Source organism: Aotus nancymaae, unplaced genomic scaffold, assembly GCF_030222135.1.
Source record: "Aotus nancymaae isolate 86718 unplaced genomic scaffold, 86718_ANA_hifiasm-v0.15.2.pri h1tg000036l, whole genome shotgun sequence".
In the NCBI taxonomy this organism is placed as follows: domain Eukaryota; kingdom Metazoa; phylum Chordata; class Mammalia; order Primates; family Aotidae; genus Aotus; species Aotus nancymaae.
In genome coordinates this window covers 89,492,961-89,634,322 of record NW_026988450.1, presented here as the reverse complement: position 1 = coordinate 89,634,322, position 141,362 = coordinate 89,492,961, and the positions used below count along the sequence as shown (strand labels likewise).

General features: G+C 56.5%; 3 protein-coding genes and 1 non-coding gene across 9 annotated transcripts; 1 reads left to right on the top strand and 3 right to left on the bottom strand.

Annotated features, from left to right (window-relative positions):
* Window positions 1-15,274: 15,274 nt before the first annotated feature.
* Window positions 15,275-20,872, bottom strand: CUNH8orf90 (chromosome unknown C8orf90 homolog). Its single transcript, XM_064384146.1, is given in 3 exon segments — window positions 15,275-15,412; window positions 15,414-15,778; window positions 20,794-20,872. Coding segments are annotated over 3 exon segments (582 nt in total).
* Window positions 20,873-27,997: 7,125 nt separating this feature from the next.
* LOC105706910 (maestro heat-like repeat family member 5) lies at window positions 27,998-99,020 on the top strand. Its single transcript, XM_064384102.1, is given in 33 exon segments — window positions 27,998-28,215; window positions 28,541-28,630; window positions 35,446-35,627; window positions 36,481-36,626; window positions 37,022-37,150; window positions 40,627-40,786; window positions 42,328-42,380; window positions 52,646-52,753; window positions 53,038-53,154; window positions 53,704-53,823; window positions 54,259-54,405; window positions 55,142-55,264; window positions 55,546-55,625; window positions 56,844-56,948; window positions 57,581-57,698; window positions 57,805-57,900; window positions 59,295-59,399; window positions 60,706-60,841; window positions 61,129-61,295; window positions 65,432-65,581; window positions 66,476-66,630; window positions 81,419-81,578; window positions 83,029-83,210; window positions 89,377-89,520; window positions 89,897-90,011; window positions 90,796-90,939; window positions 96,269-96,436; window positions 96,983-97,132; window positions 97,800-97,922; window positions 98,119-98,221; window positions 98,397-98,450; window positions 98,453-98,470; window positions 98,920-99,020. Coding segments are annotated over 33 exon segments (4,167 nt in total).
* LOC135278178 (small nucleolar RNA SNORD5) lies at window positions 84,127-84,199 on the bottom strand. Its single transcript, XR_010345730.1, has one exon. It is a non-coding gene; the product is annotated as a small nucleolar RNA SNORD5 (small nucleolar RNA).
* A 2,626-nt stretch (window positions 99,021-101,646) lies between the features above and the next one.
* On the bottom strand, window positions 101,647-121,943 carry PTP4A3 (protein tyrosine phosphatase 4A3). Of its 6 annotated transcripts, XM_064384660.1 has the most exons (7): window positions 121,860-121,937; window positions 118,745-118,846; window positions 110,669-111,615; window positions 107,761-107,853; window positions 105,908-106,038; window positions 105,164-105,238; window positions 101,647-101,841 (listed from the first exon to the last, which is right to left on the bottom strand). In XM_064384660.1, the coding sequence occupies exons 3-7, from the start codon at window positions 110,771-110,773 to the stop codon at window positions 101,724-101,726; spliced, it is 522 nt and encodes a 173-aa protein (XP_064240730.1). In that variant the 5' UTR covers window positions 110,774-111,615; window positions 118,745-118,846; window positions 121,860-121,937; the 3' UTR covers window positions 101,647-101,723. The 6 variants fall into 6 exon arrangements, with proteins under 6 accessions (XP_064240730.1, XP_021524137.1, XP_021524143.1 ...); XM_021668462.2 differs by lacking the exon at window positions 118,745-118,846 and having other exon boundaries at window positions 121,860-121,943; XM_021668468.2 differs by lacking the exon at window positions 118,745-118,846 and having other exon boundaries at window positions 110,741-111,615; window positions 121,860-121,943.
* Window positions 121,944-141,362: the final 19,419 nt, after the last annotated feature.

Sequence of the window (141,362 nt, the reverse complement as noted above, 5' to 3'; positions counted from 1 at the left end):
CTGGAGTGCAGTGGCTCGATCTTGGCTCACCACAACCTCCGCCTCCCAGGTTGAAGCAATTCTCGTGCCTCAGTCTCCTGAATAGCTGGGACTACAGGCACCAGCCACCATGCCTGGCTAATTTTTGTACTTTTAGTAGAGATGGGGTTTCACCATGTTGACCAAGCTGGTCTCAAACTCCTGGCCTCAAGTGATCCGCCTACCTTGGTCTCCCAAAGTGCTGGATTCCAGGCGTGAGCAACCGCACCCAGCATCAAGGTCATGATTTAATAAAAAGTATTTTCTGTGCTTCATCAAAGACAGTCCTAGGTGAAACTCACTGTGTTGGGGCTTGGGGGTTTTGCAAGCGTGTGGCACAGCAGAACCCGACGCCTGCCTTCAAGCAGTGTTGGGATCACCGCTGAGATCAGCACGGGCACATCCGCAGCACAGCCTGTCATTGTCTTTGTGCCATCGCGACAAACGTCAGACAGCAAGAGGCCATGGCATCTGAGTATTCTTGCTGAAACAGTTTTGAATTTTCAGAACCCCAAAAGCATCCTGGGAGCCCAAGCTCAGAGGCTTTGCTGGGCCCAGCCCATCCCATGCAGCTGGCAGCACATCTGAATTCCTTGGCCATGTCAGGCACATCAAAAACATCTCAACCCCGGTGTGCTGTCCTGCCCGGGGACCATCTCCTGCCCGGGGACCATGTCCTGCCTGGGGACCATGTCCTGCCTGGGGACCATCTCCTGCCTGGGGACCATGTCCTGCCTGGGGACCATCTCCTGCCTGGGGACCATGTCCTGCCCGGGGACCATGTCCTGCCTGGGGACCACCTCCGTTGGCTGACTCCTGGCTCCCTGCACAGCTCCATCCCAAGGCTGACTTGCCCAGCCTCCTGAGGAGCCACTCCTCTTGGGGTCCCTGTCTTGAAAAGACCCTGCCTGAAGCTCCAGCCCTGGGATGTTGATAGCAGCTGTGCTGAGATTGAGGCTGGAGGTCGGCGGCATCTAGAGCAAGCGGCTGCTCCCATTACCTGGAGACTTTCACATGCTTCTCACACCTTTGTTCATTCCTTCACTGAAAATTACGCATTCTGGGATCACCAAATGCCGGCCTCAGTAGAGAGGAGGAGCGCCAAAACCCATACAGAGCACCAGGCATGTGGCCTGCTGCCGTGGGGAGCTGACAATGGCGGTGTCGGTGCCACTATTCCTGAGGATACTGAGCAGAAGGAGAGGCAGCTGTCCCAGGGCACACACTGCCTGGCGGGAGACAGACACCAGCAGTCAGAGACAGGCACGCAAGCACTACGTCAGGGAGTCCCCTCAGGGCCCCAAGGGACACTGGCCAAAGACACGATGGCCCCCGACGGGATCCAAGCTGGGACTCGAGAATCAGTAGGAACTCTCAGACAAAGGAGAGAAAGAAGGGTGTTCCCGGTGGTGGAAAGAGCCAGGGTGAATGGCTGGAGGAGGGAGGGGGCAGGCACAGGAGGGTTCATTCCAACAACGCAAACCCATTCCAGGGCACAGTGGGAGGAGCAAGTAAGGGGCACAGACGGTGAGGCGGGGCGTCTCCATCCACGTGACCCCCGCACATCTTAGGATCTTCAGATTTCAGAATCTATGTGGTTGGGGGAGGTTTTGTTTTGCGGTTTTTGTTTTACAGATGGAGTCTTGCTCTATTACCATGCTGGAGTGCAGTGGCGCAATCACAGCTCAATGTGGCCTTGAACTCCCGGCCTCAAGCCATCCTCCCGCCTCAGCCTCTCAAGTAGCTGAGACCACAGGGGCACGCCATGACAGCAAGATAGTTTTTTTTTGTAGAGACAAAGTCTGGGTATTTTGCCCAGGCTGGTCTTAAACTCCTGGCCTCAAGCCATCCTCCTGCCTTGGCCTCCCAAAGCTCTGGATTACAGACATGAACCACTGCGCCCAGCAGAGTGCAGAATCTAATGGCCAACATGCTAGTCAGATAGCTATGGAGGACGCTCATTCACTCACAAGTGCATTTCACAAACATGAATTCATCAACAGACGCCCACCACTCCAGCTGGAAGGAAAGACGCCCTGGAGGAAGAAGAGACCCGGGGACATTCTGGGGGCCAAGGGAGGACCTAGTTCCAGGGACTGATTTTAGCAATGTTAGCTTCCTCCTCTAGCTTTGGGAGCTACTGAAGGTTCTTGATCAAACAAGGGTCCGCGCGTCCTCTGTTCTCAGTGTATTAGTCACAGTTCTCTAGAGGGACGGAACTACCAGGATAGATATGTGCATAAAGGAGAGTTTATTAGGAGATTGATTCACACAGTCACAAGGTGAAGTCCCACAAGAGACTGTCTGCAAGCTGAGGAAGCCAGTCCGAGCCCCAAAACCGAGTCCCCTCAGAAGTAGGGATGCCGACGGTGCACCTCAGCCTGCAGCTGAAGGTCCAAGAGTCCCAGGACTGAAGAATTGGAGTCCGATGTTCGAGGGCAGGAAGCATCCAGCACAGGAGAAAGATGAAGGCCGGGAGACTCAGGTCCTTCCACGTTCTGCCTGCTTTATTCTAGCCACGCTGGCAGCTGATTAGATGGTGCCCACCCAGACTGAGGGAGGGTCTGCCTCCCCCAGCCCACTGATTCAAATGTTAGTCTCCTTTGACAACACCCTCACAGACACATCCAGGAATAACACTTTGCATCCTTCTATCCAATCAAGTTGACATTCAGTATTCACCATCACGTGCTGGATGGCATCTCCGGGCTGACAGGCCAGTGCTTGTGAGGGTGGACGGGCAGGGGACAGGCAGCCTGGGAGTCAGCGGACCTGCCTTCCTGCCCCTGCTCTGAGAGGCTGTGCGGCCTCCACAGGGCCCCAGGCTCCTCTGGCCCCCACCTCCTTTCTAGGAAGCAGAAGGTTTGCACACGCAGGTAGTGAGGTTCCCTTGCAGCTCTGACGCGCTCTGATGCAGTAACGGGAGAAGCACAGGGGTGTGACAGGGCTCCGGGCCCTCTGCAGTCCCCAGTCAAAAATCAGCATCACTCTTTGAAAAATGTAAGCAGAAGACTCAATAAGGAGTTAATAGCCTTTATTGCTGCAGCTTATCTTTGTACAAAAACTCACAAATATGGCATTAAAATCTATATGTAGCACGATGTTTTCATTAATTTAACATTTTCATGACTGCCACAAAATGAAAGTGACACTGTACAACCATGAAGATGGCCACCTCGAGTACCCCCAGCCCTGCACTGTCCCTGGTCCATGCTCCCTGTGAAGGGAGTGGGTGACAGTCACAGGCCCCTCCCCCAGGCTCCCTGAGCCCCTCCCAGGCTGTTGGCCCGCTGGGGAGGGGCAGCACCCAACCACCAGGCCCCATGGAGCTGCCAATCACAGCAGCCTTTCAGCCCAGCAGCAGCTGATTGGTCCAGGGTGTGAGCACATGACCCAGTGTGGACCAAGCAGGAACCTTCCCTGGGTATCTTTTGAACTGGATCTGAGGAAACATTTCATCTTTTCCCAGTGGAGGGGCCCAGCTAAAGGGAAGAGATTGAAGACAGGTGGGCAGATGAAGAGCGAGCTGTCTGGGCCTGCGTCTTGGCTGTGTCCCTGGTTGCAGCTCTCACCCTCTCCCTGGAATGAGAGGAGTGGGGCTGGAGGCTGGACCGGGCTAGGGCGAAGGCAGGACGCATCCCCACCGTCACCATCTCTGTGAATTCGGTCAACTGTCCCCAAGGGGGGTGGGTCACTCTCAGCAGGACTTCCCCAGCACTCCTGCAGGCACCCACTGGCCCTAAGGACTTGGGCCCCGCCCATTTGTCTGTCTCAGGCTTTGGAACCCGATGACTCTGTAAGGCACCAGCCATGTGACCCTGGGCAAGGCGCCTCATCTCCTACAGCCCCACTTTATCACTTGTGAAAGGGAGAGACAGGTGGAGGCATCTGGTGAGAGGAGCTACCAGCAGACACATGACCATAGCACAGCCCTCTCTCTCATTTTTGCAATGAGACCACAAGCTCCTTGAGGGATCCCCACTGGGAAGGAGGCTGGAATGCTGTGGGCAGAACATGGACAGGGACATCTCCATGTCACACCTGGCAACTGGGAAGCCAAAGATCACGTCTCAGCCATCAGCAAAGGAGCCCGACCCAGCGCCTCTGTCCCTGAGGCCCACACCACTTCTTGGGGCCCACAGGGCCTTTCCTGCATGCTCAGACCCACCACGTTTGCCTCCCATTGCGGACACCAGCAAAGGGAGCTGACGTCTTCTGTATACGTCTAAGAGCTTAGTCTGTGAACATGATCAAGGCTCAGTTCATGGCTGGGATCAGCACTCAGATTAGGACCAGGAAATGGGCTAAGTTTGCAACCAGTGTGAAGACTTATTAGTGCCCAGGATCAGAGCTCAGCCTATGCCTGAAGTCATGACTCAGTCTATGATCAGGATCAGTGTTTAATATGTGACTGGGATCAGGGCTCAGTGTTTGGCCCAGGTCAGGGCTCAGAGCTCCAACTATGACCTAGGATAGGAGCTCAGTACATGACCAGGGTACCGGCTCAGGCTGTGAGTGCAGAACGAGGGTTAGCAAGGGAGGAGCCATTCTGCACTCCTGCCAAGCTCCCATACTGCGTGCGCCATCAGAGCGGTGTCTGCAGAGGAGAGTTCCGGAGAACCTGGCTGTCGTTTCTGACAGCAAGGCACGCTTGTTTCGCCTGAGTTTTTTCCCTTCCCCTACCCTCAGCCCAGCCAGGCAGCAGGGGAAGGTGTAATTAAAAATCAGGTTTGTTAACACGAACACGACGTACATAATATTTAAAACATCCAAACGCCTTTAACTCGGTACCAACGTGCATTTGCTCATTAAGCAGGATTTTTTTTAAGGCAGCAACACTGCAAATAGCTCTTATTAAAATGCTCAAAACACCATCTGGTCCTTAGCTGAGCCTCCGAAGCATCTCGGAGGTGGCCCAACATGCCTGAAGACCTGGAGATTCCCAGCCGGACAGCAAGACTGGCCTCCCCACCAACTCCCCGGCACCCTGGGGTCCCAGGTGCACCTTGACTCACCTCGCCTCGCCTCGCCTCAGCTCCTGGCACCTCCATTTTGCAGACAAGGGTATGGAGGCTTGGAGGCAAGGAACCACCTGCCTGGAATACGCGGCTAATAGAAGAAGCAGCTGGGTGTAAGCCGGCTTTTCTGACTCTGGGCCCAGGCTCTCTACAGGGAGGACCTGGAGGCATGGAGGAGGAAGGAGCAAGGTATCCTCAGCATTTGGTGAAGGGGACCCGGGGTCAGGAAGGTGGTCACTCTCTTGCTGCAGGATGTCCACCAAGAGACACCATCCCCAGGGCTCAGTGGGGCGGGGCAAGAGCCCACCCTTCAGGAGGTTTACAAGGGAGACATGGGAAGTCTTTTGCAAACTGTACCAGGAACACTTCATCAGTTCACCTGGGGTGCTCCAGCTGGGGCTGGGGTGGGGCCCTGAGTCCCCCTGGGGCTGGGTGGGTGGCCTGCTGGGGGACCCAGGGGCTTTTTGCCAAATCTGCCAGCTCTTGGGCTCCAGGTCTACCAGGGCAGGCCCCTGCTGCCAGCTGAGCTGAGGGAGTTCCCATGCCCATGCAGCTCTGAGCCACAGGAGAGGTGGAGTCAGCCCCACACAGGCCCGGGTTGGAGGCTTCCCTCCGTCTCCTCTCCTTCCATGCCCCTGTGTCTTTCCCTGCTCCCACCTGCTCCCTCCTCCCTCCTCTGCCCACTCCCACACACTCTTGGGCATGCTCCGTGCCTCAGGCCCATGATAGGACAAACACAGACACAGGAGAGACCCTTCCCACATCCCCTCAGGTATTCACAAGCCAAAGGAAGGCCAAGAGCCTGCTGACCTCAGTGACATGCAGGCTGCCAGACCCCTTCTACACTCATGGCAGACATTATCAATCCATCATGGTGTTCCACACCATGGCAGGCATCACCAATCCATCAGGATGCATGCCCGACTGAGCCGAGAACTCCCTTCAGGATCTTTCTCAACACATAGCCAGAGAAGGCCCACACCCAAGGACCAGCTGCAGCACGAAGTATGAAACCTACCTATCATCCCCCAGTGACATGGGTCTGGGACAGGTCAGGATCCAGCTCATCCTGAGTTCTAGTTGACATCTCATGTCACCTTGGTGACCACAGAGCATTCTGTGTCTGGCCCTGTGCATCCAGACCCACGAGACTCAATCCTGCTGGGAACAGATGAACAGAGGGGCAGTCACACAGAGATGGCAGTGCTGGGACAAGCCCAGGGGATCCCCAGCATGCAGTGTGGGTAGGATGTGGGGAGGCTTCCTGGAGGAGGCATGCCAGGGTGAGGATGTGCGGTTGAGGACCATCTGAACCACAGAGAGAGGAAGAAGAGTGGGGAGGTGAGCAGGCGCCTGGTGGGGGCAGGCGGGGGCGGGAGAACCGGAAGACTCCCCACTGTCTGGCTGCACAGATGGCAGGGCCATCTTGAGAGAGGCCCAGCGGGGAAAGCTAGTTCGGGGAGGATCGCAAGTCTCATTTTGCCTTTGGGCCATTTGTGGAGCTCAGAGGTACATGCCCGCAGAACCACCGAAGTGGGAGTCAGAGGCTCTGAAGTGGGAGAGGGACCACAGCATTGGGCCGTGGAGGGTGTGGGAGGAGTGGGCAGGGTCGCACTGGAAGAGGGGCCAGTGAGAATCGCAGTAAGATCAGCCAGGATGCAGAGTGACAAAGACAGGAGGGACCTCAGAGCACTGTGTCCTGCCTGCTGCTTCAATCCACAATGCGGCCACCTCTGCCCTTCCCAGGAGGGCCTTACGGACATAGAGGAATTTACAACCAGAAACCCAAGCCACGCCCCAGCGGGCGAGTCCTCTGAGCCCTCTCAGTCTCAGTTTCCTCCTCAGTAGGATGTGCATAAAAATGACAGAGCTCAGAGAGTTCCTGCGACAGAGAGGGGGCGAGGCAGCACAGGGCTTCCAGAATTACAGGAACTTTCTATTACCCATGTACAGGAACCACAGTGAGTGCAGGCACCCGGAGATACACACAGGCACACACAGAGGCACTGACTACACACACTAGCAAGCGACGTGCACACCTGCATGCATGCACAGGTGCACACACGTACGCATATGCGAAGCATGCACGCACCGGCGCCAATGCAAACAAACACGTGCACATGCGCAGAGTGCCCAAGGCACCACACAGCCACCCACCCACGCCTCGTGTGTGACCGCAGTCCACAGCAACAGACAGAAACAGACGTGGTGCTTCATTGTAAGAACATAACGACCAGCTATTCCAGGTAATAAACTGATTTATGACCTATTGCAATAAAATGAAACTATGGAAGCAGTGTTAAAAATGAACGACGTGCAGAAACTCCCCTCTACCTTCCCCTCAATCTGTCCTTGGGTCCTGTGAGGGGAGCCCGGTCCAGAGCCCATGGGCTAATGTCCACGGATAACGCCCACAGATAACTCAACCCCATACCTCCTCCTACCCCGACCACTCTCCCCACTGACCTCCTGGAACCCTGGAGGCCACCCACCCTGGAGATGCTGAGGACAGACAGAGCCTGGCATGTGGGCTCAGCTCTGGGCCTGGGGACTTGGTACGCAAGGGGCGTCTTTCCCCCAGCCCCTCCTGGGTGGTAAGTGGCAGTTTTTAGAAAGTGTCAACTTCTTCCCAGCTGTTGTTGCCAAAAAAAGGAAAAAGAAAAAAAACCTCACGGTTTCAAGGAAACTCACAGGAACTTCAGAGAAGCGCGTGAACATGACGGATGGGCTCAACTCGCTGAGCACGCAGCAAAGGCCCGGGGCCTCAAGTTTGTCACATGCATTTTGGAGCCGCTGGAAGTGGGCTGGGGCCGGCCAGGGACCTCTTCTGGGTCTGGCATTGTTCCTCCCCAGGCGACACTGGGCTTCCAAAAAGGAACCATCTTTTATGTCTCTTTATTCCTAGGAATAATGGTTCTTGACAAAAACGACTCCCGCTAGCAATTAGCTGTGATTAATGTAGAAGCCTCGGCAGAGTGGAGGAAGTTCCGTGGTGGGGGTGGGTGACAACTGCATATTCATGGGTTTGGAACAAACATGTTGAATGAGGGAGCCAGGAGTTTTCTGGGATGTTTTCCAAAGCCTTGGCCTGGGAATGGGCAGGGGGCGCAGGGTGGCCAATGATCATGGGGAGGGCTGGGGTCAGAGCGCTGAGGCCCGCCCCAGGGCGGCCCCGCAGTCATGGACACAGGCACCGTGGGGATCAGCCCTGACAGCTGGGGAACCCGGGTCCGTCCTGTGGTCTAACCGGGCCCTGGGCTGGGCACAGACACGGTGCACATCTTCTTCTGTAATCTGCAGTGATCTTCTGAGGTGGTGCCCGTCACCCCATTCCACAGATGAGAAGTTGGGGGATTCTGCCAGGCCACAGGGCAGTCATTAGCAGCATGGACACTGGAACCAGAAACCTGCAGTGTCACTCTCTGCCTGCCATTGCTGTGTGCCTTAGTTTCCCCAACTGTGAAATGGGGGGATGATGGGATCCACCAGGTCCGGGGCTGGGGTGCTCTCATGCCTGCCTCTGACCCACCATCACCCTGGAGCCAGCTGACCTACCCACCTCTCATGGGGCCCACATGAGACCCAGAGGGTGCCAGAATGTCAAAATGCCCTGAAAGCCTCCATACTCCCACAGTCCTCAGTGGCACACCGCAGGGCCTGCTGGAAGCCTCCCCTCCCGGGCCTCCATCTGTCCCTGATATTCCTCCTGGGCTCAGAGAGAAGACAGGGTGCCCCAGCTGTCAGGGACCCCTCCTTGATTGCATTTCAGGGCTGGGTAGGGCTCAGTAATCAAGGACTATGGGGCACTCATCACCCCCACCCCCTGGCAACAGCCCAGCCCTTAGGCCTGAAATGGGCCTCAGCAACTTCTGCCAAGGACAGCCCCACCCAGCAATAGGAACCCACCCTGGGCCAAGGGTCAGCTGGCCCATTTCGCAGATGAGAAGCCCAAGGGCCTGCCATGATCAGGGGCCCTTCAAGCACCTCAGCCACCAGCAGGCAGGTCCTCCATCCTCCCCCCGCCTGTGTCCCTGAGTGCCGTTTGCCCACCGAATTTATGTGCTGAGCCCACCACCTGCCCCTGGGCACCTAGGACTTCCCACACAGCCCCCAGCACCCCCATCTCAGTTCACAGAAATCCCTCCCCTCCCACTGCCCCGGCCCCAACCTTGCCATCCTGACCCTCTCTCCGAGTTTGTGTGTGCCTTTCAGGAATCCCCATTGGCTCCACTGCCAGAGGACCCCTGAATCTCCACAGCCTCTGACACCACCAGCCCTGCCCAGCAAGAGGGCCTGCAGAGCTCCTCAGCACAGCCCTGAGCACCTCCCGCCTCTGCCCCCAAACCTTCCAGCCCACGGCAGTGAAGCGGTCCCTACAGAGCAGCGTGTCTCAGACTTACTTCCTTATCACGGCCCTCTAACCTGAGGAAACTTTATAGACTTATTTTAATTTGTGCGCCCCCCCAATGGAATTTTCAAACCACAGACGATTACGCATCTGTTTATGTGCTGTGTGAGTATCTGGGCTCTCTACATAAAGAGTAAGATTTCTTCATGCCCCAAGAACCAAACACTCCCCTTGGGGCTGACGCCACCCCCTTGGGAATGCTTGTTCTAATTGATGAATGAGATCATGGCACTTCTTGGCTCCAGACCCACCCAAGGGACAAGTCCAAGTTCCCTCCATCGGGCCTGGGCCCTGGGAGCCGCCGAGTCCTCCAATTCTGCCCTCATGGGCTGGAAGCTCAGGCCTTCCTCTGACCTCCAGATGCCTGCACATGTGTTCCCTCCTCCTGGGCTCCCCATCCTCAGCTGTCTCTGACTCCACAGAGCCCTCCTTTCCCTGGGGCTTCTGCTCAGCGCCCCTTCTCAGGAAGGCCTCCTTGCCACCCAGCGGGAAAGGATGCCCCCTCCCCACCTCAGGCTTGCTTGATGCCCTCAGAAGCACTTTTCTCGCTAAGATGGCATGCACTCCCTCATACCCTTTGCTCCATCTTTGGTAGTGCCAGGGCTCCTGCTGGGTCCCGGGCCAGAGCCAGTGTCTGAAATGCAGCAGGTGATCACGTGCTAAAAGAGGAAGCTTCCTTGTAGGCAGAGAGGCAGGAGGAAAGTGAGCCACACGACCCACCTTCCCTGTGGCCCCAGAGTCACACCCCCGCCCCATCCCATCCGGGTCTCACGGCCTCCCATTTCACAGATGAGGAAACTGAGGCACAGAGGAAGAAAGCCACTCAGCCAAAGCCACACATCCACACCTGCAGACTCCAAAAGACACCTGGGTTTGCAGCAGAGCTGACGGGGCAGGTGGCAACCTAAGTGGGCACAGAGGGCCCGTACTCAGAAGGGCCCAGCCAGCTTTGACATACAGCCACTGCCAAGCCAAATCTTACTAATTTTTCTGCAATGGCCTTGCATTGCATTTCATGCCGGGCCTGCACGTTACACAGCCAGTCCTGCCTGCTGGATCCTCTGCTGCTCAGGAGAGGCTAGATTACACTGTGAGAAAGCCTTCCCAAACTCTCAGGGGCTGGAGCCACGACGGCTTGCCTCTCACCCACACAGCAGGTCCCTTGCCTTGGGCCAGCCCAGGACTCAGGTTGCGCAGGAGCCACTGTCTCCAGCACAACCAGTGGCAGACAGAAAGAGGGCTCAGAGGGTCTCACACTGGCCATAAATGCTTTGGCCCAGAAGTGAAGTGACAGATGTCATTGTGCCCACAACTCATCGGCCAGCACTGGTCACCTGCTGACCTCCCCCACCGCAGGGGCCAGGAGGAGCGGCGTGCCCTGCGAAGTGCCAGAAGCCAGCACAGAAAGCGCGCGATGAACTGCACACGCCGTCACACCGAGCCCGCGGCCCCGACCTTGGCGTTGAGGTCTTCATCCGGGCAGCTGCCTCCCGGCTCCTGGCCCTCGTTGTCATGTCGACCCCTCACGCTTTTGCCGAGGCTGAACATCTAAAGGGGAGGGACACAGAGTGGGTCCTCACAGCAACTCAGTTAATCCTCCATCGGAAATTCTCACACAATCAATTTGAGGAGCTGGCCGACATCATAACTCGGTAATTAGGAACAACTTTCAAACTCTGGGCTTCCTTTGAAGATTGTAATTGCAATTAATTAAACATCCTCACTGCACCTCAGAGTCCATTCCCAGGAAACCGGGAATGGGCAGGAGAGGGGGTGCCCAACCCCTGTCTCCAGCGGCCCAAAAATCAAAGGGGGAACCTGTCTCCTTTGAATATCGAAGGGCACGCAGTCTCCGAGGGCAGCTGGGGAGGTGGAAACAACCTGGCCTCTCAATTCCAGCCAACACCCCAGACTCCTGCCCTCCCTCTGGGGCTCCACCTGTGCACAGAATGGGCGGGACCCAGGATGCCCCAGCCCCTCTGTTCAGCAAGCTTATATCCCAGGTCACGTTGGCATATTCAGAAAATACTGACTGAGCAACTCCTGCGCACGGTCATGGTTCTCGGAGCAAGGCCTTCCAGGGAATGGAACAGGTCCAACACCGTGACTTGCGGACTGCTGTGCCCTTGGCGACTCCAGCTCCCTGTCAAAGCTGGTGTGTTCTGGGCTGAGCCGAAGAGAGAGCAGGCAGCCCTGGCTCCAGGGAGGATAAGAGGCACCCTGCAGGGCAGCTCTGTTCTCTGGGCAGACAGGGGTAGCCAGCCTGGGCAAAGACAAGGGGACAAGTAATGGACACATTTACAGAACATGGCATGGGCAGGTGCCCGTCTGGTCAGACCAGCTCATCATGGCCATACACCAGACCTGCTTCTGACTCCCGTTTTGCAGGTGAGGACATGGTACCTCAGAGACGTCAAGAGGCTTGTCCAAAGCCACACAGCTGCCAAGAGAGAGAACCTGTGTGCTTCTGACTCCAGAGCTCTCTAAACACAAGGGCCAGCTGGTGCTGGGGAGAAGCCCATGGCCCCCTTAGCCCCGGGGAAGGTGTCTGTACCAGCCTGCATGTGGGGCAGGGAGCGTGGCCCATCACGGGGAAACAGCAGCCCTCTCTCTGTGGGGCTCTCACTGTGCCAGGCTGGAATCGAAGCCAAGTTCTGTCATCTCACAGAGCCTGTGCTCACAGCGGCTGGCTCCAGAGGAAATAGCCATGATATTTCCACATGTGGAAAGCCAGGCAGCTGGAGGGGACCACAAAGCCAGAGTGAAGGGGCAATCTCTCCAAAATGGCATGTTTAGGAAAGTCTGAACAACGGGGCACAAATGTGCTTTGAGCATCCCAGCAGCCATAGCAAAAAGGGCAATGTGAGGGCTATCTGGCTCTCTCTCTGTGATGGAGGGGAGCAGGGAAACTGAGTCCCAGGAGGCATTACCCAGGCTCCCATCCAAGGGGCAATGTGGGCAGTGTCTTGTCTTAATACCCTCCTAGCCCTCCATCTGCCAGCTCCTGGCAGCAGGAAGCATTTTCCCTCCGTGAATACCAAGCCTCAGCACCAGGCACAGCACAGAACACATGCTGAGAAAACAGATCATCAACGCTGCTTTACACAAAAGACAGAGGCTCCAGCCTGGGGCCGTTTCTGATCATGCTTTTCTATGGGAGCATCGTGTCTAACTGGAAGGCGGGCAGGAGATTTAGCAGAAGTCAGCCCTGGGAGCAAATCCCAGGCTCATGCCACTTGGCTGTGCTGGACACGGTCAGCTCCCCCACTGTGGGCCACACAGTGTTCTGGATCTTATTGTCATAATCCAGCCAATGTCACCCTGCCCCCTTGCACAGACTCAGGCAACACAGGCCTAAGCCAATCAAGGCATGGTGCTCCCTGGGCCACAAGGATGGTTCAGGATTGGGCACATGACCCAACTGGACCAGCAGGTCATTTGAGGAGGCTCCCGGGGCTTTCTAGGACATGAGACAGCAGCTCATCTTCTGAGACAGCTCGTGGAAGCCGGTGGCCTCTGGCCTTCTCAGTGGCCAGGCAGGCTGTGTCATCAGGAGCTGCCTCTACCATGTTGCCACTAATGAGGACACCAATCTGAGGGCAGAACTGACATCACAGAAGACTAGGGCCTCCAATGACAACACTGAGCCCCTGGATCAAACCTTCCCTGAAGCTCATCTTATTTCTGAATGTTCCAATTACATGAACCACCCGGTCCCTTTTGTGGTTTAAGCCAGTCAGAGCTTCAAATAACAAACTGCTCCATCTGCTCCAGCCTCAAACAGCCCTGGTTCCCATTCTTCAACCCTCAAAGCTCTGTTTGATTCCGCAGCCTTTGCCCACACGGTCCCCTCGGCCTGGAATGTCCTCCCCCAGTATCCACATAACCGGCTGCTCCTCATCCTCTCATTCTCAGCTTCAATCCCACGTTCTTCAGGGCGCATCGCCTCTCTGGCCACCCTATGTGAGGTACAGTCAGTCTCACAGCACTTACTGTATTGCTTCACTGTGTTTTTTCCGGCTTGACTGCTGGCCTTGGGTCTGGGTCCCCAGACCAAGTTTCTCACGCTAGCAGTAGTGAAGGACCAAGGTTTTTGTTTGCAATCTGTCACCGCCCCAAACTGTTGTAAACTACTTTAAAAATACATTTCTAGAAAAATGTAGTTTAAAAAAGCACAAAGTACAAACCCCACATTGATCTTGTCACAATCTGCAGTCATAAAATTACTCTGTCAAATTGTTATCAACATTTCTCAGTGGTCACTGTGAGTTGCTGTTTTCAGGGGACGTGGATGCATACCCCCATGGGCAAGCCAGACTGCCAGTGATGACGAGGAGGGCTTAGGGCTTGGCGCCACTGTCCCTGGGCGGGACGGCTCTGGGTATGCACTGAGCTGTCTCCCGGGGGCCCCCGTGAGACTGACCTCCATGCCCTCAGGGGTAACCTCCTCCCATCACACCCTTCCCGGCCTCCTTCCCTGCCTGTCCGACAACCTCACTCCCTACCTGTGTTTCCAAGGACCACATTCCAAACCACTTGCACCCAAATCCATGTTCATGGACTGCTTCTGGGGACCCCAGTCATATATAATACAGGATACATAGTACCTAATGTCATTGTCACAGTTGCCCCATCAGGATTCAAGTGCATGGTTATTATTGCAATGTAACTGTGCATCTGTAAAACTGAAGAAACAAGGCTCTGGGTGGGAGGAGCCTGGAGCAGGGGCTTGCATCTCAGTTGAGGTCGGTGGCAGAGAGAAGGGGAGGCTGAAGACACCTCTTCCCAGACCAAGGCTTCCTTCTCCTCCAGAGATAAGTGATCCTTCTCACAACTAGTTCTTCAGCAAAATCAAGCCAGGGTTTGGAAAAACCTTTTGTCCCCATGACTGGGATGTGATAAACAACTCCTAGATTAGGAATAAAAGAAAAAAAAAAAAAAGCACCCGGATTCCACTTGCACTTGAGTAAGGACGTGGTCTCCCCTGCACGCCTGGGTTCCAAGGTCCCCAAGCACGAGCCAGGGCACCTTTCTGAAGGCCACTGGGCCTCCCTGCTTGGTGTTCTATGGGAAGGAGGAGGAGGCGGGGGAGGAGGAGGAGGAGGAGGCGGCGGCAGCCAGCCGGGTCTTACAGTCATTAGTCCTTACCACCAGCCGGCCCACAGCAGAGCCAGGTCTCTGGCAGGGGTCTGTCACCTGCAGAAGGAGGTGGCCCAGGGCAGAGGCCAGGTCACTGCTGGCCTCGCTGGGCTCAGCAAACTCTCTCAGCCCCACATGGGGGAAGCAGGAGGCAGCCCCTCCCCAGGGCCAGGGAATGGGGAGGCTGCAAGTGAGGGGCAGGTGCCTCGTGGCACCCCCTCCCAGGCATCCCACGGCCCCACGCGTGCTCTCCACCTCTTTCTTTTCTCTTCCTGTGCTCTGCAGCCTCGCCCCTTCTCCCCGCCCCCTCCCCATCCTGCTGCCCCTCTATCGTGGGAAACGGGAAAGCTGCTGGACTTGGAGTCTGCACATGGGGAACTAAATCCCAGCTGTTCCCCGGAGGCGTCGGGCCTCGGTCTGCCAGTCTTTGGGATGGGGACGCTAGTCCCCACTGCAGAGCTGTGGGGAAGATCCCAGGGCGTGGGCACTGAGGATGGAGCCCAGGCCCCCACTCAGCTTACCCGGGTCCTCTTCCCTCTGAAGAGGGCCTGCCTCCCTCGCGGTTCCCATTGCGAATGTGCTCACCGCGCCTTCGGACCCACGCGGCTTCCCAGTCCCCGCCAGGCGCAGCCGGCCAGGCCTGCCTGGGTGTGCGCAGCAACGCGCCGGGCTCGGGAGAGCGGATAACTCTTTATTTATTCTGTGAATTCTCGGGGCAGCAGCGGGGCCTGGGCCAGTCTGGGGGTGCCGTCGTGGGGCGCGCTGGCCTCGGGCCCCGGGAAGGCGGCGGCGGCGGGGCCGGGCGGCAGCAGGACGAGGCCGGGCCAGGGGCCGCGCGCGCGGACATAGCTCAGGGCCAGCCGCTCCAGGCGCCGCTTGCGCAGGGCTGCCTGTGCCGTGGCGTGCAGGGGCCGCAGCAGCGCCGGGGGCGACGCGCCCGGGCCGCGCAGCAGGAAGTCGAAGCCCGAGCGGTCGCGGGGGTCGTAGAAGAGCGGCCCGCGGGCGGGGTCGGGCCCGGGCGGCCAGGCGAACGGGAAGGGCAGCGTGAAGTCCTCGGTGAGCACGCGGATGGAGAAGTCGTCCTGCTTGCCCAGCGCGCGGTAGGCGCGCCCGATGCCGCGGAAGTGCGCCTCCCAGAGCTGCGCGTCCCCGCCGTAGATGTCGGGGAAGGCGGGCTCCGGGGGCGCCACGGGGCCTGCAGGCGGAGAGGACAGTGAATGCCAGGCAGGGCGGGGAGGGCGGAGAGGGTCGGGAGGGGGCCACCGTGCGACAGGCAGAGGCGAGGAGGCCAGGCGCGCAGAGAGGTGGTGAGTCTGGAAGGAGCCAGGGAATGAGCTGGAAAGGCAGAGCCGGGGTGGCCAGGGCCACCTGGTGTTGAGGCGAGGTCGGGCCCCGCATTTCTGAAGGAGGAGCGCCAGCAAACCAAGAAGAGTGAGAGGTCCTGGGCGCACGGAAAGGGATGGTCACTGAGTACTCCGTGCAGAGCGTTCCCATAGGGAGGAGGCTGCAAAGTTTGGCCAGCCTGACCCTGTGGGGACTCTGAGCGAGCTTAGGATGTTAAGGTTCACCCTGAAGACTGGCCAGCTTGGGGCAGGTGGTGACGCGGTCACTCTCAGTTGAAAGTTTATCCTGGCCGCTGTGCAGAGAATGGACTTTGGGAGCCCAGCGTCCAGGTCTGGTCAGATCCAGGGGAGGGAAAGACGAACATGAGGATATGAGGATGGGAAACACCACCTGGAGAGAGGCTGCAGGGCCAAATCGACAGGTCTTGTGGACCGAGGCGGGCAGGAGCGTGCAGGGACAGCCTGGTTCCCTGCCTGGACACAGCTACCCTGAGATCCAGAGGGAGGTGCAGCCCCAAGAGGAAGAGGAGGTGGAAGGGGAGTTTGGTTTTGGCTCAGTCATGCCCCCCTTGCAGCCTATCCATGGTCCCCAGAAGGCACCCAGGTTGCTGGCCCATGGTCCACACCCTGCCTGGGTTGCTGTGTGCAAGTCTAGGCCCTCCACTGTGGAGAGACCCCTTCATTCTTTCTTTATTTCATTCATTCAGCAAATGTGCTTAGCTCTGGGGATCCTGAAGTGAGCAAAGCAGCCATGGGACCTCACTTGGGCACACAGTCCAGAGAGGAATGTAGTCAGGCCCCAGGTTGATGCAGAAGACAGACCAGGCAGCTCCCTGGGGAATGGCCACACTGGGAGGCTTGGAGATAGGAATGGAGGAATGCGAATCCTCAGTTCCTCCTCCCAACACCCCTGGGAGGGGTAACAATATTCAGTCTGTTTTAGTGGTGAAGATACAGACCCAGAGAAGTCATACACAGATGCCGAGCCAAAGCCCTGGGCTGGGCAATCACTTTCCAGTATGCCATGCTCCTGGATCAAGGGCCTTCTGGTTAAGTCTCCTCCCTCCACACAAATACTCACTGAGCGCCTACTGTGTGTCAGGCAGGCTCTGTTTGAGCCATCAGCTACAGCCATGAGCAACACAGACTATTGGAGGGTCCTTCCTTCTACCTGTGAGAGCCTGGGCTAGTCTTTCACTTTCCATGAGCCTCTGAAAATAGGGCCAACCAACCCTGTTCTGCTGCCCTTGCAAATAAGATGACATTGACCAGCCTGTTTGAGCAATGGGAAGTACTTTCCTAAATCAGCACCGTGGACAGCGCCATGCTAGGGGTAGGAGTGGAGCCCCAGCCTGGAAGGGGTCTGGCTCACACGGAGCCTGGGCTGCAGAGGCAGCCAGACTGTCCTGACCACCTGGCCGCCTTCCCCTACAGGCCTCCAGGGTAAGCAGCTAGAGGCTACCCTGACGTCCCACCCATTGGGCCTGGCTTCCCCTCAGTCCCAGCTGGCGGGGCAGGCAGTCAGAGGAGAGGCTGTGGGGTGTTGACTTAGGTAGGGCAGTAAGGAAAAGCTTTGGAGAGGAGGGGATTGTCCATGGAGCCCAAAGAGAGGAGAAGGCCACTGTTCCACTATCCATCGTGGCCTCAGGGCATGGGAAGAGTGACCTTCTAAGATCTGCATTTCACCAGGTGGGTCTGATCACTGTCTTGCAGACAGGTGGAAGGGGGCAAGGGAACCATGAGGTCACCAGGACAGTCATTGTGGGGGAGAAGCTGGTAGCTTGGGCCAGAGCAGGGGTGAGAAATGCTCAGATTCTGAATGTGACTTGAAGATAGAACAGGCAGGATTTGATGAGGGATGTAGGGGGGGAGCATGGGGAAGAGGGTTTGGGCCTGAGCAACAGGAAGCAAGGAAGTGCTGTTAACTGAGGCAAGGACAGCTGGGAGAGGGGCGGGCTCGGCTAGGGGCTCAAGGGTTTAATCTTGAGCAGGTGGACCTCTGGATGGGCAGGGGAAGGGGCTAGGGGGGTGGTGCAGTGGCCAGGTGGCTGTGTGAGTCTGGAGTTGGGGAGGGGTTGAGGCTGGAGTTAGACACTGGGAGATAATGTTTAAGCCACAAAACTGGATGAATCACTTGGGGGGGTTAGAAAGAGAAGATGCCCAAGCACAGAGCCTAGGGTCCTCCCTCCTGACAAGGTCAAGGAGATGAGGAGCCAGTTAGGGCACCGAGAAGGAACGGGCAGTGATGAAAGTGGGGGCTCCAGAAGCCAAGTGTGGGGGCAGTGACCCAAGCTGCGTGCTGCCAATGCAGCACATCAAATGAGGCCCTGCAAGTGACCTCAGACTCCCCAGCACAGAGGTCATTGGTGACCTTTGCCAGAGCTGCTTTAGTGAAGCACTGGAAATTAAAGGCTGGTGAGGGCGGTTCAAGAGCAAATGGGAGGGGAGAATGTGGAGGCAGCAAAGACAAACGACCTTCCTGAGGTTTGGCTCTGAATGAGGAGCAGAGAAGTAGGGCAGGAGCTGGAAGGGAAGTGGGGTCAAGGGACAGGATAAATTGCAGCATGCTTTCATGCCAGTGGGAAGGATCTGGGAAAGAGCGGTGTCATGATGCAAGAGAGAGAGGGTGAAGAGTTGCTGGAGTGACAGCATGAGTGGGAGGAAGGGAATGGGAGAAGCTGAATGCTGGCTTTTGCTGGGAGGAGGGTTGGGGCATTCACAGGAGCAGGCCGGGGTAGAGAGTGCCCAGGAGCACAAGGGCAGATGGGTGGGCACCTGCAGAGTCCTCTTCCAATGGCTTCAGCTTCTCAAGGAAGGAGGGCACAAGGCCAGCAGCACAATGTGAGGAGAGACAGGATGGGGGCTTAGAGGGAGAGAAGGTGTGAGGTGGTTGCTAGGCAAGGAGAGGCCGGGCAGACCAGGGAGGGCAGCGGAGCCATCCTCCTTGCTGCTGCAGGCCCGGTCAAGTGCAGGCATTAGCAAGGCGGAACTCACCCAGCTGCAGCCCACTGCAAGGGCACAGGCAAGGGTAGCAGGGAGTTGGAGCTACCAGACTAGTACAGGAAAATAGGAGAGGGGCTAGTGAGAGAGTGGAGAGAGTGCTGGCCACAGCAGAGCTGTGAGGAGGGATGAATGGAAGGGGCCCTAAAGAGTGAGGAGGCCGGACAGGCGGAAGACACGTGGGCTTCTGTCTCACTACAGGAGTGCTGGAGCTGGCCCTCGAGGGCAGGAGCTGGTGCAAGAATCCCTAGAGTGCGGTGGGGACAGGAGGGCTACAGTTTGGGGACAGGGGGACTATAGTTTGGGTACAGTTTGGGGGACTGGGTGGCTGGGTGGGAGAACAAAATCCTTGGAGGAGTCCAGGGGGCTGAGAGAAATCACCAATGTGATGACAGGAGAGCTGGGGAGGGAAGGGCAGGGGCCTGGGTCTTCAGGAGTGAGGGCAGTGATTGTGGGCAAGGTACATGGAAGGGTGGGCAGATGAGTTGTGGAGGAGTGGGTGGATGTATGGGTGGATGGATGGATGAGTAGGTGGATGGGTGGGTGGATGGATAGGTGAACAGATGGGTGGGTGGGTGGATGAACAGGTGGGTGGATGGGTGAATGGATATATGGGTGGGTGGGTGGGTGGATGGATGGATGGGTGGATGGGTGAATGGGTAGGTGAATGGGTTGGTGAGTTGATGAGTGGATGGATAGGTAGATAGGTGAGTGGGTAGGTGGGTGGGTAGATGGATTTGTGGATGGATGTGTAGGTGGGTGGGGGGTGGGTGGATGGATGGGTTGGTGGGTAGGTGAGTGGGTGGATGGATGGATGGATACATGGATGGATGAATGGATGATGCATGGATGGATGCATGGATGGATGGATGGATGGATGGATGAGTGGGTAGATGGATGTGTGGATAGGTGGATGTGTGGGTGGGTGGGTGAATGGGTGGTTGGATGAGTGAATGGGTGGGTGGGTGAATGGGTGGATGGATGGGTGGGTAGATGGGTAAGTGGGTGAATGGATGTGTGGATGAATGTGTGGGTGGGTGAGTGAATGGGTGGGTGGATGGGTGGAGGGGTAGGTGGGTGGAGGGGTGGATGGGTGAATAAATGGGTGGGTGGTTGAGTGGATGGATGGGTGGGTAGATGGGTGGGTGGGTGAATGGATGGTGGATGGATGGATGGGTGAGTGGGTGGATGAATGGGTGAATGGGTGAATGGAAGTGTGGGTGGATGGGTGGATGGATAGGTGGGTAAATGGGTGATTGGGTGGATGGATGTGTGGATGAATGTGTGGGTGGGTGGGTCGAGGGATAGAGGGGTGGAGGGGTAAGTGGATGGGTGGGTGGATGGGTGGATGAATGGGTAGGTGGATGGGTGAGTGGATGGGTGGATGGGTGGGTGGATGGGTGAGTGGATGGGTGGATGAATGGGTGGGTGGTTGCGTGGATGGATGGATGGGTGGGTGGGTGGGTGAATGAATGGATGGCTGGTTACCCGTACTGCTGCCTCTGAGTTCCAGAGCTGGGTTTTAGAAGAGGCAAGGGCAAGAGAATGATCTGGAAGAGACCCTAAAAAGTAAGAAAGACCCTGCACACCTCCAACTCCTTAGATCCAAAGGCTTCAGGAAGAGAGCTAACCCCTTCCCTGGTAACTTCAGAGCATCGGAGCATTGAAGAGAGGAGGGAGGAGAAGGACCTTTAGGGGAGGCTTTGATGCCCCCGTCGTGGCCTGGCCCCACCCCCCTGCCACTCTCCTTCATGACCTTGGTAGAGCATCTTCTTCTGGAAGACGGGTGAGAGGGCTGCTTCCTGCTCCCACATTTTCAGTACCCCAGGTGCCCCTGTCTCCCTTCCCCTCTACTCCTCTCCCTCACCAAGTGTCTCACCTGGAGTGGCTACAGAAGGAGGGGTCATTCCTGCCAGGCTGGGGGCCCCAGGACAGGGGGAAGCCATGCCAGCAGCCTGGGGGCAAGCTTCTGTTTACTTGGTTGCCCAGGAAACGGGGAGGGGCCTCCCAGGGGAGGACAGAACTTTGCATTTAAAGGGTCTCCTCTCAGGAGCAGTCTGGGGCTGCGGGGGAGGCTGAGTGGGGACCTGTGGGCTTAGTGGCCTCTTGTGCACTGGCCTCTCCGTGGGCATCCTTGCAACCCTCACCCAGCACCCTGTCTCTCTCCTGGTCCCTGCAGGGGCACCCTCTGGGCCAGCCTCCCATCCTTAACCCTTTCCATTGCACCCAGCAACCCTCCGAGATCAATCCCCAGTCACATCTGCTCGCCTGCCCTGCTCTTGGACCATGAGAACCTGGCAGCCAGAGACCGCCGGCCTGTCCCCACCAGCACTCCTCTTCCTGACTCACCTCGGGTCAGTCTGGTGTCCACAGCTGCAGCCTGTGAGTGCTCTCAGGGCAGCCGAGGCCTTGATCCTGTCCCTGCAGACCACAGGGCTCCCACAGGCATTCCCGAGACCCTCAGAGCCCAGCTCAGCAGTCCCGTCTTCAGCAACTCCAGAAGACCCTGTGAAGCGGGTCAGACCTGGCCCCAGCCACAAAGAGCTCATGCAGGTTTCAGTTCCCCCAAAGCGGGATCAAGCGCTGGTGGGGGTGGGGACATGAGACAGAGAAGGGAACGAAGCCTGGGAAGACACATCCCAGCACGGTTTTACCGGGGATGGCCTCAGACCTACCCCTCCTGCCCATGAACAGGTGTGGCCTGCTGTGTCCCCAGCAGGTGTGGCCTGCAGGCAGCTTGGTAGCCAGAGATGGTCTCAGGGAAAGAAGGGTAAGTGCTCCCAGGGGCCTGAGCTGGGGCCTGGCTCCCCGAAAGGAGAACTCCAGCTGCAGACTCGGATGTATGTGATCAAGCAGTCAGTGTCCCTGGAGCAAACTCATGCTCCCCCTTCAGGTTCTGGCTCACACCACCTCCTCCAGGAAGCCCACCTGGCCTGCTCTGCACCTTACAGCCTCTCAGGCCTGGCTGGCACCCCCATCGGAAGTCACTTGTTTGGATATGGTCCCTCCATTGCCTTCTGTGGGCTCCCATGTGTCCTGGCGAGGACTTCAGGCTGCACATGGTCCTATGTCCAGGGCCCTGCCCCTCAGGGCCACACCCTTTGAGCAGCTCAGGCTCCAGCTCCCTCTGCTGAGATTCATAGGTCAGTGCCAGCCTCAGACTAGGAAGGTGAGCATGTGGGAGGTAGGGGAGGCCAGGGTTGTCATGGCAAAACCTGGTATCCACTCTGTCTTCCCACCCCCCTGAGAACCCCTCAGGACAGGCCTGGGCCACCTCCTCTGGGCCAGACTTAAAGGCCTGCCCAGCCCCAGCGAGTGAGCTGGAACCCTTCCCCCCATGTGAGCCACACCTCCCGCCCTCCCCAGCCTCCAGCAGGGCTGGGGTGCAGCCGAGGAGACCCAGCAGCGGCCAAGACTCTGAGTGGGATGCTCCAGACCTGGGGCTGTGCACCCTCATCACCTCCCTGAGCCTCACTTGCCCATCTGTGAAATGGGACTGAAGACCTGAGGTGAACAGAGAAATGATGGGCCTTTGAGAAAGAACGATACAGTATAGCAAAGCTGCAGCTCAGCCTGCCCTCAGAGAAGCCCCTCACCCCCGAGGCTGACTTCCTGGCCACCATGTGATGGGGCCTTTGTGGTTGAAGACCCTCTGATCTTATGAGAGGCGGTGCTGGGCCTGGAACCTGCCACGGTGCTGCTCTGAAAGGTACACGTGTGTCTCCCATTTACTGACAAAATGGCAGAGGTGGGACAGGAAATCAAGTCCCCTGCATTCCTGGAGCAACGTGAGTGGGGCCTGCACAGTTCCTTCTCATTACCGTCCTGAGTGACCCCCGCCCCCCGCCCCATGAGGCCACGGTGCTGGGATCACCCCCACGGGCACAGTGCTCGGGAATGTGGAGCATGCCTGCGATCTGGCCTCCAGTCATAGGGTCTACACCCTCTGCTTCCTCCCTGCAGGCCCTGAGCGCCATCTGAGGTCCCAAGAAGCAGCATCCCTATGCCCCGTACAGCCTCCGCCCCCCAGCCTTTCCCAAGTCCCTGGCTGGGCCAGGGTCTGAGCTGGGCATGGAGAAGGATGGGAAGGCTGAAGCCCAGCCCTCCAGGCACCCATGGGCGGGAACACTCCCGGCTCTCGGACCTCAGAGTCAGCCATGGTGAGTATGGTCCTGTATGCATGTGACCTGCACGTTTTCCACCTTCCTGTTCTCCAGCTAGGTGGCCCCCAACACCAACTCTCAAGGCAGGTGCAGATCAACTTCAGCCCAGCCTGGCGGGCTCCTGCTGAGCCGCAGACCCGAATGGCAGCTCAGCTATCACTATCATGGGGTGACTGCGGGAGGAAGAAACAGTTGGTCCTGACACGCTCGTTCTGCAGACTGCCACTGAGCACCTCCTGGGGACCAGGCCCCGGCTGGCTAGTAGCCTTAAAACAAGTTGTATCAGTCAGGGAGACATCTAAGCTGTTGTAACAAAGTGCCCCCAAATATAGCAGCTAAAACAAAACAGAACATTCGTCCCCCGCCTGCAGCAGTCCAGCCACTGCAGGCCTCGTGGGCAGCTCTGCTCCATGGGGCCACTCAGGGACCCAGGCTCTTCGGCCTGTGGCTCTCCCCCGGGGGAGGGTGTCCTCATCAGCGTGCACCACATCCCAGCCCAGAAGGGGCGAGGGCAGTCGTGGGCTAGCAGCTTCCTATCGAGAACACGGGAGACACTGCCCACACCACTTCTCAAATTCCAGGGCTGAGAATTTGGTCTTGCGATCCCCCTTAGCTGCAAGAGAGGCTGGGGTGTGCCATCATTCCTGGGTGGCCACGTGCCCAGCATCTGGTGGGACAACCTCCATTTGGCGGCAAGAATGAAGGCGACCCGGCACATCTTAGCGTGGGCTCCCAGCAGCGGAGAGCGTGGACTTCCTGGGGCTGCTGTAGCTAATTACCATCATCCTGGGTTCAAGTCGCATCTCTGGGCCAAAACCAAGGAGCCAGCAGGGTCACGCCCGCCCAAGAGGCTCTGGTGGGAGCCTTCCTCACCTCTGTGGGCCACTGGTGGCCACCTCCCTCCAGCTCTGTCTCCACGGCCACATGGCCTCCTTTCTATCTCTCTAGTCAAACATCCCTCTGCCTCCTGGTAAGGCCACACAGGCCTGCATTGAGGGACCGCCTGGGTAATAACGTCCCTAAAGATTCTGAATTTCATCACAGCTGCAAAGCCCTTTTTTGCCATAAGGAGTAACAATGACAGGTTCCAGCCAGGAGAACATCGATACTTTTGCGGCCATTCTTCTGCCCCCCACACAGACCCCAAGGCAGCAACTTAGGGCAGGCTTGTTCTCAAGACGTGATCCCAGGAAACACCGCAGGGTGTGGGAGGAAGAGAGACTCAGAAGGAGGGAAGCCGGCATGGCGCTGTCAAGCTCTTGGCATCCTGGAAGCCGCCAGGCTTGACCCCACTGGGTCAGCCCATCCGAGGGGTAGGGCTGAGCTGTCTGTCCCTGCCCTCAAGTCACGGGTCAAGGGCTGCTCCCGGGAAAACTGGATTCCCTGGCATCTTCAGCAGTGGCCAGAAAGCCCCCCAGATAGAAACACAGGTGCTGGCAGGTGAGGGATAGTAAGGTTGAGAGTCCAAGGGCCGGGCGAGGGGCAAGAGCAGCTGCGACCCGCCCCCCCTCCAGAGCCTCAGGACTGAAGCTGGGAGAACAGAGAAACCCGGAAGGAAATGCCAGCGTGAAAAGGAAATGTGTAGGGAGCTCTGACCACGCCAGGGTGGAGGGGACACTCTGTATCCATTCTGTGATCTGAGATGGCAGCTCCAGAATGACGCTGAAGTGGGGGACAGGCGGGCCGGCCTGAGGAGGAGCACATGCCAAGGTCCTGTGGCAGGAAAAAGCCCCGCCCCCAAGAAGCAGGAGGCAGCAGCCCAGGATGCCTGTGGCTGGTAAGCAGTGAGCCGAGAGGAAGCCGAGAGTGCCAGCAAGATGGGGGAGACAAGTAGCAGCCAGCTCCCTTTTCCCACCAGGCCACAGCCCCCCACTCCTTCGTCCCCCGCCATCAGCATCAGTCTCTCCTCCCCCAGCAGCTCCCTCCCTGTACGCTGGCCTCTGCTGCCTTCTCCAGCGGTCAGGAAGGCCCCACCTCCCTGAGGGACAGAAAAGGGGGCCCAGCAGAGGAAGCCTGGGGTGGAGGCAAGCAGGCCCCAGGCCCTGGCCGGGGTGGGGGTGGCTGCCGAGGGAGGAGGGAGAGCAGGCTCGGCTGGTCTCCCCAGAAAGGCCCCTCCCAGCACTCCCACCCCAGGAGTTATTTTTAAAATCTCATTTTCAGAAAGCGGAGGAGAAAACCTCTTTCTTTTGCCTTTTCTCCACTCTTTATTCTGTGAAAGCGTAGGAGGGGGTGTGGAGGAGGAGGGGAGCCCTGGAAGGCAAAGAGGAGCCCTGGGCGCTGCCCCAGCTTGGGGACCTGGGCCTGCTGCTGACCTGGGGCTGCCCCACCTCGTGGACCCCAGAGCCGCCAGCGGGACCCTCCCCGAGCAATCTTGGCATAGGGAATCACCCACTTGCAGGATGGGGACCCATCCAGGGCCCCGAGTGGGCACTCTCGCTGCCCCCCAGAAGGGGCCTCAGTCCATGCCCGCTGTGCACCTGAGGGCAGCGAGGCTCCGAGAGGACAGGGACTCCCTCCACCGGGAGCACAGGGCCCCAGCAAGAGCCCACAGCCCCGCCAGGCCACAGCTGCGAGGAGAGGGCAGGACTCGAGGCCCTGCAGCCCCGGGCAGGGATCCCAGCGCGGCCACCCGAGGCTGGGTCAGGTGTACTCAGTGGCGGGTTTTTTGCTTTTGTTTTTCTGTGGTAAGAACACTTAACATGAGATCCACGCACTTCACAAACGTTTAAGTGTGCAGTGTGGCCTCGTTAACTATGGTGCGGTGTTGACTGCAGACTTCCGCAACTTACCTTACCTAAAACCGTATCGCCATTCAACAGCAAGGCCTCCTCTCCCCTTCTCCCCGCCCCCCGGCCCTGGGAACCACCATTGTACTCTCTGCTTCTGACTTGGACTATTTTTGATTCCACGTAGAATCAAAATCAGGCAGAATTTGCCTTTCTGGGTCTGGCTTCATTGCACTTGGCATAAAATCCTCCATTCACGTCGTCAAATACGGCAGGTTCCCTTCTTTTTAAAGGCTGGATAATATTCCATCGTATGCATATGCCGCATTTTCTTTCTTCGTTCATCTGACCACAGACACTTAGGGCGTGTCCGTATCTTGGCTATCCTCAACAACGCTGCCGCCATCATGGGAGTGCAGCACGGCTTCAGGATCCTCAATCCACTTCCTCTGGATGGCGCCCAGGAGAGGGGCTGCTGGATCATATGGCAGCTCTATCTTTAGTTTTCCGAGGAACCTCCATGCTGTTTCCTTCATCGGCGGCACCATTTTACATTCCCACCAACAGAGTACAAGGTTCCCTTTCTCCACACCCGGCCAACACTTGCCATCTTGTCTTTTGGATGTCAGCCATCCTAACAGGTGCACGGTGATCTCACTGTGGCTTTGATTTGCGCGTCCTGGTGACCGGCGATGTCGCGCACCTTTTTATACACCGGTTATCTGCCTTCTTGGGCTAAATGTCGGTTGAAATCCATTGCCCACTTTTTAATTGGATGGTTTGACTTTCTGCTATCGAGTGACAGCAGTTCCTTACACATCCTGGATGTTAACCCCTTATAGAGAGAGGGTTTGCGAACGTTTCCTCCCGTGCCGCGGGCTGCCTTTTCGCTGTGCTGTTTCCTTCGCTGTGCAGAAGCTTTCGAGTTCGGTGTAGTCCCACTTGTCTATTTTTGCTTTTTCGCCTGCACTTTTGGCTTCATATCCAAAAAATTGTTGCCAAGAGCCATGTCAAACAGCACTTCCCCTGTTTTCCTCTAGAGTTTACGGCTTCAGGTCTTAACGTTTAAGTCTTCTGTGGGGGTGTCCACTGGTCAGACAGGGCCACTGTCTCCTGGGAAGGGAACCTCAGGGAGTCGGGCCTTGGGGCAGCAGCCAGGGGAGCTGGTGGTGGGACCCAGCTGGATGAGGGGCTTGGGTGTCCTCCTGGCCCCTCCCGTTACCTCCAGTCAAACCACAGCCCCCACGGTCCCACCCCCCAGGCAGGCACAGCACGGTTGAACAAACCACATTGAGAATAAATGCTATGGGAGCCCAGAGAAATCAGGGGTGACTTCCCCAGGAGGTGGCCTGGACGCGGGGGCGGGGGGTCTCCAAGGACAAATAGGAACGTGCACAAAGGAGTTCCTTTAGGAAAGTTGGGGGCAGGGCGCATTCCAGGAGGAAGGCACTGCACACAGCCTCAAACCCGGCTGCAGCCTGGGAACCCCAGGGAGTCTTGCAGGGGCAGAGAGAAGAAGCCTGGGAGGAGGCCAGGGGGCTGCCCCGCCCTTGAGTCTGGCCCCTTCCTCACTGCAGGCGAACAGCAGGAGGGGGAACGCCTATGCAAAGGCTTGGCGTGGGACCCACGTGGCCCCTCCTGTGCTCCCTGCCCCCAGTGGGCGGTGGGATGCCACGCACCCCTACCCACGACGCCCCTTCTGCGGGTCGCCGGCTGGAAGGAGGGTGCAGCGGGGAGGGCGGGTCCTATCACCGCGGGCGCGTGGGCGGGTGGCACGTGTGCCGCTCACAGGCCCCCCAGTCGGGGCCGCTGCCCTCCCGCCGCGCGAGTCCTGCCTGGGCCCGCAGCGCCATCTGCTGGCCGCGCGGGGGGCGCGACGCGGAGCAGGTGGCAGGAGGGAGGGTCCTTCCCCGGGCCAACCCAGACAGGCTGGCACCCAGCGGAGGGGGTGCCGCCGGTCCAGGGGCCTCGTCCTCACCCTAGACTTGGGTCTGTGGGCCTGAGTTTGAGACCCATTTCCACCACCGACTGCTGTGCGACCAACCGCTGGCTCCGGCCCTCTCTGAGCTCCGCCCCAATCCCAGGGCGCTGAGCAGAGGAGGAAGGGCCGCCGGGACCCTCGGTGGTGCTGCGCTCTACAGTGGGGAGAGTGCACCGTGAGGCGCGGCGAGCTTCCCGGAGCATGGTCGGCGGAGAGGGGCCTGTATTTGATTCGGGGCAGCCTGCCCAGACCCACAGGGTGAGCTCCCAGGCTGTCCCCATCCCGGTTCCTTCGGCAGGAGAGGACCCCGGAGGCGGCGAACACCGGCACCTGGAGCGGAGCCCGGCACAAAGCAGGAGCAGAGACTCAGGCCCAGAGGGGGAGTCACAGCTCCAGCCCCGGAACCTGCCACCTGCACGGCGACCTGGGCCTAGGAAACAAATGGCCCAGGCTGGGTCATCCACGGGTCTCCCAGCAGGCACCTGAGGCCCAGAGGAGGAAGGGGCAGGCCCGGGGCCCCTGGAGGACACACGCCCGAGCCCGCACGCACAGACACAGGCACACACGCAGGCCCGCTGCCCCAGAACACAGACAGCCCCTAGAAGGGTTGCTGGATGCTGGAATCATTGTGACCTCAGGGGTGAGGTCAGGCTGGCTAGGGCGGGGGAGGGCCAGTGCCGGGGACACGGCCAGCCCACGGTTGTGAGGCAGGAGCTAGTGGTGGGTGCCCGTGGGTCTGCACAGTGCCCCAACCTTGGACGGGCAGCGTTCTAAAAGGCCACACAGCTACACCCCGGCGGGTAGGACGTCGTCAGCCGTTTCCCCAAAACCCAGGTCAGCTCAGCCCCACCAGGGACCCCCACCCCCCACCGGTACTCAGACTCCTCACCTGTCAGGGGAGCCTCCCTGTACACCATCCAGGGGCCCCTGTGCTGAGGAAGGAGGGTCCTGCCCCCAGGAGCAGCCTGGGGCGGTTGGAGTGGGCACCAGGTCAGAGGAGAGGACGTCGGGAGGGCAGAAGCATAAACCCGGAGTGAGGGCCCTGCCCGCATAGCCTGCACCTGTGTGACGGCGAGAGGGACCATGGCCTGTGTCGCCATCAGCGCCTGCAGGCCTGCTGTGTGAACGGGCAAGTGAACGGATGGACAGACCATCCACCTCCTTCTCTGGGCCTTGGCTTCTATTCGGCAGGACGGAGATGATACCACAGCCAGTGTTTCTGCAGCGATTTCAGGGGCATGAGTAACGGAAGTTTCCACCACAGCTTTCCAGGGCCTCCCAGTGTCCCAGGACCCCGGGCAGACATGAAGGGTATCTCCACCTTCCTGTGTCCGACAGGCAGGTCAGAGCTGTCTGGCCCCAGCCCAGAGCCCCGCCTGCCCCCTCTATGGGGACCCAAAGCAGGCTCCGCTGTCCAGGCACTTGTCCACTGGGACTGGGGCCCACAGCCAGGCCCAGGGTTCAGAGCAGGATTCCTGGTTGCAATCCCCAACACAGTGGCTATTCTGGGAGTGTCTCGGTACCTGCCTGTGAACTCAGGAATTTCGGGCCCTCGCAGTCCTCCGTCTGAATGTCCCCAGGCCTGCCTCCTCTGCCGTAGCTTCTGCTGCTGCTAAGCTGAGAGCACTCCTCTGCAGATGTTTGCTAATAGTGTGTTCACATCATTTTGCTATTTTTAAAAACACATTTAACTCTGGAGGCCACAGGGGCTGCGATATGGGTTTGGAGGGGGAAGGTACGGGCCTCCCTGGTGCCTGCGGCCCGTGCTGTGACTGCTGCCGTGCCTGGGGGAAGCTGGACTCACGCTCCAACAGGACCCTCACTCCCACTCCGAGTCGGCCCCAGCCACATTTGTCTGGAAGGCCACCCTTTCCAGGATCAGGGAACTGGCTAGTTTTCTGGGAGGCCACAGGAAGGAGGCGGCTTTCCAGAAGGGTCAAGCTGTGTGTGGACCACTCAAGGTCAAGAGAACAGAATTCCACAATCTCCCCAGAGCTGCTCTGGCCCTGAGACGCCAAGACGTGTCAGACCGCATGATGTCCAGTATGCAGGCTCTGGAGCTCTTGGGACAGCAAAGCTCCGATGTGCAGAAATGCAATTTCTCAGGCAACCCCCACCGTATGATGGCACTTATGGGGTGGAGCAGCCTGGCAATGTCCTCCTATAGCTCTGGCAAGGGGACAAAGAGAAAGGAGGAGACAGACTCTGGGCAGAGGGGCCAGGGAAGCAGAGCCCAGCAGGATCCACGGGAATGCATTTGGGAAGTGTATCTGGTGTGATGGTTGCGGGGGACAGACCGCCAGGATCCTGGAGAGGGGGAGGGCCGTCACAGTGCTGTGTCTAAGCTCAGGACGGGGCCGTATTCACTGAAGCACTCCATTCATTCCGCCAGTATTTGCTGAGCACCTACGACATGGACCAGGTGTTCTAGGTGTTGGGGATACTGCTGGGAACAAAAGGGATAAAGCCCCTGCCCGCATGCCTTACACTCCAGACTGCCAGTGAGAACAGAAGCAGGAAATAACCGACATGGTGGCACAAGGCGGGAAGTGATATGGAAAGAAGAGGGGCGGGGACTGGGAAGTGTGGGGCCAGGGTCTTCAACCAGTGCATGACGAAGGGGACAATGGAGCGAACACTAAAGTCAGGTGAGGGACTGAGCCAGGCGGCCCTCCGGATTCGGAAGGGTGTTCCCCAGACGGAAGCAGCAGCCGCCGCAAAGGTCCGGAGGTAGACGTGCGTCCAATGGTGTGAGCGCCCCACGACTGGGGTAGAATCAGCAAGGGAGAGCGGAAGGAAATGAGGGCAGAGAGACCATTTTTGTTATGTGTCTTTTGTCTTTTCTATTAAAGTATGATTTACAGATGATAAAATTCAGTATTTTTAGCATATAGCTCTCAAATTTTGACAAATGTATATGGTCATGGACTCACCACCACAAACAAAATATGGCGGTGGGCACACGACTCCCGGATAGCGCCATCTCCCAGACACCCCCTCCAGCCTCTGTAGTGAACTTTCTCCAGGTCCCAGTCCCTGGGAACTGCTGACCTGCTCTCTGTATAGTTTCACTTTTCCAGAATGTCATGAAAGTGAAATGGCACCACACGTAGCTTTTGGAGTCTGGTTTCCCTCATGTAGCATCATGCGCTGAAGAATGCATGTTTTTGTGTTTAGCAGGAATTCACCCCTTTTGTTGCTGAGTAGCATACTGTGGATGTGATATGGTTGGTTTGTGCATTCCCAGGTTGAAGGACATGTGGATTATTTCCATCAAAAGCCACGATAAATGTTTATGTATAGATTTCAGTCAGTAGTCATTTTGCTTGAGAGAATGCCTAGGAGCAGGTAGCTGAGCTGTGGGAATGTAAGTGTACATTCAACTTTATTAGCAAGTACCAGGCTACCTTCCAAGAGGGCTGTGCCACTGTGCATTCCCACAAGCAACGCGCGAAAGCTCAGAGCTGTTCTGCACCCTCACCAGCACTTGGTATTGCCAGTGTTTCTGATCTTGGCCATTTTAGTAGGTGTGTAGTGATAGCCCACTGTGGTGTTAGTGGGTTTCCCTCATGAGGAATAATGCTGAGCACCTTTCAGGTGCTTCCTTGCCGTCTGCCTGCCTCCTCTGATGCCTTGTCCCAGGCTTCTTCCTGTGTTTTGTTAGGCTGCCTGTGCTGTTTTGTTTTCCTTTGTTTTGAGTGCTCTTTATATATTCTGGAGATAGTCCTTTATCAAATATGTGATTTGCAAATACTTCCTCCAAGTCTGCAGCTTATTTTTTCATTTTTTCATAGATATCCCTTAAATAAAAGAAAGGGGGCGCAGTGCAGTGGCTCATGCCTGTAATACCAGCACTTTGGGAGGCAGAAGCAGGAGGATCATTTGAGCCCAGGAGTTCAAGACCAGCCTGAGCAATAGAGAGATACCCTGTCTCTATAAAAAAAAATTAAAAAAAAGAGGCAGACATGGTGGCATGCACCTGTAGCCCTAGCTACTTGGGAGGCAGAGGCAGAATCATCTCTTGAGCCCAAGTTTGAGGCTACAGTGAGTGAGCTATGCTTGTGCCACTGCACCCCAGGCGAGGCAACAGATCAAGACTCTCTAGAAAACAAAAATAAAATACAGACAGAGGGGATCTCTACAAGAAAATGATATTTATTCAAGCATTTAAGATTCTTATATCTCCTTGATTAATGAACTGATTCTCTTTATCCCTGTTATATTATTTACTCTAAAATATACTTTGTCTGTTATTAATATAACAACACAATTTTCTTTATATTTATGTTAGCATGATATACTGTTTTCCATCCTTATACTTTTAATTAATTGGTATCTACTATATTTCAAGTGGACTTTGCATAGTCAGTGTACATGTGGGTCTTGCTTTTTTATTCAATTTGATAGTCTCTGCTATTTGATTTTGGTGCCTTTATCATTTATATTTAATATGACTATTGATATGATTTGGTTTTAGTCGACCATCTTGCAATTTGTTTTCTCTTTGTCTCATCTCTTTTTGTGTGATTTTTTTCTCTTTTTCTGCCTTTATTTGCATTGAGTAATTTTTATGAATCCACCTTATCTCCTTTGTGGAAGTGTTAGCCACACATATTTTGTTTTGTGTTGTTTTATTATCTAGTCACTGCTTTTGGGTTTCTATCATACATGTTAGCTTATCTCAGTTTACCTTCAAGTGACATTAGAGAATAAGAAGCTTCCAACATTTCGCTTTCATTTCCCCCTCCTGGCTTTTGTGCCATTTTGTTACATATTTTACTTCTGTATTTGTCATAAACCCACAATGCATTATTATTTTTACTTTAAATTTTAAAACTAAAAATTCTATTTACCTACATTTTTACCATTTTCAGTGCTCGTTATTCTTTTGTGGAGTTTCATTTTTCCGTCTGTTGCCATTTTACTTCTGTCTGGAAGACTTTCTCAAACATTTTTTATGGTGCAGGACTTCTGGTGATAACGTCTTATGGCTTTTGTACATATGAAAAGTGTTTTTATATCACCTTCCGTTTTTACAGGTATTTTCTCTAGGATGGAATTCTAGCTTGACAGATTGCTGTTTTGTTTTGTTTCGCTCTTTCAGGGCTTTAAAATGTTGTCCACTGTCTCTGGCTCGCACTGTTTCCAACAAGAACTGTGCTCTCATTTTTCATTCCTTTTGTGTGTCTTTTTTCTATGGCTGTTTTTAAGATGTGACTTCATGTAGTTTTCTTTGTATTTCTTTTGCTTGGAATTCATTGAGTTTCCTGGATCTGTGGATTTATAACTTTCATCAAATGTGTGAAATGTTCAGCTTTTATTTCCTCAAATATTTTTTCTTTCCCCCTTCCTTCTCCTGTAGGGAGGCAAATTCCACATGCAAAATGCCATGTGATGTTGGTCCACAGCTCACTGATGCTCTGCTTTATTTTTTCCAGTCTTTTTTCTCTATATGTTTCATTTCTGGTTAGTTTCTATTGCTGTGTCTTCAAGTACACTCATCTGCCCTTCTACATTGTCTAATCTGCTGCTAAACTATGTATCCTTCATCTTTTTATGTTTTCCAGGTCTCTCCTTACCACGCTAATGTTTTGCTCTACCATGTTGAACATGAGAAATATATTATTAAAAATTATGGCAAAAACCACAATTACTTTTGCACCAACCTTATAGTTATAACTGTTTTACTGTCCTTGTCTACTAATTATATTATTTTTGTGTTGGTTTCAATTAATTGATTTTTTTTCTCCTCATTATGGATCATATATTTTGCTTCTTTCCATGCCTAGCAAATTCTGATTGGATGCTAGACATCATGAATTTTGCCTTGTTGGGTACTGGATATTCCTGTACTTTGTAAATATTCTTCAGGTTTGTTCTTGAACACAATTAAATTACTTGAAAAGTTTGGTTCCTCTGAGGCTTGATTTTAAAAGTTTGGTAGGAAGAGCCAAAACAGTGTTGTTTAGGGCAGATTTTTTTCCCCCATTACTGAGATCATACCATCCAGAGCACGCTACCTAATCCCCCGTGAATTACCAGCTTTTCCACTCTTGCTGGTGAGAAAAGGAACTCTTGCTAGCCCTGTGTGAGCTCCAAAGATTGTTCCCTCTACTCCTTTTGGGGCTTCATGGTTTTGCCAAGTGCACTGAGCTCAGATGAAGACGGGGGATGCAGGGGATCCTCCGCAACGCCCCAGAACTCTCTCCTCCTTGTGCCACTCTCTCCTGTCACTCTTCCCAGCAAACTCCAGCCACTTTGGCTCCCCCAGACTTTCACATCCACTTCCTCAACTCAGAGAGACTACTGGGCTTTATTGGGCTCCCTCTCCCTGTGCTGCAAACTGGAAACTTCCCAGGCAGCTGGCTGTGGCCACGTTGGGCTCACCTTCTTGCTTTTCCATTTTCAGGGATCTTCGTCCTGTGCTGCTGTTGTCTGATGTCTGATAATCATGGTTTTGCATATTTTTTCCAATTTTCAAGTTGTTTAAGACAGGAGGGTGAAGCCAGTCCTTGTTATGCCCTCATGGATGGAGGTATCAGTGTCTTACATGTCATTTTCAGGACTTTGAGTTTTACTCTGAGTGAAATGGGAGGCAAGGCAGATTCTGAGTGGCATGATCTGACATGCATCCCTCCCATGATGGGACAAATGAATGGGTAAAATATTGAAAGATGAACTGGCTTCTAATGCACCACAGAATTCACTGATTTAATTTTCTGACTTTGTTTATCTCATTCATTGAGGCATTCCAGGAGAATGCCAGAACATGCCCCACTCATGGCAGGCACCTGGGAAGTGGGTACTGAGAATGAACAAATGAATAAGCTCAGGAAGTGGGTGGAGCAGGAGGCTGTTCCTGCCCCAGCGGCCCATGGGCAGGAGTCGTGACAGGGGACCAGGCTTGGGCAGCATCCCCCAAAAAAACGACATGGTCTCTTTTGGCCCCTTATGTCCCCTAACACAGTCTGAGGCAGTGCTTTCCCCACATTTGCAAGAGAAGAGGAAGGAGAGGAGGAGAAGGCAGAGGCCAGCTTGGAGGGAGGAGAGGAGGAGAAGGCAGAGGCCAGCTTGGAGGAGGGGGAGAGGAGGAGAAGGCAGAGATCAGCTTGAAGGGAGGAGAGGAGGAGAAGGCAGAGATCAGCTTAGAGGAAGGAGAGGAGGAGAAGGCAGAGGCCAGCTTGGAGGGAGGAGAGGAGGAGAAGGCAGAGATCAGCTTGGAGGGGCTGGATCTCCCTTGCTCTGTTCTCACTGCTCCCACAGTTCTCCCCAGTTCCCTTGGGGACTCCTCCAGTGAGGTCTGGGTGACCGGGGCAGTCTCATATGTGGTCTGAATGAGGGATGCCATACCCTGAGCCCTGCCATGTCCCACCAGCCATGTCTGTCTCAAACCCAACCTCAGAACCGGATGCCTGCTGGGAGGCCAGGCCCCACCAGGCCTGCAGGTGATGCTACCTACTCAACAGTGTCCCTGAGGCCTCGAGACCCCGCCCTCCTCCCAGGGCCCAGCCAGTCCCTTGAATGGAAGGACAGACAATGGAAGGATGTAGCTGAGCCCAGTGGAAGCCAGTGCAGCACCTAGCACCCCACACTAATGCGGAAACACGTGCACCCAGACGCCGACTCCCAGGACCCCTCCTCCATTTCAGAATCTCCCCCACTGTCTCCACATCCCCGAAGGACTCGTCTTGCATGGAGGTACCCCAGGACTCTGCCCTCAGGGACAGACGGCCACACCCCACCACCATCCTGCTCCACAAGTCGCAGAGCAGCCAGGCCGCACTCCTGCCACAGGAGAACCAGGTGTTCATGGAAGAGGCCTGCAGTGCAAGTGACCGTCAGCCCCAGCTCAGACAGGACAGGTGTGGGTTGGCCCCAGATGGGGTCAGGCTCCAGCAGATCCCACCCTGTCCCTCCAACAAAAGCAGCCCTGAGGATGACAGCCAGAAGGAGTCTCCACTCCAGGACCTTGAGCGTGTCAAGCGGTGTGGACATGGTGAAGCTTTCAGCAGAGAGCCCTGCACACCTGGCTTGGCCTCTTCATGCCTCCTGAGGCGCCATCCAAAGCCCAAGCAATGCCCAGCTCACCCTACACCCCACCCTCCGCCATCCTCCCATTCCCTTTCACACCTCGGACCTCAGGCCAAGCCTGGCCCCTCCGTTATTCAAACACCATTGACTGCTGGATGACTGGATGGACGGTGAAAGGATATAAGAAGAATGGATGCGGGGAGGGAGGGATGAATGCATGAGTGGGCGGGTGAACACATTTATGAATAGATGGGTGTTGGGTGGATGGGCAGGTAGGTGAATGGAAAGATGGATGAACAGGTGGATTAGCACATGGAAGGATGGACAGACAGCATGTGAGCGGATGGACTGATGGACGGATGGACGGATGGACAGGTGGTTGATGGAGGAGTGGGTAATGGGCGGATGGGAGTATGAATGGTGAATGAGGATGTGCTCACACACCTGCGCTCCTGCTCCTTACCTAGGTTGAACCCCAGAAAGTCCTTTTGGACCGTCAGGAGGTCCCAGACTTCTCGTGCATCCATTCCCCAGTTCTCATTTTCAGAGCACTCCTTCCATCCCCAGACCCACCCTCCTGCCCGCCCAGCCTTGCTGCCACAATGTGACCTACCCACAGCGTGCTCATGCTCATGCCTTCCTGCCCACCTTAGCTGTCTGCTTCAAGATGCTGTGGGACATGAGCAGTGCAGATCCCTTCCGCCTGAAGCACATCATCAAGAAGGTCAAGAACATGGCTCATGGCTCTCCCAGCCTGGTGATGGAAGCCATCCACCACTACTTCATAGACAACCCGGAGGTGGGGGCAGCTTGGGCCACTGGGGCAGGCACAGGGGGCAGAGGGGAGGGTGGGGCCCAAAGGGGGGCTCTAACCCGGGGTCCTGCATAGAACAACCACATGACTTGGGGCAAGCCTCAATTTCCTCATATGTGAAATGGGCCGAGTGGGGAGGGAGAACAGTGGACCCACATGCATTGACCGCCCTCGGAATGTGCTCATGAGGTGGCCATCCTGATCCTCACTGGGGGGAACCTAAGGCGTAGGGAAGCCGAGGGGTTTGCCTGGAGTCACAGACCATGGAGTGGCAGAGAGAAATGGCTCCTTTGGACCCTCCCCGTCCACACCTCTGCTCACATCTTCCGAACCATCTGACCTGATCTGTCCCCAACCCACCATTGCTCTGCCACCCACAGATCTCCAGCAGGCACAAGTTCCAGCTGTTCCAGACCCTGGAGATGGTCATCGGGGCCAGTGACGTCCTGGAGGAGACTTGGGAGAAAACCCTCATGCAGCTGGCCCTGGAGGACATGACCAAGACCACAGTGGGCCTCCCCTCCCCCAGCAAGTGGGCCGATCCCCCACGGGTTTTGGGAATGCCAGTGGTTGCCCCGGGGACCCAAGTGATGCCAGGTGTGCCCAGCCTTGTGGCTTACCAAGCAATTCCGTCCAGTGACTCGCGTTCTTGACCCCAGCCACTTCAGCAGACAAGCACGCTTTTCCATCTCACTTTCCCATTTCAGGAAGGTGAGGCTCAAAAGAGGGCTCATAAGTGGGGGAGCCCTCTCCCCCCAGGAGGTCTCTCCCTACAGCAGGCTGTGGTTCTGCCTGCAGCCCAGCTTCTGGGAGGCCTCTGCAAGTCTAACCCAGTCCGCAGGCTGTACCTCTGCCCTTGGCCTCCACCTTCTGGCTTCCTGGTCGAAGGAGACTTGGGGGTCTGGACCTGAACCGCCCCACCCACCCTGCCCTGCCCCCAGCTTGCAGTCTGAGATCTGGCCGCGGCCACCAACAGTCTCCACTCTAGAAGCTTGGGAGCAGATGGCTTAGACTGACTAGGCCAGGGCGGCCCCAGGGGACACCGCCTCTATATGCGCACACACTGGGGTGCCCCCACGAAGCAGGAGTAGGCACCATTTACCCTCTGTGTGGTGCTGGGTCTTCACTCCTGGGGTCATGCAGAGGCAAACGCCACCGCAAGAAGTTCATACCCACAGCTCCCCCCGAAACGAGAGGCACAGCACACCACGCCAGGCCACGCAGGCCTGCTCCACACCGGGGTCAGGAAGCAGACAGAGGCCAATCTGGACACGCCTTCAGGGCCACGGTGGTGGGAAGTAAGCAAGTAGAGACGTCCCCTAGGAGCTACGGGGACAGCAGCAGGTCAGGGCACCATAACGGGACTTCCATGCTCCCGCAGGGATGTACGCAGCTTCGGCTGCTCATCTAGCCCTACAATTCAGCAAACTCAGGGAGAGGGTATTAGGAATAAGACATCAAACAGCACAGGGCCTGCAAGTGTGGCCAACACACCCTCCACACAGGGATCTGTGGCCCCCTTTACAGATAGAGAGGCTGAGGCTCAGAGCTTTAGGGACTGGCCTGTAGTTACCGCCCAGCTGGTGGACAGCAGGTGGGTCAGGCCCCTGAGCTCCCCCAGAGAAGTGAGTGAGGACACCCTAGGTGTGAAGGACGGGGAACAGGGAGCATGGGCCACGTCCACCTGGTGTTTCTACCTCGTTTCTTGTTGCTTCGGAATCCTATGCGTGTGTTTCTCACACTCACTGTTGCCAAGTCCATCAGGCGCCTCTGCAGTTTACAGATCGAGGATCCTGGGGAGCTGGGGTCAGGGAGCAGTGCCCCGGGGAAGGCGAGGGCTTTGGGACACTCTCAGGGGCGTGGTCTGGCCTCAGCCTCCCCGAGGGTGGACAAGGCCCTCCTGGGGCTTCATGAGAAGGGGCCCCTGCACAGAGTCCCTCATGAACGAGGCTGCGACCGGTCTATATTTTCTGCTTCTAAACATACCACAGCCCCGCTCCAGCCCCCAGAGGAAGTGCACACTTCTGTGGGTCCTACCCCCCGCCTGGGACACAGAGGGGCGTCAGGCACTGTGGCACCTAGGTCAGGCCCCTCATCTGCCTGCTCCCTGCTTCCACAGTGTGGTTGCTATTGTCCTTTTTAAAAAATCTGCTAAATGGACTGTTAGCTGATGTGGGTTTTTGAAAGAACAAAATCAGATTCAATCACCATCTTCACGAGAAGCCCTCATAGTCATACTTAGCATTTATTAGAAATGATATATCCATTTCATGTGATGATTCAAGCTGCATGGCAGGGCTCAGAAACTCCCACTTTCAGAAGCCCCTAAGTGCAGGCAGGCCTCCTGCTCACCTGCCTCAGAGCCACAGAAGCCGCCTATGGCTCCCATGAAAACCGAGAAGAGTGGAATTCAAAACTGTATCAAGATCCAGAGGGAACCACACACTTGTTGAGAAAGGGCCTGGGTGTGACCACAGAGCCTTGGGGCCCACTCAGGTCCTTCCTACTGAAGAAGCCCCTCCCCTGGACAATAGGGGCTTGGCCAGGGTCAGGGAGGCCAGGGTCACAGGCAGCGGGGCTCTGCCCTTAAACAGCTGACGCCCTGGGTCTCCTGGACGGGAACATGGCCTCTGGTTCTGAATTCATGGTGAAAGAATTAAAGAATGTGACATTGTTCTGGGCAGCCAGGAGCTCAGGAGGAGGAGAGGTGATGTGGGCTAGAGGTTCAGGATGAGTGCCTGAACCCAGGCTTCAGAGCACGCTCTAAGAGGAGCGGAGGTCCAGGCAAGCACAGAGCATGAGCCAGAGCGCAGAGGCAGGGAGGAGGAGCGGGAGGAGGAGCTCAGAGGCAGGGAGAGGAGTGGGAGGAGGGGCGTAGAGGCAGGGAGATGAGTGGGAGGAGGGGCTCAGAGGCAGGGGGAGGAGGGGGAGGAGGGGCTCAGAGGCAGGGAGGAGGAGGGGGAGGAGAGGCTCAGAGGCAGCTAGAGGAGTGGGAGGAGGGGCTCAGAGGCAGCGGGAGGAGGGGGAGGAGGGGCCCAGAGGCAGGGAGGAGGAGAGGGAGGAGGGACGCAGAGGTAGGGAGAGGAGGGGAGGAGGCACTCAGAGGCAGGGAGGAGGAGGGGCAGGAGGGGCTCAGAGGCAGGGGGAGGAGGGGGAGGAGGGGCTCAGAGGCAGGGAGAGGAGTGGGAGGAGGGGCTCAGAGGCAGGGGGAGGAGGGGGAGGAGGGGCTCAGAGGCAGGGAGGAGGAGGGGGAGGAGGGGCTCAGAGGCAGCTAGAGGAGTGGGAGGAGGGGCTCAGAGGCAGCGGGAGGAGGGGGAGGAGGGGCTCAGAGGCAGGGAGGAGGAGGGGGAGGAGGGGCTCAGAGGCAGAGAGGAGGAGGGAGAGGAGGAGCGCAGAGGCAGGGAGGAGGAGCGGGAGGAGGGGCTCAGAGGCAGGGAGGAGGAGAGGGAGGAGGGGCGCAAAGGCAGGGAGAGGAGGGGACGAGGCGCTCAGAGGCAGGGAGGAGGAGGGGCAGGAGGGGCTCAGAGGCGGGGGAGGAGGGGGAGGAGGGGCTCAGAGACAGGGGGAGGAGGGGGAGGAGGGGCTCAGAGGCAGGGGGAGGAGGGGGTGGAGGGGCTCAGAGGCAGGGAGGAGGAGGGGGAGGAGGGGCACAGAGGCAGGGAGGAGGAGGGGGAGGAGGGGCTCAGAGGCAGGGGGAGGAGGGGAGGAGGGGCTCAGAGGCAGGGAGGAGGAGGGGGAGGAGGGGCTCAGAGGCAGGGAGGAGGAGGGGCTCAGAGGCAGGGAGGAGGAGGAGGAGGAGGGGCTCCAAAAAAGGACATAGACCAGGATGGCCTCAGGCTCTCTCAGCCTCAGTTTTCCACCAAAAGAAACATGGGCTGTGGCAGCTATCCTGCCCCTCAAACCAGCCCTGGCATAGGAAGACGCCAAGGCTTGGAACAAGCTGCTCTGATGTACCTCCCAACTCGCCTGCTCCCACCCCACCCAGGAGCTGGAAGACATATACCAGGACGCGGCCAGCAACATGCTGGTGGCCATCTGCAGGCACTCGTGGCGGGTGGTGGCGCAGCATCTGGAGACGGAGCTCCTGACGGGCGTCTTCCCGCACCGCAGCCTCCTGCATGTGATGGGCGTCCTGTCCTCCCTCGGTATGTGGGCATGAGGTTGCGGACAGGATGGGGCAGGTCATAGAGAGTGGTCCAAGAGGGGGACTTTGAGGCCCCACACGGGCAGGGCACAGGGGCTGCATGTCACTTGTGCAACATCAGGTATCTTCATGCTGAGAGGGAACAGGCTGCTGCACCAAGGATCCCCACTGTCCCCCACCCCTCAGAGGGCCCAGGCCGTGCTCAGGACCTCCCCGGAAAGAGCAACCTAGGCCCAGCCGTGCCAGCCCCTCCGATGGCTCACCCACTCCTGCTGTCAGTATTGCAACAGCTGGGCCTGGGCGGAGCCAGGATGACAGAGGAGGGTCGGTCAGTGGCCTAGGACAGGTGTGACGCTGGCACACGGCTGAGCAACTCCATGACCAGCCGCTGCCTCTGTCTCCTCCCTTGGCCACACATGGCAGGCAGGCACTCAAATGAGCCCTGGCATGTGAAAATGTGAGGGCTTGAAACAAGCCGCTCAGAGGAAGAGATGGAGCTCAGAGAGGCAGCATGGCAGGCCACGGCCACCCCCAGCCTTCGCCGCCTGCAGTGTCTGGGCCCTTTCTCCACCATAGCCGCGGCCTCCAAGCTACAGGAAGGGCTGGCCTGAGGACCCCAGAGGAAGGACGTACAGGGAGGTGCTGACACAAAAGAGCACACTGACCGAGCACCCACCCTGTGCCAGGCCCCCAGCCACACAGAGGTGAGGGCCAACCGTCATGAATTCACTCACTCATTCACAAGCACGTGCTGCTGTGTTTCCCACTGGGAGGTCCAGGGCTACCTTGAGAGCAACTGGGGGAGCCCAGAGAGGAGAGGGACCAGCTGCCCAGGGGCCATCATCAAGGAGGGCTTCCTGGAGGAGGCAGCCAGTGTAGGCCATATCTAGAGATATGCGTAGGAGGGTGAGGAGGGAAGCTCCCTCTGCCAAGAGCCTTCAGGAGGAGTTGGTGGGCAGCCACAGTGAGGGGTGGGGTTGGGGCGTGGCAGGGCCTGTGACCTGCAGGGAGGCCCAGGTCCAGCAGGGGTGTTTGGACCCTAAGGCTGGGGAGAAGCAGGACCCTGCTTGGCTTGGCCTTGCCCTCCACCCCACCCTAGGATTAGCAGGCTGGGTGGAGGTCCCTCTGCACCTGGGGGTACTGCTGAGAACCCCAGATCTCTCCCCAAAGCAGCCTCTCCCTCTGCGGTGGGATCCAAAGTTCCCAAAAAGCTCTCCACTCTCACAATGCCTCCCTCCCAAAGCCTTATTTTCCCACTCTTGAGGGGCCATGCTTGGCGATGCCCCTCCATTCACCATGAGTGAGCCCAAGGCCCAGAGAGGGAACCCAGCCCACCTGAGGCCACACAGTAAGGGCAGCAGGGCCACAAGCCCAGCCCAGCTCTCTGAACCCAGAGCCAACCCGGCTCACGTTCCTCCAGCTCCCTTGCCCTACCCACAGAGCCAGGGTGGGCAGAGGCCAGCAGTGTCAGCCCAGGCCAGCACTAATGCGTGGAGGTGACGGTGTCAGACAGGCCCCTGTGACCCTTCCCTCCCCCCACAGAGGAGCTCTTCAGCCGGGAAGACAAGGCCTGCTGGGAAGAGCAACTGAGCCAGGTAGGGAGGGGCCCAGCTCCCGGCCACCTGGCCTTCCATGGGGCCAGCAGGGGAGACGTGGCAGGATGGGTGCCTGGGAGGAGGGGGAGAAGGAGGGAGGAGGAAGGGAAGGCGGAAGGAAGGAGAGAAGCAGAGGGGAGGGAGGAAGATGGGGGAGCAAGAGGGAGCAGGGAGGGAGGGAGGAAGGATCCCCACTCTGCAGATGAGCACACAAGTCTGGGAAAGGGACAGGACCAGTCACAGGGCTGGTCACTGAGGCATCGGGATTCACACCTTGGCCAGAGCTGTGGCCACGGAAAGACGGAAGCAGGCGGGTGGACGGAGGGTGCCCCAGCCAAGAGCCAGTCTGGGCAGGCCCTTCTCCAAACACACCCAAGTGAGTGAGGGGCTGACATGGCTGGGAGAAGGGACACAACACCCCTGCCACCTGGGTCCAAGTCCATATTCAGCCAGTCACCACTCTGACCTGGGGGACCCACGTCACCTCTCGGCACCTTAGTTTCCCCATCTGTCAAATGGGAATCCAAGCACTTCACTCAGAGGGTGGTTGTGACGAGGGCAGGAAGTAATCCATGTAGTGTCGGGCACCGTGCTGGTGGCACAGGAAACCCTGGCTGATGGCATCATTGTCCTTTGGTGAGAGCTGTAGCGGTAGTGACAGGAGCAGCGGTGGCAGCAGGAGAATAGTCGTATTGGAACGGTATCCAGTAGAAACAGCACTGCAGCGATACAAGCAACTCAGAACAAGAAGACAAAACTCACCGAGGACAGAGAAAACTTGAAGAAAACGTTAACCGATTCATCTAATAAAGTGCAAATAAAATATTTGCCACGGTGTGGTTGGGGGAAGCGGAGATGGTTCATGGCTACAAAAAATAGGAAGAATGAATAAGACCTACTGTTTGCTAGCACAACAGAGTGACTAGAGTCCATTGCTTAATTGTAGTTTTTTTGTTTTTTTTTTTTTTTTGAGACGAAGTTTCGCTCTTGTTACCCAGGCTGGAGTGCAATGGCGTGATCTTGGCTCACCGCAACCTCTGCCTCCTGGGTTTAGGCAATTATCCTGCCTCAGCCTCCTGAGTAGCTGGGATTACAGGCACGCGCCACCGTGCCCAGCTAATTTTTTGTATTTTTAGTAGAGACGGGGTTTTCACCATGTTGACCAGGATGGTCTCGATCTCTTGACCTCGTGATCCACCCGCCTTGGCCTCCCAAAGTGCTGGGATTACAGGCGTGAGCCACAGCGCCCGGCCTAATTGTAGATTTTAAAATAACTAAAAGAGGCTGGGCGTGGTGGCTCATCCCTGTAATTCCAGCACTTTGGGGGGCCAAGATGAGCAGATCACTTGAGGTTAGGAGTTCGAGACCAGCCTGGCCCATATGGTGAAGCCCCATCTTTACTAAAAATTCAAAAATTAGCCCAGCGTTGTGACGTGCGCCTGTAATCCCAGCTACTCGGGAGGCTGATGTGGGAGAATCACTTGAAACCGGGAAGCGGAGGTTGCAGTGAGCCAAGATTGCGCCACTGCACTCCAGCCTGGGCATCAGAGCAAAACTTCATCTCAAAATAAAATAAAATAACGGAAAGAGGGCCGGACGCAGTGGCTCACACCTATAATCCCAGCACTTTGGGAGGCCGAGGCAGGCAGATCACCTGAGGTCAGGAGTTCGAGGCCAGCCGGCCCAACATGGTGAAACCCTGTCTCTACTAAAAAATAAGAAAATCAGCTGGGTGTGGTGGCACATGCCTGTAGTCCTGGCTACTCGGAAGCTGAGGCAGAGAATTGCTTGAAAAACCCAGGAGGTGGAGGTTGCAGTGAACCAAGATCATGCCATTGCACTCCAGCCTGGGCAACAGAGTGAGACCCCATCTTAAAAAATAATAAAATTAAAAAATAACTAAAATAGTATAACTGGATTGTAACACAAAGGATAAATGCTTGAGGTGACAGATACCTCATTTACCCTGATGTGATTATTACACATTGCATGCCTGTAGCAGAATATCCCATATGCCCCATACATTTATATATGTGCTATATACCCACAAAAATTTAAAATATTAAATTAAAAAAAATTCACCAAGCTAGACCATATGCCAGGCCATATATCAGGTTTCAACAAATTTAAAACGGCAGAAATCAAACAGAGTATATTCTCTAACCAAAACACAAATTCGAGTTCAATATAAAATATATCTGGAGAAATTTCAAATCCTTGGAAATTAAACAATACATTTCTAAATAAGAAGAAATCATAAGGAAAATTAGAAAAGATTTTGAACTGAATGATAATGAAACACAACATGTGAAAAATTGTGAGATATAATAAAAAGTAATACTTAGAAGGAAATTTCTATTTAATGCCTATATTAGAAAAGAGGAAAGATATAAAATCAATTATCTAAGCCTCCATTTTAAGAAGTTAGCCAAAAAATGAGCAAATAATAAACTCAGAGTAAGTAGAAGGAAGGAATAACACAAACTAGAGCAGAAATCAAAGAAACAAAAAGGGACAAAAACAGAGAATGACTAGAACAAAAAGATCAATACATTGAGCCAGATGCGGTGGCTTCTGCCTGTAATCCCGCTCCTCTGGAAGCTGAGGCAGATGAATTGCTTGAGACCAGGGGTTCAAGACCAACCTGAGCAATGTAGTAAGACCATGTCTCTAAAAAAGCTTATATTGGGGTTGAATATGAGATTTAAAAAATAAAACTTCTAAAAATTAGCCAGGCATAGTAGCTTATACCTATAGTCTAGCTACTCATGAGACTAAGGCAGAAGGATTGCTTAAGCCCAGGAGTTCAAGGCTGCAGTAAGCTAGGATCAAACCACTGCACTCCAGCCTGGGCAGCAGAGCAAGATCAATCTCTATAATAAACAGATAGATAGACAGATAGATACACCCCTCACTAGACTGATCAAGAAGAGAGAAAACACAAAATGCTAATTTCAGAAAGGAATAAGGAAGGATACTACAAATCCTTTGGACATTAGGAAATTATAATGAATATTCAATAAATTAGATAATTTAGATGGAATATACAAATTCTCTAAAAACCACATATTACCAAACTGACATAAGAAGAAACAAAAAATGAATAGTCCTATATATATTAAAGAAATTTAAATCATAATTTAAAGTATTCTCACTTAGAAAACTTCAAGCCCAGACACTTCTCTGTGAATTCTATCAAAAAGTTAAAAAAGAAGCAATATTGATTCTACACAAATTTCTTCAAGAAAATAGAGAAGGAAGGAACAATTTCCTAAATCATTTTGTAAGGGCAACACAACCAAATACATTACCAAAAAAAGAAAACTAAGGACCAATATATTTTATGAAAATAGACTCAAAAATCTTAACAAAACATTAGCAAATTGAATAAAAGGATAATACACCATGATTAAGGAGGGTTTATCCCAGGGACACAAGGTCAATTTAACATTTGAAAAACAATAAGTGCAATTCAACACATTAACAGAATAAAGCAGAAAACGTTTGATCATATTTATAAAAAATAATGTGGAAAAGGCATCTGACAGAATTCAACACCTGATCATGATAAAAGCTCTCAACAAACTAGGCGTAGAAGGAAACTGCCTCAGTGTGACAGTGGACATCTAAAGCTACAGTTAACAAACTTAATAATCAAAGACCAAACACTTTCCCACTAAGATCGGTAATAAGGCAAAGGTGTCCTTTCTCTCCACTTCCAGCCAACATTGCACTGAAGTTGCGAGCCAATGCAATAAGGTAAGAAAAAGGAGAAGGGAAAACGGACATAGAGATTGCAATTGAAAAAGTAAAACTATCTCTTGTGTAGACAATGTGACTATATTCATAGAAAGCCTTACAGAATCATATTTAAAATACTAGAACTAATAATTACTAATAATTGGATTGAACAAGATCTCAGGATACAAGATCAATATACAAAAATCAATTGAACTTCTGTATACAATTAGACAAACAATTAGAAAATAAAATTTTTCTTAAAAATGACATTTTCGAAGAAATTATTTGGAGAGAGATCCAAGATGGCTGATCACTAGCAGCTCGGGCTCGTAATTCCCAGTGAAAGTGCAGAGAACGAGAGGACGCCACACTTTCAGACGAATATTTGTTGCTCACGGACTAGGAGATTCCCAGCAGAGGAGCCCCACAGGTCGCGAGGGCGACTCTTGTGCCCGGCGTGGCGGTTTTGCTGGCGCCTTAGCGCGCCAGTTCTTGGTGCAGAGTCCGGAGATTCCCGGGCAGAAAAGCACCATCAATCTTAACACCGCTATTTTGGCCGGCGCAGTGGATTGCTCAGATTTCGGGGCTGGGAATCAACAAGTTGGACGTCAGCTCAGAGACCTAGTTAGAAAGTCGGTAATTACAAAGACGACAAACGGATAAATATATAATGAAGGGAAGAAACCAGCATAAAAAGGCAGAGAATACTCAAAATCAGAATGCCTCTCCCTCTACAGGGGATCGCAATTCCTCATCAGTAACGGAACAAGGCTTAATAGATTACAAGTGTGTTCCAATAACAGAAGCAGGTTTCAAAACGTGAGTGATAAGAAACTTCTGTGAATTAAAAGAACTTGTTCTAACCCAATGCAAAGAAACTAAGAACCTTGAAAAAAGGTTTGAGGAAATGTTAACGAGAATGGACAATTTAGAGAAGAATATAAGTGAATTGATGGAGCTGAAAAACACAACATGAGAACTTCGCGAAGCATGCACAAGTTTAAACAGTCGAATTGATCAAGCAGAAGAAAGGATATCAGAAGTCGAGGACCAGCTCAGTGAAATGAAACGAGAAAACAAGAATGGAGAAAAAAGGATGAAAAGGAATGAGCAAAGTCTCCAGGAAATATGGGACTATGTGAAAAGACCTAATTTACGTTTGATAGGTGTACCTGAATGTGACGAAGAGAATGAATCCAAGTTGGAAAATACTCTTCAGGATATCATTCAGGAAAACTTTCCCAACCTGGCAAGGCAGGGTAATATTCAACTCCAGGTAATACAGAGAACACCACAAAGATATTCTTCAAGAAGACCAACCCCAAGGCACATAATTGCCAGAAATAAATCTGGGTTTATTTTAATCTGGGTAAATTAGGGTTGAAATGAAGGAGAAAATACTAAGGGCAGCCAGAGAGAAAGGTCAGGTTACCCATAAAGGGAAACCTATCAGACTTACAGCAGATCTCTCAGCAGAAACCCTACAAGCCAGAAAAGAGTGGGGACCAATATTTAACATCCTTAAAGAAAAGAACTTTCAACCCAGAATTTCCTATCCAGCCAAACTAAGCTTTATAATCATAGGAAAAATTAAATCTTTTGTGAACAAACAAGTACTTAGAGACTTCACCACCACCAGGCCTGCTTTACAAGAGCTTCTGAAAGAAGCACTATACATATAAAGGAACAACCAATATCAGCCTTTCCAAAAATATATCAATAAGCAAAGAGCATTAACACAATGAAAAATTTACACTAACTAATGGGCAAAACAGCCAGCTAGCGTCAAATGCCAGTATTAAACCTATATATATATTCTAATTGGATAAAAAGCCAAAACCCATCGGTATGCTGCATCCAGACTCATCTCACATGCAATGATACACAAAGACTCAAAACAAAGAGAAGGAGGAAGATTTATCAACCAATTAGAGAGTAAAAATAAACAAATAAACAAAAAGCAGGAGATGCAATTCTCGCCTCTGATAAAGTAGACTTTAAAGCAACAAAGAGCAAAAGAGGCAAAGAAGGACATTACATAATGGCAGAAGGATCAATGTAACAAGAAGAGCTAACGGTTTTATAGATCAACGAGACAGAAAATTAACAAGGACATTCAGGACTTGAACTCAGACCCGGAACAAGTAAACTTAATAAACATTTACAGAACTCTCCACTTCAAATACACAAAACATACATTACCACCTCACACCTATTCCAAAAGTGACTACATAATTGGAAGTAAATCACTCCTTAGTAATCGCATAGCATTTCATAGGTTTAAATGAAATATTGGTTGGCTGCTTGTTTGTTATTTTCTTCCCTTATTCCTTCCTGTCTACATCAAGTATAATTATTGGTATAAAAGAGGTATTCAATACCCATTACTAAACTGCATTCTAGCCTGGGCAAGAAAGCAATACTCCCATTCTCTCTCTCTCCTTCTCTTCCTTTTTCTTCCTCTTCTTCATTTTTTCTTTCTTTCTTTCTTTCTTTCAAAAAAAAATGACATTTTCAGCAGCATTAAAGATACAAAAGAAAAGATAAATGCCACAAAATATATGCAACATTTTTAAAAGCATTGCAAAGAAAAATTAAAACAACTCTTAAAAATGGAGACAGACGATGTTTGTGGACCAAATGAATCAATAACAATAAGATGTCAATTCTCCCAAAATTAATTTATAGATTGAATGGAATGCCAATCAATCTCAGAAAACTGTATTGTAGGATTAAATATAAGCTATGGAATAAATTTTTATAAAGACATTCTGAAGAACCTAGAATAGCCAAAACACTTATGAAAAAGAAAAAAGGCAAGAAATCCACTACTTGATTTCAAGATTTACTGCAGGGCTACAGCAAACAAGACATGAGGCATTGGCATAGGTTAAGCAAATAAATCAATTGAACAGAATAGAAAATCCAATATCAAACTACATGTAAACAGTTGATTGATTTTTTAAAAAGGTATCAAAGCAGTTCAATGGGGAAAGTCTTGAACAGATAGTTCTGAAACAATTTCATATATGTAAGAAAATAAATGAACTTTAGTGCCTAGTTCAAACCGTTCACAAATATTAATTAGAGATGGAGCCAAGACCTAAAATGTAAAAGGTAAAACTAAAAAGTGTCCAGAAGAAAACATGGGAGAAAATCTTGCCAGCCTTAAGGGAGGTAGATATTTTTTAGGGCTCAGAAAGTAATCATAAAGGAAAAAAAAATATGTTAGGGTTTATCAAAATTAAAACATCTCATCAAATGATATCACTAAGAAAATACTCACAATCTATGTATCTGACAAGAGACTGTATCCGGAATAAATACAGAACTTCTGTAACTCAGTAAGCAAAAGCCAAAAAAGCCACAAAGCACTTCAGGAAGGAAGACAGCTGAATGACCCACAAGCAAGTGAAAAAATGATCAGCGTCGTTAATCCTCAGGGAAGCGCCAGTTAAAACCACAAGAAGCCGCCTCCACATCTCCGCCAAGGGCACGCAGGTGAAAAAAAGGACCACGGTAGACGTTGGCAAGGACGTGGGGCATGCAGAACGTTGAAGGTAGGATGGGAAATGGCACAGCCTCTTTGGAAAACTGACATTTTCTTCTGAAGTTAACCTATGACTCAGCAATCCCACTTTTCGGTATTTTACTCAAGAGATGTGAAAACACACATACATAAAATTACTTCTACAAAAATGGTCATAGCAGGCTGATTCATTCTAGCCTTGAACTGGAAACAGCCTAGACAGGCAGAACACTGCACAGCCCCAGGAAAAGACCTAAAGTCAATCATCTAAGTGTCCATCTCAGGAAACCAGAGAAGGATCAAGTCAAACCCGAACCAAGCAAAGGAAATGAAATCATAAAAGTTAAAATAGTAAAAGGGGAATGAACTTTCAGTACATGCAACGACATGGATGAATCTCAGAAACCTTACGCTGATGAAAAAGTACCAGACACAGAAGATCGCAGACTGCATGCTTCCAATTACATGCTTCCAGTGTCATGTGAGTCTAGAAAAGGCAAAACTAGTCTGCAGTGAAATCAGAACAGTTTTGTAGTGATGGAGCTCAACCAGGAAGGGGCATGAGAGAGCTTTTTGTGGTGGTGGCAAAAGCTCCCTATCCTGAGAGGATGTGAATTACGTGGACTGGATCCATGAGCCCTGTTGGAAATAGATGCTCAGTGCCGTGAAGAAAAATTAGCACTGAGACAAAGGATCTTTCAGCAACGCAATTTTTATTTTTCTTCCTGGACTGCAGGAAGGGTACCCTTGCTAGCCTTCTTGCCACAAGAGTACAATGAACGAAGGAAAACACACACATTTATCCCTTACACATTTGGGGTCGTCCTCACTGCTGTGTCTGATCTCCATTGGCTGGAGCCAGATCTCACAATCTAAACTAAAACCCGATTGGCTAACAACTTACAACTTTTCTAAACGGGTAAAAGCAGTGGAGAGCTGGGACATGGCTGTGAGCACGTCCAGCACAGATATCCTGGTTAAAGCACAAGGACATAGAATGTACTATGTGCCTGTAAGCATGGCATGTCTAACGGCTACATAGGATAGAGCTTAGCAAAGAGTTATTAGCTCACTTATTCTGTAACAAGAAAGGAAACGTTAAAAAGGAACTTTTCTACTTCCCACAAGCTCCACAGCAAAGATTGTGCACTTCATTGCGAGTTAAAATACCTCGAGTTTTTTTAATACTTAAAACTTTAAAAGTGAAAAGTTTTGGGAAGAGATGTGCTTCAAAAATCAGATTATTTTATATTTTTTAAAAGCAATACGATATACATCCTGCATATTCCAAGAACACCCTTAGCAGGGTCTGGGCAGATGCAGAATGAAATAGATTAGCATCCCTGCTACAGAAGCAGACAAATAGTCACACCAGGTCCCACAGACTGCATCACATGAGTGTGGCTCCGTGTCTGCTCTCCAGTGAGGTTGTTGCAAAGCTATGGGGGAAAAATGTTTAATTTTCTGAGTTCGGGAATTTGAATTTTAGGCAAGGAACTCTGGTGCTGTTACATGCAACAGTGAACAAAGACAGTGAATATTTGGGGGAGGGGACTTTCTGGGGGACCTGGAGGCTTTCTGGGGCCTAGGGTTTCATGGAGATTCTGCTGAGACCTGTCTTATGGGTGAGAGAGCCCCCAGGTCCTGCTGTACCCCGGTGTCTTACAAATGGCCAGGAGGAGGTACACCCCGGGAAGACAAGCTCGTCCAGCTTCTGCCATAAGTGGGGAGGGGGCATTTCCATTCCAGGGACCAGGGGATTAACCCCGAGGAGGACGGAAACAGTCCCACCTATGTCTTCTGCCCCACCAGATGCCCCTCATGCTCCCGGCATCACGAATTTAGTATTCCTTTAGGACAAACTTCTAGAAATGGAGTTGCTTGGGAAATTGTGTATATTTCAAACTTTGATATCGATATTGCCTTTTAATTGAGACTGACAGAACCTTCCAAAACTGCAGATCCATTCACTCTCCCACCACGGGACACCTGCTTGCTGATAGTCAGTGTTCGACTTTTTGCCAATCTTAGTCAAAACGTTACATTAGTTTTCATTCTGTAAGTATTAGCCAGGTTGCACGCACAGTATCTTCATCGTGTGCGTATCTCCTGATCATTTTGCCATGTCTTGTTTGTCGTCGTCTTACTGATTTATAAAGTGTGGGCTGTTGATCTCAGATATTAACCCTTGGCAACAGACAGCAACAAAACGCAAAACGAAACTTCGTCTCATCTTTCAACTTAATTGACAGCAATTTTGCTGAACAAGCTTTTTAAAATGTTTATCTTCACGTTTGTCAATCTTTGCTTTTAAGGTTTTTGGGCTTGGAATCATAATTTTGGGGGGATTATCACCTACCCCCAAAGAATCCTTGGATCAAAAATCTTGGAATTGTTAAATCACAGAACCTGGGAACATGTGAAATTGAGAAATATTGTAGTCATCGTTATAAAATCATGTGATCTTAGAAACAGAACTTTCAGGACATTATATTTTGAAGGGACAGTTCATTCATTCATTTGATCTCTCATTCATTGGTTTTAAAAATTAATGGCCTATGTGCTGTGTGCCGGGTACCACAGAGGGTGCTGGGATCCAGCCGTGAATAACCGGACGAGGCCCTGCCCTCCTGGCACCCACCGCAGAGGGCGGCCTTCAGCTGACACTCACTAAGCCTCTGCTTTGCCGGAGACTCCTGGGCTGTGCCGGGGACACAGTCGGGACTCCACTCTCCAGCCTCCCAGCTTCCTGGTTTTCCAGCCTCACCTTGAACCCCTCCACAGAAAGAATCTTGGGGAATGAGTTCCCTGCCCCTGAGAGCCATTGAACAAAGAAGAAACCTGGGCCTTGGGGACTCAAAAGAGGGGAGGGTCAAGATGGTGATGGAGTCAGGGTTCAGGGTGGCCAGGGTGGGCCAGGGCAGCTAGAATCCCAGGCTCTGCTCTCAGGTACAGAGAGAGATGACTCCAGCCCCCCATGCACCTCTGCTGACAGATAGCCATCAAGTCAGTCCCGTTCCTGAACATGGATGTGTGGTCCAAAGAGATGCTGTGGGCACTCACCACGCCTAGCTGGACCCAACAAAAGCAGTCCCCTGAGAAGGTGAGCCCCCACCCCCCACCTCCAGGAGCAGCCCCTGCCTGCCCGCTACACAGGCCCAGGGGCTCTGTCCACAGGACGCCCAGGGCCCTAGAAAGCAGCTGGTGGACTTGAAGCAGGGGCGGGGCCTGGACAGGACTTGAGCTGCATGCGCTGTGGCCACAGGCAGAGGCTTGGACCGTCCAGAGCCAGGTGGTGCGGTGGCTGCAGGGACCCAGGGAGGCCAAGCGAGCACGGTCAGGGGCCGCTACTCAGAGGAGGTGGACAAGATGCTGCCCCTCCCCCAGGTCTTCCTGTGCACCTACTACGGGCTGATCCTTCAAGCTGAGCAAAACGGTGCCACGGTCAAGAGATACCTGCAAGCCCTCCTGGAAACGTCCCACCAGTGGCCCAAGCAGAGGGAGGTGAGGACCCAGGCCCCACCCTGTCCCACCACCCCCTGACCCTGACCACAGGCTGAGCCTGATGGCTAGTCACACCATGCCAAACGCTAATCACAGCCTGAGCCTTCTGTCCTCACCCCAGTCCCAACCCGGACCCAAACTAAGCTCTGACCTTGGTCTATGGCTGAGCCTTGACACCGATCACAGGCTAACCCCTGACCCCAGTCACCGCCCTGATCTCAGCCATCCCACACAGAGCTTGTCATCCCACCCTGGCACAGGCCTGCTCATAGCCAGCAGCGAGGGACAATGGGCCTCCAGGGACTCACCTCTGCCTCCTGAGCCCTTCACTCCTCCCACCAGACCCCATAAGCCATGCCCCCTGGGGTGGGTTCAGTCACAGGTCCTGACAGCATGGGGTGGGCACTGGCTGCTCTGGAGCCCTGAATAGCCCCAACTCCCTCTAGGGATCCCATTCCCCCTCAGTTTTCACTCCTGCCAGTGGAGGAACCAGGTCCAGTCCCGGACTTTGGGATCCCCTCGTGAGTGACCCTGGTCTCCAACCCACAGGACATGGCTCTGACCATGGGGCTGGCAGCCGTCCGCCACCTGGATGACGTGTGGGCCGTCCTGGACCGGTTTGGCCAAAGCAGACCCATCAGATGGAGCCTGCACAACTTCTCCTCAAAGGTATTGGCTCAGGGGTCCTCAGGGATCAGCAGGGGACTGGGACCCCCACCCTCCATGAAGCCCAGCCTCTAGGGACTCCCAGGACACTGCCCCATCCAGCAGGAGGGAAGGAGGTAGGTGTGGGAGGGGCCACCACAAGGAGGGGAAGGCGGGGGGGCCTGGACTCCAGCCAGCTCCAGCAGAGCTGAGCGCCCCACACACACCCCACCCTAACACCCCGCCCAAACCGTGGCCCTAACAAGGCCCAAGCCGTCCCCCAAGGAGCCGGTCCCAATCCCCCTGCTTTCTGATTGAAGTCCACGGAGGCCTACTGCCCCCTTAAGACGGACGCCTGACCCCAGGGCCCTGCTAGAGCTAGGCAACCACCTCCTCGGCGCCCCAGAGGAGGGTCGGGCAGGGCGCTGACACCCTCACCTGCCTGCCACCCTTGGCCAGGACTCAAAGGACCTGCACTGGAAATGGGCCAGCAGCACCATCCTCCTGGCATACGGCCAGGTGGCGGCCAAGGCCCGCGCCCATATCCTCCCGTGGGTGGACAACATCGTGTCCAGGATTGTCTTCTACTTCCACCACAGCTCCTGGGTACAGCCCCACGGCTCCTGCAGGGTCCCAGCACTGCCCTCCCCGCCAAGACCCAGTCCTGGACCCCAGCCCAGCCTCCCTGCCGGCCTCTCAGAGGGGAGAATTCCCATGCCCCACCCCAGCCTGGAATCATGAGGAACCAGGCCCAGCTTCCTGGTGGCCCCACGGTTTCATCCGTCCGTCCCACCAAAAGTTCCCTGGGCTTCGTGATATCCCTGCCCTCACTTCTCCTCGTAAAGCAAACCCTGGTTTTTCATTTTGGGGGTGGGGGTCACGGGTATGGAGAGGCCAGGCTGACGTCCACCATGCCGTGAGGACAGCCCCTGACTCCACACTCCACACCAGAGGCCTCCAACCCAGGGCTCTGTGAGAGGCCCTACAGAACTGCTCCCACCCCAAAGTGGCCACATCGCTGCCCCAGGTCACCACTAATGTGGCCCTGGGGCATGGGGTTGCCCCCTCTCAGGAGGCTTGCAGGCACTCTCCCGGGGCTTAAACATTGTCAACTTACAATTTGAAACAAAACCATGCAGCCCCACTCCTTAAGAAGCCCCCCAGGTGCAGGCCCCAGTGGGTGGTCTCTGCCACCCCCTTTAACCATCACTGCTGCCCCTTAGATCACACTCCCACGCCCTGGGCCCTGACCCTGTCCCCCGTGCACTCCCGAGCCCTGAGCCCGGACCCTGTCTCCCGTGCGCTCCCGAGCCCTGAGCCCCGACCCTGTTCCCCATGCCAGGACAAGACCCTGAAGCAGAGCTTCCTCACAGCCTCCCTGATGCTGACGGGTGCAGTGAGCCGGAGTGCGGGGGCTCACAGCTACAAGTTCTCCCAGACCTCTGAGCTCCTCGAGTGTCTGATGGTGCATCCCAGGCCCTGGGCGAGCCTCCCTCAGTTTACCCCCTGGGGAAGGGGTGGGGTGGGTTTCTAGGGCATGTCCTGACTCCAGTGGCCTTGCTCTGGAGCCCTGGTCTCTGGGTAGGGCAGCCCAGAGGCCTCTCTGGGGCGGGGGAGAAGGGCCAGAGCCCAATCCTGTGGCTTTAGGGGGTGGCGGGCACTGAGGTCTTCCTGGGGTGGGGAGACCTGGCGGCGGAAGTGGGAAGGGCCAGGCCTGAGTGGCTTGGTGTCACCTGGGACTTGCAGGTTTTGATGGAGAAGGAGCCCCAGGATGCTCTGTGCACGCAAAGTCGCCAGCAGGCCGTGCACCTCGCATCCGGCCCCTGGTAGGTCCCTTGCCTCCCCCAGGGCTTCCTCGGCGCCACACAACAGCCTCTCCACTCGGGTTTGGAGCCAGCAGGCGGCGACGTGGGGAGGTCAGGCACCATTCTGGGGTCTGAGGACCCAGCTGTGAGCCAGCAGGGAACAGCCCTGTTCTCAAAGAGCTGGCACTTGGGGGGTAGGGACAGACCGTGAGCAAACCACACAGACAGGGCTGCGGAGCGAGGTAAGATCCTCACGGCCTGAGCGCTATGGGAGACTGGGAGGAGAACTGATTTGCTCTTCTAGGCTCCAGGACAGCCTGAGGCTGGGTTAGGCAGCCCTAAAGGGACCTTTGGGCAAAGACCTGGAAGGCTGCGAGAGTAGCCCTGCAGTGCCCAGCTGAAGGGACAGAGGGTGCACAGGCCCTGAGGCTGGCATGCAGCAGGCTTGCTGGAGGACCCGCAGGGGCCAGGGTGGTAGGGCTGGAACTGGTGAGGGCCCCGGAGCCACGGGGAAGGTCGTCCAGGCCACTGCAGGGCGCTGCCTCTTGGCTGAGGGAGGTGGGGCCTTGGGGGAGTTACATTTGAGAAGGAATGTCTGGATCCAGGGTGGGGAGTAGATGCAGCTTCCAAGAGAAAACGGGGGACCAGTCAGGACCCTAGAACAATCCAGGAGAAAAGTAACAGGCGGTCTGATTAACAGTAGGAAGTCCTTAAAAGCCGAACAAACTGTGATGGCAGAGCTGTCGGGAGCTGCTGGAGGCCGGACGCAGCTTGCGAGGGAGGGAAAAGAAAGGAGAACATGCTGAGGCTTCACCCAAGCAACACGGAGGACGGCCCTACATTCCCCCGTGATGGGGCGGGTTGTGGGTGTGGCCGCCCTGGGGGAACCCGCCAAGATGGAGATGCTCCTGAGACAGAAGCTGAGGGGCGGTGGACCGTTGGTGACATGGATCTGGGGTTCAGGGAAGAAGCCCAGGCTGGAGATACACAGTTGGGAGCATCAGCATCAGGATGGCATTTAAAGCCGGGGCCTGAGAGAAAGATGGACCAGGACATCAGCTGGCCAGGATGCCCCAGTGCAAGGCCCTGCAGAGGCAGGCAGGTCCGGGAGGCAGATGTGTGTGCAAGAGTCTCTGTGAACAGCAGAAGGCCAGGAGTCTGCAGGGATGAAGGCAGATGCCACTCAGGGACGTCCCCAGGCCCCAGCCCCTTGCTCACTGCCCTCTGTCTTCCCAACAGCAAGCTGAGGCCTCCCATAGCCTTGGAAAGGAAGTCCCAGCTCCTGTCCACCTGCTTCCGCAGCATACTTGGCCTGCCGCTGCTGGACGCCCTGGAACTAGACAGGTAGACACTTAGGGTGGGGTGGTGAGAGAACAAGGGTACCCTGGGCCCAGGGCAACACAGCCCTCCAGAAGGGTGGCACCTGGCCACACCCCAATCCCACCGCAATTCAGAGTGACCCTGCTACCTGGTGACATGGTGACACTGAGGCTGGCCCACCCAGGAAGTGCCACCCGGGGTCTGGGGCTCTGGCACTGGGAGTACTGAGCTGGGGTTCCTGTTGACTCCCATCCCTGCCTGCCTCCACCCTGGTAGGTGGGGCAGGATTCATGCCATTCTCAGGTGAGGAAAGTAAGCTCAGAGAGATAAAGCAAGTTCCCCAGGCCACCTAGAGAGTGGCCAGAGCACAAGCACTCTGCTTCTGGTGGGCCCTGGAGAGGAGGGTAGCCAGAGGCATTTCAGTGGCACCCTCCCTCCCTGAACCTGCCCAGTAAGCAAAGCAGTAAAGACTGGGGGCATGGCATGTAAGACCCAGAACTTAGCCCACGGCATCATTGGCAGGGCCTGGCAAAATGAAGATGCCAGCCCCTGCTTCAAACCTAAGAACCTCCAGAGCATCCACCCGGCACATGGCCCTTTCCAGCTCAGGACCCTAGGGCCACTTGGGACCCCTCCTGTGAAGCTCACCCTGCAAGGAACAAACTCCCCTGTGCCACTGACAAACCTGTGCCCTGGGTGATCACCGGAGGCCTCCCCACCCAGTCCTCACATCTGCCAAATGGGGGCCATGGCGGCCCCTTCACAGGCCCGGTGGTGAGCCCCAGTGATGAGCAGCCTGGCACATGCAGGTGGTGGGCCCCCCTCAAGCCCTGCGTCCACCTGGGCATGGCGCTGCCTGACCACCCTTGCCTCTATGCAGAGCCTGTATAACAGGACCATGGAGGCGCTGGACCTCATGCTGCAAAGCCTCATCATGGAGAACCCCACCACCGATGAGCTGCATTTCCTGCTGTCGGTGAGGCTGCGGGGAGACCAGGCAGCTGGGGCCAAGGGGCCCTTGGCCTGTGGCCAGAGCCCAAAGGAGGGCTTCCCAGAGGAGGCAGGGCCGGACCTAGGGGCTTCGAGTGGTCCAGGAGTGAGGAGCGGTGAGGGCCCCCACTTAGGGATCACAGTGGTTTGGGGAACTGGGAGGAAGGGACAGCAGGTGGCCTGGTAGAAAGAGGGCTGATGGGCTGGGCACAGTGGCTCATGCTTGTAATCCCAGCACTTTGGGAGGCTGAGGCTGATGGATCATCTGAGGTCAGGAGGTCAAGACCAGCCTGGCCAACATAGTGAAACCCTGTCTCTACTAAAAATACAAAAAAAAAAAAAAAAAAATAGCCAGACGTAGTGGTGGGCACCTGTAATCCCAGCTACCTGGGAGGCTGAGGCAGAAGAACTGCTTGAACCCGGGGGGTGGAAGTTGCAGTGAGCCGAGATCACTCCAGCCTGGGTGAAAGAGCAAAACTCCGTCTCAAAAAAAAAAAAAAGAAAGAGAGAAGGAAGGAAGGGAGGGAGGGAGGGAGGGAGGGAAGTAAAGGTCCAGGCCTCCCCTCCTGGAGAACTTCCCCTGCAGTGTCCCCTGAAGGCTCTCCAAACCCGCTGCCCCTACTCGCACCTGCCCGCCCTCCCTCCCTTGTCAGGAGGGAGACCAGTGACCAGGCAATGACAGTCCCGGGGCAGGCGGAGGTCCAGGGAGGGGAGGCTGGCTCTGGCTCAGGGGTCAGACCAGTGACCAGGCAATGACAGTCCCGGGGCAGGCAGAGGTCCAGGGAGAGGAGGCTGACTCTGGCTCAGAGGTCAGACCAGTGACCAGGCAATGACAGTCCCGAGCAGGCAGAGGTCCAGGGAGGGGAGGCTGGCTCTGGCTCCGAGGTCAAGGCTTCTCGCAGCCCTGGATGAGGACTAAGGCAGTCACGGGCAGAGAAGGGAAGGGCAGGGCCCAGCAGGCAGAGGGCACACAGGGCAAAGGTGAGCAGTGCAGAGGAGCCCAGCAGGTCCTGGGGAAGTCACAGATATGTTTCTGGGACACCAGTGGGTCACAGAATTTCCAAATACCGTGTACCCTCATCCTACTTCAGAGTCACTAATTATACATCTCATCATATATCACCTCAATAAAGAGCTCAGATTTGGCCTAAAACTATTGAACATACCTGTTTCGAGATGCCTTTGTAAGCATCTGAAACCCAGAGGCAGAGCGTTGCCTTGGATGGATGGAGCCTTGCAGAGGGGCAGAGCCGGGGTGGGCGGGCCTGGCCCCAGTGGGCGGTACCTGGGCAGGTGGTGGGCGGTACCTGGGCCGGTGGTGGGCGGGGCCTGGACCGACGGCCGCGCAGAACCCTCGCCCTGACCCTGCCTGCCCCGCAGCACCTGTACATCTGGCTGGCGTCGGAGAAGGCGCACGAGCGGCAGCAGGCTGTGCACAGCTGCATGATCCTCCTCAAATTCCTGAACCACGGTGGCTACTTGGACGTGGGTACGGGGCTCGCGGGTCCCACGCCCCGCACCCACTCTGCCGGCTGGGCCTCCTGCCCTGGATCACTGGGGCCCAGCCAGAGCCGCTGTCCTCCCAGATCCTGCCAGGGTTCGTAGGGTTCAAGGCCCCCTGAACACCTGCCTCCAGGACAGGCTGGATCCCTGAGTCCCCTGCACCCCAGCCGGGTTCCATATTAACAGGCGGCCCAGGCAATCTCCCTCCTTGCAAGTGAGGGAACAGGTGGGGAGGAGCAGGACCTGCCCGAGGCCTCACAGCTGGGATCTGAAGGCAGGTCACGCTAACCTCTGACCCCTGACCCCGGAGCTAGCCACCTGTCCCTGCACCCGAGGCCTTGTACAGGTGTTTCTCTTCCACAAGCCCCAGCTTCTCACCTGTAAAGTGGATGGAAATGGCCTCTCCCTAGAGGGATATGATGGGGCTCTGATGAGGCGGAGGCTGTGAGAAGGCTGATAAACTGTGTGGCCCTGTGCGGGAGTAGGGTTCCTTGCTGCATGGAGTGGCCACCCCCCACCCCCCCTACCAGTGCAGCCCTCATCATCACATGGCTCACAGCCCCCACCTGTCACTACTGCCCCTGGGTTGCATCAACACGTGCTCAGAGAGTGCGCTTGGCGAGTATCCACCCAAACTGCATTAACTCCCTAGGCAGACTGGGGGGATGGGGAATTTAGTTCTCTGCCCTAATGCCTGGAGGCTGCCTGGCCTAATCAGGGCAGGAGGCAGAAGCGCTGGAGGGAGAGGGGCTGTTCTGCCAAGGGAAAGACCCTGCACTCCTAGGAGGAGGAGGACAAAGTGGCTTCAATTTACTCAAAATCCATTTCAGCATCGCAGGACTGGACCAGAGTAAGGCAAGAAAGGTACTCACCTTGCACACAGAATTTACCATGGCAACAAAAACTGTGTAATCAAGAGCATTCACATTTTCATGGGATGTTCTTAAAGATCAGTTTGCCAAGCTATGGCCCATGGGCCAACCACCTGCTTTTGTAAATAGTCTTATTAAACCAGGACCAGGATGAGGGTGGGACAGGAGAGGTGACAGGCAAGGTGACAGTCTTGAGACTTTGTTCATCACGGAGTTTTTTGCACTTATTCTGATTTTTCTAAATATTGCATTAAAATATTATTTCTCTTGATTACTGAATGTCTTGCCCAGTCCCCAGGCCTGGCCCTGCCACACCATTGGAGGGGTCACCTCTGACGTAGGCTGTGCTGCGTGAGTGCGTGGCAGAGCTCTGCAGGGAGACTCTGCCATCAGTGATTCCCTTACTCTCAACACAGCCAAAGGAGAACTTCAAACGGATTGGGCAACTGGTGGGCATACTGGGGATGCTGTGCCAGGACCCAGACAGGGTCACCCAGTGCTACAGCCTGGAAAGGGTGAGCCATCTCTACCAGCTCTTGATGCGCCACGAAGGTGAGCTCTGTGGCATACCAACTTCTGCCCCAACTGCAACCTCTGGCAGACCCATACCCACACCCCTGACCTCAACCTTACCCCAAATTTGCTCCAAAACCCAACTGTGATCTGAACCATAACCCTGTAATGGCCTCACCCTAACCCCCACCACTCTGACCCCAGTCCCTAAACTGGGCACAGGCCTGACCCTGATTACAAATGACCCTACCCTAACCCTGCCCTGTCCCAAACTAGACCCTAAGCCCACCTTCACCCTGCCCTTACCCCACCCTGCCCCTGGCCAGCAGGAGAAGGCTTGCAGGCAGAATTGCAGGCCCCTAAGGAGCTCTCCCAGGCCCATTCGGACAAAGCCCCACTCTGGAGCAGTGGAGACCAGAAGGCCACTCCCCTCAGCCCCCAGGAGATGGCAAAGAACCACTTCTTCCAGCTTGGCAGCTCCCAAGTCATCAAGGTCAAAGCCTTAGAGTGGAAGGCAGGGCAGGGGCATGACCAGAGCACGCCACATATGGGGAAGTGGCGGGTAAACGTGCTCTTTCTCTCCCGTGTTGTTGAGGTGGAGCCAGGAGGGTTCAAGGGGCCAGCACACATTAGATTCCTACTTATTACCTATACCAGGGGCTTCACGGACATTACATCCCTTCCTCAAATTTTATGAACCTCATTGAAGCAAATGGTGAAGAAATGGTGGCACATGGCTGGTCAGTGCCCCAGTGGAATCTGACCCAGCCCTAGCTACTCCAGAACCTGTGCTCTCGGCACCTGTTGCAAACCACTGTTGTGCTGAGGCCAGTCAGAAGTTCCGTATGGAAAACCTAAAGCCCTAGGGCCAACTCACTGTCTGTGTCCAGAAGGGAGAATGCCTCACTTGGCTGCAGTTGACCCTAAAGAACCTGCCCTGGAGGCAGAGGCAGAGCTGGCAAGGAAGAGTTTCATGGGCAGCCAGCTTGGTGGGGTCAGCAGTGAAGGGTCCCCCACCACCCAGGCCCCCAGGCAGGCTGCAAGACTAGGACCACAATGTCCAGGACCTGGGAAGAGATGGCTGCTTCACCCCATGTGGTGCCTGCTCACAGACCGTGGGCATCCAGCTCTGGCTCTCCCCAGACAGACAGGAGAAGGAGAAGGGAGAGGACAGGAGGGTCTGCTAATCATAAAACCATCATAGAACCACAGGGCTGAGAAGGTTTCAGCTGGAGAACAGACACTTTGGGTCTCGGTTCTGGTCCCAAGTTTGTCCCTGACTCCTCATGTGGTTTTGGATACATGATACCTTTATCACCACCCCCATTGTCATCATCACCACCAACATTATCACCACCATCACTACCACCACTACTACCACCATCACCACCACCATCATCACTACCACCACCATCACCATAAGCATCACCCCCACCACCAGCAGCATCACCATCACCATCATCACTGCCACCACCACCACCAGCACCAGCATCACCATCACCATCATCACCACCACAACCACCACCACCACCAGCATCACCATCACTACCACCACTACCACCACCATCACCACCACCATCATCACTGCCACCACCACCACCAGCACCAGCATCACCATCACCATCATCACCACCACCACCACCACCACCAGCATCACCATCACTACCACCACTACCACCACCATCATCACTGCCACCACCACCACCACCATCATCACTGCCACCACCACCACCACCACCAGCATCATCATCACCATCATCACCCCCACTACCACCACCACCACCAGCATCACCATCACCATCATCACTAAGACCACCACCACCACCATCACCACCAGCATCACCATCACCATCATCACTAACACCACCACCACCACCATCACCACCAGCATCATCATCACCATCATCACTAAGACCACCACCACCACCACCAGCAGCATCACCACCACCATCACCATCACCATCATCACTATCACCACCACCACCACCAGCATCACCATCACCATCATCACCACCACTACCACCACCACCATCAGCATCACCATCACTACCACCACTACCACCACCATCACCACCAGCATCACCATCACCATCATCACTAAGACCACCACCACCACCACCACCACCATCACCATCACCATCATCACTAAGACCACCACCACTATCATCACCACCACTACCACCACCACCACCAGCAGCATCACCACCACCATCACCATCACCATCATCACTACCACCACCATCACCATCATCACTATCACCACCACCACCATCAGCATCACCATCACTACCACCACTACCACCACCATCACCACCAGCATCACCATCACCATCACTACCACTACCACCACCACCACCAGCATCACCATCACTACCACCACTACCACCACCATCACTACCAGCATCACCATCACCATCATCACTAAGACCACCACCAGCAGCATCACCACCACCACCACCATCACCATCATCACTACCACCACCATCACCATCATCACTATCACCACCACCACCATCAGCATCACCAACACTACCACCACTACCACCACCATCACCACCAGCATCACTATCACCATCATCATTAAGACCACCACCACCATCACAATCACCATAACCATCATCACCATCACCATCCTCACCAACACCATCATCACCACCATCACCATCACCATCCCCATAATCATCACCACCATCATCACCACCATTATAATCACTATCACTGTCACCACCACTAACATCACTATACCCACCGTCACCACCACTACCGCATCAACATGACTACGACCACATCACCATCTGCATGTCTATGACCTGCACCACCATCATCACTGCCACCACCACTGCCACCTCCATCTCACAGTTATTCCTGCCCTTGATTGAACTAAGATGCCTCCAATGTATTTACCAATCCTGAGATTGTAGTATTCTGAGAATCTAACCACCATTCCAAGTTGAATTTCTTCACAAACATTCTAAATGCTAATTTTAACCAAAAGATTAACATTCTAACAAATGATTTTAATCGTCTAACAAATATTCTAGCCAGATGTATAATAACATAATATTCTTTTAAAAAGTTCTTACCATAAATCTTCCAATAAAATTATTTTAACATTCTAACCATCACGCTAATATTCTAACATTCTCACAAACACTGTATCAACATTTTAGAATTAAAAGATTCTAATAAATATTCTAACATCCGCTGGGCATGGTGGCTCACACCTGTAATTCCAGCACTTTGGGAGGCCGAGGCAGGCGGATCACCTGAGGTCGGGAGTTTGAGACCAGGCTGACAAACTTGTAGAAACCCCTTCTCTACTAAAAACACAAAATTAGCTGGGTGTGGTGGCTCATGCCTATAATCCCAGCTACTTGGGAGGCTGAGGCAAAAGAATCCCTTGAACCCAGGAGGCAGAGGTTGTTGTGAGCTGAGATGCCATTGCACTCCCGCCTGGGCAACAAGAGCAAAACTTCATCTCAAAAAAAAAAAATTCTAACAGTCAGTATTAACACTTATTTTTATGTTCTAATATACTTAGAAACAACCTATCAGACTTGCAAGCGCTTCAACAAATATCCTAACATGCAAAGAAGAATTGCCATCCTGATGTCCTTGCAAACGCCCTGATTTTCTATCAGACTGCCTTCCTATCACTCCTTCACCAGCTTCTAACTTCCTTTGGTTGAATGCTGTGCGTCTCCACTGTGCAGAGATCCCTCTGTGCTACCCGAGGTAGCCACTGGCCACAGGGAGCCAGCACTTGAACTGTGGCTAGTACTGCTGTGGAACTGAATGTTTAATTTTACTTACATTGAAATGTAAACAGCTGTGTGTGGCTAGTAGCACTGCCTGAAGTCTTTCCAGAAAGTTCTACCTGTGCAGCAGTGACCGAACCCCGGTCCCCCCTCCAGGAGAGTATAGTCTAAGGTTATGAGGCGGGGGTCACACCTACCATCGTGCATTTCTCGAGAGCCCCTTCCTTACCCCTGAGCTCACAGCTGCTTGTGGAGGTGAGACCCACCTTCCTGGACCTTTAGAGCCACTCCTGGGAGGAGATGCCACAGGGTGGCAGGGTCCTGGGACAGTGCTGCCATGGGAACAGGAGCTGGGTCCCGGCCACACCCACCCCTACCTGCTCCAAGGCTGAGGGCAGCCCATGCACCCTTCTGGGCCTGGGGTTTGGCACAGGTGGCCTTGAAGCTCCTTCACAGCCTGGAAGTTCACTTTCTCTTTGATAAATGCCCATAAGGAGGACTAGGCCCTGGCTGCAGGGGAGGACCCCATGGGGCTGAGGCTGGCAGATGAGGAAGTCCTATGGGCAGAGCACGGTGAGGAGGTGTGGGGATACTGGCCCGGCCACACGGTCCTGCAACAGGCACAGGGTCTGAGTGTGGAAAAGAGCCCAGGCCGTGGTTGGCTCTGACAGATGTGGAAATTCGCAAGTCTAGACTGCAAATCGCTGGAAGGTGCTTGGAACCCGGAGGAGAGGGGCTTAGGAGGCGAGATGTGCCCAGAGACTTGGGAGAGCCTGGGACAAAGGAGAAGGAGTAAAAGCGGAAGTGGGGAGGCAGGTGCCCTGGCACGGGTGGCCCAAGGTGACGGCCTCTCTCCACCCGCGCTGTACAGGAGATCATGCAGCAGCTCACGCTGGAGGAGCTGAATGACCTCGTCTGGACAGCCATCGACGGCCTGGGCTCCACCAGCCCCTTCCGCGTGCAGGCGGCCTCCAAGATGCTGCTCGCAGTCATCTAGCAGCACGGGGCCAAGCTGAAGACTGTGAGGGCATTGGAGCCAGGCCAGGAAGGGCCAGGGGGCGGAGGGTGGGCCCAGCGGTCAGCATCCGGGGCTCAGGTCCTTGGGCCTGATCGGGGAGACACAGATCCCATCCTGGGCAGCAACTAGTCTGATGAACAAATGAATGAATGAATGAACGAATGAATGAATGAATGAATGAACGAATTAATGAACGAACGAATGAATGAACAAATGAACGAATGAATGAATGAATGGCCCAAGCAAGTCCCTTGGGTCCTGGGTAGTGACTTCAGGGTCTGAGCAGCTGCTGTGTGCCCTAATATGGGAATGGTGGGAAAGGATGGGAACAGCACGGACCAGCCCTCGGGGAGCTGAGGTCTCCGGGAAGTCAGGGACACACAGGCAGATGATGCCCAGACAGCATATGGGATTTATTGGTGGGGGAGGGGACCACACAGGGGGTGAGGGGTGCACCCCAGAGAGAGGATGCCCAGTGCCAAGTCCTGCATGTGGGCGAGCTCAGGCAGCGAGACTGGCACTAAGCATTAGGGGTGAGCAGGTAAGACCCCAGGGAGAAGGCAGGGTGCTCCAGGCACAGGGCGCCGCATGTGCAAAGTGGCGTGTTTAGGAATGAGATGGGAGGCGGGGGGCCTGGACCTTCCAGTGCCTGCCTGGGCAGCGTGGACAGCATTCGAAGACCTCAAATGCCATGCAGAACATGGCGGGACCTGTGCCCCCAGACTGGGACTTCTCTTTAGACCAAGCATCCAGGGCAGGGCTGTCCCCCACTCACATGGCTCAGGACAGGGCCGTATCTGAAGGGGCTCTGTGCTCATCAGGGCGAGACCTCCCTCTGCCTCCAGGCACCCAGGGCAGGGCCGTGCCTCCCTGCCAGACCTCTCCCTCTCTGCACAGGTTGCCAGCATAGGCCGGGCCATCCGCCTCCACCTGTGCTCCCTCCGCATTCCCCAAGCCAAGGAAAATGCCCTGCACGCCATCACCCTGCTGGCCCAGAGCCACACCCCCGAGCTGGTAGCCATCTTCCTGGACATCTCCATCCCCCTGGACAGGTACCTGCCCCTCTTCCCTCACTGCCCACCCCCCGCCTCCCCCAGGCAGGGTGGTGACCTCTGCCTTCCTGTCTGCCCCTATCATGGCCCACACGGACCCCCATAGGGCTGGGTGTATGGAGGGAACCCACGTCTGTTCATCATCGCACACCTCCTGGGCAGGCACACGGGAGGCACTGCCCACCATCTCCTGTCCCGGCTCCACATGAAACCCCTGCCCCAGTCCAGCCACCCTGTCCTGATGGAGAGGCCACAGGACACTGGGTGCTCCTGGCAAGACCCCAGCCCACACCAAAGCCCCACCACCCTGCAGCAAAGCCCTCTGTCTCTCCTCATCCACAGACACTCTCTTCTCCTTCCCGCCCTTCCAGAGACCACCCCTACGTCCCCCAGAGGCCACCACAGCCCTCTCAGGTGGGGCTGGCTTTTCTCTCACAGCCCTCAGAGCCCTGGGCCTGGAGATGGGCTAGGGTCCTCGTCTGCTCATGGCCTGCCCTTTGCAAAATCCCAGCTCTGGACCCCAAGTCCTCAGTCCACACCCCCTGCTACCCACCCACCACACACACCTGCCCTGGATGGCCCCTCGCTGCGGTCAGGGACACCCCCTCGCTCACTCCCCCCACCTGACTCCTGGGGATTTCCCTGTCTGCCCCTCACTCTGACTTCTCCAGGCCCGGATCTCGTCTCTCCCAAGAACCTTGTCCTCCATCCCCCGCAGCCACCCACTCCCTCCGCCATCCCTTGGTGTGACCGTCACCAGCTTCAGGCACTCCCATCTTGACAGCTCACCCCCAGACCCAGTGAGCCTTGCCCCCCGGACCCATCATGCACTGCCCTGTGCCCCTCTTGCTCCCGCTCACCTGTCCTCACTGTCTCCCTCCTTCCGGCCTGGGCACACCTGGCAGGAAGACAGTGACTCCTACACACACACAGGTCCCTGGCCCCAGCTGCTGGCCTTGCTCCCATTTCACTGAACACTTCGAAGCCACCAGAACAGGGCTGTCACAAGCTCCCAGAGCCCAAGAGTTGTTCCCAGGGAGGTCTCTAATTCCCTTGTGGAAGCACACCTGTTGGTTCTGTGGGTCACTTCTAGTTCTACTGCACTGTGGTCAGGGAGTGTGGTCTGTCGTGATTTTAGCTTATGGAATTTACTAATCTTTTAAAGGCTTTTTGTGAATGTCCCACTGGCACTCAAGAAGGAGGTGTATTTTCTGCTGTCAGGGCGCAGAGTTTGAGATACCGGCCTGTCTTGGGACATTACGGATTTGGTTCCAGACCAGCACAATAGAGCGAGTCACGTGTGCCTTTGTTCCCCAGTGCACATAGAGTTCTGTTTATACCACACTGTGGTCTGTTCAGTGGGCAACAGCATTATGTCTTTTTAAAGAACAATGTACCTACCTTAATTTAAAAATGCTTTCATTCTAAAAGATGCTAACGACTATCTAAGCCTTCAGCAAGTCGTAATCTTTTTCCTGGTGGGTGGTGAGGACGGCTGACTGATCAGGATGGTGGTAGTTGAAGGTTCAGGCATCTAGAAAGTTCTTAAAAGTAAGACATCAATGGAGTTTGTAGCATCGATAGACTCTTCCCTTCCCAAACGATTTCTCTGCAGCACGTGATGCTACTTGAGAGCATTTTACCCACAGTAGAACTTCTTTCGAATTTGGAGTCAATTCTCTCAACCCCTGCCACTGCTTTATCAAATAAGTTTATGGAATATTCGAAATCTTTTGTTGTCATTTCACCAGCATCTTCACCAGGAGTAGATTCCATCTGAGAAAACACTTTCTTTGCTCATCCGTAAGCAGCAGCTCCTCATCTGTTCAAGTTTGATCGTGAGATTGCAGCAATTCAGTCACAGTTTCTGGCTCCACTTCTAATTCTAGTTCTGCTATTTCTACCACATCTGCAGTTACTTCCTCCACTGAAGTCTTGAGCCCCTCAAAGTCATCCGTGAGGGTTGGAATCAACTTCCGCGCTCCTGTTCACGCTGCTATTGTGCCCTCCTCCCCATGAATCACGAATGTCATTAATGGCATCTAGCATGGGGAATCCCTTCCGGGTTTTCAATGTACTTCGTGCCCCGATCCATCAGAGGAATCACTATGTATGGCAGCTACCCTCTTACAAAGGGTATTTCTTAAATAAGACCTGAAAGTCAAAATGACTGCTTGATCCGTAGGCTCCAGAATGGTGGTTGTGTTCACAGGCAGGGAAGCAACGTCAGTCACCTTGTGCCTCTCCATCAGAGCTCCTGGGTGACAGGTGCATTGTCGATACGCAGTCAGATTTTGAAAGGAATCTTTAGTTCTGAGCAGTAGGTCTCACCAGTGGGCTTAAAATATTCAGTAAACCAAAGCTGTCATCCAGGCTTTGTCGTTCCATGTCCAGAGCACAGGCAGAGTGGATTTGGCATCATTCTTAAGGGCCCTAGAATTTTCAGAATGGGAAATGAGCATGGGCTTCAACTTAAAGTCGCCAGCTGCATTAGCCCCTCACGTGAGAGTCCACTTGTCCTCTGAAGCTCTGAAGCCAGGCTTTGACTTTACCTCTCTAGCTATGGAAGTCCTAGATGGCATCTTCCAATAGAAGGTGGTTTCTTCATTGAAAATGTGCTGTGGAGCCGCCTTCATCACTGATCTTAGCTAGATCTTCTGGAGAACTTGCTGCAGCTTCTCCACCAGCACGTCCTGCTTCACTCTGCACTTTTTTGCTATGGAGATGGCTTTTTTCCTTCAACCTCATGCACCAGCTTCTGCTAGCTTCAGACTTTTCTTCTGCAGCTTCCTCGCCTCTCTCAGCCTTCACAGGACTGGAGAGTTAGGGCTTCTCTGGATCGGGGTTGGCTTAACAGAATGTTGTAGTTGGTTTGATCTTCTCTTCGAACCATGAAACTTTTTATCCATACCAGCAATAAGGCCGCTCCACTTTCTTCATATTTGTGTGTTCACTGGAGTAGCCCTTTTCATTTCCCCCAGTAATTGTTCCTGTGCACTCACAGCCTGGCTAACTGGCACGGGAGTCCTCGCCTTTGGCCTGTCTCGGTTTTCAACACGCTTTCTTCGCTGAGCTTCATCATTTCTAGCTTTTGATTTAAAGTGAGAGAAATGGGACGCTTCCTCTCACTTGAACACTTACTTAGAGGCCATGTTTCGTTATTAACTGACTTAATTTCAATGTCGTTGTGCCTTGGAAAATAGGGAGGCCCAAGGAGCAGTCGGAACACACAGCATCTACGGATTCCACTTAGCGTCTATATGGGCACGGCTCACGGTACCTTAATTACAATAGCGACAGCAAAGATCACTGATCGCAGATCACCGTAGCAGATTAATAGTAACGATGTTTGATATATTGTGAGAATTAGCAAAATATCGCACAGAGACGTGAAGTGAGCACACGCGACTGGAAAAATGGCACCAACAGACTTGCTCAATGCTGGGTTGTCACAAACCCTCAACTTGTAAAAACTGCCATATCCGCAAAGCACACTAAAGTGAAGCACGTGTGTCTCTACGTGCATGAGGTGGACCTTGACTGTGCTGTCGAGGTTTTCTACACACTTAATTTCTGTCCTCTTGATCTGTCTTGGACTGAGCGCCTGTTAAAGTCTCAGTAAAGAAATGATGGTGTGTCTCTATGTATGATTTCAACCCCTGGAGTTCTACTGCATGAAGGTGGCGGCCGTGTTATTCAGCACACACACATTCATGAGTATTGTATCTTTATGAACCATGACTTTCAGCCCTGAGATGCCCTGTTTGTCACGCTTAATGCTCCGGGGACTTGAATTCTGCGTTACGTGTTCAGAAGCATTAACCCTGCTTTCTGTTCTTTCCATCTGCCCCGTTTGCATTTGTCTACTTCTTCATTTTAGCCTTTGGGAGTCCCTTTGGTCTCCATCTTACATACGACACAAAGTTTGTCCTGATTTGTGATCCAGATTGAAAATCCGTTGTAATAGGTGAGGGAAGGCTCTTGATATTGACACGACTGATATGTTTGGTCTGTCACAACATTTTGTAGTTGTGTGTATTTCATTACATTGGCTGCGTTTCTTTTTCTACAAGATGTGCATTCTTTGCTTTTTAACTTCAATTTTGTTTGAATCTAGGAAACGTACTTTTGTCTAGTTTTTATCTTGGTGCTCCTAACCTATTTTAATGCCCTTAATCCCCATTTTTATTATTCAGCCCTTTAATATCAGGTTTATCTTTTTTTTTTTTTTTTTTTTTTTTTTTTGAGATGGACTCTCACTCTGTCACCCACCCAGGCTGGAGTGCAGTGGTGCAATCTCAGCTAACTGCAACCTCTGCCTCCTGGGTTGAAGCAATTCTCCTGCCTCAGCCTCCCAAGTAGCTGGGACTACAGGTGTGCACCACCACAACCAGCTGATTTTTGTGTTTTTAGTAGAGACAGGGTTTTGCCATGTTGGCCAGGCTGGTCTTGAACTCCTGACCTCAGATGATCCGCCCACCTCCACCTCCCAAAGTGCTGGGATTACAGACAGGAGTCACTGCACCCGGCCAGGTTTGTCCTTTTTATTTGATACTGATCCAGGGCAGGTAAACCCTGAAAGTGGGTCTTACCCCAGGAAGGTTCTTAGTTTAGCCCAGGAAAACACTCAAGAGCAAGCCCATGGTGGGAGACAGCAACTTGGATCAAAGCGGCCATGCACAGCAGCAGCAGAGGGGCTATTCCTTGTAGAGCAGGGACACCCAGAGGCAGTGAATCCAGAGGAGCAGCTCAGAGGCACTTCTGCAGTTATGTGCAAATTACGGGGCAGGTGATGCAGAAACTTTTAGAGAAAGGGTGATAACTTCTGGGTCCTCAGGTCATTGCTATGGAAAGGGGTGGTAACCGTGTGGTGTTGCCATGGCAATGGCAAACCGGCCTGGCACGCCAGTGGGTGTGCCTCATGGAAAGGTGCTCTGCCTTGTCCCTAGGAGAGCTAGTCCTCAATTTGTTCCTGTGTCCATGCCACCACTCCTACCCCAATACTCTCATTCCCACCTGTTTTCTGCACAACAGTCAGTGAGATTATTCTATTTGCCTCTTTCTGTCTCCTTTCTTCTCCCATTTTTCAGTTACATATTCGTACTCTGTCAAAACATTTCACATTCACACTCCAGTGCTCCACCCTCATCTCCATACTGTGTGTTTACACACACACACCGTCAGTTCCTAGGCTGAAGTTCTCCAGTCAGCCCTTAGTCTGAAGAAGCTCACCCTCCAAATGATTCAGAATTCTTTAAGTTCTTTTATGTTGAAAGTTGTTTATTTGAAGAATGGCTTGGCTGGATATAAAATTCTTTGTTGACATTTTCTAAGTCTTTAAAATGCTGTTTCCCTGTTGCCTTGCATTGTTTTCTAAAAGTGAATGACCACAGGGTTTTTTTGTTTATTTGGTGTTTTTTTTTTTTTTGGCATTTGTACGTTATTTGATCTTATTGCCCAGAGACTTTAAGATATTTTTTAATCTTTGAAATCTAATCATTTACTTAGGAAATGTCTCAGAGTTGATCATTCTGGATTAATGTTCCCAGGCACCTGGTACATCCCTTCATTATGTAGATTGAGATCTTTTTGATGTTGCTGTTTCTAGAAAGTTTTCTTGGTTACCGTGTTAAGTATTATTGATTATGTAGATTGAGATCTTTTCAATGTTGCTGTTTCTAGAAAGTTTTCTTGGTTACCGTGTTAAGTATTAGTCACGTTCCCTTGCTGTTTTTCTTCCTCAGGGACTCCAATAATACAATTGCTATTCCTCCTGTCTTCCATTTCCACTACTCTCTCCCTGACCCCTTTTACTCTTTCTTAAATTCACTTTCACTCTCTTGGCTGCTCTCGTTTTCCTAAATGCCCCTTATTAAATTATCATTTGAGTCTTATCTCTCTTGGATATCCTGTAATTTTTCTTCATTTCTGAGATAATTTTTTCATCTCATCCATTTCTTACCTGAAGTCAACTCTTTTCAGTTCCTATTGGATATTTTTTGTCCTTTTTTGAATTCATAATTCAAGATAGTTTTCATATCTTTAAATGCTTGTTTGAGCATATTTAATGACATGTAAAATTAATGTTATCTTAGGGTTTTTTCCAGCATCCTGATTTTTTCCAGGGAGAGTTTCTTATTTTGTGTGTGCTGATGTTTGTTTTCTTATTTTTTACAATAACTCTATGGATCTGCTCATTTTGTTTCTGTTCATGTTTGTATTCTTTGAGTGTTTTATAGGATTTTAAGTTCAATGGCACCCTCTTCTGTCAATACAGCAAAGTCCAGATAATTTAATAGACAAGTGATAAGCAAAAGGATTATGGATCCTCCAATTTTTTTGTTCCATTTCTGTTGCATTTTACCCTTTTACCTCTTTCCCTGTCACTACCTAATCTCCAAAGGATACTTTCCTTTCTTTTTTGCCCTTTTCTCTCCCAAAATCTGTGCATTTTGAAGACTGACCTTCAAATCAGGCATACTTTTAAGTCACTTCTCTGTGGTTGGGGCTCTGACCTACTTGAACTTTTTTTTCTTTTTTAAGACTTAGGATGGACGTAGTCTTCCAGAAGATGCTTTAGATCAATCTTAAGCCCTGTTGCTAGCTCCTCCCTTCTCTCCTCCCCCACAGGTTCTCTCAGCCTGCCTTTATCAAAGCCTTCTGGGAGAATGAGATGGGGTGGGAGTGGTAGAGATTTTGTGCTAAGGATGGCACTCTTGTTTCTGCTTAGAGTAATTTTGAAGTTTGGGAATTCTCTGGAATTGCGCTGGAGTCATAGTTTTTGTGCAGTTTTATTTCCCTTCTTGTTTTTTGTTATATGTCAAAGAAATTTTGGGAGGTGGAGACCTAGGCAATGGGCATCGTCTTCAGCGACTTAGAAGTGTACAGTTCTATTTTATCGTATTGGAATTTTTATCTTATTTCTTCAATTCTAAGAAGTATTTTGTTTACATTTTAACATTTATGAAATCAGAGTGCATGTTACATTGATGGTCCCTTACACCTGGATTTATGTAGTTTTCTGCCAGTCACCCGGGGACACTGTTAGTTAGAGAACACTTTAAATTTAAAAGTCTCTGCTTGAGATTTTATTGGGCCACATTGGTGGTGTGAATTCAGACATCCAAACAGGTTTGGGTTCAAATTCTCAGGATATCTGTACCCCTTCCCACTTTTACCCACTGTGCTGATTGAAGCATAAAGGTTGGCTCGATTTTTCTTCTGCCGGGCAGAGTTCTGTTTATTTGGATCACACTTAAACTGCACATGCAGACCTTTGGGTCCCAGCTCTATGTTGGGGTCTCCTATAAGACTCCCATCTTGGCCAATTTTTCTTTCTTAGAGGTACCGGAAATAAGGGTGAGGTGTGTCCTAAAAGTATAAACAGAATCATATAATACGCACTCTTCCAGTATTCTGTTGTCTGGCTTGGGTTTTTGGGTTTTGTTTGTTCATTTGTTGGTTTGTTAAGACAAGGTCTTGCTTAGCTGCCCAGGCTGGAGTGTAGTGGTGCAATCGTAGCTCACTGTAACCTCAAACTCCTGGGCTCAACTGATCCTCCCACCTTAGCCTCTGACTGGCTAGGACTACAGGTATGCACTGCCACACCTGACTAATTTATTTATTTTTTTGTAGATATGGGGGTCTCATTATGTTGCACAGGCTGATCTCAAACTCCTGGCCTCAAACAATCCTTCCACCTTGGCCTCCCAAAGCGCCAAGATTATAGGCATGAGCCACCATGCCCAGTCTGTCTGGCCTTTTTTTTTCCTCCAATATTATGTGTCTATAAGATTCATTTTAACATGTTGTAGTTCATTCATTTTTGTTGCTATATCATGTTCCATTTTATGAATGCCAATTATTCTTTTTACTATAGGTGGACATTCGGGTCATTTTTTATTTGGTACTATGGTTAGCAGTGCTGTGGTGAACTTGCTTACACGTGTGCCTGGATGTACATAAGCACTCAGTTTCCAACGTGTATACATCTAGGATGGAAATGCCTGGATCATAAAGCTACGCATATATGCAACTCTAATACATAATGCAAAATGTTTCCAAAGAGCTTGTACTGATTCACACACTCAGCAGTATTTTTTTAAGAGTCCCTGTTGCTCTGCAGTTTACTAACACTTAGCATTCACTTTTTAGCCAGTAATCAAAGTTTTAGCCAATCTGGTGGTGTTATTAATCAGTGTTGTGGTGTTCACTTTCACTTTCATGTTTAAATAAAGAAGCTGGACATCTTTTCGTCTCTTTTTGGCCTCTTTGGTGATATGCCTACTCAAATATCCTGCACGTGTCTCTGTTGTGTTGTCCGCCATTGCTGAGTTCCATTCCCCTGGCTCACCCCGTCTAAGGTTCATCATTCTCTTGCTTTCTTTTTATTTAGTTTTATTGCACTTAAACATATTCCTAAAAGTATTTTATTGTTTTTATAATTTCATATAAATTATAATTTCATGTAGGCTATAATTTTTATACTCATATGAAGGGCATTATGTTGCATATACTTGTTGGAGATTTCCATTTGCCTAATATTACTACAGTTTTTTAGAGTTTATATTGTCTAATATTAAGTCTCTAGTAATATAACAACACCAGTTTTCTTTTATTGATATTGCATAGTATGCCTGTTTCCAGACTTTTACTTTTGATATTTCTACATTCTTTTGTTTTAGACGTGTCTTTTGTAAATAGCATTTAGTTGGGTTTTATAGCCTGATGATCTTTGTCTTTAACTGAAGCACTTACTCGGTTTACATTTACTATAACTGTTTATATATTTGAGACTGAATTTACCATCTCTACTTTCTTTCCAGACCAAAAAAAAAGAACCTTCAAAATCTTCAACTGACTTAATACACTCCCAATTTTAATGCCCTCCTTGTTTAACTCTGTATATTTTTAAATCTCACAAGTCAATATTTATTTAGAGTTCCCCATATTTTCACTATTTTCTTTGCTCCTCATTTCTTTTTAAGCCTCACACCCCTTACCTGAGGCCATTTTCCTCCCACCTAAAGCAAATCCTTTAGAACCTCCTTTAGTTTGGGTCTGCTGTTAGCAAATGCTTTCAGTTTTTATGTGAAAATGTCTTTATTTTCTCTTCAATCTTGATAGACACTTCACTGAGTATAGAATTCTATGTTGGCAGTTATTTTCTTTCTGCACACCAAGGTAACATTCCATTGTCAACCAGCTTCCATTGCTGCTGTTGAGAAGTCAGCTGTGAGTGGGACTGCTGCTTTTTTTATGGTGCTATGTGCTTTATCCTGTGACTGGTTTTACAGTACTCAGTTTTTTTTCTGGTTTGGGAAGTTCATTGTTTTGTTTGTTTTTATTTGTCTGACAAGTCACCACAGTGTGTCTAGGAGTGGATTTTTTTTTTTTTAATCCTGTTTTGAATTCCTGTTCTGGAATATTCTGGTTCTGGAAGAATCCCAGCCATTATCGCTCCACATAGTGCTTCTCCTGCATCCTCTCTCACTTTCTTTCTAAGGCACTGATTAGGCACATGTCAATATCTCACCATATCCTCTATTTCACTAGATCACTCAGAGTGCGGTCAGGAACAGATAACACACTCAAATTGGCCAAGGTGGAAAATGTAATGAAAGAACTATTGGACAAGGGTAGAGTTTAATGTGACTGACAGGGGAAGGGACAGTGCCCCAGGAATAGCAACAATGCTGAGTCATTGCCACCTTCTAGACCTAAAGGGGCAGGGAACGGGCATGCTCTAAGAATCAAGGATGTCTGCATGGCTAGACCACAGGACAGATGGACACAGCAATCCTGTGGCCACTCACAGGGAGATGGAGTATAAATGCCCTCACTTCCTCCACTCCCACCTTCTGACCTCCCGCTAGTGCTTACCATTAACCAAGTCAACTGGAAGCCAAAGATCAAGAGAGTCTCTTGATGCAGTCTATACAGGTCAGCTTCCTGGGGCATGAGGCAGGATGGGGAACAGCAGAGATTAGATCTGCAGGGGCAAGCAGAAGATATGCAGCACAATTTCTTACTTCCCTTCTGCTTCCCCATATTTGTGTACCTCATTGCTGAATTCTGTATAATTTATTTTGAGTTATCTTCTAGTTCACTAATTCTCCTTTAACCATGTCATTCTGATGTTAAAGTTTTCCACTGCATATTTTTAAATTTCAGATTTGGTTTTTTTTATTTCTAAAAAGTCATTTTGGTTCTTTGTCTCACCAGCTCTATCACTTATAGGTTCCTAGTCCCTGGAGACATTTTTAAGCTTGTCTTTTATTTCTTTATTCATAATATTTGTTTCATAGTTCATGCCTGATAATTCTAAGTTTTCAGGTCTACTTTGTTATTCTTGCTGTATGTCACCAATGGAGTCTGTCTTCCTCATGTGTTGGATTATCTTTGACTACGTACTAGATGTTGTTTTTGAAAGAAAAAATGTAGGAATAATTTGAGGCCCACAATTAAGATATTTTCCTCCAACTAAGACAATTTGTCTTTGTCTCCGCCAATCACCTAAGGATACTGCAGCCCATGATTACCTTAAGACAAATCCAGTGCTTGAGATTCCCTGGATGCCCCCCACACAATTCAAACCTGGCTGAAATTTGCTTGGGTTTTTTCACACCCACTTAAGCACCAGCCTGGAAGTGGCGGAGGGTCTCCTATGAGATTAACCATGTTGTGCCGTCTCTCAGCTTCAGTCTCTGTCCTTTTATCCCACAAAGTTGTCAAAACTAAGGATCTAATTGTCTAGAATTGTCAGATGCCCCCAAAGCATCAGCTTTCCTGCTCCCAACCCCTGAGGGTCATCATGTTCCCCACATGTTGACTACAGTCTTGTCATCTCTTTAATACTCCCAGGACCCTTGTTTATATTTTATTTCTTTTTTTTTTTTTTTTTTGAGACAGGATCTCACTTCATCACCCAGGCTAGAGTGCTGTGGCACAATCTTGACTCACTGCAATCTCTGCCTCCCAGATTGAAGCAATTCTCATGCCTCAGCCTCTCACGTAGCTAGATTTATAGGCACATGCCACACACCTGATTTTTGTATTTTTGGTAGACACGGGGTTTCACCACATTGGCCAGGCTGGCCTCAAACTCCTGACCTCAAGTGATCTGCCCACCTCATCCTTCCAAAGTGCTGAGATTACAGGTGTTAGTCCACCACGCCCAGATTAATTATTTATATTTTTCTCCAACCTTTGGAGTTGTTTTCAATGGAGGAGTTGATTCAAGTAGCTTAGTGCCCCACTACTGGAAGAGGAGTCTTCTCATTCGTTTTTTTAAAAAACAGATCTATTGAGATATAACTCACATACTATACAATTTGGCCATTTAAAGTGTACAGTTCAATGGGTTTGGCATGTTATTTTTTAATTGTATTAAATATGTATTATATAAACTATGCCATTTTATTCACTTTTAAGTGTATGATTCAGGCATTAATTATATTTGCAATTGTTGCACAGCTATCACCACTGTCTAATTCTAAAACATTTTTATCACTCCAAAAATAAACTCTGTAACTATCAAATAATAATTCCCCATCTCCCCCTCCCCAAGGCCCCGGGTAACCTCTAATCTATTTTCTGCCTTATGCGTGGCTATTCTAGACATTTCATGTAAGTGGAATGATATATTTGTCCTTTCAGGTCTGGATTATTTCCCTCTGCCTGTTTTCAAGGTCTGTCCGTGCTGTATGTGGCACGTGTTTGCACTTCATTTCTTCTCATTGCTGAATAGTAATCCACTGCATGGGCAGACGACATGGCCACTTGGGTTTCCTCCGCCTTTGGGCCGCCATGAATAATGACGCTGTCAACACTGGCATACAAGCATGTTTGAGTCCCTTCTCCCGGTTACTTTGAGTGTGCCCCTAGCAGTGAAGTTTCTGGGCCACGTGGCAGTAGTCTGTTTAGCTTTTTGAGGAATGGCCATACCGTTTTCCATAGCAACTACACCACTTTCTACTTTCACCAGCAAGGTTCCAGGGTTTCTGTCTCTCCACGTAGTCGCCAACACTTGGTGTTTTCCATCTTGGGGCTGTAGCCACCCTAGTAGGTGTGAAGTGACATATTGTGGTTTTGATTTGCATTTCCGTGAGGATGAATGACATTGAGCATCTCTTCATGTGCTTATTGGCCGTTTGTATGTTGTTTTTGGAGAAGTGTCTATTCAAGCTCCTTCTCCGCTTTTGAATTGGGTTGCGTTTGGGTTGTGAGTTGTAGCTCCCATTACTTCTTAAACCCACATGAACCAGACTTTGTCCACTGCTGCTCCAATAGAACGGTTGTTGTCAAGGTCAGCAGTAACCTCATGTCACTAAGTCCAGTGGTCCTTTCTCTGTCCCTACCTTATGTGGCCCGTCAGCAGAATTTGACTCAGCCAGTGACTCTCTCCTCCTGGGAACAATGCCCTCCCCAGCCGCTCCCGCTCAGCCTCCTCCACCGGCTCATCTCCCTGATTTCGTAGCCCTGGCCACAGGGCTGACCCTTGATCCCCTCCTTAGTTACACTCACCTCCATGGCTGCCACATCCATCCCATGGCTTCATATATCCCCTAAACACTGACCCCTCTGGCCCAGGCCCCTCCCCGACACCCTGAAAGCAGTGCTTGGGTGTCACACAGGTGTCTCCCACTGACCCAGCCAGGCCCCACCCCTGGCCTCCCCCAACCCGCCCCTCCTGCAGGCTTCCCCATGTCCCACCTGGTGACTCCGTTCTCCCACTGGCTCAGGCTGGAATTCCTGGTGCCGTCCGCACTCTTCTCTACACCCATGTCCCAGCCCCTAGGAAACCCTGCCAGCTCCACCTCTGCCTGTGTCCTGCCCCCGCTGCCATCACCCTAGTCCAGGACACCACTGGCTCTCACCTCCAGTGGCTTGCCCACTTCCAGTCGTCCCCCCGTCCTCGAAGAACACACGCAGGTCATGCCACGTCCCTGTAAAATCCTCCAGTGGTCCCATCTCACTCAAACCCAATGGCAAAGTCTCCACAGCAGCCACCAAGCTCGTGCTGTGGCCCCGATGACCTCACTGCCTGCCTCTCCTCCTCTCCCCTCCCATTCCCACTCCACCCTGGTGACATTGGCCTTTCTTTCTGCCCCCTGGCTGTCTGTCTGGAAGCTTCTGTCCCCTCCCCCGCATTGCTGCCTGACTCCCTCCCAATATCCTCAGGGCTTTGCTCAAGTGTCCCCTTCTCAGGGGACGTGTCCCTGATTGCCCTATCTGAAACTGGAGGCACCCAGACTCACCCCCGGCCCCCTATGCTGCTTTTTTCTCTGGAACAGCACTGAGCATCTGGCGCGCCACGATTCCTGCTGTGTCCCCGCAAGGCTGTCACGCACAGGAGGTTGAGATTCCTGCCGATTCCACCACTGCTTGGTCCCCTGGGACACTGTCTGCACGTGATGGCACTGGGCTCACACCTGCTGACTGGGGGACAGGCCCGCAGGGAGCAGAATAGAAACACCTGCCCTCTGGGCACACACACTGACTCAGGGAAGAATCCTGTTTAAGCCTCATGAGGCTGGCACTGCCCACTACTCTGCAGTAAGGAATCCAAGGCTCAGAGGGGCTAAGTGACTCCCCCAGGGTCACACAGCCAGCATGGGGCAGAGTGGGGGTCTGAGCCCAGACCCTTCTGACTCCAAACTCTTTCCAGTTGGGTAGGAACTCCTGGAGTCCTCCGAGCTGCTGTGCCCGCTCAGCCAAGAGCCAGATGGGCCTGGATTGGCTTCCCCAGGTTTCAAGGGCAGCTGCCCTTGAGTGTCTTAAAGCAGGGGTGGGGGCACACAGGGCCACCCTCCTGTGGTCCTCCCAGCCCCAGCTCCTCATGCCAGGGGTTCCCCTCCCCCTCAAACCCCTTCCACTCAACACTCAGACCCAAAGACCATTTAGGGCAGTAAACAGGGTCATCGAGGTCACCAGCCTCTCAGGGCAACCCAGCTGGCCCTTCTTTCCCTCCAGGCCTCACCGGGCCATGCCCCACGGATCCATGGAAGGGCCACCAGCTGGACAGGCCTGGCTTCCCAGCTACGAGGCAGGGCCTTGATCAGGGCAGGTCTCCTCTCTGCAGTCTGCAAAACGGGCACTGTACAACCGTAAAGACTGTGCTGGTGCTAGTGATGACCTGTAACCTGAAGCAGGTTGGGCCTGAGGAGCTGGGACCCCACAAACCCAGAACTAGGAGGGCACAGTCACGGAAGGCTTCCAGAGGGAAGTGACTTTGTGGTGAGCCCTAAGGGCTGAGGGGAGTTAGCCTGAGACGAGGAGTGCTCTAAACACCAGAACTGAACAGGTGGGAGCCCCAGAGGATGGGAAGGAGAGGAAGGGAAGGGCAGGCAGGGGCTGGAGGTCAGAGACCAGAGGGCTTGAAGGCCATGGCTCTGAGTGCTGGCTGGGGCTCTGGTCTGCAGGACCTGGGAGCCAAGGAAGGTGACAAGCAGTTGGGAGATGGGGATACATTAGGAAACCTCCAGCATGGGTGAGGAGCTGGCAGGGAGACCCTGAAAGTGGGGAGACCCAGGAGGAGGCCGGTGTGGATATGAGACCACAAGCAGGGACCAGGGGCGCATGTCCGGCCCCCGCCTCGGGCCCCTCCCTCGCTGACCTGCAATGCTCTTATCTGCACTGGGCCCACCCCACTAGGGTCCAGCTCAGGACCCAGCCTAGGTTTGCTGTTCCAGGCATGCAGGCCCTGGCAACAGTGGCCTGCTGGTGTGGCTGAGCCCAGCCAGGCCCAGGTGGCAGCACTGCCCTCATGTGCCCTCTCTGCCCACAGCCACACTTTCCAGCTGTGGAGGGCCCTGGGGGCCAAGCTGCCCATGAGCCACCTGGTGCTGACCACACTGCTGGGCTGGCTGCAGGAGCGACCCCTGCCCACTGATGCCAGCGACAGCAGCCTCCACCCCAAGGAGAGGACCTCCCTGCGCTCGCTGGCCGTGAGTCTCTGCCACCGCCCTGTCAGATGCTGGCCACAACTTGGACACCCGCTGTGTGCCAGGCTGTGGGGGGTACCCTACATCCAGGCTGCTGCACCCACTCCAGCCCCAGCCTGGAGGAAAGCCACCCAGGGCTGACCGCCCAAGCCCAGCTCCCACCTCCTGGCCAAGGGCTGTGGGCTACTGTCTGTGAATCAGGACACTCGCGTCAGTGCCCCGGGCTGTCAAGGGGACTCACTCGCTGTGGGGAGCCTGGGAGAGGGGCTTCAGGCAGAGGGAGAGGGTGTGGAGAGACTTGATAGCCCTCCCCATGCTTGGGTTCTGGGGAGTCATAGATTCTGGAAGAACCTTAGAGGCTGCCTTCTGCAGCTGCCATCGTCCACCTCCCTCCATAGGAAGTCCCCAGCTTTCCTCATAAGCCCAGCACCGCCTCACACTCCCAGGAGCCAGGAGCTCCCCTCCGGGCATGGCCACACCTGTGCCCCTTGCCTGGAGCCTGATGAGGCCACAGCTGTTCCTGTGTAGAGCTCTCCATGCTGAGTCCCTGCCCCAAGTGCCCCCTAGCAGTGGCCCAGAGCTCACAGCAGCCCCCTGCCACCCGGAGCCCCTCAGACAAGCTGCTGTCTGCAGCAGGGCTGTGGTTTAACAGTGGTGGCTGATGGGAGAGCACCCCCTGGGTCCCAGGCTTTGTCAGCTGGCCATCCCCAACACCCCCCAGCCCTGGGCTGATACTGCCCCCTGCCGGAGAACCACACAGCAGCCCTGGTGAGACCCACCCAGGCGTAGTGGGCAGCCTTCCCTGCACCCCACCGCGCCGCCAATTCCTGCCCTCCCCTGGTCATTACTCCTCAGTGCTGGCCCCCACCCTGAGAACATTCTGGACTGAGTGCCCTGCAGGCACAGTAGGCCTTGGGGGCTGGGAGCTAAGGCTGCCATCAGCTAACTGCCTGCCAGGACCATGGGTTCCCCAACTCCCAGGCATCAAGCCCTGCTGTGTGCCAGTCACAGAGCTGAGAGTACCGTGGGACCACACAGTATAGGACCTTGCCTTCAAGGCAACAAAGCGGAGAGGCCAGATGCCAGCAGGTCACCCTCAGACAGAAGCAAAATGCAGAGGGCTGATGGTGGCATCCAGGGTGCAGTTGGGGGGAATCCCTGCGTCAAGGTGGAGGTCTGCAGGGGTGCGGGGTGGACAGCATCCAGGCGAACAGCTGGGGGAGGCTGGGGACTACCAGGCCATCCAGCAGCAGTGAGACCCGAGCAGTGGCTGCAGAGGGTGCAGGAGAGGGCCAGGCCCACAGGGAGGGACAGCATCTGGACACTTGGACTGGGTCCTGAAGAGCTTGGAGCAGGGAGGGACGAGCATTCTCAGATGTGGCTTTTGTGGGTCAAAACCCCTGGTCCCGGGATCCAGGGCCTGGGAGTCTCACTCCACGCCTGCCCCTGATAGGCCATGAACACGCTGCATGAGCTGCAATTCGCCCGGGAGTTCAAGCAGGCCATGCAGGAGGCCTACCCCGAGATCTTCCTGGCCCTCCTCACCTAGATGCACTATGTCTTGGAGCTGAACCTGCCCGGGGAGCCTCAGCCCACCCAGCAGGCCCAAGAGGCAGCCGTGCCCAGCCCCCAAAGGTAAGACTGAGCCCCCCAGGCCTCCTGGCCTGGCCACATACAGGTGCTGAGAAATGCTGAGTGTATGATGGAATTATATTGTTTGCTAAGAATAACAGTGGCAAGGAAAACCTAGCCACCCACTCCCCCACCCCCCAGCCCCTCTGGCCACTGCCACTGCCACCACCAACGCCACACGTGGAAAACTGCTTGGGGCATTCTAAAGCAGCAAAGCAGTCCATGGATGCCACACACGGGGAAAACAGTGCTTCCAGCGGGGATGTGTGACCTGCCCCCGGGGCTCCCTCGTGGAGAATGCTTTCTGGTTTGTCCGTGATCAGTGGTAAGCAGAAACCAGCTGCCTCCCTAGTTTCTCTTGGTTCTGTGAGAACACACAGAGCACCTGTTTGTTAATAAGTATCACCTGTTCAGATAGAATAAATGCCTGGGTCAGCATCTGCTCGAGGCCCTCAGCCCGGAATGCGTCAGCCCCTGAGGCTCTCGGCTCGGAAGGCTGCTGGCCCCAGAGAGTCCCGCTTTGCTGTTCTTCCTGGGTGTCTGCTTCTCCATGCCTTCAGCGCCACCTGGGGGGGTCTCCGCTGCCGAGCTGGTCTCGGCACAGAGGGTTCTGCAGGCATCCGGGGCACAGACAGTGCCAGCCTCCTAGGGCACTGTAACCAACATGCATGCCCCAGGGGCTCAAAGCAACAGGAATGTTTCATCTCCCAGTGCTAGAGGCCAGAAGTCTAAACCCGAGGTGTGGCCAGGCATGCTCCCCTGAAACCCGCAGGTCCTTCCTCACTGCTTCTGGTTCCCAGCGACTCGTGGCCACGCGGGGTGCCCCGGGCCTGAGGCTGCACGCGCTCGTCTCTTCCCCTGTAGTCACCTGACGTTTTCCTTTCTGTGCCAGGGTCTAAATTTCCCCTTATTTTTTTCCAGCTGTCAAGTAAGTTTTAGTTCATGTCTGTTGAGTGGTTCAGCAGTTGAACAGTTAAATTCAGCATCTGAATAAATTTCCCCTTCTTATGAGGATGACAGTCATTGGGTTAGGGCCCCACCCTAGCGACCTCAACTTAATGACAGCTGCAAATACCTATTTCCAAATAAGGTCGCATTCACAGGTAGCGATGGCTGACTTCATATCTCTTTTTGGGGGGGACACAATTCAACCCGCAACAGTCATGAGCCCAAGCACCATCCACAGCCGGGGCCGCAGGGGCTGTGGACAGCACCCACAGGCAGGTGAGCGTCCTGCTTACCCATCACCTGAGGGTGCTTGGCAGTACAGACACTGTCACTGCCATACAGGACTTTATGGGGACAGCATTACCATGCAGTGAGCCACATCTTATCCCAGTGGGCTTCCCGCCAGGGCTCGAGATGAATGTCATCTTCCCTGCTTTACAGATGAGGCAACTGAGGCTCAGAGAGGGTCAGAGGCTTCCCCTGAGCCACACAGCATGTCCATGCAGAGGCGACCTGGGCTCACCCATGGGGGCAATGCCTCTCCAGGCCCTCTTAGGCGTCTCACTGGCCCTCACCGGCTCCCCTGTCACCCCCCCACCACCCCTCCGCCGTGTTCTGGCCTCAGTAGGGCTGGCTGCCTTCATCTTCACTCCGCCCCAGGTCGTATTTCCAGAACTCCAATAAGCAAGTCTTTAAAAACTGCTGGGGCCGACTCTTCATTTGTTTGTATTGTGATGTGCCTCTCGCAGTTTGTCCGTTTTAACGGCTGTCCCCGAGGCAAGTCACTTTTTTAAAATGCTACTTCTTCTCATCTTGCCTCTGAATTCGAATGTGCGTGAAGTTCCTTTTTATTCAGTTCAACCATGCAAAATGCATGAATCTCCCCTAATAAGCTAATAAAACGTTCTCCTCCCAGAACGTGACGGGATTGGGAGAAAGCCTCACCCGTCTGCTCCTCCCCCTGCTGGAATGTTCTTCCCCCAGCCACCCTGCAGGCTCTGCTCACCCGCACCCCGCTGAGGCCTCCTCCACCACCCTCTAAAATAGCAGCCCGGTGGCGCCTCCCACCCCCTGCTGCTTTATTCTCCCCGAAGCCCCGCCATCAGCTACCATCTGTGCTCTGTGCCTGTTACCTGCTTTACTGCCCGCACCCATAGACTGGAAGATCCTGAAGAGCCAGGGACATCTGTCTCTCGAGGGTTCCCTCACACAGCAGGGATGTCTGTCTCACTGGGGACACCCCACACAGCTGGACGTCTGTCCGACTGACTAGCTGAGGCATACAGCAGGGATGTCTGTCTGTCTGTCTGTCTGTCTGTCTGTCTGTCTGTCTGTCTCACTGGGGGCCCCCAAATAACTGGACGTCTGTCCGACTCACTGGCTGAGGCAAACAGCAGGGATGTCTGTCTGTCTGTCTGTCTGTCTCTCTGTCTCACTGGGGGTCCCCAAACAGCTGGACGTCTGTCCGACTCACTGGCTGAGGCATACAGCAGGGATGTCTGTCTGTCTGTCTGTCTCACTGGGGGCCGCCAAATGGCTGGACGTCTGTCCGACTCACTGGCTGAGGCAAACAGCAGGGATGTCTGTCTGTCTGTCTGTCTGTCTCACTGGGGGCCCCCAAATAGCTAGACGTCTGTCCGACTCACTGGCTGAGGCATACAGCAGGGATGTCTGTCTGTCTGTCTGTCTGTCTCTCTGTCTCACTGGGGGTCCCCAAACAGCTGGACGTCTGTCCGACTCACTGGCTGAGGCATACAGCAGGGATGTCTGTCTGTCTGTCTGTCTGTCTGTCTGTCTGTCTCACTGGGGGCCCCCAAACAGCTGGACGTCTGTCCGACTCACTGGCTGAGGCAAACAGCAGGGATGTCTGTCTGTCTGTCTGTCTCACTGGGGGCTCCCCATACAGCAGGGATATGTGCCTCACGCGGAGCCACGGGTGGTTTCTGCTCAGGCCACTCCGCCCTACCGCCTGGCCACTCTCTGGGCAGGCTCTCCTGGAACCCTGGAGGTGGCCCCCGCAGCCCCAAGAGGAGAAACTCTCACCACGGGCACAGTCCTTGGCTCTGATTGGCCTAGCTTGGGCCACATGCCCACCTCTGAGCCAATCACTCTGGCCACAGGGGCCTGTGCGGCTCTGATTGGCCAGGCCCGGCTCCCACGGCCTCCGACTGGCCCAGGGAGCAGAACCTGCCTGGGGAGCCCCAGCCCACGCAGGAGCCCAGGCTCCGGTTGCCGGATCAGCTGCCGCCACCATGGAGACTGGGAGGCCTGAGAGCGCAGTATCACCCTGGTGTATCCCGGTGGCCAGGGGTCTGAGGCCCCTGCCAGGCTGCTGTGGCACAGTCAAGGTGGGGACAGGGGCCCAGAAGGGCATCTGGATGTGCAGTGCTGAGTAGCCAGTCTCTGCATGCCCAGCACAGGACACTGTGGGGCAGGAAGCGAGTCTTGAGGCCTGGCGGGGCTAGTCCTGGGACTCTGAAGGTCTCATGTCCTGCTGAGATGGACGGGCCTCTGGGACCAGTGAGCGGCAGGTGGGGTCGGGCAGGTCACCCTTCCCCAGGCAGGGCTTCAACAGGGGCTGCCAAGCTGGCCAGACGGGCCTTCCTCTCCCCTGCCCCTCCACTCACAAAGCCTTTTCCTTAGAGACGTTTCCTAAGTCGGTCAGTTCTCAGCTGGGTCCACCTCCAGACAGTCTCCGCCCTGCCCCACAAAGGAATTCTCATTGCTCTCACATGTCATCCATGTGGGCCAACTCTAGTTAATTCTAATGGGCTACACCATTTCTCTTTATTTGGAAGACAGTCATCATCCTCACCCTCATCTCATCTTCATCTTTCCATCTGTCCCCCGGGGATTTGGGGGCAAAAGCTTGTGATCAAAAGAAGAGGAACTTCACACTCATTATTAGGTTGACTACCATCCAAAAAAAAAAAATCAGAAAATGAATGTTGGCGAGGATGTGGAGACACTGGAAGCCTGGTGCACTGCTGGGGGGAATGTAAAACGGTGCGGCTCCTTTGGAATAGAGCACGGAAGTTCCTCAAAAACTTACATGTGGAATTACCATATGGCCCAGGAATTTCACTAATGAGTTTACACCCAAAAGAAAGGAAAGCAGGCACCTGGGACAGATATTTGCACACCCTGCGCACAGCAGTGCTATTCACAATAACCCAAAGATAGAAGCAACCAAGTGTTCATCAGTGGGTGAACAGTTAAGCAGGGTGGTCCACCCAAACAATGGAATACTATTCAGCCTTGAAAAGGAAGGAAATTCTGACGCTACAGCATGGATGAACCTTGAGCACATTCTGCTGAGTGAAATAAGCCCGTCAAATACTGTATGAGTCCACTTACTGGAGGTCCACTGCCAGATCTATAGAGACAGAAAGTAGAATGCTGGGTGCCAGGGACGGGGCACAGGGACAGTGAGGAGTTTAATGGGGACAAGCTTTCGGTGTGAGCAGATGAGAACATTCTGGGGATGGATGGGGGCGATGGTTGCCCAATATTTGAATGTGCTCAATGCCCTGACCTGTACACTTAAAATGGTAACTTTTATGAGATGTATATTTTACCACAATTAAAAATAAAACCAGAAGAGGAAAGAGTGGGAGAGGGAAGGGGGTCTCATGGACCCCCAAGGCTGGGGAGGAGTGTGGAAAGCAGAGGGGCTTTGCCTCCTCTTTCTCAGGCGCCTTTGCCCTCTGGGAGCAGAGTGGGAAAAGGCGGTTGGTCGGGTATGGGGCAGGCATCACTGGGATGCCAAGTGTCCAAAGAGGCTGAAGGCAGGCAACGATGCTGGGACCAGAGGAACGGAGATGTTTCCTTGAGTCTGTAGCCAGGCATAGATTCAAGGGGCTCCGGCTTCACTGGCCTTGGTGCTACACATGGCTTTCAGGAGACACCTGTCCCTGAGCATGGCCAGCAGTCCTGGGCTGGAGGTGGTTTGCGGTTTTACGGACCTGCAGGGGAGTTGGACATGGATTCCCAAGAATGCTGAAATCAGCCCATCTTTCCAGAAGCCCTCCTGTGGCTGCAGGGACAAGGCAATCTCGAAGAACAAGCCATCCAATGCCCAAGAAGTCACAGGACCAGAAGCTTCTGGAATCCTCCCGGAACAAACAAAATGCTACTCCCCCCACCAAGTCCCCTTCTTCTGAAAACAATTGTCACTTTGTGGCTGGGACCAGTGACCTGGAAAATGCTGCCTCTTTTTATGACCCAGCTCGGGGCAAGAGGACAAGCCAGCTGGCATTTGGATTGGCACCATCAGAACTTTCACGGATGGCATTTCATCATTTGACACTTGGCAAATCTGCTCAGAAATGTGCCTGGTTCAAGCTGACGGCCTCGTCCACCCAGGCGTGCTCACACATCCAGGGTGATGCCCTCACACTGACCGAGCTGGGTTGGGGGAGTGGCTGGAACAGACAGACAGGCCAGCAAGCCAGGGCCATCTCATGTGTCACGGGCCTGCATGCTGGGGCTTCCTATCTGTGCCCCAGGGACTGCATTCAGTGACAGTGACATCCTGTGACAGTCACATCACTGGTAGGTTTGGAGCCAGGGCCCAACTTGACCCCACCTCTGTGCCCTTGGCCAGGCTGTGTGACAGGATGTCACCTCTCTGGACCGCTCCCTCCTCTGCTGAAGGAGGATGACAGTAGAGCCCCCCCCTCAGGCTGGGCAGGTGGCAGCCACCAAGCACATGGCAACACCACAAGCCACACACGGCATCTTTCTCCATCACACACAAGCAAGGGCCGTGCCGCCGGCTTCTCTGTGTCCATTGAGGGCAGCAGAGTCTCTGGAGGGGAGGATGGACACTTCCCTGGGCTCCGCTATGCCACACTTCCTAGCTCTCCCATGCCCTCACCTGCTGCCACCCTCCGTACTCTTCCCCCAAATGTAAATGCTGCCATCCTTGAGCTGAACCCTGCCCCTCCCTAGAAGGGCACCCCCAGTCTCCTGCTCAAGCAAGGCCCAGGTCTGAGTGGGCACATGCTGCCTCCCCGTGCCTGTCCCAGCCCTGCCAATCCTAGGCCCCAGCATTTCTGTGCAAAGCAGGGCAGGAGAGGGCAGCCCTGGGGCCCTCAGTGACGTCAGGCACAGGAACAAGAATGTGGCTTTCTATCTGGGTCAGCTGGGCACCCTTCCCAGGGCAGGGGGTGGCCCAGGTGGCCACTTGTGGCCAAGGCCCTGAACCCCCTCTGCTCAGTTGCAGCATATCCCTGGAGGCGCTGAAGAGCCTGCTGTCCACCACGGGGCACTGGCATGACTTTGCCCACCTGGAGCTGCAAGGTTCCTGGGAGCTCTTCACCACCATCCACACCTACCCGAAGGGCATCGGCCTTCTCGCCAGGTACGGTGGGGCCGGGGCAGGTGGAGGCAGCCTGCTTCAGGCCACGCCCATCCGGGGGGCTGGGTATCTGGACTGCAGTGAAGGGACACGGGACACAGCCCCCTGCCCCCCGTCACACGCACACACCCAGAGCCTGTTGGTTCCCCCAGCCCTCACCCTGGCCCGAGGCCATCTAGGGGACAAGGGTTGTGCCTGCATCTCCTTCTCCCCCATGTCCAGCCCAGGCCTGGCATGCAGTGGGCAGCCAGTAGGTGCAAAGGGAGTGGGAACATGCCCACCACGTCGGGACTTTTCTAGACGCTGGGCCCAATGGGATGGGTGGGAGCAGGAGGGTGGGCTCCAGGCAGTGACCCCCAGCCCAGGCCCTCCCCCGCAGGGCCATGGTACAGAACCACTGCAGGCAGCTCAAGGCTGTGCTGCGCCAGCTCCTGCCCAGGCTGCAGAGCCCAGAGGAGCGGGAGAGGAAGGCGGCCATCCTCATCCTCACCGAGGTAGGGTGCATGCGGGCAGGGAGCACCTCAGATGCCTGAGCCTAGTTCACTCTAATTCCTCCAGCCTTCTCGACACTCCAGCAGAACACACACCAAAGCTCGCCCTGACCAGGGCGGCTGCCCAGACAGACCCCCTTGCACCCCTGCCTTCCCACTCCCAGCCCCTGGAGGGGGCCGCAGCCTTTGGGGACCTGTCTTCCCACTCAGCCCTCCCCGGCACAATCACTGCAGAGTTGAAGGGGCACTGGGTGCAGACGCAGGCTCCAACCAGCCCTGTCCTGCCTGTGCGACTCACGGTGAAGCCAAAGGGGAATGGATGGGTAGAAGCAGATGACACTGGGGGTGGCATGCTTTGCAGCTGCAAGCTCAGGCAGAGGTGGGGGGCTGGGGCGAGGAGCGTGCTGTTTCCATAAATAACACCAGTAGGGGAACCCAAGTGAAAGCCTCATGCCAGTTCCCACCAGCCGCCTGGGCCGCCCTCCATGGGAGCTCTATCCCCAGGTACCCCACAAGCCTGGCCCATGATACAAGTGAGGCCTCGCCTGGCTGTGTGATTTCAGGCAAGGCCCTTTCCCTTTCCAGGGCTCAGTTTCCCCAGCTATACATGAAGGGGTTGAACCAGGTAGGTTTCAAATACTTGTTAACTAAGATACCCAAAGGGTACTGGTCAGCTTCCCTCCCTGAAACTCCCAAGCGGACCCTGGACCTAGAGCCCCACCCCTCAACACAGATGCAGGCATCTCACAAAAGAGTGACCTGCCTGCCCTCCTGGGGTCCACCCCAGTTCCTCTACAGCCCTGCCCTGCCGGAGGTGCTTCCCAAACAGGCTGCCTTGACTGTGCTGGCACGCGGCCTCCAGGACCCCAGCCCCAAGGTCCGCGTGTTGAGTCTGCAGGGCCTGGAGAACATCCTCTTCCACTCAGATAAGGTAAGGGCAGTCGGGCACCGTGGCTGGCACACCCCTGACCCCACAGAACAGCCGGTGCACCGTGTGTAGGCAAGGGCCACCGGGTTGGAATCCCAGCTCTGTCACTTCAGGTGGTGTGGCTTGCGACACCTGACTCCACCTCTCTAGGCCTGTTTCCTCATCTGTAGAACGGGGCAGGCTGTGGGAAGGGTGAAGTGTCTATTCCCCGGGGACTGAGTCTCCTTACACCCACAGAGAGGGGGACCTTGTTGCACACCTCCAGGTGGCCACTGCGAAGCCGGCCAGGTAGCATCCCAAGGCTCAGCCAGAGAGGAGAACGCCCTCTGAGAACCTTATGAATGGGTCCTCGCGACCCCCTGCTGACGTCTCCAGTCCCAACTGGGTCTACCTCACCACCATTATCATGAACAGCTGTGGGAGGGAAGGCCTGTGATGCCACCTTCGGGAGATCTGGTCTTACCCAGCTACAGCCCCCAACTTACTGACATTGCCCTTGCTGTGGGGGCCCAGGGCACCATGCAGTGGTGAAGGGTCCAGGCCCTGGACCTATCCCCGCCCCAGCACCTTCTAGCTTGCAGGCTTTGTCAGTTCTCCGGGCCTCAGCGACCACATCTGTTAAATGGGAGCAGTAATAGTGCCTGCCTCCTATGGTAGGCAGGTCAGCCCTAGAGGCACTGGCGGCAGCAGCAGCAACCTTCCTGCCTGACTGACTGCACAATGAAAACGCCAAGTTAGAGGCAGAGATTTTCTCATCTGATCAGGAAGTGTGGAGCCTTAGCCTCCCCTCATCCACCCCAGGGGCTGTGTTAAGACCCCAGAGGGGAGGGACATGCCCAGCCCCCACTTCTGTTGTTGTTGGAGGAGGTGGTTGTGAACATAAACATTTTCAGGGCTTGTGGGAGAAAGGATGATCATGGAAAGGCAGCAGAAGGGGCAGTTTCCAAACAGATCCCGAAGTCATTTGCCCAGCACACTAGTTCATGCTAATTCTGTTCCACTCACAGGTCTCCACATGGTTCAGAAGAGACCTCCATTAGGGTCACAGCTGGCAAAGCCTGTTGCATTGTGCATGATGCATAGTAGGTGCTTAATGGAAGATGGAGACTAGCTAGCACTTCCTCATTAATCTGTCCATCCCTCCATCCTTCATCCATCCATGATCCACCCACCCATTCATCCAGTCCACTCATCTCTCCATCCATCCATCCACCCACCCATTCATCCAGTCCACTCATCTCTCCATCCATGCATCCATCCACCCACCCATTCATCCAGTCCACTCATCTCTCCATCCATCCATCCACCCACCCATTCACCCAGTCCACTCATCTCTCCATCCATCCATCCACCCACCCATTCATCCAGTCCACTCATCTCTCCATCCATCCATCCACCCACCCATTCATCCAGTCCACTCATCTCTCCATCCATCCATCCATCCACCCATTCATCCAGTCCACTCATCTCTCCATCCATCCATCCATCCACCCATTCATCCAGTCCATTCATCTCTCCATCCATCCATCCACCCACCCATTCATCCAGTCCACTCATCTCTCCATCCATCCATCCACCCACCCATTCATCCAGTCCACTCATCTCTCCATCCATTCATCCATCCACCCACCCATTCATCCAGTACACTCATCTCTCCATCCATCCATCCATCCACCCACCCATTCATCCAGTCCACTCATCTCTCCATCCATCCACCCACCCATTCATCCAGTCCACTCATCTCTCCATCCATCCATCCACCCACCCATTCATCCAGTCCACTCATCTCTCCATCCATCCGTCCACCCACCCATTCATCCAGTCCACTCATCTCTCCATCCATCCATCCATCCACCCATTCATCCAGTCCACTCATCTCTCCATCCATCCATCTACCCACCCATTCATCCAGTTCACTCATCTCTCCATCCATCCATCCACCCACCCATTCATCCAGTCCACTCATCTCTCCATCCATCCATCCACCCACCCATTCATCCAGTCCACTCATCTCTCCATCCATGCATCCATCCACCCACCCATTCATCCAGTCCACTCATCTCTCCATCCATCCATCCACCCACCCATTCATCCAGTCCACTCATCTCTCCATCCATCCATCCACCCACCCATTCATCCAGTCCACTCATCTCTCCACCCATCCATCCACCCACCCATTCATCCAGTCCACTCATCTCTCCATCCATCCATCCATCCACCCATTCATCCAGTCCACTCATCTCTCCATCCATCCATCCACCCACCCATTCATCCAGTCCACTCATCTCTCCATCCATCCATCCACCCACCCATTCATCCAGTCCACTCATCTCTCCATCCATCCATCCACCCACCCATTCATCCAGTCCACTCATCTCTCCATCCATCCATCCACCCACCCATTCATCCAGTCCACTCATCTCTCCATCCATCCATCCATCCACCCATTCATCCAGTCCACTCATCTCTCCATCCATCCATCCATCCACCCACCCATTCATCCAGTCCACTCATCTCTCCATCCATCCATCCATCCACCCATTCATCCAGTCCACTCATCTCTCCATCCATCCATCCACCCATTCATCCAGTCCACTCATCTCTCCATCCATGCATCCATCCATCCATCCATCCACCCACCCACTCATTCATCCAGTCCACTCATCTCTCCATCCATGCATCCATCCACCCACCCATTCATCCAGTCCACTCATCTCTCCATCCATGCATCCATCCACCCACCCATTCATCCAGTCCACTCATCTCTCCATCCATCCATCCATCCACCCATTCATCCAGTCCACTCATCTCTCCATCCATCCATCCATCTACCCATTCATCCAGTCCACTCATTGCTCCATCCATCCATCCATCCACCCACCCATTCATCCAGTCCACTCATCTCTCCATCCATGCATCCATCCATCCATTCATCCAGTCCACTCATCTCTCCATCCATCCATCCACCCACCCATTCATCCAGTCCACTAATCTCTCCATCCATCCATCCATCCACCCATTCATCCAGTCCACTCATCTCTCCATCCATCCATCCACCCATTCATCCAGTCCACTAATCTCTCCATCCATCCATCCACCCATTCATCCAGTCCACTCATCTCTCCATCCATCCACCCACCCATTCATCCAGTCCACTCATCTCTCCATCCATGCATCCATTCACCCACCCATTCATCCAGTCCACTCATCTCTCCATCCATCCATCCATCCATCCACCCATTCATCCAGTCCACTCATCTCTCCATCCATGCATCCATCCATCCATCCATCCACCCACCCACCCATTCATCCAGTCCACTCATCTCTCCATCCATGCATCCATCCACCCACCCATCCATCCAGTCCACTCATCTCTCCATCCATGCATCCATCCATCCACCCATGCATCCACCCATTCATCCAGTCCATTGATCTCTCCATTCATGCATCCATCCATCCACCCACCCATTCATTCAGTCCACTCATCTCTCCATCCATGCATCCATCCATCCATCCATCCACCCACCCATTCATCCAGTCCACTCATCTCTTCATCCATTCTTCCAACTATTCACCTACCTGTCCACTCACTCACCCATTCATCTCTCCTTATATGCCTCCATCCACCCACCCACCCATTCATCCTTCCATCTATCCATTGATTCCATACATCCACCCATCCATCCCTCCACCCACCCACCCATCCATCCATCCGACCATCCACTCACCCATTCATCCAGCTATTCACCTACCCATCCATTCATCTCTCCATCCATGTCTCCACCCATCCAGCCACCCATCCAACTATTCACCTACCTATCCATCCACTCACCCATTCATCCCTCCATCCATCCAACCATCCACCCACCCATTCGTCTCTCCAGGCATGCCTCCATCCATCTACCCATTCATTCATTCATTCCTCCATTCATCTGCCCATTGATCCCCCCCATCCACCCACATATCCATCCCTCCACCCACCCACTTGGTCCTTGGGTCCTTCATCTATGACTCATTCTTGAATTATTTATTTTGCTCATTCTTTAGGTATCTATTCATTCAATCAGTTATTCATGTTTGCTCCCCCATTCATTCATTCATTCATTCATTCGTGTTTGGTTGTCTCTGTCCCATATGTTCTCCCAGACAGGGAGATGATCAGTAGGAAGTTTCCATGTACCTCCTCTGAACCATGCACTGATGCAGGCACCTCACAAAAGAGTGACCTGCCTGCCCTCCTGAGGGAAGAGAGAAAGGCAGAGAAGGGTCCTGCTAGATCAGGAGGACCAGGTCCAGAGAGGAGGGATGGTTCCCTGCCTGGCATCAAGTGGGGTATGGGCAAGCAGCCACAGAAGGCCAAGAGAGACAGGCCCCGAGAGCACTGCCAGCCAGGGAGGCCTGCCAGCGTGGGGATGGGCAGGCGGGACCAGGTGTGGCTGGTGCTGGCCACCCCACTCCGCTCTAACTGAGCAGAAATAAGCCATGCTATGCATTTCCATTTTCTTTTCTAGCCATTTCCATTAAAATTCCGTTCTTTTGTCCTGTGCTGACCCAGCCAGAACCCTGGTCTTCAAACACTGGCTGCAAACATAGATGCTCAGAAACTGTCTGTTGAATGACTCACTTGCTGAGCATAAATATTTTCAAAGCAAACAGCTTAGAGAGCTAACAACGTTGCTTTAAACTTGTTTAAAGGTTGTACCAATCACCCTGGTTTTACACAAGGCATTGATGAGGGTCCCAATGGCAAGAAACATCCATTGGTGGACACACTGCTGACCATTCATCCCAATAACTCAGGAACTCACTGCAAACACGCCAAAAAAAAAAAAATGGCGAATGTGTTGGCTTACGGCTATAATCCCAGCACTTTGGGAGGCCAAGGCAGGTGGATTGCTCAAGCCCAGGAGTCTGAGACCAGCCAGGGCCACACAGTGAGACCCCACCTCTACCAAAAACAAAATTAGCCAGGCGTGGTGGCACACACCTTTAATCCCAGCTACTCAGGAGGCTATGGTGGGAGGATTGCTAGAGCCTGGGAGATCAAGGCTGCAGAGAGCTATGATCACACCACTGTACTCAAGCCTGGGCGACAGAGTGAGACCCTGTCTCAAAAAAGGAAAGAGGCCACCCTTTCCAGGCCATGCAGCTCCTAGTGGGCAAAGCCCGGGTGGGAGCACAGCTCTCCATGGTGGGCAGGCCAGGCCAGGATCCACAGCTCTGATTCACCCTCCGGTGCGGATGGGGTGAGGGGGACAAGTGGGAAGGCGAGGCGAGGTGCAGGGCCAGCAGGTCCTGGTGCCCTCCGCCCACCAGCCCCCACCGCCCCCAGGGAAGCCTGCTTCGGGGACAGCTGCGGCCCTTCCTCAACGGCTTCTTCCAGAGCAGCGAGCAGGTGGTCGTGTGCATCATGGACACCATGTCAGACATGCTGCGCCGCCTGGGCACGTAGGGCGTGGGGTTCCAGAGCCTCGGTGTCGCCATCAACGCACGCACTGGAGCAGAGCAGGGCTACCTCCTCTCACTCCCTCCAGGACCCTCCTCCCAACCCAGCTCCCTTTCTTTGCCAAAGGGGGACCCCAAGCCGCAGCAGGGAGGCCCGGGACCAGGGGAGCTGCCCACTAGTGGCCCTTGGTGGAGGTGGGCCCCTGGCGCGTACCCCTTCTCCACGGGCTGAACTAGCTCTCACGTCCAGCGCCCAACTCCACTGGACTCCAGCCCCACAGCAGGCTGCCCAGATGTAACTCGGACACACCAGCATGGTTCGAGTGGCTGTTTTTCCTTCACTGGAAAATTGGGGGATAGGCACCCCTCAAATGCATTCGTGATGCTGGCTGCCAGGATGCACTTTTGGGTAGAAGGGAGATGTGATTTTTATGTCCTCGGAGACAGAGCCCTGTGTGAGGGGGAGGCCCGGCCCTGCCCCAGGAGCCAAGAGCCTGGGTGAAGGAATCCTGCGGAAGAAACTGAGTTTCACCCCTACAACGACACCAAAGCCGGGGCCCCTAGACAGGCCTGGCCGTGCCTCTGAGCCTCTGCCTTGCAGGAGCAGGACGGGATTCGGGCGGCAGCACTGTTCGGGAACCTAGTGGCGGCGACGGCAGACAGGGAGCTGAGTGGTCTGCGGACCCAGGTGCACCAGAGCATGGTACCCCTGCTCCTGCACCTGAAGGATCGATGCCCAGATGTCGCCATGGTCAGTGCCCACCCCAGGCAAAGCAGGTGGTAGGCCTTTGTCTTGGCCAGGGCTGGGGTCCACAGAAGGCCAGAGCACGGGGCAGATGGCACCGGGCTGCCTGAGAGTGGGGAGTGGTCCCACGGGGCAGCAAGTGGCAGGCGGAGGGTCTGGCCGCCTGACTGGTTCCTCTGACCACAGTCAGCCTGCCCACTCCCCCGCTGTGCACACGCATGCAGGCGAGGCTTGCTGTCAATGGGGAGGACCCGGCCTTTCCTGACCACTGCTGTGTCCCCAGGGCCTGGAACGGCGTGGGGGGTCTAGCAGCTCGAGGAGCTTTTTGGAATATGGACTGCACCCTGCCTGGGGTGCCAGCACATGCCCTGTGCACAGCCCACAAAGTCACAGCTTGGCCTCGTGGGTCTCCCTGCCATGGGGAAAAGGATACGCAGCAGCCATGGAATGAAGAGCCAGAGCCAGGGGCAGGGGCAGGCCAGCCTGGGCTCTCAGGGTGAGGGGCACCAGGTGCCACTGCCCAGGTGCGGGAGGCTTGCCGAGGGGCACAAGCAGGACAGAGCCAAGACACCTGCACAGCAGGCTCCCTCCAGTGCCCACCGACGCCTGCGGTCTCCAGGGCAAGGGGCTCAGACACGGGCGGGGGGCGAGTCCTCCGTGCCTATCCCCACAGCAAGCCAAGTTCACCTTCTACCACTGCGCTGTACTGCTCCGCTGGCGGCCACGGCACGCCCTCTTCTGCACGCTGGCCTGGGAGAGGGGCCTCAGCGCCCGCCACTTCCTCTGGACCTGCCTGGTGAGGGGCCTGGGATCGGTGGGGAGGAACAGGGCCAGGGAGTGGGAGGGCCAGGCTTGCGGCTCCCTGTTCTCTCGTGCCTCACACACAGCTGCTGTGGCAGCCCCAGGGGCTGGGCAAGGCAGGCTGGGGCTGGAGGTCCATGGTCCCCCCACGGCCCCCCAACCCATCCCACCCAGGCGTGCTCTCCTGCCAGATGACCCGAAGCCAGGAGGAATTCAGCATCCACTTGTCACAGGCCCTCCGCTACCTGCGCAGCCACTCCTGCTACATCAAGACCTGGGTAGCGCTCTTCACAGGTGGGAGGGCGCAGAGCCGGGCTTGGAGACCCCAGGCCTGCCCTGGCCCACCTGCCCACAAGAGAGGAAAGGGGTGGATGAGGAGGGGCTTTGGGCTGAAGAGGGGGCCGGGGTGGGCTGGAGCCCCCCAGGGGACAGGGAGCCCCGAGCCACCAGCTGCCCGGCTGTTGCGCAGGCTACACCCTCTGCTACCACCCCAAGGCCGTGTCCCAGATGCTGAATGCAGTGGACCCAACCTGTTGTTCCACAGTAAGTGACCCTCCCTCCAGAGCTCCCGCAGCCCACACCCCCCAGCCCCACCCAAGCACACTAAGACCCACTGCAGACAGCAAGACTAAGGCCCCAGAGGGGACCCTCCCCCAGCCCAGCATCAGGACAAAGACCCAGGCCTCCTGAGCAATGCCCAGCCCCCACCCCACCTTCGTGTCTGGAGGCCAAGATCCCCCCCGGGCCCCCATCAGGACACCTGGGGCCTGGGTTCACACCAGCTCCACAGCTGCCTCATGGCACCAGTAAAACAAGGGACCAGGGAATGGCGGTGGCAGGTGAGTGTGGACGGAAGTCCCAGGCCTGGAATCACAGGAGGTGGGCTCTGAGCCGGCCTCGCCCACCACCCACCCACCACCCACCCCACCCAGGCTGGAGCGAAGGGGCTGCTCCTGGGCTGGGGTCACCTCTGACCTGCTCCTCTCCTGGAGCCTTTGAAGATCTCAAAGGTGACCCAGAGCCGAGCATCCGGGAATTCGCCACCAGGCGGCTCTCCTTCCTCCAGGAGGTGTCAGCCAGACCCAAGCAGTGACCTCCAGCTGTCTTCCCCATTGCCTTCCCCTCCCCTGTGCCCACCTGGCCAGCCCTTCCCCATCTGCCCCCTACCCAGAGCTTGATTGCATAACGATTTTCCACTCGAAAGAAAGATCTAGATTCAACAAAGAAGCATTACGCGTGTCAGCTCCCTGCCCACTCGCCCCAGGAGACAGAGTACCAGGAGACACAGGCCCCAGCAGACACTGGCGGGACTTGGGGACAAGCTCAGGGTCAGGCCAGGGGCCAAACTGTGAAGTCTGTGGAGCACCCTGCAAGTGGACGCCTGTCCACTCCTGGAGACAGGGTCACCTTGATTGGGACCTCAGCCCAGGCCACAGCCTGCCAGAGTCCAGGGTCCCGGGTCCTGAGGGCTGGGTGGGTGCTTGAGGGCAGCCTCCGCCCAGGGTGTCCACTCAGTATTCAGTTTGTCTCCAGCTGGGAGTGCCACAGTGGCTGGGGCTGACAGTGGGATGGGGTCCCCTCAGTCGTGACCCCTAGCCTCAGGCCCCCAGGGTCTCCCTCCACCCCCACCTACATCCTTCTCAGTCCATCCAGGGTGAGCAGCAGAACCGGCCTGGCCCACCCAGGACACACTGTGGCCTGAGGCCGGAGTCTTGGCTCTCTGAGCCTCGGCTGATCCATCTGTAAAATGGGCAGTAACACCTTCCTCCCAAGACGCCTTGGAGGGATGAGTCCAGAGGCAGATACCCTAGACTCCCAGAGAGCCACCTGGGGACCTGCCCAACCTGCCACCTCGGCCTGGGTGTCCCCCTGGTCTGGGGTCCACACAGCTGCAGAGCCCCTCCTTGCAGAGCTCTGCCTGGGGTCTCATCCCAGGCTGCATCTCCCTTGGGACCCTGCCAGGCCAGCCACCATCCCACCGATGGGATGATCCAGCCTGTACCCCCTTTCCCCTCCTGGCCAGCACCAACCCCCACTCCATACTCAGCCAGGTGGTCCTTCCACCTGGAGCATCTCCCCCACCTCCCTGCCTGGTACTCTGCACTGCATCCCCCCGGCCCTGCCTCCAAGCCCCCTGCCCCCCTGAGGTAGAGTACCCCAAGGCCCTGCCTCCATACTCCCATTCCCCCTGCCCCCACCAAGGTGGAGCACCCCAAGGCCCCACCTCCATGCCCATCCCCCAAGCCCAGCCCCCCCACCCCCGAGGCAGAGCACCCCAAGGGCCCACCTCCATGCCCCATCTGTTTGCCACCCCCCGAGGTGGAGCACCCCAGCTGTACTGGGAGGCTTGTCAGCCTGTCTTCCCCGCAACCCTGCTAGACTGTGAACCTCTCACGGCAGGGACACGGTTACACAGGGCCAGCAACGCTGACCCCAAAACTTGGCTGGTGGATTGAAAAAATACAGCAAACTTCACCCAACACGTGTCGGATTTACTTGAGTTCCAGATGTGTTCGAGGACAGGAGGGAGGAACCGTCCGGGAGAGCTGTTGCCCTTTCTCCACACAGGAGCTGTGAGGCCAGGTCTGTGCCCCCTAAGCAAGCTGTCGGCTTCAGAGGCGGGGGCCGCCTGCGAAGGGGCTTGTCCCCGTCTTGCCCACTGACCTCCTGCAGCACCTGCCCCCATCACTCCTTGCTGGAACCTACCACTCCCAGGCTCGCCACACCCTGGGCCAGCCCCAGGCCCACCTTCCTCCCACCTGGGGCCATGCCCTCTGTGTACCTCGGCCTAGGGTGGGGCCAGCCCCCAAGAGAGACACATGAGCAAACGTCCACACCCTCCGGCAGGCACCACCCTCAGGTGCCCAGGCAGCACCCTCCTCCCTGGGCTGATGGACGGTGCCTTCCTCTACCCCAGCCACCGCCTGCGCCCTTCTCTGGGCCTCAAATCCTGAAATGTGGACACCTGGTTGGGGTGGGGCAGGGCAGGACAGAGAGGCCAACTCGCCGGACACAGGCCCTGAAGAATTGCCAAATGAAGCCCCGTCCATCCTGCAGAGGACAATGCTGACGACCTGGCGTCACCCTCTAACGTCACAGCCCCAAGAACGGTCAACACGGCCACTCCGGCCTTGGTAGCAGGACAGGGCAGGCTGGCCCCTGGATCGGGGGTGCAGGGACCCAGCGCGGCCACCAGAGGGCAGCATGGGAGCACACAGAAGCCCCATCCTGGGCAGCAGCCCAGCGTCCACACAGCGGCCTCCGGGGGCCCCCAGACCAGGGCCCGCCCCACCTAACCCCACAGCCCACTCCGCACACATGGCCATGGCTCCTGTTTTATTGCCTTCGAGCATCCGGAGCACCTGACTGTCCCGGGGTCTAATAACAAGGTGCCGAGAACAGGTCAGGGCAAGGGGCTGCAGAGGGGCTGGGCCCAGTGGTTACAAAATACACCCCCGTCCTGCAACAAACAGGCCGGAGAAGCCCGGCCCGGGCTGGTGTGCGAGGGGGCGGGCAGGGGGTCTGGGGAAGAGGGCACCCAACCCACCTCGGAGACAGAGCCATGGGCAGCGCCACCAACAGAAACGTCAGAGACAGGACAAAGAGTCAGGAGGGCACACAGGGCGGGGGGGTGCGGGGGATAAGGGGATAGGGGGATGGGGGTCATCAGGGAGGAAAAGGCAGGTGGGGCCGGCCAAGGCACGGAGCCCCTGCTGGGCTGGGCTGGGCAGGGCAGGGCACGGCAGGGCCACCATGGGCCCCAGGCCCGGAAGCCAGGCCCAGTCGAGGTCCTGAGCTACATGACGCAGCAGCGGGTCTTGTGCGTGTGTGGGTCTTTGAACCGCAGCCTCTGTTTAGGTCGGTACTTCTCCAGGTAGGTAAGCTGCCTGCTGTTGATGGCTCCTCGGCGCTTCCTGGGAAGAGGGGACAGGGAGGGGACAGGGCAGGGATCATCCAAGACCCTGGCTCACCCACCTCGCCTGCCCCAGGGGGCCGGAAGCTGAGTGCAGTGGGCTGCAGTGAGGCCTTGCGGCTGGCCAGGCCCATCCCCGCCCAGGGCTGCTTCCACAGTCAGTCACCCTTTCCTGACCCCTGCAGCTCTCCCTGCTTGCCTTCCACACTCACCAAAGCATCAAGCTCAGGCCGACTCCCTGAGCTCCCTACGGCCCCCAGGATTCCCCAGCTGGGGAGGACCTACCCCAAGGCCATGAACCAGCAACAAGGGTGGTGCCTGGGCACTTCCACCATCCAGGGAGGGGAGCCCTGTCAGTAAGGGAGGGGCCGCGCCCAGAATTCCCACCCAGCTGTGTGACCTCCCAGTACAGCGGGGATCTGAGCTGTATGCTCTCCCTGTCCCTGCCATCTGCTCCCTATAGCAGGGACCTGGGCTGTGCGTTCACCCTGTCCCTGCTACCTGGTCCTTGACTGCATGTTCCTGGCTGGGGTGGACAGAAAGGCTTCCTGGAGGAGAGGATGCTGGAGCCATGCCTGCCTGAGAGGCCCTGAGGTGACAGGCATGGGGGGCCTAGGGCTGCCCACTCGGCCCCTCTGGAGGCTCATCTATCCCCACCTGCCATGACCTCAGGCGTGACCACGGGCTGGCCCAGGCCAAGGAAGTGGGAGCGGAAGTAACCCGAGGAGTCTCTGCCCAGCAAAGCTGCAGGCGCCTTCCTGCACCATGGTGGCTTCCTCTGCCCCACGGCACACGGGGGAAGGTCCACCAGGCCTCAGCGTAGGGCCCCAGCCAACAGGCAGCAACGGGGGCAAGAAGCACCCGTGCTGTTCCAGGCTACTGGGGTCTGGGCCTGCCTCCATCCGCAGCACGGCCCAGCCTGTCCTGCCCAGCGCAGCGTCAGGCAGGGAGCAGCTGCACAGCGTCAGGCAAGGGACAGCCAAGCCACGAGGGAGCGACAAGCCCCTGCTCTGTGAGGCGTGGGGCAGGGCGGGGCAAGGCGTGGGGCGCGGCATGGCCCTGGGAAGGTGCTCGTGTGCACATGCGCATGTGTGAGTGTGCAGGTCATGTATGTGCGCACGTGTACCTGAGTGCGTCCATGTGAGCAAACATCCACCTGTGTGTATGTGCCTGAGTTCACGCACCTGCCTGCACCTGAGTGTGTGCCTGCATATGTCTGGGTCTGTGTGTGCACACGTGCCTGCATGTCCCCCATGTGTGACTGTGTATGTGAGCGTGTCTGTGTGTGCCCGTGCAAGTCCCAGTCTCCCTAAGGAGACCCAAGCACCTGCAGGCCACTCTCACACGGACCCACAGGGCAGGCCAGGCTCTCACATGGACCCAACCCACAGGGCCAGCCGGCACGGCCAGGAGCAAACCTGCCTCTGAGAGGAAGAGGCCCCGCCAGCCAAGCCTGTCCGAGGAGCAGCACAGGTGTGTGGTTAACCCCCCATACAGGCACCGAGGAATGAGAGCCAAGCAGAACCCTGGCACAGTTAGGGCCTGAGGAATATCTCAATTTATAGTGTTACTACTCAGCTATTTCCTTTTACATAATCCTTTACATAATCATGTATTAGTTTATAGAAATAGGGCTTGAAGAATCCCTTTATATAATCCTCTCTATATAATCATATAATAGTTGATAGTATGACTGCCTAAAGAACATTTCCCTACATATATATAATTATATCTTAGTTCATAATCGGAGGAATGCCTAGAGTGGACACAGCACAGAGCATGAATTAAGGAATAAGCAGCTTAAAATCGGAGGAATGTCTGGAGCAGACACAGTGCAGAGCATGATTTAAGGGAAAACAGTTATACCAGGACAAGAACCCATGGCCCAGGCGGCAGCGTTCAGTATCGTAAAGATACTCGCTGTATGGCAGGCTTGGGGCAAGAGCCACTCCTCCTGATAAAGGAGTTGTAGGACCCTGCTCCAGTTCTTGTGGAAGGCTGCCCTTAGAACGGCAATCCACCTTGGTGACTGTGAACTTTATCAGCTCTTGCTACTGTGCTGCTTGAAAAGCATCTTCCCATAGAACTCATTGGAAGCTGCCAGCAGGTGGCAGTAACCCTGACAGCTCTGTCACTGCTGTGTGACTTAAAGTATCCTCCTATAAATCTTCTTAGAAGTAGTTTGCCCATAGATAGAAGTCTTGCACACTGCACCCTCTTCACTGCGCACGGCCCACCTTCAAGCCTCGGTGACCTAATGGGGGTGGACCCCTTACTGCACACGGCCCTTGACTTCATGGGAACGGGCCCCTTGCTGCGCACTGTCCACCTCCCGGCCTAGGTGACCTAATGTGGGTGGACCCCATGTTTTATTGCTCACGACCCTATCACTATCCTTAAAGATGATTTCACTCACTGCCCTGCCCCCTAACCTATACACAACAAATACGCTTCTGGACATTGAGAGCCTCGCCTGACTCCGCTCATAGGTGGCGTGGCACCCCGAGCCCAGCTGCGTTTTCTTTGTACTTCAGTGTCCTGTCTCTATTTCTCGGATCCTGCGCCTCAGCACAGCATAAGGGACACCCCACGACCCTGTGGGGCCCTCAGTCCTACAGGTGTGGGTGTCACACTCACGGGCATGCACATGGCAGGCTGGGCAGGGGCAGACTGCAGGTGCCCTATCCGTTCCCCCAGAGTTGGCCAGCGCTGCTGTCCTGGCCAGACTCCCCAGAACCCCCTGGGCAGTGGGCAGATGGCAGCCCCCACCCCAGGGAGGCCCCCAGTCGGCAGGGACGGGCGGGCGAGCTGGCCAGGAAGCCTCCAAGGAGGGTGGGGAGGGTCGAGCTGGAGTGTGCAGGGTGGAGGGGGAGGGGCGGTGAGCAGCTGGACTCGAGGCAGCTCTGAGACACTAGCCCAGAGTCAGTGTCCCTGGGGGTGGACATGGTGCGGTATGGGGTTTCAGGTTCTTGCTTTTCATGGAGGGCGTGACCTGGCTGGCTCTGGGGGTCCTTCCATCCCAGTCAGGATGGCTGGGCCTGAAGGAGCTCTGTCTGTGGAGGGCAGGCAGGACAGCGTGTCGAGTGGCCTCACTGTGTCCCTGTGTGGCTGCATGGTCACCTTGGGGGCCTCTGTCCCCACCACAGAAAACACCCCAGGCTTCCCTGTTCCTGCAGAAAGGCCCGGCTTGTGTGGATCATCAAAGCCTCAGGGTGACAGAACCACACAGCCGACGCCACTGCGAAAGCCAGGCCCGGCCCTGCGTGGGCAGCCGATGCCCCTCGCCCAGTGCTCACGGCCCCCCCAGCACCTCGGCCACTCACTGGCGGATGAACTGGATGGCATCCTCGTACTTCATCCCACTCTCGATGAGGGCCAGCGCCACAAGGACTGGAGCCCTGGGGGCAAACAGGAGGGCTGGGGTCATCAGAGCCCACGCACCCATCCCCTTGGCAGGGCACCTGCTAAAGATGCAGGGCACCGGGGCCAGAGGGGCCCAGACTCCCCGCTGCCTGAAGCTCCCCCACAGAGGCCACACCTCAGAGCCCAGCCTGAGAGCTGGGTCCAAATCCTGGCTCCCTCCCGGGCAGCCTCTCTGTGAGCTGCTGGGGAGGGTTAACAAGGGCTGGCGGGTCAAGTGCCAGGAGCCGGATCCAGGCCTGCTGTCAACCCCGCTCGCCTGGGTTTTCCTCTGCAGATGGGGGTGTCCCACTGGTCATTTCATCCAATCCCAGCCGTTCTTCCTCCAAGCGGCGGGTCTGAGCCCCAGCTGTGTGTAGGGGTATCTTTGGGTCTGGGGAGGGGGATGGCAGCCCTTTCCTGAACAAGGTGTCGGGACAGTTTCCACCACAGCAGGAAGAAGCTGGGTGAGACTCTGGGAAGCAAACTCTCTGCAATGCTGGGAGAGGACCAGCCTGGGAGCCCTAGACCTTGGGGCCTGGGTCTCCCAGAAGGTCTTGTGAACATGTGCTCAGCACCCACAACCAAAAGTGAGGCTGTCAGACCACGAGATGCCCGAGCCCTGGCATGGCCAGCCCCGCCCTGCCCCGCCCTGCCCCGACGCTCACCGGCCCAGGCCCGCCACGCAGTGCACAGCCACGCAGCTGCCCGGGGCCTCGCAGAACTTGGCCTTCACCAGACTCAACCAGTCTTCCACGACCTTGCCGGGTGGGGGCGCCCCGTCGTCAAATGGCCAGTCCTGCGGAGGGAAGCAGACATGAGGACCCCTGACCGCGGTAGGGCAGGGAGCTCTGACAGGCAGAGGATGCCAGGAGCCCACTAGGGTGAGCGTGGCAGACCCCAGAGGACACACAGGAAGGGCACAGCATGGCCATGGGCACATCCCATAGTGGGTGCCTCAGACTCATCATTCCCTGCTCACTTCAGCTGTCCCCTCCAGGAAGCCTTCCTGGACCACCCCTTTCTGAGTAGAGCCTCCTCTAGAGTCACACAAATCCTAATCCCCACACCTGTCAGCCCGAGTTCTGGTTCTGGGGTCACAGTCTCTCACACCTGTGTGCCAGTGGCAGCCTGAGAGGTTTTGGGTCGGCTGGTGCAAGGGATCTTGTCCCCTGTGGCAGCATGCAAAGACGCTGGCACATGGCACACACAGCCCAGGTGCCAGGAAGGACTGAAGACAGGGCTGTGGGACAAGACAGGCCCCTGTTTCTGAGAGCAGGACCCTCAACAGGCGTTTCCACCGGGGCCTGGCCCATTGCTGCTGGGGGCTAATTTGGTCTTGGAAGATGACCTGCCTTTGTCCCATCCCCCAGCACCCTGGAGACACGGATGACGGGAGTCTTCCCAGGGGAGGGCCTGGGCGCTGTAGTGGGGACGGACACGTTTCAGTCTTGGGAAGGCGGGTTCAGGCAGGGGCGCAGGACCGTGCCAGACCTGGGGCTGTCTGGTGCCAGGGAGAGCCTGCTGGGCCCACTGAGGCAGACATGCAGCCTTTGGGGGCATCTTGCCCCTCCGCAGCCACCAGGCAGGGCGACTCCTAGAGGCAACTGGTCTGAGTGTAGGTGTCCCCACCTACATTCACCTACATTACAGCAACTTACATCTGACCCAATCCCTCCCACTGCTGTGGAAGGGGAGGGAGGACGTGGGCGCACCCCATCTCCATTCTTCCAAGCAGCCCGCTGAGGGGAGGAACCCAAGGCTTGGAGTGACTTGCAGGGTCACAAGGCTGGGGAGGGCAGAGGCGGGACACCCGTCTGACCCCACACGCTGGCGCAGCCACCGCTCCGAACCACCAAGCCGAGGTTAGGAAACAGCAACCCCTGCCAAAAGCGGGGTCCTGGGGTGAAAAGCAGAGGCTGAGGGGCGCTCCGCACTGGGGAGCCTGAGGCCCAGGCGCAGCTGGACAGGCCTGAGCCGGGGGCCAGTTGTCCGCCAGCTGGGGATGGACTCCCCTGGGGCTGGCTCTGGGGCTGCGGCTGCTGTGGCCCTCCCCACCCCCGAAGGGTACGGCAGCAGAACTGCCCCGCCCCTCCTAGACCTGGGTCCCTAGGGCCAAGGGAGGCAAGGAAACTGCCCAAGGGTCCTCCCCAGGAGCCCACAGCCTGGCAACAGGGCCCCAGCCACGCAGGCAGCGAGACCGAGGGGGACCCGAGACAGGCCAGGGGAGGAGCCCGCCCGCCCCCTTGGCAGAGGCATCAAGCATGTGCCACCCCTGCCTCGCAAGCCAGGCTGGTCCATTCTAAACAGAAAGATGGGGTGCACTAGGGTGACTGTCTTGAGGTCACATGGTCCAACACCCTGGCCTTCCCTTGATGTACCCAGACATACACACGGCCCAGGAACGAACAGGCCCGGGACTCCCACAGGAGAGGCACCAAGCCACCCTGGCAGGCCCAGAGCCCCCGCCCCACCCTCCCCCGGCGGCAGCAGCCACCAGGGTCCCCGAGCCTCGCCTCACCACAACTGTGATGCCGTCCTTCTCCAGCGGCGCTTTGTCGTAGGTCACTTCACACACGCGCACCACGGTGGTAGCCCCATACTTCTTCAGGTCCTGGGCGTGGGAAGACGGAGGAGGCAAGTCTGGGCTGGGCTGCAGGGCTCGGGGGTGGGCCCCACTCACCAGGACTCCCAGGGCACAGCTGTTCCCCCCACTCCCCCAGGACTTGAACATGTCCCCTCAGACCTCCCAGGGTGGAGCCCTGTCCCCTCAGGCCTGCAGGGCAGGGTCATGGCCCTTGAAGAAGCCAGGGAAGGGCATGTCACCCTCCAGCCAGGCAGACCCTGATGCAGCAGGGCCCACCAAGAGTGGACTTGAGGCTCCGTGGCTGGTGGAGGTGGCATCTGGATGTGGAAGAGCCTGTCCTAGGTCCCTCGGGCCACCCAGAAGAAGCAAAGGTGTCCCCAGCCACATTCACAGTCACCCACAGCTCAGCAGCTGGGATCCCGCCTCCCCAGCACATCACCCCCTCCTCTGGGGTGCTCAAGACCCCAGATCTACCAGGAACAACGTTTCTTCCAGAAAAGCTACTGGGTCCCTGCAGCAAGAACCGGACCCCCCAGCCTACATGTGAGCCCCTGCATCCTAGCAGCTCCCCGGGCTGAGACGCATAGACAGGTCCAGTCCAGAGGGGCTTTGGGGTCTAAGAGGGGTGGGCGTCAGCTGGGGTGCCTCAGACCAGGGAGGGCAGGCACTGCTCAGATGGCAGCCACAAGGGAGCTGGGCCCTGTATGCCAGCAGGGAAGACCCACACAACCAGAGAGAAGGTCACAGCAGTTCACAGCCAGGCCGATATTTATACCCCCAGTCCAGGGGGTTCCACTCCACGGGAGTCACGTGCAGGGGCTATTCCCACCCCATCTGCTCTTGTAGCTATTTTGGGAGTGGTGAGGAATCAGCTGCTAGGCCTTGCTAGTCAAGGGACAGGGACGTGGAACACAAGAGAGGCCAGCACCCAACTATCTGAGAATGCCGGGTGCAGGTAAGGATGCTGGGCTCTGTGACTGTGGGGTACCTCAGAGTCCCTCTGTACCCTCAGCAGAGGAACAGCCACTCAGCCCAGGACTTAGCCCTAGCCCTGGTCACAGGCTGAGCCATCCCTGATCCTGGTCATATACTGAGCCTTGACAGTCACACACTGAGCCCTAATCCTGGTCACATGCTGAGCCCCGACCCTGGTCACACACTGAGCCCCAGCCCCGATCCTGATCGCACGCTGAGCCCCAATCCTGGTCGCATGCTGAGCCCCGACCCTGGTCGCACGCTGAGCCTCGATCCTCATCACACTGAGCCCCAATCCTGGTCACATTGATCCCCAATTCTGGTCACATTGAGCCCCGACCCTGGTCACACACTGAGCCCCGACCCTGGTCACACACTGAGCCCCGACCCTGGTCACACACTGAGCCCCGATCCTGATCGCACGTTGAGCCCCGATCTTGGTCACACGCTGAGCCCTGGTCCTGGTCACACTGAGCCCTGTTCCTGGTCACACACTGAGCCCTGATCCTGGTCGCACGTTGAGCCCTGATCTTGGTCACATGCTGAGCCCTGGTCCTGGTCACACTGAGCCCTGCTCCTGGTCACACACTGAGCCCTGTTCCTGGTTACATACCGAGCCCTGGTCCTGGACACATACTGAGTCCAAACCTTGGGCACACACTCAGACCTGACCTTGGTTAGAGGCTTAACCCTGATCCCAGTCACATTCTGAGGCCTGACCCTGGCCACTCATCATGCTGTTCTCACCAGTCTTTCTGTAGGTTCTGCTGTTACCTCAGAGGTCTCAGCTGTGCAGGTGACAGCCATCTTCTGTAGGGTACCTGGCTCAGTGTCCAGGGTCCAGGCTCCCTAATGGCAGGGTGCCCAATGCCTCCTGCTCCCGAGTTCTCAATGCCCTCTCACGCCCAAATCCCTGTTTCGTTATGACAAGGCCATGAAGGCTTATCTCATGTGGTAGAGGACTCAGCCACAAATGACCCTGCACACAGCTGCAGCCTGACTCAGCCTGGCACAGTCAGAGGCTTTGTCAACGGCCCGCACAAGGCCGCAGACTCTGCAAACGGGCCCAGGCCTGCGGGCGGCAGGGCACTCTGCAGAGGCCAGGCTCCTCCAGGAGGCGAGGCAGATCGCTGCAGTCTCCACTCCCAACACGGCTTCCGCAAACACATCTGGTCCCACGTGCCCGGGGGCCAGTGGCAGGCATTGCTGCCTCCTGTCTCTCCAGGGCACAGTGGTCCCTCCCTCCTGCGGTCAGCACTGACACTAGCCCAGTCCCTCCTCACACAGATATCCAGGCCCTGAAGCCCCCAGCCCAGCCTGGTCTAGCCTGAGGCCTTACCCAGAGCCCGGCAATGCAGAGCAGGGCAACGCCTGGAGGCCTGGCCAGCCATGGAGTCGACCTGCCCACCTGTCCCCGTCCACCTGCTTCCCCATAAGCAGCCACTTCTCACACCAGGGCACCTCCTGCCCGCTCAGCCTAGGCACAGAGGCCAAAAGGACAGCAAAGGGCTCAGGAGGGCCCCGGCCCAAGCCACAGCTGAGCACGCAGAGCCTGGCCTGTGTACCCCCGGCTTCACCACTTGCCTCTATCCACGTGGCATGGAGTCCCTCCTGTCACATGCCTGACCCTGCAGGCCCCCTAGGGGACCCAGTTGATCCCCCAACACCCTCACCCCCGAGGTCCCAGGGTGTCCCCATGTCCCTCCTCCAGGACCCTGTAACAGGGGACTGAGCCCTGCTCCAAGGCCGTGAGCCCTGTCTAGCCAGCCGGGCCAGTGGACCCCTCTTGAGAGGCCTGAGCACAGCTCAGCCGGGCTTCCCTGCCACCTTGGCTGGACCTGCCCGCCCCGCCTCCATCTGCACTCACCTCAATGAAGGTGCTGAGGGTGGCGTTGGTGGGGTTGTGGGTGATGAGGAAGCGCATGTGTTTGTAGCTCACCTCCACTGGGGCCGGGCGGTTCATCCGAGCCATGGCGCCTCCTGACACCGGCCGCACAGGGCAGAAAGGGGCTGCAGAGAAGGCTGGGGACGCAGACCTGAGAAGTCCCCACGCACTCCCCCAAAATGAGGAGAACGAGATCCCTGTGCTTGTCCAAGAGAAAGAGATCTTTTTAAAAACCCACCCCCACACCCCGCACAAATATTGTGCAAATAACTCGGGCGTGGGGGAGGAAGCTGCCCAGAGTTTGGATAATTAAAAAAGAAAATCCAAGTCTTAAAAAAGCAAAGGAACAAAACAGCCCCCCAGAGTCCTGCGGGCAGCTCCGAACTCCTGTCTCTCAGAGCTGGATAGTCATAAAGGGGCAAAACATAAAAAGAACCACCAGAAAAGCTCAGCAAAGAAAACTTAAAAACCCAAAGTAAATCCAGCCACCAAGCAGTGTCCAGAGCTGGACCCCACGCTGGGGGCGCCCTCTCCACATCGGTGGATGGGCAGACAGCCTCCTTCACTCAGAGGTGGGCCCCAAGCCCCCAACGGCCAGAGGAAGAATGAACTTGAATTGAACCAACTCCAGCACCCTTGGGCCAGGGGTCACGGGCAGCGGCCGTGGGGACAGTGGCCTCTGATGTGCGGGGCCTCTGTCACGTTACCCCATCGGGGTACGGTGAGTCCTGGACGGGCGCAGGGGGCTCAGGCAGTAGAGCTGGCCCCAGGCTGGACAGCAGAGGCCATCGGCAGTCGAGGGCAATGGTGACAGCCAGCAGTGCGGGGACCCTCAGCAGCAGGCTCGGGGACCTCGAGTGCAGCAGTGCTCAGGGCTGGACCCCGCGGCCCACTCCATGAATCCCAGGCGGGTCCACAGCACACAGCATCTGGGGGCAGAGATGAAGAAAATGAACAGAAAGGGGTCACAAGGGGCCCCACTCTCCCATGAGGGGTTCAAGCCTGCCCTGAGCCCACAGTCACAGGCGACACTTCTCCTGAGGCCTCCTCCTGACCATGCTGAGTGACCCTCTTAGGCCTCAGTTTCCCTACATGGGACCACAAGGAAGAACGGCTCCTACCAGGACTGACCCCGGCCTGGAGGCGATAGGGCAGCTACCACACAGCCAGCAGGGCGTGACAGAGGACACAGGGGACAGGGATTTCAGACACACACACACCCCCAAGACATGCTGAACCCCAGCACACAGAGGACGGGTCCCTCTATGGTGACAGAGACCAAGCTCCCCTAAGAAGCCTGAGCCTGGAGCCCGCCAGCCCGCTGTGATCTGCGGAAAACCCACCCAGGACTGCTGTCCTCTCCTCTTCCGATTCTTGGCCACTGCGAACACCTGAGCCCAGGTCTCTCTGGGTGGCCCATCCTCAGGGAATGGGGCCCAGGCACTCAGTCAGTGCTGCCAGCACAAGGAGGTGAGGGGCCTGGACCCACACGTGGCCAAGGGCCACCCTAATCGCGTCTTGCTTTCTGCAGAAAGGCTCCTTCCTGTCAGCAGCCCCCTGTCCGCCAGTGTCCCCCACCCCTGTGTCTCCACCGCTCACACAGGGCTCAGCCAGGATCAGGGGATAAACAGGCCAGCCCTCCCTTCCAGGAGCTCAGGGAGGCGGGGACAGACCACACCAACAGGCCAGCCGTCAGGCACACGAGGCGAGGCGCTGGCCTCTTTGTTACCCCATTAGCACAATGATGGGCCACACAAGTGCCCCCAAGATCCCTCCAGCGGTGACCCAGCTGTTAGCAGACCCTCCAGCCCCTGGACTCAAACCAAGCCCAGCCCTGTCACTATTGCCCGCCACTCAAGGAAAGGCACTTCAGGCCCCTCACCCGGCAGAGCCCTACAGCCCCCAGCCCACCCCTCTCACCTGTGCCCCTGCCCAGCACCGCTTCCCAGCTGCCCACCAGGCAGGCCGGGTCACTGGAGCCTCAGCCCAGGTGCAGGGAGGGCACAAGGCCTGGGCCCCCGGACTCGGAGGGTGGCCGGGGGGAACGGTGGGCTCCGCCTTGCCTGCCCTCCACACTCTGCGCGGCTCAGAGCAGGCGCCACATCTCATGTTCTTCTGTTGCCTGGTTCAGGGAAGGTTAAAATAGGCGATGGCATGGGACCCCCAGAAGGAGGTAAAGGTGGAGACAAGGATCCTGTCCCTGGTCCCGCCGGCCCCCACCCAGCCCAGCTGGAGCCAGCACAGGCTCTGAGTGCAGGTGAGGGAAGCCACCGAGTGCCAACAGCACACAAACACCTGGGTCCCTCCTGGGGGAGGAGGATGTCCCCGTGTGCGTGCGAGCCAGGGTGAGCTCATGTTTACAGAAAGAGAGGAGGAAAAGTGCCCGAGAAACCACGGTACCGGGGGCCACTCCCTGAGGGGCCGGCCCAGCTCTCATGCCCACGGCTGCCAGGGACCCTGGCAGACCCCACAGGCAACAGCACGTGGCCTGGCCCTACTGCCCAGTGGCCATGGACAGGTCCTCAGGGCTGCAGGTTGCTGGGCAGGAAGACGGCTCTGAACCACCTCACACGACCGCCCACCTGAGGCCTGAGGATGCCATGCGTCTGCAGGAGTCACAGCCCAGGCTAGAATGGTGTCAGGGGTCCAGGTAGAGGTTGGACTGGGCTGGGGTCTTGCCACACACCCCACTTGGCTCCTCAGCCTGGGGCCCCCACCCCTGCCCCAGGTGAGAGTAAAGCAGTAAGCCCCCAGCACCACTGCGGGGCTCTGCCCTGCCCAGCGGCTGCTCCCCAGAGAGGACACCCTTCCCTAACCACATGACCCCCTGAGGTCACTGGGGAGCACCCAGAGAGCAAGGGTTAAGGATCCCCAGGGATGGGCACTGAGCGAAATGGGGACAGGCTGCCCCGGCCTCCATGTGTTATGAGTCTCTACCACCCCTGCCCAGTCCGAGGCCACAGCACAGGGCCCACAGACAGCCTCGGCCCCTCCTCCCCTCCTGCCACCAAGCCCTGCAGCCCCTTCCCAAGATCTGGCTCAGTCTCCTCGGATCAGCAGGCCCAGAGCCTTCAGCTACGTTCAGAACCAGTATCTTCTCAAGACCCTTTAAGCGAGGGTCCATCCCTATCCCTGTTTGCCAGATGAGGAAAGAGGCCAGGGAGAGGGGAGGACAATTCTCTGGACCCAGGCCAGACCAAGCGTCCAGTTAAGTGGGTTCTCTCTGGCTCAAGGCTAGGAGGCAGGAGCAACACGGATCCCCGCACAGAAAAGGAAACCGAGGTTCAGGGAGGCTACCACCCTCCTTCCCGATGGCACAGCCGGTTAAGAAGTTTGAATCCAGTGTGAATCCAGCGCCCTTCAGAGAGGGCCCCCCCTGTGATACTGGGGAAGAGGCTGGAGGCCTGGGGTTCAGTGGGCCAGGAGAAGCAAGGCTGCACGGTAGGCAGGGCTGAGGTGGGCGCTCTGGGGAGTTCCGGGGGACTGGTCGAGGATGACGTCCTGGTAAGGGGCATAGCCCCCTCCCTCGGCACCAGCGGGGCTCCCGCCCAGCCCTCTGGGGGGTACCACCTCCTCCCCGGCGGGGCTGGGGGCCCGGAAGGCAGCGTCCCCACCCACTAGGCTCACCCGCGCTGCCGGCATCCCTCCGTTTCCATGTGCGCCCGGCTGAGGGGTGCCCGTGGCGCTGGGCCCGGGGCAGGGCGCCGCCCCTCCACAGCGGAGTCGGCTCCAGGCGCTGCTGCCGCTGCCGCCTGCAGCTATTTATAGCGCCCAGGCATCACGTGGGGGGCGAGACCGGCGGGCGACCTGGCTGCCAGGGGCTCCCACACCTGCCGCCTAAATATAGCCGCGCCCCGCCCGGGAAACAAAGGGGCCGCGCAGGGCGAGCGCAAGCAAGAGGAAGCCCGGCCAGGAAGGGGAAGCGTGGGGCGCGGCAAGGTCCCGGACCCCTCCGTCCTCCCGCTGGGCCTCTCCCGGTGGCCTCACTCCCTAGAACCTCGGGGCTCCCCCAGGCCCCCTCCTGGGGCTGCACTGGACTGTGGGCTGAAGCGGCCGCAGGGCAGGGGCTGCCGGGCCGAGCTCCTGGTGGGGAGGCCTGGAGGGAGCGCACCTAGCTTTAAATAATGGAAATGTGGTCCCTGGTGCAGGTGCTGGCCTGCACCCAGAGGAGTAGGGCGCCCGAGTCCCCCCTGTTCAGACCCCTGCCCAGCTCACCAGCCCCCACCCGGCACTCCTCTATGTAGTTACTCAGCACCCACCGTGTGCCAGACACTGTCCCCTCAATCCTCGTGACCCCGCTGTGTCTGGCTACGCTGGTCTCCCCTAGCATACTGGTGAGGAAACTGAGGCATTGAAACGAGGAACACACTCAGGTCACACCGGCAGGCAGGACTTGGCCAGGGAGCTATCTCCACAAACTCCGAGGCTACGCACTGATGCCCCCTCTTCCAGGAAGCCCTCCCAGACACTCTGAAGCAAATGCCTCCCTGGGACTCCTGGCTCTGCCTCCTGGGAGCACTGTGCCCGGGAACTCACGTGCTCCTCAGACTAAGCCCCAAGCGTGCAGCCGGCATAACAGTCCACTCTGTGCCTGCCCTGGCCACACAGGGCCCTCAGAGCAGGGTGGAGCAGCACGCGTGGCATCCCCAGCTCGGGGTCCCTGGAGGCCTGGCCTTGCCTTCAGCTCTCAACCCGATCCCTGCAATCTGGGGTAATCAAGGGGCCCTGCTGAGAGCATGCCCCCACCAGGCTCTGCCCACCCACACTTCCAGACAGCATCACTAGCAGCCTGGCCCAGCTGTGCCTGCAACCCTCACCTCCTCCCACCCCCAGGTGGGAAAGCAGGCAGGGGAGATGAGGACAGGAGGGCTGTGCCCAGTCTGAAGGGCCCCACAGGAGCCCCCACCCACGGGCACAACAAGCCAGGTAGCCCTGCCTGCCAGCTCATGGGCCCCCGAGGGCATGAGATCCCTGGCAAGGACACCCACCCGTGTAGGTTCACCCAGCGCCACAGGAAGACTTGAGACTCTGACTCCACCCAGTGCTCTCAGCTCGCCACTTCCAGCAGCATCTCCCTGAAGGTCCAAGGCAGGAATGGGTCGGCTTCAGGGCCTCTGCCCCACCAGTCTCAACCTCAACCACCTTCTAAGGACACCAGGCTAGACGCTGCATTCCACGAGCGAGGCACTGACACCCGCCACACTGCAGTGGCAAACCATGACGGCTCAGAGAAGCTGTGCAACCCGCTTGAGGCACACAGCCAGGAGGCAGAGGAACCACAGCTGGAGCCGGTCTTGCTGATCTCCAGAGACCCTACTTATCCCAGCCCTAGCCCTTTGGGAGAGAGGACCTCTGGGGTAAACTGCTCCTGCCACCCCAGCCTGTTTTCTCATCCATGAAAGGGATCTGAGTGAAAGTTCCCATCAAGCTCTGTGGTGCTACAAGCAGAGCCCATCATGCCTCTGTGGCTACAAAGGTGGACCCCGGCATCCTCGGCACCCCCACCCAGGCTCCACCCCCTTGCCTGGGGCCCTCTGGCCCGGCCTGGGGGGCACCTGCTGCAGCTGGCACGGCCCCAGACCTTTCGGAGAAGTCTATTTATATCCAGTCAGGAGCCGTTCCTGGAATCCTACCAGAGCGAGCCCAAGACTGCCCATTGCTAGGGGGGCAAGGAGGGGAGACCCAAGCAGGCCAAGCCCACGCCTGATGTGCTAAGACACCTTCCCAGGGTCCTCCAGGCCCCCAGTGCCGAGTCCCCCACCTCATCGTATCCCGTCTCCCCTTGCTATGTGTCCTTTAGGGCAGAGTGTCCCAGGCCCCAGGGAAGGCATCCCGACTGCAGGAGGACTGAGAGGCCGTCAGTTTCACCCACCTCCTGCACAGGCCCTGGCACCAAGAGGGCTCCCACTTTGTGGAAGAACAAATGACCCGATGTTCTGGGCAGAGGTCCAGACCTGGGAACAGGCAGAGCCCATCATGGGATCTCGACCCGAGGTCTAAAGAATCTCAGAGGTCACCTACGCCACACCTAAGCCCCAGCTTGCACACCTCCGGTGAAAGGGAGCTCACTACTCCTTAGCATCCCTTATGCCCTTCACCCCCAGGCAGCCTCCCAAGCTATCGGTCTCAGTCCCCTTCTCTGGTGCTTCCTGAGCACTCATTGCAGGGATGGGGACCAGCAGGAGGAAAGCCCCTGCGCAGCAGCAGCCCAGGGTGGCAGGTGATCCGGAGGGCGGGAGGTCAGGGAAGGCTTCCTGGAGGAACTGGCCAGAGGGGAAGCAGGCACGCTCCTGATGCCTAGAGTCTCACACTAGGCTTGACCCCCTACCCCGACTCCCTGCGTGACCCTGAGCCACTGCTAGCCCTCTGGGGCCCACGGCTGCCTTTACAAATAGAGAAGCTGCCAGAAAGAAAAGCCACCTTCCGAGGTGGTGCCAGCTCCAAGCCAGTCATGGGGTGCCTGGCTGCAGCCTGGAAGCAGAGCTGTTGGGTACTGGCTCAGGTTCTACCCACTGGGCATCTGCAGACCAGCGGGCTGCAAGGACAGGCCCCTGTGCTCAGACACTGCCCCTCCGGGCCACACATGGCTTTAACAGTGCCTTCTGAGGCATGGCGCTGACTTGCCAACCTGGGAGGCCCGCCCTGCTCCTCCTGAAGCTGCTCAAGTGCTGCCTACCACCAGTGGTGCCCAGGTTGCCACAGCTCCACCACAGCTTCCACGGGCAGACGGGGCATGGGGAGGCACCCAGCATCAGGCAGGCAGCAGGCGATGCCCCCCAGGGACCAGGAGTCCTCCAAACCTGTGACCACTCAGGCCCTCTCAGGCCTACCCGGAACCACCAAGGTGATGGGTAGAAACCCGACCCCAGGAGGTCTTAATACCACCCTGTGGTCTGCTGCGATGCCCAATCCCATCCCAGGACTCGGACCCCTTCCCCCACAGCCCAGCGCCAAGCCCCAGCCCTCCCCACCTGGACTCAGCTCAGCCAGCCTCACCCCTGGGCCTGGACCGTCCCCTAATGGGACCAGGGATGCCAGAGGAAAGGAGCAAGGGAGGACAAGCGGCAGGGGAGAGGTGGAGGAGGGGACAGTCACAGGGAGGGGTTGTGACCCACTCACAGGGCAGCACACACCACGGCGGTCAGGACTGGGCTCTGGACTCACAGGGCCTGGGGTCAAGCCCAGTGCTGCCATGACTGCTCCTGCCCTGTGAGCCCTGCTTCCCCACCTGTAAAAGGTATGACAAGCCCTGCCTCAGCAGGGTCTGGAGGGGACGAGGGGACAGTGGGCACTGACAGCTGGAAGACAGGGCATGGCAACAGCTCAGATGAGGAAACTGAGGCATGGTGAGGGGAAGTGCGACTCCCAAATGTGGCCATGCAAACCCTCCAGGTGCCCCTTCTGCCACCCTCGAAGCTCACCTGGCAGCAGAGCAGTTACGGCATCTTCCCTGCCTGGGGGTGAAACACCGCCAGGCCCCCTCCTAGCTCCCCCCACCCCACCCTTGTTGCTCCCCCAGCATCCCAGCCCCCGACCTGCCCTTCCTGGGGGCAGGGATGGGGGTGTCAGTGGCTTGGAAAGAATCCCAGCAGCCACTGCCAGCCATGGTGCCTCTGGCGCTTGAGGCCTGCCTGCCCAGCACAAAGCCCACCACCCCCTCCCCATCCCCGAAGGGCACCCCACCCTCCACACTGCCCTGCACCCTCCTGAGGCTCAGCAGTGCCTCTGAGCCTCACTACTCCCACCCTGGACCACAGGACTGCCACCAATGAGGAACAGGGACCAGGCATTCATCTGCCCATTCATTCATTCACGCAACTGACAAATACGTACTGAGAACCTTCAAGGCCCAGGTGCTGGGCTAAGCGTGGGAGATTCGGGAAAGAAATGGACAGAAACAGCACACAGCCTGCCCACCCTTTCCTGCCCTCCCAGGTGGGCCTGCCCAGCCGCCCCTCCACCCCTTGCCCTGCCAAGCCGCCTCCCAGACTCCCCGGGCAGGTGGGCCAGGTAACGACAATATCGTTGGGTTTCCAGGGAGGGGTTTGGGGTACCCACATGCCGGCATCTCTACTGAGTCGGGGGTCACTTCCTTCCTGGAGCCAAGCAGCTTGGTTCTTCAAAGAGATGCCATGCCAACCTGTGCCTCAGTTTCCCAGGCTGTCACAAACAGGGAAAGGCTGCCTGGCTCACAGCAGAGATACTGCCAAGGCTGGCAGGTCAGGTCCCAGGGCTGTCAGGCCTCCAATCGCCCTACTGTCCCCAGCCATCGACCCAGCCAAGGCCTCCACAGGGCTGCAACCACCTCACCTCCCAGCCCACCCCCACAAGCTCCCTCCCCACCCTCCTGGCATGGCTCATGCTCTGCTCAGACACCACTTCTCAGGGAATCTTCACTACCCACTCCCCGTGTCCTGGATTCCTCCTCTGTAAAGAGGGACAGCAACCATGACTCCCTTACAGAGTGACTGGAAATAAAGGAATCGGGTCACAGAAAGTGCTCAGTGCCTGGTGCTGCCTCTGTGACCCCTGTATCCCCAAATCCCAGCAAGGATGCCACCCCTTCTCCTCTAGTCTTGATCTGAGTCCAGCAAGGAATGAGCCACCCAGGCCTGGGCATCCTCCGAGGCCACAGTGAGCCCCTGGCCACCGCCTCCCTGGGGCCCAGGTCTCAGAACCTCTCACCCCTGTCATTATGCCTTCTTCTTGTCAATGTCCCTGACACTCCCAGGCAGCTCAGGACCCCAACCAGAGAACCATGGGATAGCACAGATGGGCTCTAGAGGGCCACCGCCGGCCAGCCCTGCTCCCACCATCGAGGGAAAGGAATCTCACGCACCCAGGGGCTCACCGGTCTCCCCACCTGGTTGGGGTCTCTAGTCTGCCACCCCTCCCATCCCCCACCCCTACCTGGTCAGCCAGCCCAGCCTCCCCACCGGGGCGGGTTTCACGGGAGGTGCGTGCGTCCCTGCCTCTGAGGGCAGCTCAATTCAGGTTTGGGTAAGTGTGCGGCCCACTTCCAGCCCAGACTACACTTGGGGTCGAGAGCCCCATTGTCATCTACCCACCCACCCAGCAAGCCACCCCCTACAGCAAGGCCCGGTACAGGACCAGAGACAGAATGGTGGTCCCCACCCTGCTGCTCACATACCTTCCATGGCTCCCTATGGCCTACAAAACCCAGCCTGGCCCACTGGCCCCTGCCCTTGCTTCCCTCACAGGTGGAGAGAGGGAAGGGGGAGGGGAGAGGGAGGGGGGAGGAGAGAGGGAGAGGGAGGGGGAGAGGGAGGAGGGGGAGGGGGAGGGGAGGGGGGGAGGGGAGGGGGAGGGGGAGGGAGGGGAGGGGAGGGGGGAGGGGGGAGGGGGGGAGGGGGGGGAGGGGGGGAGAGGGAGGGGGAGGGGAGGGGTTAGAGCCACACCTCCACGTACCCTCTTCTCTCTGCCCAGAATGTCCCTGGACACACCTTCACATGCTCAAGATCAGACCAGAGTCCCTCCTCCAGGAAGCCTGCAGGTGCTCTCAGTGCCTGGGTCTCCCTCACCACATTTCCATTCATACACGTACCTGCCAAACACCATCTGGGCTCCAGGCCCCGTGGTAGGTGCTGGGTGGGGGTCAGGGGTGAGAAAACCCCACAACCCACCCTCAGGAGTCACTGGGTGGGTGGAGGTCAGCGGGGGGAGGCACTACCCAGGCAAAGGATTGCAGCAATGGGAAGCGGCATGAGACCCACAGAACCGCTGATGGGTTCCCATTCCTCCCCATGATGGCTGGGGGAGAGCAATCACGGAGGCCTCTCTGAGGAGGCGGCCTTCAGGCAGGGTGGGATCCTCCCTGAGGGTGGCATGGGCTACCAAGGTGGGGAATGTAGCAGACTCTCCACTGATCCCCACAAGCACAGCACACATCAAGTCTGTCCCTGCTGGCAGCTCAGAGCCCTTTCATGCCCACTGTTCCATCACCCCCCATCCCCAAGCGCACTGTCACCGCCACCAGAGACTCAAGCCTTATGAGTCCTGTTTTACACAGAGGCTCGCCGGGCAGAGCAGAGCCGCTGGAAACCGCAGCGCTAAGCCCAGGGCTCCTTCTCTTCCACCCCAGCAAATCATGAGAGCCTCATCTGTTCAGAGCCCACGGGAGGCTGAGGATGCGGGAGCAGCCGAGTAGATGGCAGGAGGCTCCCGCCTGGACTCAGCCACCGCACCCCAGGCCAGTTTCTCAGATCCTCAACTCAGTCAGGGACTAGCCAACCTACCCAGAAAGCCACGGAAACTTCAGACCTCACAGGGATTATTAAAAACCAAGATGGAGCAGAGGACCACCTAACTGCCATTTGTTAACAATAATCGTGACATTTGCCACATACTGGGTATCTGATTTTTGACAGAGTCTGATGATTGTCGGGGTCAGGTCCTGAGGCTCCTCTGTTTATTAGCTGGGGAGCTTCTGCGGCTCTGAACCCCCAGCTGACTTGCCCTGCACAGCGGGGTTCAGCAGCCTCCCCAGCTGCTGCGAGGATGAGGAGGTGAAGTTAAGTCCACACTCAATGCGAGCGAGAGTGGCATCTGCTCTAACCATGCCAACCACAGGGCCGCATGGCCAGGCCGGTTCTGGTCCCACTGCACCTCGAAGGGATGTGTGACTGGGTGACCCAGACAGACCCTGGTGCACCCCGCCGTCCTGGAGTGACAGCTCACATTACCTCCTTTAGTGATAGAGTGATGATAAGGGGCAAACCACGCGGCCACTGCTTGATGACCCTCCGCCAATAAGACCAGCCACGAGCAGAGGGACTCGGGAGGTTTCTCCTCCGCACAAGAACCAGGCTGACCCCCCCAACCGCTGGACCCCCGCCCCTGCCTCCAGATGGTGCAGCCGGGAGTGGAGGCCAGAGGTCAGCGACCTCGGGACCCAGCTCACAGGGCTGGCCTCCAGGACATCGCCACGTGGGGTCTGGGGCAAAGAGCCCAAGGAGAGCGGGGTCCCAGCGCCGTTGCGGGGGGGCTCTGGGGGAGGCGCTTCCACCACCAGGGCGGCGCCCTCGCCCACCCGACTGACTGCAGGCGCAGGCCCAGCGGTGCGCATGCGCAGAAGGCAGAACCCACCCGCTCGGGCCCCTCTCCCTGGCGTCTGTCCCCCTCACGGCCCACCAAGGCCGGCGCAGACACTCACCCAGCAGCCTGGTCCTCCACGCTCCGAATCCGACGCACCCTGCCGCGGGCTTTATCCCCGCCTGTGCAGGCCCTCCCCGCCCCCCGCGCCCCCCTCCCTCCTCGCCCGCCCTGCCCGCCCCACTCTACTCGCTTCCCGGTCTCCGCGACTTCCACGCCCCTCCCCACACCCCCACCCTCCCCAACCCTCTAACCCTCCGCCCCCTACCTCTCTCCCACTCCGCCCCCTGCTCTCCACCCCCCAGCCCCGCCCCCTGCCCCTGCGCCGCCCCCTGCCCTTCCCCCCCCCCGCCCCCTGCTCTCCACCCCCCAGCCCCGCCCCCCTGCCCCTGCGCCGCCCCCCTGCCCTTCCCCCCCCGCCCCCCTGCTCTCCACCCCCAGCCCCGCCCCCCTGCCCCTGCACCACCCCCCTGCCCTTCCCCCCCCCCGCCCCCTGCCTCCCACCCCTCCCCCCATCCAGCCCCTGGTCCCCTGCCCTCCGTGTACGTCAAAAGGTCCCACCCAGAATCATGCGGGAGGCGGGGGCGTGGGGCTAAAAAGTCCCCCAAAAGATCCCGGAAGGCTCCGGCTGGGGCCTGGAGTAGGGACCGGAGCCGCAGGGTCCCAGGGCCCTATCGGGCACCCTGGTCCGGGGCAGAGGGTAGGAGGGCCCCTCCCACGCTGGCCTGGGCTGTGGGGCCCAAGTAGGGAAGAAGCGGGGAGGGGGTCCCCAGGGCCCTGTAATCGCAGGAGCCAGCGGGAGGGGGGCGGGAGCTGGGGGTGTGGTGGCAATGCACGGAGACCCAGACCATGCAGCTGGGCTTGCGAAAGACTCGGGGCTGCCCAGGGCTCCGGGAAGAGGGGCCCAGAGCCCGTTCCTTGCTACGCTGGAGGGAGCCTCACTGACCCCCACTCCCACCTGCCCACACAAAAGGGCCTCTCCCTCCCAGGTGGCAGCCCCGGGCTCAGCAGGCCCTCGCTTCATCCTGTTGGCCCCATTTCCTCCAGGAGGAAGTGCAGGGAGACAGGGGAGGCGATTTAGCGGACCCCACCCAGGCCCCCCCCACAATCCACACCCACCCACCCCCACCCCATACATACAAGCTCTAACATAGTTCCTTCGCAGGAAGTGGGAACTCCACCGGTGGAGGAGGGGCTGTTCCCGCAGTCCAGGGCCAGGGTCACTTGTCCCTCCCCCATCAGGATGCTGCCCCAACCCCGGTGCTATCAGGAGGGGTGGAGCCCTCATCCCTCACCCTGGAAAGGATGAAGAGGGTATCTCTCAGGCCAGCCCAGCCCCCACTAAGAAGTCCACGCTTATCGCTGCTACCCCCCAGCCACCCAGACAGCTGCCCCATAACTCACCACTCCCTGCCCAGGCACCCCATCCACCTGTGCTAGTCTGGGGCTGCCCATGAGTCACCAACCCCCAGCCCAAGGCTCTTCCCAGCCACCTGCCCATCCACCTCTCCTGCTCCTCAAGACCCCTGCCAGGTGTAGGGACTCACACACCTGCCACCAGGCTTCTGCTCCCACTCACCCTCTGTCCAGCTACCCTTCTCTCTCCCTGCCAGGCCACCTCTTCCAGCCTCCCCATGAGTGAACCTCCCCTGCCTCAGCCACCTTCTGCCACTACAGTCCCAGAGGCCAGGTCTACCTGGAGTCACCCACCAGGCTGGGCCCCCTGGCCCCTTTCGACCTCCCCATGGGAGGATACAAACCAGTGAGTAGACAGGACAGCTCCACATGCAGGCCAAGTCGTGGCTCAGATAGGACTCCCAGGCCAGTGCTCACGCTCCTCCGGTGTGACTGAGAACCCGGTGTGGAAGCCGCCCAGTGGGGAGTTTGTGTGCACACACACATGCCACAGACACAGACGACCAGATGAGACGCCCGTGCCAGGAAGATGGGACCCCCTGCCCCGCAGCAGCCCAGCCCTACAACACCCACCAGAGCCTCCAGGGACACCATGAGCCCCTAGTCCCCCATGTCCTCCTATCCATGCCCCATCTTTCGTCTTGCCTGGAAGGCCTCTGCCCAGGCTGGAAGGAGAATGGCACAGGAGGCCTCTCCCACAGCCACACCTGCTGTGGACCAGTCACTGCCCTCCCTGTTCCAACCCTGACCCATCCTGGAACAGATGCAGCTGGACTCCTGGGTGTTTCCAAAACCATGGCCTTCGTTAAATGCAGGTTCCCAGGCCATACCCAGACCAGGTGCCCCATTCACATGCACACGCGTGGCCCCACCTGGCCCTGGGCAGGTGGGAGCCGTGTTCTGCTGGCCCTACCCCTCCCTGCCCCCAGCCTCCTGCCACAGAGCTTGGTGATAACACATCTGCCAGCAACAGCTTCTGTCAAGAGCCAGTCACTCTGGAGTACGGGGCGCTGGGTCGGGCATCCTGTGGCTCCGGGATTCTAGACAGGAGGAAGCCGGCATGGAAGCCTGCCCTGGCCCGGGCATCAAGCCTTTATGCCCACGGTCCTGCTGCCTTCCTCCTGGGCCCCATTTAGCCCTGCTGATTCCTGGTGCCGTGCCACCCACGTCTCCAAAGCCCCTACAGGCCAGTACCCAACAGTGGGCGTGGTGTCCCAGAGGGCATGGAGTTCCATTCGGCGCTCGTGGCCTCTGAGAGGGAGCCTCTCCCCACTCCGGCGCCTGAGCCCTGCCAAGAATGCGGAGACTCCAGCAGCCCCAGAGGAGGCCCCTGATCTGGCCCCCAGGAGAGCTCAGGGCCTCTCTGGCACACCAGGCACAGCCCCTAACCCTCCTGTGCCACACACCAGTGGACCCTCCGCAGACACATCTCACCCCAGGGTGGAAACTGACCCCCAAGCACTCCACAGGTCTACATGGCCTGATGGTCCCTCCTGCTGGCCAGAGGAGGCTGTCCCAGAAGGTCCTCGCCCACCAGCATCATCCAGAGGCCGCAAAGAGGCCACAGTGGGGGAGGGGCATGAGGCCAGGACTGAGCCCACTGGGCCTGGCTAAGCCCCACCCCAGATGTCCCCTGGGATCTCCGAAACCCTCCCGTGCGTGCTGCATGCCTCGGGGCCCCTCTCCCAAGCTCCCCAAACCGCGTTAGTCACCAGCACAACGTGGGAATTATGAGCGCATCACAAGGTGAGAACACACAGGAACTGTACCTGGTAGTGCCCACGGAGTTGTCCCAGAGGCTGAGAGGGCAGGGTGGGCAGTGGGCACACTGGCTGTGGGAGGGCTCAAGCTAAGCCCGCTCTGCAGAAAGGTTCGGCTGAGTACCAGGTGCCCGTCCGGAGAGAGCCAGGCCTTGGGCCCACAGGCCCTCTCCATGGAGAAGACGCCATGGCTCCTCCAGGGTCCCCTGGACCGTCCCAGGGACAGGGCCCTGAGGGCCGTGAGCATGCGGCCAGCACCAGGCAGGCAGCACCCCCACTCCCGCTGTTCCTTGTATGCCCGACTCCAAATCCAGAAGCAGGGTCCCACTCCACCCAGCACCTTCATGGCAAGGGGCATTCTGCCCTCTAGCAAGGGAGCCAGTCCCCCTGCCCACCCAGCCACCTGTGCTCACCTGGGAAGTGGGGAGCTGGGCCAGCCTCTCAGCAGGGTGTCCAGGCGGCTTGTGGTCCCTGAGGGTGGCTGGACCTTGGGGCCACTTCCACTACACGTAGAAGCCGTGGGCAGGGCGGCAGGCATGTACACCCCTGCTGTGTCACAGAACAGGAAGAACCCTTGCTCAGCCACTGCTCAGCACACCACCCCACACCCCAACATCCCCTCCCTGAGCCATATCCAGTCCCACGGAAGGCAGAGAAGGCCTAAGAGCCCCCTCTGTGTAGTGGCCTTGCATGGTGCCCTCAGCACAGGCCACGCCCACATCCAGCCTAGAGCAGTCCTGGAAGGCAACCATCACCCCACTTTATGGATGAGTAAACTGAGGCTCAGACTGTGTAGTCGGTGAGAGGTCTGAGGGGCTGAGAGGGGATTCAGGGCCCACCCAAGGCAGGCATTTTCTCTGCACTTTCTTCTTAAAGCAGCCAGGCCCTACACTCCATGTTAGCGCCCCGGCAGGCATAGTCACCCTGCACTTCAGTCCCCAGAATCCCCTCCTCTATGCCACCCAGGGCCTGTGAGGTCAGGGGGGCAGGAAGGGGGCTTGAGATCATGGAGCTGGCCAGGGCCACTGGCCAAGGCCCTGGTGGACGCACGTCAGAGGGGCCCGTGGAGCCGCGGGAAAGAGCTCTGACCTGGCCTCGGGAGGCCACGTCCAAAATAGCCAGCTCCACATGGTGAGGGGCCTCAGCCTGCGTGCACGTAGGTCTCCCGGCCCGGGCGCTGCCAAGCTGGCTGCGGAAGGTCACAGCTATTTCTGGGCCGGCCCAATGGTGAGACGCAGCCTGGCACCCCCAGAGCCAGTGCACACGGCGCCAGTGAGGCCCAGCGGGATGGGGCTACCCCCAGGACACAGGGTCGGGGGGGCTGGGGGGTCCCGCAGGCTCCCCACGGTGCCTGGATCCTGCTGGGGGGCCAGTGCTGATGGCCTTTCCTCTCTGAGCCGTCTCCCTCCCAAAAAGCACATGCAGTGCTGAGTGGATGAGTTTCATACACACCACTGGCTTTCACAGGCCACCACTATATGCCAAGCCCTGTGCTGGGCACCTGGGTAGACAAAGAACCAGACCTGGTCCCTGAAACAATCAAGAGGGGCACAAAAAGTGGGGCTCGGCCACTGACTTCAGCTGCTGTAACCCCAGCACGCAGGAGGAGAGTGGTCTGTGGCAGGGAGGCCACTGAGCACAAGCGAGTCCACCCCTAGCACACAGAGGCACTCACGCCTCGCCGGCCCACAGTGCCAGAGCTGCCAGCACTGGCCAGGCTCCACCTACCCTGGGTACCCTGGGTCTTGGTCTTCCCCATCTGACAAAGGGAGAACCTGAGGCTGAGAGTCAAGACTCCGCCGGTGACCCCCAGGTAGTGCCTCAGCTAAAAGTCAAGGTAGGTGGGTTCCCTGGGGCCCAAGGGAGGGGACAGCTCCTTCCCATCCTGGAGGCCAGGCCATTGCTCAGCCCATGGCCACTGTCCTCACAGAGGGCTGCCAGCTTGGGAGCATGACCTGGTTCCCCTCCTGGCTCCATTGTGAGCTGTGTGATGGGCACATCCCTCGCCCTTGCTGTGCCTCAGTTTACTCATCTGTAAGACGGGTCACTGGAAGGCTGCCCTTCATGGACCTGCCCTTGGTGTTCTCCTGGGATCCGAGGGACATTCCCCTTTCCAAGAGGCCTCGCCTGAGTCCCCGGAACACTGGCACTGTGCCAGGTACCCGCAGGGGCTCTGAGAGGACACTGAGTGCCCTGGGAGGGCCACCACCTGGAGGACAGTTCCCAGCAGGCGCCTCAGGACCCTGATCCTCAGGGGAACCTGGGTGAATGGGGCTTCTTCCCGCAGGGCTTCTTAAAGCCCTGTTCCTCCACAGATGTAGGGACCTCGGAGCCAGGCGGGTGGCCAGCAGGACATTTCTGGAATGTTTTTGAAACCAGGCACTAGCAACAACGATACCTCAAAGAACTCTACCTTGGTAACACCAGACTGGGCCAGCCCCATTCCCCCATCTGGCTGGGAGCCTAGGGGCCAGGGCCTCCCGACTCCTGCCCATCGTGTGGCTGCGGGCAGCTCTGCGGTCCTGGGGCCTCATCCACGACATGGAACCTCGGACAGCCCAGGCCGTGGCATGAAGGGAAGGCAGTCAGGCCACGTGGGCGGTGACCTTGGTGACCATCAGCAGCAGGGGCTGGGCAGAAGCAGGCCTGGTCACCTCCTCGACCCAGCCTGTATGTCTCCACGTTTGTCACAGCCATGGTAACAGTGGCTGGAGGGTAGCAAGTTTAGCTCCCAGCTGCAGGCACTGGCTGCCATGGCAACAGCCAAGGCTAGACTGGATGCCTAGCCCAGGTGGGCAGCAGGCAGGCACTGCCCCAGGGAGGGGCTCTTGTTAGCAGGCACCACTGGGCACCCAGTCACCGCCCCTCGCCAGCCCAGCCAGGGCAGGAGGCGGCCTGAGTCACATGGTGCATCCTGGGAGCTGGGCATGCTGAGCAGCCCGCACTGCCCCCTATGAGCACCTGCCCAGCTCCCAGGAGAGGAGGGGGACCACCACAACCAGCAGACCTAAGGGAGACCCGCTCTCCCAGGCATCTGAAGACCCCAGGGAGGGGCAGAAACCTCCAGGCACTTTCCAAAGGCCCTCAGCTCAGAACACATCCTGCCAGCCTAGGGGCTGCTCGGAGCCCTGTGCCATCTTATGCCCTCCCTGCACAGTCCCTCAGGGGCTCTGGGCATCACCACGGTGCCCAGCAGGGGTGGGCAGGAGTCCAGGACACAATCACCAGGCCTGCAGGTAGACTAGGCACCAGGTCCAGGGATGGAAGCTCACATCCCTCCCATCCCCTGCCCCACCAGGAGCTGCCACCAAACAGCCCTGGACCTGAAGGGTGGATCTGGGGGTGGAGGGAGCTCAGAGGAGCTGGTCCCTACCCCACCAGCTCCAGGGCTCAGAGACAGCCCTGGCCAGGAGCTTGGCCCTGTCTGGCAGTGCTGTGGCCAGGCCATTCACATGGGCCTGTCGGATGCTGCAGCTCCCAGGCCTCCCCCAGCAGGGCCCACGGAGGACTCGGGCAGGTGGTGGCGGCTCAGCAGCTTGGGGACTGGGAGGCCCTCAGGCCTTCATGTTGAGGCCAGGGATCCCCAGGGAACCATGCAGACTGGAACACCACCCTCCAGAGTCAAATGCCCCAGCAGACCACCCCGATGAGTGAAGAAAACAGGTTAACCACATCAGGGCATGGTGAGGCTACACGGCAGGTGGGCACTTCACAACCTTGCCCACGTCTTCACTCCCTCCCCAGCAGCAAGGCACTCTGTGAGGGCCGGGGAGGGGCCTTCTCATTCTACTCTCTAGCGCCCACTAAGCTCCCACCCTGCCCTGAGCCCTGGGCGGGTGCCAGCATTCCTCTGTTCCCCAGCAGCTGGTGACGTCCCAACAGCACCAGGAACCCAGAGGCAGGGCAAGGGCACCTTCACCCTATTTTACGAACTTCTGACAGCTGCTCAGGACAGAGCCTGTGTAGGCGGGGGTGCTAATTTTTGGTTTTTTTTTTTTTTTTAGATAAAATTCATAAAACATGAATCCACTATTTTAGCCTTTTTTTTTTTTTTTTTAATCTCACTCTGTTACCCAGGCTGGAGTGCTGTGGTACAATCTCGGCTCACTGCAACCTCCACCTCACAGGTTCAAGCAATTCTCCTGACTCAGCCTCCCGAGTAGCTGGGATTACAGATGCCCACCACCACACCTGGCGATTTTTTTGTATTTTTAGTAGAAACCGCATTTCGCTATGTTGGCCAAGCTGGTCCCAAACTCCTGACCTCAGGCCTCCCAAAGTGCTGGGATGACAGGTGTGAGCCACCATGCCCGGGCATTGGAATCATCTTCAAGTGTCCCCTTCAATGTTTTAATTAATATACTCACAGTGCTGTGCGCTCATCACCACTAAGTCCAGAACACCCCCATCACCCCCCCACACTCAGCAGTCACTCCACCCCTCCTCCCCCAGCCCCTGGCGACCACAAGTCTGCTTTCTGTCTCCGAGGACTTGCCTGTGGGGGACATTGTCTATGAATGGCCTCACACACTATGTGGCCCTCTGCGCCTGGCTCCTTTTGCTTCTCCTGGCGTTCTAAAGGCTCAGCCACGGCGCAGTCTGCGTCCATGCCTGCTCCTCCTGTTGGCCGCCCACATTCTACTGCAAGGATGTGCAATCTTCTGGCTTCCCTGGGCCACGCTGGAAAAAGAACTGTCTTGCACCACAAATAAAATACACTAACACTAATCATAGCTGATGACAAAAAAAAAAACAAACAAACCCTCATGTTTTAAGAAAGTTTATGAATTTGGCCAGGTGCGGTGGCTCATGCCTGTAATCCCAGCACTTTGGGACCCAGGCAACATGGCAAAACCCCATCTCTAATAAAAATACAAAAATTAGCCGGGCGTAGTGGTGGGCGCCTGTGATCTCAGCTACTCGGGAGGCTGAGGCAGGAGAATCACTTGAGTCCGGGAGACGGAGGTTGCAGTGAGCCGAGACTGTACCACTGCACTCCAGTCTGGGCAACAGAGTAACACTCCATCTCAAAAAAGAGTTTACAAATTTGTGTTGGGCTGCATGCAGCCCACGGGCTGAGGGCTGGGCAAGCTTGTTTACTGTATGTGTCTGCCATGTTTTATTTATCCATTCCTCAGCTGATGGACATTTGGGTCATTTCCAGGTCTGTCTTAATTTTATTCTCAGGGACTGAGCCAGGGGCTGTGCGGGGCATTGCAAGGTTGGGGGAGGGCTAACCTTAACCGTCACCCACAACTCCTGTCCTGCCAAGACCTGTCGAGTACAGGAGGCTGAGGTCCTACCAGATGCACCCTGTGGGAGTCCCGACAGCATGCCCACGTGTGTGAAGGAACAGAGGGAACAGGAGAGGGACTGGGGGTGGGGAGGCCTGGGAGTCCAGGCCGGCATGTGGAGGGTGGGGACACAGGGCAAGCGGGCAGAATCCAGTCCCACACCTTCCAGCACCTTTCTGGGCTGTGCCAGGCTGCCAAGGGAGGACGCTGGGCAGGTCAGGGTGGGATGGAGGTCCCAGTGGCCAGGGAACTTGGGGAAGGGCCCTCCAGGGTCCCTGGCAGAGAGGGCAAACGGTACCCCCCAAGGGTCCGACCCACTCCCCTGGAGAGAACGCAGAAGATGAAGGTGTCGTCAGAGACGGGCCTTAGAGGGCGGAAAAGATAGATGAACACGTTTTTGGAAGCTAAATGCATAACCTGCATGACCTCGAGCAGACAAGGAGCACAGGGCAAAGACTTATTTAATTCACTCAGTGGGAACGGCAGGAGGCAAAGCCGGCTCAAAGGAGGATTCAGGGCTAAGTGCCTACAGCCCTGGAGAGACCACACGATGGATTAAGATGGGAAAGAGGCAGGCTGTCCCTGACTGCAGGCAGCGCGGCCCCCACCACTCACCATCTTCTCTGCCACACAGAATCCACTGGCACCTCTACCAAAACTCTGCAGTTCACGCAGGATGTCAATGAGTCTGGGCCCTGTTTGATCACAAACAGTGGACATGGACATCCCCAGAGCTGGCCTAATCAATCCAACAGAGCAAAGCAGAAGAAGTAGGCATCCAGGCAGGGGCGCAGCTTGAGCAAGGGCCAGAGCAGGAGGGCAGGCCGCGGAGGGAGGAGGGCAGGGCTTCCCAGGGGGATGCCTCGGGGAACTGCTCCCTGGGAAGGGTGGGCTCTGGAGAGCAGTGGAGGGAGGAAGGCAGGACTTCCCAGGGGGATGCCTCGGGGAACTGCTCCCTGGGAAGGGTGGGCTCTGGAGAGCAGTGGAGGGAGGAAGGCAGGACTTCCCAGGGGGATGCCTCGGGGAACTGCTCCCTGGGAAGGGTGGGCTCTGGAGGGCAGTGGAGGGAGGAAGGCAGGACTTCCCAGGGGGACGCCTCGGGGAACTGCTCCCTGGGAAGGGTGGGCTCTGGTGGGCAGTGGAGAGAGGAAGGCAGGGCTTCCCAGGGGGATGCCTTGGGAAACTGCTCCCCGGCTTCTCGGAAGTACTTCAGGGCATGGACAGGTCTCCACAGTCCCCAGTCCAGGCATGTCACAGAATCAAGTGCAAGGTGAGGAAGTGGAAAGTCCGGGAATCCGCAGACGGGGCAGAATAGCAGCCGTGGGCGGCTGACAAGCAAAATGGGGACACCCAAGCCCAGAAACCTAAAGCCACCACCCAGTGGGGACACCGAGAGTCACCGAGAATCTGGGATACCCACCTGGCATCCTGGGTATTCTCACCCCTGTCCCCAACCTAAGTCAGATCATAGCCACTCTGCTCAAAGCCTCCAATGGCACCCACATCACTCAGAAGGAAAGCCTGAAATCCTATGGCCCTAAAGGCCCCATGCAACCTGTTCCCTGCCCTCTGCCCTCTGCCCTCCTACCACTCGCCCCTCCTCACCTGCTGCATCCTCACCTGCCTCCCAGCTCTTCCTGCAACTTGCCAAGCATGGTCCTGCCTCCAAGCTCTTGTCCTGGCTGTGCTGGCGGCCAGGAACCCACTCTGTCCCCACGCCATCCGGTGCTGGCCCCCTTCCCATCACTGGGATCTCAGGTTCAACATCCTCCTGTTTCCCCTGCTAGCCACCGAGACCGGTCCTCCATCCCTCACCTACAGTAGGGGTCATCTGTCTCCCTTCTGGAAAAGCTTGTCAGCCTCTCACTCCGCACAGGATGAGAACCCGGCCACGGCCCCGCCCTTGGCTGCCTGGTTCTCGATGAGCACCGCACACAGCAGGTGCTGGCTCAGTGGAGGTGTGAATGCATTCAACTGTCCTGTGAGCAGGAGTAAAGCAGAGTCAAGCACCCCTAGAGATGGATGAGGATGCTGAGGACAGAGGAAGGAGGACCTGTCAGCAGCCATTCCTTCCCACCCAAGCACTCCCAGCAGCACAGTCACCAGGGCACCTGTGAGTGGGCCCAAAGTCCCTGCTTAGGTGGTCTTGTGGAAAACAGGCTCCCACCAAAGGCACCTGGAGACTGGGGGCCCTGGAGGAAGAAGCGTCTGCTGGGTGTCTAGCCAAAATTGCCTGGGGATACGCCAAGGAAGACAGGATATGGCCAAACACCCAGAAAGAACTGGGGGCCACTTCTGCATGGGACCCACAGGACCAGGAGCCAGGCCCACAGAGCCCAAGGGACCAGGGTCCCCACATCCTCGCTGCTCCCTCACCAGGGGGCCAGGGCTCGAAACAGCACCAGAGAGGTCCTGCTCATTCCTGCGGCAGCCCCTGCAGCCCTGGGGGTGACCTGTCTGTCCCTGTCATGGACTGTGGGCAGCAGACAGGGAGTGCTGATTAATCCATACGGGGTCCCCAGGATCAGCACAGGGTCAGGCCCAAAGCAGGTGTCAGTTAACGCCGTGGGATGAGGATTTCTGGCAGTTTAAATTACTTCCTGAACACTCCTGGCAATGCAGACAGTCAGTACCCAGTAAGTGCTGCCAGTTGGTGGTGCTTCCTGAGTGCCAGGCGCTGTTCCATGCCCTTTACATGTAAAGGCTGTGTGGCCCCCACAGTGTTGACGGGAGGTGTGGGAGGGAGCTTAGGGCTGGGACAAGCCCACTCAGAGCTGCTGCTCCTGCTTCCATGCCCACCCCACAGCTGCCTCCTCTTGGAGGCCCTCAGGGGGTCCTTGAGGATGGAGCCCCTGCCTCTACAGAGCTGCTCTGCCCCCAAGCCTCTGCTGACTCAGTACCACCTCCCGAGGATCTGTCCACCCTGTCCATCCAAATCCCACCTCCCTGGAGACCCACTCACCAGCCCATACTTACTGGGCACCTACTGAATACCATGGCTTTACTCTGGGTCCAAGGGAGCTCACGGGGGGAAAGGCTCAGTTCCTAACATGACAGCAAACTTGGCAGAGCAACCAGGAGCCAGACTCATGGGGGCCAGAGACCCCAGGACCCCAACCACCCCTGCAACAGGACAGGGGAGAGAGGCCCTCAGCTGCTGGGGAGCCCTGCCCCAACAGACCCTCTAACCCCATGAGAATCTCCTATCCTTGACCCAGTTTCTACCGCAACCCCCTGAAAGGGGGAGCAACACAGAGGCTCCGAAGAGGGTCCACCTTGTCCTGCACCTCCCGTCAAGCACAACAGCACCTCAAATAACACTGTTGCTTTCAACATGGTTTCGTGAAAATGCTGATGAGAAAAAAAAATCGCTTCCCGTTCAGGGCCATTGTGCAGCGTGTGCACGTGCCCTCCAGGTCTGCGTGGGTTTTCTCCCCATCCTCTGGCTCCCCCACACCCCAAAGCTGTGCACATCAGGTGAACAGGTGTGTCGACAAGGCCGGCTGAGTGGGCGTGGCTGTGCATGTGAGTGTCCTGCCACGGGACGGGGTCCTGAGTGGGTGTGACTATGCATGTGAGAGGGGATGGGGTCCTGAGTGGGCGTGGCTGTGCATCTGAGAGGGGACCAGGCCCTGAGTGGGTATAGTTGTGCATGTGGGTGTGCCCTGCAATGGAACGGGGTCCTGAGTGGGTGTGGCTGTGCACCTGAGAGGGGACCGGGTCCTGAGTGGTTATAGTTGTGCATGTGGATGTGCCCTGCAATGGAACGGGGTCCTGAGTGGGCGTGGCTGTGCATGTGGGTGTGCCCTGCAATGGAACGGGGTCCTGAGTGGGCGTGGCTGTGCATGTGGGTGTGCCCTGCAATGGAACGGGGTCCTGAGTGGGCGTGGCTGTGCATGTGGGTGTGCCCTGCAATGGAACGGGGTCCTGAGTGGGCGTGGCTGTGCATGTGGGTGTGCCCTGCAATGGAACGGGGTCCTGAGTGGGTGTGGCTGTGCACGTGAGAGTGTCCTGCCACGGGGCGGGATCCTGAGTGGGCGTAGTTGTGCATGTGGGTGTGCCCTGCAATGGAACGGGGTCCTGAGTGGGCGTGGCTGTGCATGGGGGTGTGCCCTACGATGGGACGAGGTCCTGAGCCGGGTCGGGTCCCACCTTGTGCCTGGAGCTGCTGAGATGGGCTCGGCCACTCGTGAACCTGAACTGGAATTTCCACTGGGTGGGAAAATGAATGAATCAATAAATAAAAATTATTGCAAAATAAAAACTCATCTAATAGACATAGTCGACGAATGCATGACAATACACTGTGGCGTTTGTGATGGTTTGATTTTGAAGTGCATGGTGGCAGAAGGTGCCCCAACCACGTTTGTGACTCAGGTGCGTGTTCCGCCACCACTGACCCACCGGAGGCTGGGGAATTCACCTTTCTTACACGTATGTGTAGCTCACATTTACCGAAGTGTTTGGGATCCTCACTGGAAGCTTGGTGACGTTGTTGTGACCAGAAATACCTGGCAGGAGCTTAACTCTCATTTCTATCTATCAACTTATGGTAACACTAGTTTCCTTCAACCAAATTGCACTTAAAACCGGCTTAAAGTCGCAGCTTCCAAGAAACTACGGGTGACGTTGCGTGAGGCTTACTGCACACTGTGCTCAGGAGAAAAGTCTGTGGTGCCCTGTGGCCAGCCCGGGCCCAGCAAGGCCGTCTTCCCCAGGCTCAGCACTCTCAGACCAGCGCTCCCCCCAACATCCCACAACACACTTACTGGGCGCCTACCGAATACCGTGGCTACACTCCAGGTATTCCCATCTCAGCAGCATCAGCAACGCCGGGGACAGCAGGGCCACCGCACGCACGGTGCCTGGCCTCCTTGGCCACACGAGAGGCCACTGCAGGCTTTCTTCCGGGCTGCGTGCGCTCTTCACTTACTGTCTCCGTAACAAGTCAGGATGGAGAAGCTGACGGGGCTCTGCCTGCCTGACCTGGGGAGGTGGCTAGCCCTAAGTCCTGCCACTGCCTCCAAAGCAGCGGCACCCACACCCCAGGGCTGCTGGGAGGCTGGACCTGACAACATGGGTCTGGTGCATACAGGAGGTGCCTGGGACCAGCCAGGGACCCTCCGGAGACATCTATTCCTGCTCCGGACAGGCCCCGCTGGCCAGGCCTCTGAAGAACAAACCTCCCAGCCGCCCACAGGCACCTGGATCCGCCAAAGCCCCGGTTCTCACGCTCACCTCCTCCTCAGAGGGGGCTGGGGACAAAGCCTGAAACCCCAGCACGCTCTCAGGGAGGGCTTCACCCGTGAAGATCGTGAGTAGGCGCCTTCAAAAGGCATGAGGAAGGGGAAGCGGGAGGGGAAAGGATGGGGGAAAGTCAGGAGGGAGAGGAGCAGGAGGTATGGGGGAGGGGAAGGGGGTAGCCAGAGGTGGAGGGGCCGTTCCCCAGCCTCCCCATGTGGGCGGGGACTCCTGAAGGCAGGATGCTGGGACAGGCGCGAGGCCCCACAAGGGTCAAAGTTCCCCCTAGGGCCAGGCAGGCCCTGCTGGCAGTGTCCGTGGGAAAGGCCCTCAGCCCAGCCAGCCACACTCAGGCCTGTCAGTGGGCACTGGGGCTGCCACAAATGCCAGGGCAGCTGCACCATCCCATGGGATGGAAATCCAGGCCTGAGCCCACTCCAGGAAGGTCCAGACCTACAGGGTGATCTGGGGGCCTGAGCAGGGCACAGAGGCTGCGGGAGGTGGTGATCTGGGGGCCTGAGCAGGGCACAGAGGGAGGTGGTGGAGAGGGGCCTGAGCAGGGCACAGAGGCTGCGGGAGGTGGTGATTTGGGGGCCTGAGCAGGGCACAGAGGGCTGTGGGAGGTGGTGATCTGGGGGCCTGAGCAGGACAGAGACTGCGGGAGGTGGTCATCTGGGGGCCTGAGCAGGGCACAGAGGCTGCGGGAGGTGGTGATCTGGGGGCCTGAGCAGGGCACAGAGGGCTGTGGGAGGTGGTCATCTGGGGGCCTGAGCAGGGCACAGAGGCTGCGGGAGGTGGTGATCTGGGGGCCTGAGCAGGGCACAGAGGGAGGTGGTGGAGAGGGGCCTGAGCAGGGCACAGAGGCTGCGGGAGGTGGTCATCTGGGGGCCTGAGCAGGGCACAAAGGGAGGTGGTGGAGGTGGGCGTCTACAGCACAAGCACCCTGACTGGTACTATCCATGCCCTCAGCCCCCGCTGGCCACACCGGGCCCTGCCAGCTGCACCAGTCCGCCTCTCCCTTCACCTGCCCCACCTATACCTTGCAGCCTCAGACCTGCCACCAAGGGTGGCCTCCAAAGTTCCCAGAGGCTGCACCCTCTGCCAGCACCCCTCCCAACTCCCTTCTCCTGGACCTCAGCTGCTGCCCCAGGTCTCTTCCTCCAGCCCCACCCACGGTGGCCTATGTGATATCAGTGGGGGAGCAGGATCCCAGGAGCTGGAGGAACGGCCCCTGACATCACACAGGCCACCTTGGGCTGAAGCTGAGTGGCCTCGTCCATGCCCCAGGCTGTGAGCTTCGTGGGCCTGGGCCCTGCTGCAGTCCACGGTGGGGGAGGGGTAGGTGACTGTGTGGATGGACAGATGGTTGCGCTCGGTGAATGGTTCGGTCCACGCTCTGGCCCACGTGCCCCAGCGACCCAGAGCTCCGCTCCACCTGCTGTTCTCTGAGCTCCCTGCCCCCATATGCTATCCTGGGACTCCACGGCACAGACCTCTGAGCCGCTGGCTGTCCTCACAGGCCCAGGGCCCCTCGGGACGGCCCTTCCGGTGACTTCCTGCCAGGGAGGCCAGGGGGAGGGGTAAACAAGGCCTCCAGATGGCTTCCTGTGGCTGGGCAGCCGTGGGAACAGCCCAGCCTGGGGAGGCCACCAAGGGAAGGGAGGGTGGGAGCTGGGGCCAGCCAGCAGCATCCGTCAGCCGAACATCTGCCAAGATGGACCCGCTGCCCTCTCGGAGCCTCCAACATGGCCAGGGGGGATGTCACACCCTGTTTACAGAGGGGGACGCTGAGGCACAGGCAGGCAAGTTACCCCAGGGCCAGCCGCGGGGCCCCAAGCCCATGGAACCCAGTGCCCTCACCTCCTCCCTCCATCTCTCTGGTCTCATCTGCAAAGGGGCAGACGAGCTGGCTGGAGGCCCCCATCACGACAGGACATGCAGATGTACAGGTGCCAGCACACGTGTCTTCCATCCCAGCACTGCCACTCCCCGACTGTGCTACCTAGCAGGCTGCCAGCTGCAGATACCAGCTTCCTGCCCTGGGAAACAGAGCGACCATGGCAGCTGCCACCAGGGGACCCTGAGGTTTAAAGATGTGCCCTGGGCGAGCTCCTGCCGCCAGCCCAAAAGAGGCTCTCAACGGTGCCATTGCGAGTGACGCCGTTTCATCAGGTCCTGGGACCCCAGGAGGAGCCCGTCCTCACCCAGCTTGCCCCTTCCTTGAGCCTCATCCACGACTCCCACCGTATGGTGATGCCACCTCCTCCCAAAAGTCCACCCTGACTACCTGGCAAGGGGATCCTCATCCTGCCCCAACAAGACCTCAAAGTCTTGGGGACACATGCTCCAGGAAGGTGACTGTCGTCTCCTACAAATCCTACTCACCGTGGGATCTCTCTAGGGTCAGGACCGCCCCTCTCTGCCTACTGCCATCCCCACGGGGCCAGTGTGGGCCTGGGCAGCCCTCCAGGAGGCAGCAGGAGCTACGCAGCAGCCAGAATAGGGACGAAGGGGGTGGCAGGGCACACAGCCGGGCACCAAAAACCCTCCCATCTGACCCAGGGCTCTGCCAGTGGGCAGAGAAACACTCATACCAGTGCCAAGACATGCATCCTGGCTGTCCACGGCCTCACCTAGGAGAGCCCATCATGGGGGTGGGAGGATGGCTAGTTAATAAACGAGCATCCTGCCAGACCCAGAGACCAGGGTCCAAGGGTGCCGCTGGGAAAGGACCACAGCCATCACGAAGGGAAATTTCAAGTGAGACGGCAGAGCAGCACACGAAGCCGGCCCCGTTCCTGTGAAGTGAGGCAGAACCGGAGCCGCTGCAGCTGTGTACTTCCCGGCTGTTGGAATTTGTATAACGAATGTTACCAAGCGTGTGACTAAAACACTATCCAGGTGTTTGCGCCGGACCCTGGCTCATGCTGTAATCCCGGCACTGTGGGAGCCCAAGGCAGGGAGACCAGCCCGGCCAACATGGTGAAATGCCACCTCTACAAAAAATAGCCAGGCATGGCGGCGCATGCCTGTGGTCCCAGCTACTCCAGAGGCTGAGTCAGGAGAACCGCTTGTGCCTGGGAGGTGGAGGCTGCAGTGAGCTGAGATCGGGCCACTGCACTCCAGCATGGACAGAGCGAGACACTGTCTCAAAATAGAGAAAACAAGTACGTGTCTGAAGCGTGGTTCAAACGTTGCCTCTCCCCCATGGCAGCTCCTTGTGGGTCCTAGCGGTGCTGCTATGGCGGGTCCCCAGCCCACCCCAAGAACACAACCTGGCAGGTAGGGAAACTGAGGCACCATGGACGGCCCTCCCCCAGGTCGAAGGCCTGGAAGAGAGGAAGTGCGTGCCACCACAACCCAGTCCATCCACGGCAGTCACCAGCTCAGAAGCAAGCAGCCTGGCTCAGGCGGTGGCGGCTCAGCTGCTAGACCTCTGTCCTATCCCCACCGCCTCCGCTGACTCCCTCCGGCCGGGCCGGGCCGCCGACTCCGCTGACTCCCTCCGGCCGGGCCGGGCCGCCGCCTCTGCTGACTCCAGATGAGAGAGACCTTCTTGCTTCTGCTGTTTTCTCAAATGCCAGCGCATCATATTTTGGGGTAGCGTGGCCTGAGCCCCATCAGCAACTGCCCCTGGGACATCTGCTCCCACCTGTACGTGTCTCAGATGCCTCGAGCTCAGCCTGACCAAGACACGACTGGCCACATGGCCTGTGCCTGCTCTCCCCTGCACTCCTCAGCTGCACTCCAGGACTCAGGCCTCCCTTGCCCCTCTGCCAGGCTGTGCCTGGGTTGTCTCCCCTCCCCACCTGCATCGCCCCATATGTCCCCACAGTGGCCATTCCTGACTGTCATACCCTGCTGCTCAGTTTTTTTTTCTTTTGACACAGAGTCTCACTCTTTTAGCCCAGGCTGGAGTGAAGTGGTGCGTTCTCGGCTCATTGGACCCTCCACCCCCAACCCCCAGGTTCAAGCAATTCTCCTGCCTCAGCCTCCCAAGTAGCTGGGATTACAGGTGCCTGCCAACATGCCTGACTACATTTTTGTATTTTTAGTAGAGACGGGGTTTTGCCATGTTGGCCAGGCTGGTCTTTGAACTCCTGACCTCAGGTGATCCACCCACTTCGGCTTCCCAAAGTGCTAGGATTAGTAAAGGCATGAGTCACAGCTCCTGGCCCATGCTCACACCTTTAAGAACCTCTTGATGTCTGCCAGGTATATAGTCCAAGACCCTTGGTGACCTGCCCCAGCTGACCCCCTGAGCCCCAGCCATAAGACTTGTTGGAGGGGGTTCCCTTGAGGGCCCCTCCACACTCTGCCTGGAATCGCCCTCCTCACCCCGTTGTTGGGGGTGTGGGTGGGGGGCTCAACTCTTGGCTCTAGGGCCCTTCTCTGGCTTCTTCCTGACCCATTGCTGGAATCGGCCACCCCTCCCCTTGTTCTTGGTGGCACCTGTCGATTCCTGCCCCAGTGCTGTGACACTGCACAGCACTCCATGTGTGGCTCCTGTCCTTCTCTTGCTCCCTGAGCTCCCCTCTAGGGCTCTGGCCCTGTGTCATTTGCACCAGCTCAGAGTAGATGGATGCCTGGGTGCAGGTCCCTGGGAGTGGCAGGGGGAGCTGCCTAGGGGCGCGTTTGGAGGGCATGGGTGGAGAGGGCTCTTTTTGATGAAGAGGTGATCATTTGTTGGGGAGCTGGCCCTTGAGTGAGGCATTCCCCATACAGGGCCCCTCCTGAGCAGAGACAGCAGGTAAAGGGCAGCGAAGGTTCACACTGTAATTTGATGAGCCGCTTCAGGGAAGTCACTGTAGCCCTCTGGGCTCCGTTCCCCTTTGCAGAGTAGGACTGCTTACTGCTCTGTCTCTACCTGGGAAGGAGCACGGGTCAGACTGAGAGCCTCAGAGCATGTCATGGAGGCTGCCGTGACAGGTGGTAGAGCTGTGCCTCAGTTTCCTTTTATGAAGTAGGGAGAAGAAGGTTGACCCTGTCACTGCTCACAGCCAAGGTTCTGAAACATATGCTCGCCTGTCCACACGCTCAACCACTTGAAACCAAGCCACTTGTAAAAAGCACTGTGGACAGGCAGGAGCAGCTGCTCAGGGAGGTTGGCATTGTGTGTGCTGGGGTTTGGGGACATCAGCAATGAAGGAAACAAGACAAGTGAGAAGAATCACATCCTACTCTGGCCCTACAAAATGAAAATCAGAACCCTGTCATCCCACAACCTGGTGAAGAACGGTGACTTCACACTTTGGGCCATAGGTTTCCTACCCCACACCCCCCGCTCTATCTGCAGGTCCATCCTGGCAGCCCACAGACTGTCTGCATTGGCTGGTGCTGACCCGGGTCATCCCTGAGACCGCACCTGCCAGGGGTGTGGGGCTCTAGGATTCCAGGTTTCTCCTGATCCGGGGAGGAGGGAGCTGCCCCGCACACAGTGGGAGCTTGTTAGCTGCTGCTCAGCTCCCAGGAGCCCTCCCCTGCAGCAAACCCCAAGGAATCAGCCCCAGCTCGAGCTGCCGTACTGCTTCAGGGTGCAGGGATGACGTCATCTCTATCAGAGGCTCTGCATCCAGGATCCTTCCCTGAAGTTCAGTGGGGCCCGTTCTCTCCCAGGGATGGTTGGAGCCAGAGCAACTGCCGTCCCCTTTACAGAGGGGATTTCATTTCTGCCAGTATTGTGTCAGCAGCGTTTCATTCCGATGACAGCCCTGTGATGAGAGGGGCATTGTCCCTGTTGGCAGAGGGAGACAGTGGGACTTAGGCTAGAGCACTCGTGCAGGGTCCCATAGCAGCAGGGAGTATTGGACCTAATTCTTCTGGGACTCGAGGCTGGGGCCACTCTTCTCACGC

What these genes read in the sequence shown, in the direction of transcription:
- PTP4A3 (XM_021668462.2), bottom strand. Translation starts at nt 110,773, where the DNA reads ATGGCTCGGATGAACCGCCCGGCCCCAGTGGAGGTGAGCTACAAACAC. An exon ending in AGGACGGCATCACAGTTGTG is followed by an intron (nt 106,039 to 107,760) that starts GTGAGGCGAGGC and finishes TTCCCTCCGCAG; the next exon opens with GACTGGCCATTTGACGACGG. An exon ending in TGCGTGGCGGGCCTGGGCCG is followed by an intron (nt 105,239 to 105,907) that starts GTGAGCGTCGGG and finishes GTTTGCCCCCAG; the next exon opens with GGCTCCAGTCCTTGTGGCGC.